The sequence below is a fragment of the Budorcas taxicolor genome, chromosome 19 (genome assembly GCF_023091745.1).
Source record: "Budorcas taxicolor isolate Tak-1 chromosome 19, Takin1.1, whole genome shotgun sequence".
NCBI lineage: Eukaryota > Metazoa > Chordata > Mammalia > Artiodactyla > Bovidae > Budorcas > Budorcas taxicolor.
In genome coordinates this window covers 39,267,542-39,396,038 of record NC_068928.1, presented here as the reverse complement: position 1 = coordinate 39,396,038, position 128,497 = coordinate 39,267,542, and the positions used below count along the sequence as shown (strand labels likewise).

The 128,497-nt window shown below is 48.5% G+C and overlaps 3 protein-coding genes and 2 non-coding genes across 5 annotated transcripts in view; all 5 read left to right on the top strand.

The window, feature by feature from the left end:
- Window positions 1–10,119, top strand: part of CACNB1 (calcium voltage-gated channel auxiliary subunit beta 1) — a 17,082-nt gene extending 6,963 nt beyond the window's left edge. Inside the window, exons 4-14 of the mRNA XM_052658383.1 lie at window positions 1–21; window positions 587–723; window positions 956–1,032; window positions 1,443–1,597; window positions 2,696–2,776; window positions 3,220–3,278; window positions 3,463–3,572; window positions 3,719–3,870; window positions 7,009–7,104; window positions 7,510–7,695; window positions 9,655–10,119. The exon at window positions 1–21 is cut by the window's left edge and continues 102 nt beyond it. Of these exons, the coding sequence (XP_052514343.1) occupies window positions 1–21; window positions 587–723; window positions 956–1,032; window positions 1,443–1,597; window positions 2,696–2,776; window positions 3,220–3,278; window positions 3,463–3,572; window positions 3,719–3,870; window positions 7,009–7,104; window positions 7,510–7,695; window positions 9,655–10,119 (1,539 nt within the window). The remainder of the gene's footprint in view (window positions 22–586; window positions 724–955; window positions 1,033–1,442; window positions 1,598–2,695; window positions 2,777–3,219; window positions 3,279–3,462; window positions 3,573–3,718; window positions 3,871–7,008; window positions 7,105–7,509; window positions 7,696–9,654) is intronic.
- A 6,099-nt stretch (window positions 10,120–16,218) lies between these two features.
- On the top strand, window positions 16,219–22,421 carry ARL5C (ADP ribosylation factor like GTPase 5C). Its single transcript, XM_052658349.1, has 6 exons — window positions 16,219–16,328; window positions 16,961–17,021; window positions 18,279–18,426; window positions 19,279–19,362; window positions 19,908–20,059; window positions 22,024–22,421. Exons 1-6 carry the CDS (start codon window positions 16,283–16,285, stop codon window positions 22,070–22,072), a joined length of 540 nt encoding a protein of 179 aa, XP_052514309.1. The 5' UTR covers window positions 16,219–16,282; the 3' UTR covers window positions 22,073–22,421.
- A 1,271-nt stretch (window positions 22,422–23,692) lies between these two features.
- Window positions 23,693–23,764, top strand: TRNAC-GCA (transfer RNA cysteine (anticodon GCA)). Its single transcript has one exon. It is a non-coding gene; the product is annotated as a tRNA-Cys (tRNA).
- A 646-nt stretch (window positions 23,765–24,410) lies between these two features.
- Window positions 24,411–24,482, top strand: TRNAC-GCA (transfer RNA cysteine (anticodon GCA)). The gene has a single exon. It is a non-coding gene; the product is annotated as a tRNA-Cys (tRNA).
- Window positions 24,483–26,414: 1,932 nt separating this feature from the next.
- PLXDC1 (plexin domain containing 1) lies at window positions 26,415–89,414 on the top strand. Its single transcript, XM_052657951.1, has 14 exons — window positions 26,415–26,490; window positions 34,088–34,266; window positions 56,788–56,931; window positions 57,220–57,289; window positions 57,898–58,020; window positions 58,648–58,766; window positions 59,753–59,852; window positions 68,868–68,963; window positions 72,424–72,505; window positions 75,834–75,894; window positions 77,227–77,362; window positions 83,767–83,802; window positions 86,604–86,764; window positions 88,102–89,414. The coding sequence occupies exons 1-14, from the start codon at window positions 26,415–26,417 to the stop codon at window positions 88,219–88,221; spliced, it is 1,503 nt and encodes a 500-aa protein (XP_052513911.1). The 3' UTR covers window positions 88,222–89,414.
- The last annotated feature ends 39,083 nt before the right edge of the window (window positions 89,415–128,497 follow it).

Genomic DNA, 128,497 nt, shown 5'->3' with positions numbered 1-128,497 from the left:
GACTTCCTGCACATCAAAGAGGTGGGGAGAGACCGCTTGGCATCTGGAGGGAGGGCAGTATAGTGTGTGCCAGGAGAGGGGCAGTCAGAGCTCTAGTGGAAAAAGACTTCTGAACCAAGCAGAGCTGAACTAAATCTGCTCTGTGATCTTAGACAAATCTTTCCACTTCTCTGAGCTTCAGATTTGTCATTGGCAACGTGCAATGGTAATACCTAGGTTGCAGGGTTGTTGGGAGGGTTTGTGAAGAGGACTGTTGGTGGAGTGGCAGTGTGCCAGGCACACAGAGGTGTCAGCATTTACTTCTCTACCCACCTTTCCAGGGTCGAGCTGACACATGGCGGGAGGAAGGACTCTCAGAACAGGGATGTGCTTGGGGTGGGGTGGTCCAGGGCACAAGAGGATGCTGGTCCTAGAGAGCCCTGAGAATTGGGAGCTGTATTCAGAGGCTGGTGCTGGGGCTCTTTGAGGGTACCATCCCCTGGGCAGAGAAGGCAAGATTGGGGGTGGTATCCCCTGGAGCTGGCTGCTGGCTTGTACCTCTAATCTCCTTCTTGGTCTCCCCCACCCCACCTGCCGTTGTTTGCAGAAATACAATAATGACTGGTGGATCGGGCGACTGGTGAAGGAGGGCTGTGAGGTTGGCTTCATCCCCAGCCCTGTCAAACTGGACAGCCTGCGCCTGCTGCAGGAACAGAAGCTGCGCCAGAACCGCCTCAGCTCCAGGTGTCTGGCTGGGGGCGGGGCACTCCCACCCCCTGGAGAGGCCGGCCAGCCAGGAGGAGGCCCCAAGGGTTGACCTCATATTCTGAGGACACAGAGTTGCCCGAGGCCTCGCCCGTGGGGCTGGCAAATGAGGGCCATGGGGCGGGGAGGGGCAGCCTGTGAGGGAACAAGATCCCCCGCCCTCACACCCACCTCTTTGCTCACGGCTCCATTTGCCTCTCTGCCCACACAGCAAATCAGGTGACAACTCCAGCTCCAGCCTGGGAGACGTGGTGACTGGCACCCGCCGCCCCACGCCCCCTGCCAGTGGTAAGAGCTGCTGCCACCCCAGGGGGTGGGGTGGAGCTCCTGGGTGGGGTGGTCTCCCCATTGCCTGTCCCTTCCTTTCCCTGCAGTAAGGGGTATCCCAATCCTGAGTCCTCCAAACACATCCAGTGGTACCCTCTCCATGAAGAGCAGGGCACCCCCCCAAGCTGGGCTGGTCAGTCAGCACCCATTCTCTCATGTCTGTCCTCTCCCATTTCTTCGGTAGCTCCATCTCTCCTCCTGACTCCCCCACCCCCTGCCCCCCATTCATTTCTCCCAGCCCTGTTCCATTCACCTCTTCTTCTTTCTTTTTTCCCCATCCCATCCCTGCGTTCTGTGCTTGTGTCTCCATGTCCATCTCACTCCTCCCCACCTCGCCTCCTCCCTCCCTCAATCCTGACTCTCCGGTCCAGGTAATGAAATGACTAACTTAGCCTTTGAACTAGACCCCCTAGAGTTAGAGGATGAGGAGGCAGAGCTCGGGGAGCAGAGCGGCTCTGCTAAGACTAGTGTTAGCAGTGTCACTACCCCGCCGCCCCACGGCAAGCGCGTCCCCTTCTTCAAGAAGGTAATTCTTGCTGGGTTCTTGTGAGTGGGGAGGTCAGGGCCCAGCTCTTTGGTGGGTGGAGGGGGGCTGGAATGGATTCAGATGGTGTATTGGCCTGATTCTGTGGGGATCAGGCCTTCCTGCCGAGGAGGAGGGAAGGGTAGAGTGGCACCAAGAATGGGCACGGCTGTCTCCATACACAACCCCACCCTGGCCGTCTTCCCCGAAAGGGATGGTTCTTGCCATGAAAGCAGCCCTTCCAGCCCCTGCCCCCCAACTGAAAGCAGATCTGGTTGTTAATGAAACCTGATGTTTCCCCCTCACTACCAGTGGCATGTTCCATATTTGCCCTCGCCCCCACACATGAAGGGGAAAGTGGAATGGTGACTCTTGTTTGCCCTTTTCAGATCCCATAGGGTGCCCAGGGATCTCCTGGCTGCAGAGCAGGACAGTTAAGGGAACCCTTACAATGGGCAGGTTGGCCTGCACTGGGGCCAGGAGATGGGCACCAAATTAGGGGCTATCACTCTTTCCAGCTTTTTTCCAAGACCCAGAAATGGGGTAGAGGATGTCTGAATATTCCAAAGTTCACTGGACTGGCTGTCAGTCCCACTTCTGGCCCTGATTCAGGGCCATCTCTGGCTGCCCCTTGGCATGGGGTCCCATCCCCTCTCTGGCTCTGTCTGTCACTAACACGCATGCCCTGTTATCTCTCCTCGTCCGCCCGCTCTCCCTCCCTCTCTTGTCCTGGCTCCTCCCTTGCCCTCTGCCCCTGCCTGGGTACCCACCCCTTTCTCCTCCCCCTCCCCCATCTTGGCAATCTCTGGACCCAGCCAAACAGAAGCAGAAGTCGGTGAGTAGCACAGCTTTCTATGTTTCCCTCCCTACCCTCTGGGATGAGCTAGGGGGACCTTCTAACACCCATTCCCATATCTGCCCCCATTTTCTCCCCACCATTCCTGGTTCTCCCTAGCCACACCTCCCCACCCCCACCCTGATCCCCTATATCTGGGCTTTGGGACCAGGGGGAGGAAAGGATGCATGGGGGAGCCTGGAGGCGGGGGGAGAGGGGCTAATGCCATCTCCACTCTGGGGTTTCCCCTCCCTGCTTCCCCCCAGACAGAACACGTGCCCCCTTATGATGTGGTACCTTCCATGAGGCCCATTATCCTGGTGGGACCGTCGCTCAAGGGCTATGAGGTAGGAGCCCCTAGAGGGGCATAGGGACCAGCGGGGCCCAGACTGCCAGAAAGACTCTGTAAGGTCTTGAGACTCCAGAGACATCCCCCAGCAGGGTCTTCCCAGGATTTCCTCCCCAGAGGACTACAGACCTTCAGAGACCACCCCCTTCCCCAGGGGGACCCAAACCCATGGGGAGACCCACTCAGAAGGGTCTAGTCTTCTCAAAAATACCCAGAAAAGTCCTCCTAGAGGTTCTACCTGAAAGGATCTCTGAATCAGAGACCCCAGTAGAGGCCCCTCAAACTCAGATCACTTCCTCCCCCGAACAGGGACTCATTCATCTCGGGGATTAAAGAAGAAAATGGAATGTCAGGGGGCAAATACCTAGCAGTCTACCCTTCTTGAGAGCTTTAAACACCTAACTTCTCCTCCTCCTACTCCACCCCCTGCCCCAACCTCAGGTTACAGATATGATGCAGAAAGCTTTATTTGACTTCTTGAAGCATCGGTTTGATGGCAGGTAAGCCCTTCGGAGCTGGCTCTCCATGCCCAGCATGGTTCTCTGCTGCTGGGGTTGGGCAGGATGGCTTGAATGACAATCCTGGAACTCTTGGACTGAGGGCTACGAGGTTGGCCTGGAGCCTGGGGAGGAGGCAGGACATTTTAGCCCACCCTGACCCCTGACTCTTTACTCTGCCCCTCAGGATCTCCATTACTCGTGTGACAGCGGACATTTCCCTGGCTAAGCGATCAGTCCTTAACAACCCCAGCAAACACATCATCATTGAGCGTTCCAACACACGCTCCAGCCTGGGTGAGCCCATCCCTTGACTCCACCCCCACCCTGCTCTGGGGCCAGATGTGGGAGTGAGGGGGCATCTCTAGAAACGCTCTATCTGCCCACTGCCTCCTGGGAGACTCCCTTACATTTATCCCTTCCCCATGACTCCACTCGCCTAGCTGAGGTTCAGAGTGAGATCGAGCGGATCTTTGAGCTAGCCCGAACCCTTCAGTTGGTTGCTCTGGACGCTGACACCATCAACCATCCAGCCCAGCTCTCCAAGACCTCACTGGCCCCCATCATTGTTTACATCAAGATCACCTCTCCTAAGGTGGGTATAAGACCCTACTGGGGACAGGAGTACTCTGGGTGGGCTGCCTGTGTTTAAGCCCCAGGTACTGCTTACTAATCATGTGACTTCATCTCCTCAAGCCCAGTTGCCCTTCTCCATCAAACTCCATTGTCTGGATATTGTGAAGATTTAACCTAATGTGAATACTTAGCACTTAGCAAATGATCTGGTATAATATACCTCATCTTGTATCAGGTGTTTTAAATATTACTATTAGAGCTGTGCAGGTTAGTCCCCTGTCTCTACTTTGTTGACCTCCCATCCTTAGTCCAGAAAATAGAAAGAATTCTGTGTTCTGCCTCAGTGTCACCCAGCTACTTGGCAGTTGGAAAAAGACCTCTCCTGTCTTTTTTTTTTTCTCCTGTCTTTTTATTTCAGCCCTTTTTGCTATACTGCCCTCATTTAGACCTTGATAGAGATGAACTCGGTAGGAAGACTAATTTACTTCTTTGTCATACAGCAGCTCCATCAATTCTCCCCGCTAGACATTAGTGGTTTTGAGAAACGTGGAAGGTGAGCTAAGTTGAAGGATTTTTATAAAATGTTGCTTTATTTATTTGACTGCTCCGGATCTTAGTTGTGACATGTGGGGTCTTTAGTTGTGTCGTGTGGGATTTTTAGTTGCAGCATGCAAACTCTTAGTTGTAGCAATTGGGATCTAGTTCCCTGACCAGGGATCGAACCCAGGCCCCTTGCATTGGGAGTGCATAATCTTAGCCAGTAGATCACAGTGGAAGTCCCTAAGTGAAGGATTTTAAGTTAGAAGGTTAAACACCTGACTTCTCATGTTAACTTCTTATGAGGTTCAAATCCTAGTTCTGAGTGGCTTATTTTAATTAATTAAAGTTTGTTGTTGTTTTTTTGGTTATATTTTATTGAGCTTTGGATCTTGGGGAGATAATTTAGCTTTTGCACAATTTCTTCACCTACAAAATGGGAATTATAATCCTTCTCTTGAGGTAGTGATGTAAAGAGCCCAGAGTTCTGTCTGACTGATGAAGGCAATCAGGGGTTAACATTGCATGATAGCACCCTATGAGCTAAGCACCCAGTTTCTAATGAGTATAAAGGGGAGGATGGGATTTAAGTACTTCCTGAGGTGGTTGAAAGGATCAAATGAGATAATGGATGCAAAAGCACTTTGTGAACTAGAAAGTAAGACACACTTCCATTGCCCTCACTGAGCACTCACTCTGAGGTTAAGGGTGGGGACTCTGAAGCCCAGCTGCCTGGGTTTATGTCCCACTGCTGCCACTTACCTACTGGCTGTGCGCTCTTTGGGCAGGTCACCTGAATACTCTGTGCCTCAGTTTCCTCATTTGGAAAATAGGAATCCTTAGGTGATGTTTGTGAAGATTAAATAAACAAATTAACCATGCAAAGTGCCTGGTACCTATTAAGTGCTATATGTGTTCAATTCTTAAAGATTTTTATTTTGAAGTAATTTCAGATTTATAGGAGAGTTGCAAGAACGGTACAAAGGATCACCTTTGAATACCCTTCACTCAGACTCACTACTTTTTTAATGGCTCTTTAGAAATAAAATTCACATGCCATTCAATTCAGTCATTTAAAGCATACAATTTAATTTTTTTCAGACTCGCTAATTTTGAACATTTTGCCACATCTACTTTATCTTTAGGGCTTCCCCCATGGCCCAGCAGGTTAAGAACCTGCCTGCAGATGCAGGAAATGTAAGAGATGTGGGTTTGATCCCTGGATCAGGAAGATCCATGGAGGAGGCATGGCAACCCATGCCAGTGTTCTTGCCTGGAGAATTCCCATGGAAGACTGTAGTCCATAGGGTCACACAGAGTTGGACACGACTGAAGTGACTCAGCAGGCACACACTTTATGTATGTCTGTATTATGTATATATGTGCTTATATATATCTGTCTTTTTTCTTGAACGGTTTAAGTTGTAGCTCTTGTATTTCTTTATCCCTCAAAATTGCAACATGTATTTCTTAAGAACAAGGACATTAACTTACATGTCAAGTTCAAGAAATCTCACTAAAATACTGTCTATCTTCAGTTTTCACCAGTTGTCCCAAAAATGCCCCTTATAGCAATTTCCCCTTCAATCCAGGATCACGTGTTGCATTTAGTTGTTATATCTCTTTAGTATTTTTTTCTTCTTTACTTCTTTTCTCCTTAGTAATCTTTAAGCTAAAAACTTGCCTGAGCTTTTCTTCGATTCTCATGAGACTATCATTTTTGAAGAGTACAGATCACTTATTTTGTAGATTGTTGCTCAAGGTGGGTTTGTCTGATGTTTCCCTGTCAACAGATTGAGGTTTTGCATTTCCGGTAGGAATATTACCTGAGTGATGTGTCCTTCTGAGTGCGTTACATCAGGAAGCGTAGGATGTTGGTTTGTTGTATTGTTGGTACTGTTGACTTTGTTAAGGTTGTAGCTTTATGTTTAGCTATTATTATCATTATTATTGTTATCATTGAGAGGAGGATTATAATAGTGGCTGCCTAATGGCATTACTGTCAGGACTAAATGAAAAGAAGGGACTTTCCTGGTGGTGCAGTGGTAAAGCATCTGGCTGGCAATGTGCAAGTCATGGGTTTGTTTCCTAGGTCAGGAGGATCCCCGGAGAAGGGAATGGCAACCCACTCCAGTAGTCTTGCCTGGAAAATCCATGGACAGAGGAGCTTGGCAGGCTACAAGTCCATGGGGTTGCAGAGGAGTCGGACACGACTTATCAACTAAACAACAAAATGAAAAAAAGCACAGACCAAGGCATAGCAAGTGTCCCTTTCGAGGATGGCTGCCTGTTAACACGGAGGGGAAGTTGGTTCAGAGAATGAATGAAACCTGTAAAGAAGGTTACAGGAGTTGGGAAGAAGAATCACTTTCCTTCATACAACCACTGTTGGAATGTCCCAGGAGAGGCTGGCATGAGACCCAGGAGAGAGCCTGAGCTTTGTGTAGGATGGACACAGGGCTGGTGAGGTCATTTCTGAAAAGGCATCCAGGGCTGAGCGTCATGGAATGTTCCCCCGGCCCTGATACTGTCTCTCCATGTTGGCTCCAACCAGGACCTGCCTCTCCAGGTTGGTGCATTGCAGGGTCCTTCTAGCTCTTCTTTTCCCCTTACCAAACAGGTTCTTCAGAGGCTCATCAAGTCTCGAGGGAAGTCTCAGTCCAAACACCTCAACGTCCAAATAGCGGCCTCAGAGAAACTGGCGCAGTGTCCCCCTGTGAGTGCTCAAAGGGAAGGGAGGGCGTTTGGGTTCTCCTGGTTTCCTGCTGAGAGAGTGACCAGGAGCATCTGGGTCTGGTCCAGAGGTGCAGATGGATTTTCTGGGAAAAGAGGGCTGTGTTCAAGTCCCAGAAGCACCACGTCTCTATGGAGAGTTAAGCCCCTCTCCACGCCTTGGCTACCTTATATATAGAATGAGGGAGCTGTAATATATAGGTGCTAAGACCTCCGTATATGTATTTAATTTACATATCTGAGAGCCCTCCTCTTCCTGAACATCCAGAGGTTTCTTTTTAACTTTGTCCTTCAACCCCTTGACTCCACCCACTGCCCCCAGGCCACACCCTCAGCCCTTGGTCATGCCCAGCTCACCTTAGCCCTGCCCTTAACCCCGCCTCCACAGGAGATGTTTGACATCATCCTGGATGAGAACCAATTGGAGGACGCCTGCGAGCACTTGGCAGAGTACTTGGAAGCCTATTGGAAGGCTACACACCCGCCCAGCAGCACTCCGCCCAATCCGCTGCTGAACCGCACCATGGCTACTGCAGCCCTGGCTGCCAGCCCTGCCCCTGTCTCCAACCTCCAGGTACAAGTGCTCACCTCACTCAGGAGAAATCTCAGCTTCTGGGGCGGGCTAGAGGCCTCGCAGCGAGCCAGGGCGGTGCCCCAGCAGCAGGAGCACACCGTGTAGGTGCCCCGCCCGTCTCCCCTCCCGCCCAGGGCTCGGAACTGAGTGCAGGGAACTTGGGGAAGGAAGGGAAAAGTTTTATTTTGTAAAAAATGTGGTGAGTGGCAGCTTCTGGTGTCTGTGGTTTTTGATGGGTTTGGGGCTAGCTGGTGGGGCCTAGCTGGGCATTGTCCCATAAGACTATATCTGCTGCCGTGGGGGCTTCTGCTTTGGGGGCCTTGTAAGATAAGAGACTAGGAAGAAACAGAGGAAAACCAATGTATGTTTGCTGGACTCTGCACCCATTTTAGACTCAACAGAGGTCACAGCATTTTAGACGCAACAGACCAATGGCCCTCAGACCCAGGGAGTCCCACAGAGCAGGGCCATTAAAACCAGACAGACTGCCCCCTACTCCAGAGCCCTAATCTCCAGGGGTTCTCAGAAGAGACCCAAAATGAAGCATGTTCTATGAGTTGACATAGAACCTTCCACCCTTCTTCCAGTTAAACAGATTCCAGGGAAGATCCTCCTGTGGGTGCCCCACCCTACCTTGATCTCCCATGGGAGCCACGGCCTATCTCTGAGGTCAAACCATTAAGTATTGAGTTCTAGATTAGAGCCAGAAGAAACCCAGGAAATCATTCTAGACCACTGCTTTGCAAATTTATTTTCAGCACCAGCACCCATTTGTTCACTGAATGTTATGGGAAGTTCAGTGTGTAAATGAGGCAGCCTTGCTCTGCTTGGAGAGGGCTAGTGGCTTGGCCTCCACTTTACCTCCACGGGGACCCCTGAAGCACTCTATGTCCTGTCCATCCACCCCAGAACTCCAGGGAATGAAAATTGCTGCTCTAGCCTAATCCCCATCACAGCACCACAGAGAAACTGGGCCACTGAGATGGGAGTCACTGCTCAGGGTCACACAGCTTGAAGTGGCAGGGGATGCACTAGAACCCAGGCCTCCTGGCACCCCACCCAGTAGCCTCCATGGCCATCTTCATGTGACATTGGTGCTGAGGACACTGAGCCATCTCATCGTTGCCAGTGGGAAATACAGACCCATCAGCCTCCCGCAGTATTCTTGCCTAGAGAATCCCATGGAGAGAGGAGCCTGGTGGGCTCCTGTCCATAGTGTTGCAGAGAGCTGACACAACTGAAACGACTTAGCATGCATGCATGCATGCATTGGAGAAGGAAATGGCACCCCTCTCCAGTATTCTTGCCTGGAGTATCCCAGGGACAGAGGAGCCGGTGGGCTGCCGTCTATGGGGTCGCACAGAGTCGGACACGACTGAAGCGACTTAGCAGCAGCAGCCTTCCCCAGCCTGAAGCTTTGAGTCTGTTGAGGGCAGGGGAGGAATCCTATGAACCTTGGAGACTGTCACCTGACTCAGAGTGGAGTAGGGGGAAGTGTGGAGTTCTGGACGCCTACGATTAGGGTCCCATTGGGCTGAAGGAGCTGGATGAAATTCTCTCTAGTATATTTGGGGCAACGACTAACCCAACCAACCACTAACAAGTGGCAATACTAATGAGCTGTTAATGATGATTTAGCCCAAGACAGTGTTAATGAGTGCCTTGAGGAAGTGACGGCCAATTGTTCATGGGCTCTCTACCATGGTTACCAGCAGTCAGGCCTTCTCACACCTAAGAAGGTCGGGCGCCCCCTCTCCTAATGGAAGAACAAGTGCCTTGAGTTCTGTCCTCTGGCTGGGCTCCAGAGCCGGTTGCCCAGCTGCCCAAAGCCTAGGGCCAGCACCCTCCTCCTTCAGCCAGGCTGGGCGTCCTGGTGCCCTCACTAACCTGCCTTGCTTTGTTGTGTTTCTCTCACTCCTGCCTGATCTGCATGGTGTGTACCGTCTGTCTGCTAACCAGGGACCCTACCTTGCTTCCGGGGACCAGTCGCTGGAACGGGCCACGGGGGAGCACGCCAGTGTGCACGAGTACCCGGGAGAGCTGGGCCAGCCCCCAGGCCTTTACCCCAGCAGCCACCCGCCAGGCCGGGCGGGCACCCTGCGGGCACTGTCCCGCCAAGACACGTTTGATGCCGACACCCCTGGCAACCGAAACTCTGCCTACACGGAGCTGGGAGACTCGTGTGTGGACATGGAGACTGACCCCTCCGAGGGGCCAGGGCTTGGAGACCCTGCAGGGGGCAGCACCCCACCAGCTCGACAGGGATCCTGGGAGGATGAGGAAGAAGACTATGAAGAAGAGCTGACCGACAACCGGAACCGCGGCCGGAATAAGGCCCGCTACTGCGCGGAGGGCGGGGGCCCAGTTCTGGGGCGCAACAAGAACGAGCTGGAGGGTTGGGGGCGGGGTGTCTACATCCGCTGAGGGGCAGGGGCTACACAGTGGGAGGAAGGGCTCTTGAGCCCAAGGGAGGGGAGGGACCCGGGGGCTCACCACGGAGGTGTATCTTGCCTCCAGGGGGCGCTGTCTCCCTCCTTTCAGATGCCTTTGCTCAGATTGGGGTTTCTTTGGTGGTAACCTTCCACCCAGCTCCTGGGAGTCCCTTAAGCCTCAGCGGCAGGTTTTTACCTACCTGCTGTGGATGTATGGAGGATGCCCACCTTTCTGCAGTATCCCCTTCTCCACCTCAGGGGGCTCTCTCCCTTCACCCAGAGAAAAGGTGCACTTCCTTAACTCCTTCTACTCCGGGCTCTAAAATGGTGTGGCCCTTTCTTTTCCACCCTGGAGTATTTGGGAATGAGGGGGGGGGGAGGGCTTTTCCTGGAGAGAGACCACAGACTCTCACGTGAGGGCTCTCTTCCCCAAACCCCAGATCTGGTGTCCTTTACCATGAGCCCCACCCCCAGCACCTGCCTGCAGCTTCCTGACTTCATTGTCTGGGAGGTGAAAGCTATAGCACTGGAAGCTCCGTGGGGAGCTGTCTCACGGAGTGGTCTGGAGTGGTCTGGGCAGATGCTGGCAGGCATCAGGTGCAGTGCCCTGTGCCTGCCCAGGACCTAGAACCCTGAGGAGGAGGCCACCCCAGATGCTGCTCCCAGTCCCACCACCTCCATGCCTCAAGCCTTTGCCTACCCCAGGAATGAGCTTTGCCTACAACATCCCTTGCCTGCTGCCATCAGAAGAGGGGGCCCCTCTGCATCTGAGCCCCCCCATCCTGTCGTCACCTGGGCCCATGGAACACTCTGATCCACTCTGATCCGCCTCATTTTGAAACCAAAAAAACTGCTCCTTCATTCTCACTCTGAGGCCCCAGGGAAGAGGCCCTATGGTTGATGCCCCAGAGTTAATCACCACCCCAGGGGTTGTCTCTGGACATCAGATCTCCCCTGGAGGGGTGGGGGGCTTGGCTGCTGCTGCTGCTGCTCTGTATTTGCCTCTTGTGATCCTGTCCTTTACCCATGTCCACTGCACCCAGGAGAGGCCTTGGTACGCCCTCTGCTCTGGAGTGTCCCTCTGCCTAGCATCCCATTGCCCAGCAGCCCTGCCCGCCAGCACCCAGCTGGGCCAGAGAGAGCCGATTGTGCCAACGAGGACTGGGCCCTGCCCGGCTGCCCGCCTCAGGGATGGGCACCTCATGCCTATCTCGCCACCTCCTGTGCCAATGTTGTCCCACCCCACCCTCTACCTGGGGTGGGGTGCAGCTTCCACTTACTGGTTAGAAGAGACCACTGCCCAACCCTTCCCCTTTCCTGTCTGGTGTCCTGTGCCCCCATCTGTCTGTCTGTTCGTCTGTACTACCCTAGAAGTATTTTGCCACATATAAAACCGCCGTCCTGTCCTTTGCGCCGCCTCCCAGGCCTGCTTCTTTGTCCCCATCACTGCTACTCGGTTGCCAGCCTAGGTGTGTGGGAGCTGCTGACCTGCAGGGAGGGAGAGTGAAGCGGTGGGCGCTGGAGTCAGCGGCGCCCTGAGTGATTTGCTCAGCGGGAGAGATGGTGCTTCGACTTTCGACTCTGACACATTATATTCAAGCCTGACAGGAGCTTCGTGGCCAGTCTCAGCTCCACTCCACCCCAAGCTCCATACCTGTCCTGTCTCCCCATAAGTAGAGCCAGGGAAAACCAGAAACTGTAGAGGGAAGTGGAGTGTCCCGGAGGTCATTCAGGGGGTCAGATCCAGAGCCACTGGCTCACAGTCTTGGAAGCATGTGTGTTTTTCTGCTTCTGTGGCCTCAGCTGCTTCCGGGTTCCTCAGGGACGGAAGGGCTGAACTTCCAGCTTCCTCCACTGATGCCTCCACAACGACCCCCACCCCAGTCACTGCTAACTAGCCTTGTGAGAGAGAAGGAAGTCTGTTTGTGGGGGGTGGGTAGAGAATTGGGAACTCCCCCAGTCCCAGACTGAAGGAGAAAAAGCCAGGAAGAAAGTCAGCGGGTGAGAGTGACAGTTCCTGCTGTCATCACGTGGCAGGATGTGGACTTGTCTGCCTCGCACAGCACCCAGAAACCATTTATCCACTCTCCTGGTTCTTGTTTTTGGGTAGTAGACCCAGATAATCCTGTCCAGAGTGTGCATGTGTGTGTATGTGTATAGAGGGCAACGGACATTCAGACCCTCCAGATGAGGGGTTAGCAAACCCAAGGAAAGAGGAACTGGACAGGCCCACAGGTTGAGTGACTGGCTCATGGTCAACAGGGAGTTGATGGCAAAGCCAGCACTGCTGGGACTGGAGCCCATTCTGCCTCCATGTGGTGCTCTTCCCCTTGCATTGCAGTGGAATCAATCTTTCTTTCCTGTGTTTATTCATTGAGCAAACATTTATTGAGCATCTACTATGTACCAGGCACAAGTCTTAAATGGGAGCAGCAGACAGTTCATAAGGGAGCTCTCTGATGTGGGAAGCAATGGGTCTTAGGGGAACCTGAAAGAGAAGTCCCTGCCTTAACCTGCGGAGATCAGGAAGGGCTTCCTAGAGGAGGTGAGACTTGAGCAGAGTCTAGAAGGCTGGTTAGGAGTTAACCTGCAGAGAACGAGGGAAAGTATTCAAGGCAGAGGAAGCAAATGACATGCATGACACATTCTTGACACTTCACTAGCAAAGGGTGCTGTCAAGGTGAAGGGAAGAGTGGGGGTCATAGGAGCATAGATTTGAGGCCACCTAGCTGGGAAACAGCTGCAGTGCTCCAGGTGAGAAATGAGGGTTTGCAGTGGAACAGGTAAGGAGGCGGTGGCTGCAAGAGACAAATAGTGTTTAGGATTGAGAGTTCTTGGAGAGCAATTGGAGGTGGCTAGTGAGAGGGAGGCATTTGGATGACTGTGGGTGATGGTCTTCCCAGACACAGAGGAAGCAAGTGAAAAAACCAGGTTAGAGACAGACATTAGTTTTGGACAAAGTGGGCACAAGCCTAAGTGGGAGCCGCAGACAGCTCCTCCTGTGGGAGGACATCCAAAAGGGAAAGAGCAGAAAACAGGCTCCGTCTGGGGCTCCACAGAGAACTCCATCTGCAGTGGATCCTGGTACTTTCAATCAAAGGCAGGGATCATTGGCTTCAGTTTACAGATAAAGCTCTGTGAGGTTAAGCAGTTTGTTCATAGCTACACAGCCATCAAGCAAGGACTTGAACTGAGATCTTCAGATTTCAAGTTCTGTGGTGTCCATGACCCCCAAGTCTTGTGCTGATTCCCCTGGCCCAGAGTGCCCTGGTTTCTGCAAGGGGAGGGGTGCGGGGCAGGAAGAAGCAGATGTCTGAGTATGTTTCTGTCTTCTCGCCGTGTGCCTTCTGCTTGAAATTGCCCGGACCTTGCAGGCGGGGGCATGTCTAGGTGGTTTGGAGATATTGACGGATGAGGGGAGAGAGATTCTTGTCTCTTGGTAACCACCAACCCTCAACCATCACACAACAAGCATGTTGGTGGTTGTCAACACATGAGGATTTCAATGACCATGAAGTTGGTTGGGACTAGGCCCAGAGAGGCTGATGCTCCTACCGCAGCCACCTCAGGGACTCAGGAGCTGAGATGCTGGGGACACCTCCTACCTCCCTCCTTGACTGCTTCTGTCATTTCAGTAGTTTCTGCCCCAGAGTGAGCTGAGGTCAGAGAGGCTGAAGGTTTCCCTCACGCTAAAACATGAGAGCTGAGTTGTGACCACCAGGACCTAGGAGCAGGGTAGAAGATGGGGTGGTTTCCAGCTCAGTAACCTCAAGAAAAATCTCATCTTAGCCCCAGTAATCACATCAGCAGACGAGTGTGCCTTGCTGCTACTGCTGCTGAGTCACTTCAGTCGTGTCTGACTCTGTGCGACCCCACAGACGGCAGCCCACCAGGCTCCCCCGTCCCTGGGATTCTCCAGGCAAGAACAGCTCCCTTCTAAATCAGGCCTTCCCCCCACTGTCTCTTTTTCAGTTGTTTTTTGGGTGCATATATTTGTCTCCCTAACTAGATGGCAAGCTTCATAAGACCCGGACAGGCCTGTTTTGTCTGCTTGGCAAGTTTCTAATTCCTGACTCACATTTGTCAAATGAATGAATAAATGAATGAGTCCCCCCTGAAGAGCCTACCTCTGGGCCTCACAGCAGAGGCAGCTCATGTCTGTTTACTGAATGTGCTCCAGTGAGCAGAAACAGTCACTTTCAATTCTGCAATTGATGGTGGGGGCAGGGTGCACTAAGAGGTTCCTTCCCTCTTCCCACCCTCCAACCCCCTCAGGAAACAGATGGTAAAAATGCTTTAAATATTGCTGCTTCCCCTAGCACATTTCTGAGCCTCTACCCTACCCCACCCCAGCGCAGCCCAGCCCATTTTTAACTAGTGCAGAAATGGAATCAGCCTAGAGGGGCTCTGGTAGTCAATTCTCCTTCCATCTAACTCTGGGCACCACTCTGGGTGGGATGAAAATTCTGTATTTAGTGAACTTTTCCCTCTTCTCTCCACAAGCTACCCAGCCTTCTTCAGTCCTCTTCAACTTCCGTTCATACTCCTTTTAAAATACTCCAAACACAATTTCTCAGGCTGTAACTTAGCTTATAGCCCTTCAGTCCAAAAGCAACATATCCCCACTGTGCACCAGGCTCTGGGCTGATGGGGGGTGGGTGGTGGGGAATACACAGGTGAGAGAGACATGACCCAGCCCTCTAGGACTCACAGTTGATTGGAGAAAGCAGACAGACCAGTTATCATCTCAGTGTAGAAAGGAAGCCCCATTTGACTGGAGAACCAGGCCAGGGCTTGGGAAGTAGGTGGCTTATGTAGTGGGCACTTGAAGGGATTTAGGAACCCACCTTTCTGAGAAGGTGAAAGGTGCTCAGATGGAGGAAACGCAGAAGCAAAATCATAGCTGGGCATGTGCGGGCAAGAACCATGGATGCAGAGCACGGGGGATAACCCGCAAAGGCTGCTGGGGCGTTGTTCTTGGGGGTTCTTCAATGTCAGGTGAGGATATGGATCTGAATCCAGTGGGCAACAGGGAGCCATGGAAGGCTGATGAGCTGTGGAGTACCAGACTCTGAGCTGTGCTTGAGAAAGGTTAATAGGGCTGTGAGGCAGATGCTCTAGGTAAAGGGAAGGCAGGGAGACCAGTTAAAAAGTTGCTCTCTTGGGGGAGAGGAGCACTGATGGGCTGTAGGTGGGCAGTGGCAGTGGGCTGGAGGAAGCTGAGTCTCGTGTGGTGATGGGTCTCTCTTAACTGCCCCCTCCGCCTGATGTTGGTTTGCTTTCTTCACATCTCCTTTTGTCTTCTGGTTTCCCCCAGTTTATGCAAAGAAGGAAATTCACACACAAACAACAACAAGCAGTTCCCCCCTTCCTCTGTCTCCTCCAGCCTGGTTCTCTCTTGGCCTGGGCTCTCCTTCGCTGGGTCTCAGGATCCTGGACCCCTTTATAGGGTCTCTTCTTGGCTGAAGGCTCTCTCTTTGCTCCATCCCTATCTTCAGATGCCCACTGTTGGGAATCAGAAAGCTATGTCCAAGCAGGTGGTTTGCCAGCAAATCATGGGAGGAGTACTGCTTTACTCCTAGGAGTTGCCCATCTCCAAGGAGCCTGCAGAAGGAGAGGACACCCAGCCCTCCCTAAGGGAGCTCACTCGAAGGAGGCCGAAAGGCCCACACTGATGACACAGCTGGAGACCTGTTGAGGGATGGAACATTCTCCCAGCCCAGAGAGGATCCATGACCCCTCTCTGCCTCACACAGCTAGTAGGTACAGAAGGTGGGTAGCTTAGGGTTTTGCTTGTTTTGAGTGCCCCAGACACGGCACTTGGAGAAGCGAGAGCTGGCATCTAGTGTGGGCCCCTGTGCTAGGTCTCCTGATTTGCAGGGGAGACTAGTCCACCCAGAGAATTCAAGGGTTTCCTCAGGGTAAGGGGGAAGATGTAAATTCTGGACCCCGTTTTCCTTGCACCTCCAGGGCTCTGGACAGGTAGCTCATTGCCCTCCTGGGGCCAGCGTCCCAGGGGATTCCCAGGCCCCTTAGGGGATAGACTCGCGCGGCTTCAGAGACCTCATAGGCAAAGCTTGTGAGAGCCGCACCTGGGCTCGACCTGGGGCCCCGAAGACCCCCGAGTCCTAGCCCCGTCTGACTCGGGACGTGCCATGGGACAACTGATGGCCAAGTTGATGAGCATCTTCGGGGAACGGGGTAAGAGGCACATAAGTCATCCAAGTGACCACTTTGACCCAGCTCCCACCTGCTACCCACCCCCTCTCATCCCCCTCAACCTGTGGGGTGGTCTGGGAAGATGCGATGGGGCACCTCAGGCTCAAAGAATCCTGCGTGGGGGCTCCCTGCCTGCTCCGAAGTCTCCCCTGCCCCCTCCCCGCCCACTCCCTCGTCGGTCGCGCGCTTCGATGCATCCCTGGGCGGCCGGCCCGGCGAGCCTCCTTCCTCGGGCTAAACGCCGCCGCCGGTTTCCTACGATCGCGACTTCACGCTCAGCTCTTTCTTCAGACCCCTTCTCTTAACAAGAAGCCCTGAGCTCTCCGGACCTTTTGCACAATCATTTTTCTGGAAATGTGGAGAGGGGACAGTGGGGCTCAGCTCTCATTTCCGCTGTCCCGAGGTGGCTCAGGGGTCCCGTCCCGGTGGGAAAGAAACCTGTCCTGTTAGTTTCTTGTGGGGGGAGGGGGCGCGGGAGCAGAAGTAGTGCCGTGGGCCGAGGTCCCCCAGCCTGCTGGGAACACTTGTCTCCTTCCAGGGAGGCCTGGTGGGGCACACAATCCCTTGGTCATCGGGTTTGGCCCTGACCTTGCCCTTCCCCTGGATGCCTCCAGAGCACAAGGTTATCATCGTGGGACTGGACAATGCAGGGAAGACCACCATTCTCTACCAGTTGTAAGTGACTCTCGGATACGGAGGGGGCTGGGCCTTCCTACTAGACTGACAGGCATTTGGACCAATGACCGGAGCCCTTTCTTGGGTCTCTTGTAGCCAGGAGAACAGACAGGCGGAACGCTAGTGTGACCTTCCTGGTACAGGGGCCCCTCAGTTCAGTGGCTTCTCGGTCAGGCATTCGAATCCTGCTCGGTATGAGCAACCCCACTGCTCCCCGCCATCTACCCGCGGTCCCTGCCAAAGCCGGTTGTGAGCTTAAAGCTGTCCAAACCTGACCGATGATCTCTTGCTTCGCTCCCCCTAGCGTCAGGTCTCTGCTAACTCCGGCACCCCAGCCTTGTGTCTTCATTTTTCTCCCCCTTTCAGTCCCTTTTCAGACTGGAGAAGGAAATGGCAACCTACTCCAGTATTCTTGCCTGGAAAATCCCATGGACGGAAGAGCCTGGTAGGCTACAGTCCATGGGGTCGCAAAGAGTCGGACACGACTGAGCGACTTCACTCACTCACATTCAGACCCAAAAGGGAGGGCCGGCTTTGGGTCTGGCTGGACTCTGTAGGTCCCGGTCTAGCAGAGCCTGGCACGTGTGCGTTTCCCGATATTCACTCTCTGGATGGCATCTCTCCTGTTTGAAACTTCCTGAGTATTTACTCAGGAAAATTCTCCCTGAAAAAATATAATTTTTCCTGAAGAAAAGAGAAGTTAGAAGAAAAGAGAAATTCAAACAACATGAGCATATATATATATATATATAGTAAAGTTCCCTCTCACCCCTAACTCCCAGTTTTATGTCCCAGGTTTTCCAGAGGTATTTCCTACATATAAAAACATGTGTTTTTTTCTAACTCACTTTAAACAAAGCCCCTCTCTGAAGGCCCCCACTTATGTCTGTCTCCTTTTTTGAATCCCTTGCTACTCGAACTGTGGTCCACAGACTGGCAGCACTGACATCGGCTGGAAGCTTGTCAGAGATGCAAAATGTTGGGCCCCAGTCCAGACCGTCTGGATCAGAATCTGCCATTTAGCAAGATTCAGCTGCATATTAAAGTTGGGGGAGACTGTTCTAATGAGTCTCCCCTCTCTGGGGTCCAAGTCAAGCAGGACTTGATCTCACTCCTGTCTGCATTCCCTCATCCCCAGCAGAGACTCTGTCAGCCTGGGCTGAGTTGCTCTGAGTTCGATTCAGCCTGACTTAAGATGGGGGCCAGAGCTGACAGTGGGCTGGACTGAATGGTTGGTGCCCTCTCCTACCTCCCTAGCCTGACAAATGAGGTGGTCCATACATGTCCCACCATTGGTAGCAACGTGGAAGAGATTGTTCTGCAAAAGACCCACTTCCTCATGTGGGACATAGGAGGACAGGAGTCTCTGCGCTCCACCTGGAACACATACTACTCCAACACTGAGGTGAGGAGGCGGCCTGGGCTGGAGGGGCTGTGTGATATTAGCCAGCCACTTAACCTCTCTGAGCCTTGGTTCCCCCATTGTCAGATGGAAACTGTAATAATGACCTCTCTGGGACTTCCCTAGTGGTCCAGTGTTTAAGACTCTGTGCTTCTACTGCAGTGGGTACGGGTCTGACCCCTGGTTGGGGAACTAAGAGCCCACATGCCGTGCAACTTGACCAAAGAATTTTTTAAAAAATGATCTCATGAGTTGTGAAAAATAAAAAATTAAACAAGAGCTGATTCAGATGTGTTGAATACTTAATGCAGCACAATGCCTATTAAAATTTTTGAATACTTCCTGGCAGCTTTTTTTGCTTGCTGGCAGCTTTCTGTGTGATGCATCGGATGGGGTAAGCTCTTTGTCTCTGGGGGCCTTACTTTCTCACTCTGGCAGCAGCAGAATCCAGTGGTTTCATTCCTGGAGTGAGAGCTGATTTCAGGCTCCAGTGCTACCACTCTTAGGCTGTATGGCTGAGGACAAGATACACCACATCACCTCACCGACCTTCAATCTCCTAGTTTGTAAATGGGGATAGTAACCGTTCCAGTTCCACAAGGTTGTGGTGAGACCCAAGTGGAGTCACAATGCCCAGGACTTGGCATAACCTCTGGCATACAATCAGAAGTTGTGCTCTGTCCACCCTGGGTCTGGATAAAAAGGGAATTCAAATGGGACTAGGGCAGTGAGTTCTTGAGACTGGACAGTTTGTTTTCTGTGGGGCTCACATCAAGGCAGAGTAAAGTGGGAAGAGACACATTCATGGGATGAATGAGTGTGTATCATCACTCACAACTTCCCTCTGCTGGCCAGTTCATCATCCTTGTGATTGACAGCACAGACCGGGATCGGCTGCTGACCGCTCGAGAGGAGCTGTATAAGATGCTGGCCCATGAGGTAAGCTCCCTGCAGTTGGGACCCAGGGCACTAGCTACTAGCTGTGACCGCAGTCTACTCACACAGCTTCTTGAGTATCATTACTGATGCCCCAGTCTCTGAGCACCTCTATCCTAGCAGCTTGGGCAGGGCAATATTATTCCAGATGAAGGGCAATAACGCCTTCAGCGCAACTGATCACAGAATTCAGAGTTGCAAGTGCCAGTCCTGACCTCACTTGTCACTCACTGTGGTGGGACCCCACACGAGTGACTGCACTTCTCTAATTCTCAGTTTCCCCAAGTGCAATATAAGTGGGAAAGGTCATCAATTCCTACCTCCTGGGATCACTGTAAGGATTCTATGAGCTGGTTGAGAGGCATTCCATGAACTGTTGGTGTCGTTTCATGTCGTTGTTACTGTTGGGCAGGGCCTCCATACTTGCCCCACCTGGGCATGGGGCTGTCTTGCTGGGAAAGCAAGAGAGCTAGAGAGGGCTCATGGAGCAGTGAGAAGAGAGGCTGGGTCCTGGCAGGCTGACTGGGGCTGGGTTCCTCTCTCCACAGGCTCTACGAGATGCTTCCATCCTCATCTTTGCCAATAAGCAGGACATGAAGGACTCCATGACCATCGTGGAGATCTCCCAGTTCCTCACCCTTAGTGCCATCAAAGACCACCCGTGGCACATACAGGGCTGCTGTGCCCTCACCGGGGAAGGGTTAGTGGCTGTCCTACCTGGACCTTCAGGGCCTGTCCCAACAAGCTGAGCATCAGAAACTTCTCTCGTCTCTCTCCTGCCAGAATCTGACTCATAGCATCCCTTAGCATCTGGGTCAAGACAGCTGAACACCTACCCACAGTTACGATGCTGTGGGTAAGCAGTGAGCAAGACAGTGTCTCTGTTCTCCAGGGGCTTGTTCTACTGGGGAGAGGGGTGATGCTCCGGTCAAACACAAACATTTTCAGTACTGAGAAATGCTACGAGGAAAGTGAAATTGAATAACAGGGGTGTGTTTGCTAGAGCTCTGGTGGTCAGGGGCCTTGTCTACTAGGAGGTGACTTCTAAACTGAGACCTGAGTAAGGAGACAACCATGGGAAGACCTGGGGGACAAGCCTTCCAGGCAGAAATCACTGACTCTGGCCTTGAGTTTCCTTATCTGTAAAGAACGCTGTTTCCTTCCAGTGTTTCTGTAGAGAATAAATGATATCATTCAATTAACATTCACTGGGAACCTACAGTTGTTCCTCCATATCCATGGAGTTCACATCCTCAGATTTAACCAACTGTAGATTGGAAATATTCAGGAAAAAAAAGAGCCAGACAATTCCAAAAAGTGAAAATTGAATTTATCATGTGCTAGCAATGATTTACATAGCATTTATATTATATTTACCACTTTTTACATATCATTTACAATATATCAGGTATTATAAGTAATCTAGAGTTGATTTAAAGTTCTGATTTAAATCAGTGACTAGGTTATATGCAAATATATGCCACTTTATACAAGGGGTTTGAATGTCTGAGAATTTTGATGTCTGCAGGGGTCCTGGAACCCTGGAACTCCATGGATACAGAGAAACAACTGTACTTTGTGCCAGGTACTGTTCTAGGCACCTGAGAAAAATTAGTGAACAAAACAGATAGAAATCCCTGCCCTCACAGAGCTTACTTTCCAGGAGGGGAGAAAGAGACACTGAACAATAAAATAAGAAAAATGTACAGTAAGTTAAAAAGTGGTAAGTGTGAAGGGGAAACATCAATAGGAAAGGGAAGTTGGATGTATGTTGGGGAGAATGTTGTAATTTTAGATAATGTGTCCAGGGAGGGGCTCCTGAGAAGAGAGCTGCTAATTAAATATCTGAGGATGTGAAGGAGCTAGGTCATGGTCACACAGAAGGGGCCTTAAATCAGGCCTGGAGAATCCCGTCCTCTTCCCTCTCAAGTGGAGTCACAGTGGGTTAGGGGCTTGGATGCCTAGTTGAAGAAGGGGAGACTTTAGGCAGGCCAGCGCAAGGAACCACGTATTTCTGGCCATGTCCTTCTAACTCCTGGGTCAAGAGGAGCCCCCCACCCCCGTCTCCAACCCATATTCAGTTCAATTCAATCAGCATTTCCTAAGTAACCCTCATGTGCCATGCTCTGTGCCAAGTGATACAGACATGACCGAGACCCCATTCTTGCTTGGAGTTGCTCACAGTCTAATGAAAGAACTTGCTTATGGAGCCTCTTCGCAGGCTTTTGAAGCCACCCTGGCACTGACCCAATGATGGAGTGGGTGGACAGGTGGCACTGGAGGCTTGCCCAAAGACATTGCTAAGGTGGGTCTCCAGGTCTCTTTGTCCAAGAAGCCCTCCCTGACTCCCAAACATCCAGAGGTCTCTGTACATCTCCTTTCTAAACGTTATCACAGTATGTAGTTATACAATTATTTGTTTGACCATCTGTTTAATATCTGTCTCCTCTGCTAGACTGCAAGCCCTAGAGGGCATGTCTATTTTTTCACCAGTAACCCCTGGCATAATACCCATTGCGCAGTTCATTTATGTTTGTTAACTGAATGCAAAACTAGATATAAATTTGGGCGTTCAAGCAGTCAGCTCTGGGCGGGGCTGGGGGTTGGGAGTGCCATCAGCCTCATGGGGTATGCTGATCCTTGCCCTGTTCTTTCCTTCCTCAGGCTGCCTGCCGGGCTGCAGTGGATGCAGTCTCAGGCCACTGCCAACTGATGTCCCAGCCTGAGGCCAACCAGAAACTTGGAGGGTTCTGCATGGACTATGTGGGTAGAAAACCCAAGTGACTATTATTTTTCTATGACGCTCTAGTGACCAGGGGTATCTAGTGGATGGTGAGATTGCCACTGTACACCCAACCCCCCCACTGAGGAGCTAGGTGGAGCACCCTGAGTTGCTGCAGACAGGACAGCAGAAAAAGCTGCCCTTCACTCCATGGAAGCAGGCATCCTTCTTAAGGACACCAGGAAAGCTGTTGGGGGATCAGGAAGTAGAGCCCCCTCCGTCAGTCCTCAACCTCTCTGTAGGAAAAATGGAGGGCAGAGTAAGAGACCCCTGGAATTGTTCTTTATTTCCTAGACCTCTACCCCAACCCCTTAAACCCTACTCCAGCTTTCCGGCCCCTTAGCCGTCTTTGTCCCATATGCTTCTGTCAAAGGAGATTCCAGAAAGGTGAAGGGGCTGGCTCAGGGGAAGGAAAGGAAGAAAGTAAAGTCACTCAGTCGTGTCCATGGACTGTAGCCTACCAGGCTCCTCCCTCCACGGGATTCTCCAGGCAAGAATACTGGAGTGGGTCGCCATTTCCTTCTCCAGGGGATCTTCCTGACCCAGGGATCGAACCCCGGCCTTCCGCATTCCAGGCAGACACTTTAACCCCTGAACCACCAGGGAAGGAGGGCAGAGTCAAAACCTGAGAAGGGAGAGGGTGGAGGACCCGACCTTCCAGCCAGAGACAGTTCCTCACACTGCAGGGGGTTCCACTCCTTCCTCACCTTCCCGTTCCCTCTGAGATGCTGGCTCTGACCACAGCTTTTGAGCTTTAAGCTACCCCTTCACTCCCAGTGTCCTTCCAGTGTGAATCCCACTCCTCCCAATATCCCAGATTCCTACAGCATTTGTTTATCTTGTCTTTTTGTAGTGATTTTTTCCCCATACTGTAGTAGGAATTTTATGAAGGTATAATAAATGCCATTGAAAACTGCTCACCTCTTATTGCTGCCTGCTCCTTTGGCTGCACCTCAAAACTGACTCAGTTTCATACAAAGTTCTCTGGCAGGGGAAATCCACCTAGGAAATGGAAAGGGGCTGCCTCAAGGGTCTATATGGGGACTGGCCCTTCGGTCCTGGGCTCTATAGCCCTCTGCCAGGTGACTAACACCAGGTTTGCCAGCACTCAGAGCTCTAGGCTCTGCCTGGGCCTAGGGGAAGGAGGGGAGTAGGGGACTTTAGGGGTTGGAAAAGCCCAGGAGTCCTATCAAAGTAGAGCTGAAAACAGGATGGAAACCCAGGCTGCCTGTCCTGTACAGGGAGCAGTGCTATTACCCCCCAGAAAACCTGGGATGGTCCTGAGGTCAGTGGGTATGTTCTCTTCGAAAGTCAGGAAGTGCACAACGCTGTGAGAGTCTGGACACAGAAACAGTGGGCTCAAGATTTCTTAACCCGGTGGTTTCCATAAAGACTGATGAGGGGGAAGAACTTAGGAAGTCTAAATGTCTCCATTCAGATGCCGTCTTCCTTCCATTAGGTTAGCTACAAAGAAGAACACAATAGGTGAAAATTAATAATTTCCTTATTCCGTAGAAATTCATCCTAGCTGGCAAGCAGCACCGGTACCTCGGGGGTATAGCTCAGTGGTAGAGCATTTGACTGCAGATCAAGAGGTCCCCGGTTCAAATCCGGGTGCCCCCTCTAAGGTCTAGTTTACTTTTTCTTCCCCGGCTTCTTAGTCCTGCAGTGCTCCTCCTGAAGTTCCCTTACAGGCTAAAGCGGAAGGGTCCTTCAACATTGCGGACCTCTTTTGCCGGCGATCAGGGTGGAGCCCCAGGTCCTGCCAAGCCACGCCCTCAGCCTCTTAGAGTGGAGGCGTGAGCGCCCGCACGCGGATCTACGTGTCCCGGGATCTCAGCTGCCCGGGATCTCAGTCTGTTGGAAGACAGACTGAGTTTCTAAGGGCCGGGCTTGGGCTGGGACAGGAAGGACTGGAGGTGTCTGTGAGCGTGTAGGAGAGAGATGGGCGCCAAGAGAAACGCTAGGGGCGCTCTAGCAAGGCAGGAAAGGCGGACCCAGGCCCAAAGGAAGGTCCAGGAAGTGAGAAATCTAGGGGAAGTGAGGGGCTTCCCCTCCCGCAGTCCCAAATTGCTTTTTCTTACATCATTAGAATTCTTTAGTTCAGAGTTTCAGGAAACAAACTCTGCATTCAGATAAGTAATCTCTCGAGATTTATAGTCTCTCTGTCTCTTGAAAATACTGGATTCCACTTCCGTTTGTGGACGCAGTCACAGCGCCTGCGCTGGAGTAGCACTAAGAAGTCATCCGCAGGCGGAAAACCAGGAGAGGGGGTATAGCTCAGTGGTAGAGCATTTGACTGCAGATCAAGAGGTCCCCGGTTCAAATCCGGGTGCCCCCTTGTATACATTTTTAAGGATCCAAATTCAGATTTTCCCAGCCACCACTTTTCTTACAACTTCCTACTTCCACGATTTTGTGTTGACATTTATTTCACCACTTCTATTTAGGGCGAGATGAGGAACGGCGAGACAGCAAAACAAATTTAGAGCAGAGGTTCTCAAAATGTGTTACTGAGAACAGCACCACCAGCTGGGAATGTGTTAGAAATATGGATTCTCGGCCTCAGAACTATAGAACTTGGGGGTGGCTCCCAGAAATCTGTGTTTTATAAGCCCCTCCAGGTGATTCTGATGTACACTCAAGTTCTAGAAGCTTACATTAAAAAAAAATTGACACGTCATTTGCTTCTAATTATTTCTAAGTTGCTGTTTCAGCCTGAGTCCTTTATTAACAGACTTTTTAAAACAGACCGCGCGCGGGGCATCCCGGACAGGGGACTGTTCAAAAAGATCATTGCCGGAGCTGCAATTCCGTCCTGGGTCCTCTCACCTTGACCTCTCGGAAGGTAGGGGCAAGGAGATGTGAACCCGCCTGGCTGGAGTCGGAGATAGCGCGAAGCGCGTAGGCAGGTCTGGAAAATCGAGGAAAACCGCAAAACACACGCGTTGCGGCTCGTCACGTGGCCACTAGAGGGCAGCAAGAAGCCGCAGCTGGAAGCAGCAGCCTTTTTGATCCGAGAGTTGGCAAAACCGCAATTTAAATGAGACAAGAACTTACAGACAGGCCTAGCCTTGTCCCATTGTAAGTGATTAGGGGACGTCGGGCTAAAGGAGGTCGGTTCTGGGACCCTGGGCCCTGAGGAAGAACGAACTGGGATTCTGAAAGATTAGTTTTTAGGGCCCCAGCCTGTATATATCAGGGCGTCCCCTTCACCCTCATTCTCCCTCCATCCAGCGCTGGATCTCCTTGCCTTCGCACGAATTAGGTCGAGGAGGGAAGATGCACCTCCGGGTCCTGACCTGATTCCCTGCCATCTATTAAATCTCCTAAATTGAGGGTATTTTTATTCTGTTCTGGTAGGGTAAAAAAAAAAAGTGATCTATTCCCAGAGCCTGCTTATAAGGTGGTGGCAGTTGGGGTGAGACGTTTCCTTGCTCTCCTCTGAAGATTGACTGAGTCGGGCCCTGTGGAGGTCTGGGGTCCCCAAAGAGGAGGGTGACCTCAGTTACTTTCTGGGGGTGGGAAGAAGTCCAGGTTATTTCAAAGTAGGGATGATTCAGGTCCACTCCGTCCCCATGTCTGCGGGGTGGGATAAAGTGGAGAGAAGCCATAAGAGGGCGTGGAATTCAGGCCTCTGCTGCAAGGGGAGACTCCTGGGGTGGCGGTGGGCATCAGATCCCTACACAACTCTGTGGAACAGCCCAGAAAGTCGGGAAGCCTGGTGGAAATGGGTCGGGTGTGGATGGTAGGAGCGCAGGGTCTGAGGAAGGGGCGCCCACTGTCCCTTCCTGGGATCTGGCCCTTCGAGCCTTCTCTCCACCGCTTTCCCCCAGGGAGTGGAGGAGGGGAAGGCAGGCAGAAGCTAAGGTGCGGGGTCGGGGTAGCTGATGCTCTTCGGGGGTTCTCCCAGCCCGAGGGTTCCCCGCCCTGTCCCCTTCCTCTTCCCGCTACCCTCTCCCCCCGCCTGGGAAGCGGCCGCGGGAGCTCTCGGGGAGCGCTCGGGCAGGGCTGGGAGGGCTGGGGAAGACTCGGGGCGAGCTCCGGAGGCGCCGCGCCCCCCCCCCCCCGCCCCGCCCCCTCCCCGGTCCCCGCTCCGGGAGGCCGCTCTGCTCGCTCGCCGCCCGCTGGCGCTCCGCCGCTCTCACTGCTTGCCTGCCCCGCGCTCCGCTGCCGCTCCGCCGCCCACCCCTCCGCCGGCCAGCCCGGGGGACCGCGCCGCCCGAGCCGGGCCGGGACAGCTGCGGGCCGGGGGCGGGTCCTGGCCTCCACCATGCGGGCCGAGCTCTGGCTCCTCGTGCTGGTGCTCAGGGAGGCTGCCCGGGCTCTGAGCCCCCAGCCCGGAGCAGGTAGGACTGGCCAGAGTTGGTGGGGGTGGGTCAGGGCCGTGGGTCGAGGGGGCAGGTGGGCGGGCGTGGGCATGGACAGGTACCGGCAGGCTGGCGATGTCAGAGGCGCCGGGGGTCGTGTCCGAGGGAGGCCAGGAGCGCTGTGGACGGTGGCAGGTGAACAAGGACCCCTACTTTCCTAAACACACAGGGTGTGTGAGTGAGGGTGGAAGGATCAGACCCCGATGCCCCGATTTCTCCTTCCCTCCTGGAAGGACACTGGAGGGACCCCAGCAGAGAGGGAATCCATAAGGCACTGGGCTCTGGCCCCAAAGGGGACGGTGGGAGAGTCACAGGGACCCCTGGCCACACTGGGTGAGGCTGAATTCTGATGAGATGCGGAGTCTGGGATGTCTCTTGCTTCAGTTTTGTTTCCTTTTTCTCTCCGCTGCCCTCACTCCCAAGCTGACCCAGTCTGGGGGCTGAGTGGCAGTAGCCAGGAGGATGGAGGAGACCCACCATCTCCCCTCCAGCAAGGGCAGTGGGGAGCTTGACGCCCTCTCCTCTCTGGTACTTGAAGAGCAGCGCTGGGCCCAGAAAGAAGCAACTTGCTGCTTCCCCACCCCCAGCCTATAGGGTCCTCCAGTCACTCTGGCTCTACTCTGCCCTGGCGGCTCTTGGCCTTTAGCTGTTCTGGCTCTAGATTAGGAGGGTGGGGTGTCCTACCTTCCCCACAGCAGTTCTCTGCAATCATTCTCCCACCTGGAAAGTCCTTTCGGAGATCTACCTTGAGTCTGTCCTGTTATAAAGGAGAACCATTTTTCAGCAAGTAATTTTGCATTCTCCTCTTTCTTCCTTCTGTATGCAGGCATTCTCTGGGGTTGGGGAGGTGGGTAATTGCAGTGAAGCCTCTTGACAGAATTGGGAAGATAGAGTTCCGTGCCTCACAGGCATAGATGTCCCCCAGGGTGGGATGGAGCAGGTGGAGGGTTTGTCCAGGGGGATGCTGTAGTTGGGCTGCTGTGTCTCAGAGGTCTGCGGGCATCAGGCACAGCATCAGGGACGGCATTCTTGACTTTAATGGTCCCTGAATATAGTTGAGACAGGCCTGGGTTTCTGTTGAGAAGGAGAGTGTGGGCAGAGGGCAGCGGAAGCCTAGGTGGCAAGAGGCTGCTGATGCAAAACCACCAGTTTTCAGAGAGACCACACAGAGAGTGGCCAGAGATGTGACTTCTAGTTCCAACATCTTGCTTGCTGTGTGACCTTGAACAAGTTACTTTCCTTCTGTGGGCCTGTTTCCTCCCTTATAAAGTGAGGCTGTGGGCAAAATCTTTGTGGGATTATAGGATTATGAGAGATCTTTTTTATGACTGTCTCTCTTTTTCAGATTTGTTATGATGTGTATGAGGTAATTGCAAAAAAAAAATTAAGTCAATATAAAAAGGAATGGGTTGGACAGGTCAATTTTTTAGGTCTTTTGCAAACCCATCCTGATGAGATCTTCTGAACTCTGGATATGACTGGATTGATGAGGGATGGCTCTGAACCTGACTGAGATGGGAGATCCACGGAAAGGGGTGGGGAAGAGGGCACTGGAAGGAAACAAGGATGGGCAATGCAGGGGCCAGAGCCAGGCCGGGCTGAGGGCTGCCTCTTCAGAGGTGGTTGGAAGAGGAGACACCCTGGGGGGCCAAAGAGGGTGCAGGCAGAGATTCGAATCACATCTCTCAGTAGAGGACGCCCTGTCTCCTCAGCTTTGGCAGATTCAGCCAGGAGAAATGAACTTTCTCTGCAGCAGAGAGACTGGTGAGACTGAAGGAAGCCAGCGGGGGCGCTGCTGACTCTGTGTCGAGCTTTTTTTTTTTTTTTTTTTTTCACAACGACCAGACTGGGTTTGAGCCGGGCCCTGTTTGGAGGCAGGGGTTGTCTTCTAGGGAGAACAGATGTGGGGGTGGGACCCTCTGGGAGAGGGCTGCTCCGATTGGTGGTGGAGCCCTGGTGACAGGTGAGAGGGCAGTTGGGAGCTGGACCTGAGGGGTGGGTGCTGCCATCCAGCCCCAAGGCTCGAAGTCCTCTGTGCTGTGCGGGGAGAGGGGATGTGGGCGGGGAGAGGGGATGTGGGCGGGGAGTGGGAGGGGGCGGGGCTCGGGGGGAGCTGAGATCTCCCCTCCCTCTTGATGAACTGGCCTTGAAACTTCATCTATCATTAAAACGGGAGCAGGAGAAAGATGGATGAGTGACCCAAAGGTACAGTCAGGTGGTGAGGGAGACCAACAGAGGCTGACAGGCAGATAGACAGATGGGGAGACAGGAAGATACTAGGGTGCATGGTGGGAGCTGGGGGCACCCCGGGGTCTGGGCTGAGTGAAACTGGAAGTGCCCACATCAGACAGAGAAGGAAAAGGCCACTGGAGGCGGCATCCTGTCCTGGGAGCTAGCAGATCAGGCCCATCTCCAACCCTGGGTGACCCTGGCCGCTTCATCCTTTTTCTGCCCCTTGGATTCTCCATCCATAAAATGAAGTTTGGATCAGATTGCCTCTAGGGCCCCTTGTAGCCTTGACTCTGCTTCCAGCCTTCTCCTTGCTCACCAGGGAGGGATCTTCAAACAAATGGAGACTGAAATCCAATCTCCGCCCAGTGGCCATTGGACAGCCTCTCCCCACCCCCACCTCTGCTCGCACGGCCCCAAACACTCAGGCTGCTGTCCCCTGGGATCGCCAGGTAACTGGCTTCTCTTCATCCGGGGCTCAGTCAGCTCAAGGGCCACCTCTGAGAGAGGCTCCCTAAGGAGCCTGTCCAGAGCAGAAACAACCCCAACCCTTCCATCCTTCTGTTTCCTCCACAGTCCTTCTCACCATCTCACATTGTCTTACTGGCTGAATTACTCATCTTGTGTATGTCTTTCCCGACTAGAATCTTCATGGGCACAGGGCTTGTGTCTACCTGTTCGCTGTTTTTGCCCCAGCACTCACACAGTGCCTGGCACATAGCGTGCATGCCAAGTCGCTTCAGAATCTTTGTGACCCTATGGGCCTTGACTCGCCAGGCTCCTCTGTCCATGGGATTCTTCAGGCAAGAATACTGGAGTGGGTTGTCATGCCCTCTTCCAGGACATCTTCCCAACGCAGGGATTGAACTTGCATCTCTTACGTCTCATGCATTGGCAGGCGAGTTCTTTACCACTCTTGCCACCTGGGAAGCCCGCCTGGAACACGGGGCTCAATAAACGTGTATTGAGTGAGTGAATGAATTGGAGGGGCTCACAGACCCCATTCTGTCCCTTTGAGAGAAACTCAGAGAGGCAAATTCTTCTTTTCTCCTCTCCTCCCCTCTTTTCCTCTGAGCCACTGGCCATCCCTCCTTGCCCCTTCCTCGTGCCTCCCTCTCGCTCCCCAGATCAGGGTCCTCAGTGAGTCTCTGCCTGCCTGCAGGAAGGAAGAGAGTGCGGTTGGCGGCTTTGTAACTGAGAGGCAGGATTTCAATTCAGGGTCTGGAGCCTTCCAGAAACCCCTTGGAAAATTGGTCCTCACATGAAACCCAGAAAAGGCAGGAGGACCCTGCTGGATGCTGTGTGTACAGTGTTTTGTTAAAGACTCACAATGACTTGCCAAGTGTAGGTTTTATCATTTCCATTTTCTAGAGGAGGAAACCTAGAGATTGTGCGATTTGTCCAATGTCGTAGTCAGTAAGCGATAGATTCAAGGTTCAATCTCAAGCTTATTTGATTCCAAACTTGTGTTTTTATTGCTGTGATAACAAGGAGGCTTTCTGGGGAGGCTGTGCCCCAAGAGAAGGGTCTTCTAAGCCCTGTGGGTCTCAGGAGTTCTGAGAATTTAAACATGCCTGCCTTCCTTCCTTCCTTCCATCCATCATCACCTGTGTGTGCTTGACCAGCATCTAGTCTATGTCAAGCACCTAGAGCTTGTGGTTGCCCAGATAGCAGTGATTTGTCAGGATCAGGGCTGGGACTATGCACATAGCATTTGGGGTGAGGCACAGAAATGTCAGAGAAGGCGCTGGGAAGAAGTGACATCTCGTGAGACTTGAAGGATGAGCAAGAGCTCGTCAGCTCCATTTATTTATGGAGCAGAATGATCTAGGCTGAGAAAGCTGCCTGTGTGAAGTCCCATGGCCAGAGAGAGTGGGACTGAGTCCTGGAAAGGACTGGGGGACTGAAGAAGCCAGCAGGGATCTGATCACGAAGAGGCTCCAGTGCTGAGTGGGAGAGCTGGGTTGTCAGCCGAAGGGTCGTGGCAAGAGGGGAGCACAGGAGGGATGGAATGGAGTTTTTCCTCTGGACAGGATGCTCTGGCAGGTGTGTGGGAGACTGGCCCAAGGGCATGAACGGTAGAGGCTGAAGTCATCACCAGGAAAGAGGTGATGGTGGCCACAACCGAGTGGTGGCCGTGGGGCTGGAATGGCATGCTTGGGTGATGGGTAGGATGAAGGTGGCTTGGTTCAGGCACTGGGATGGTGTGACCAGGCCTCCTGAAGTCAGCCCATTGCTTCTTGCCCTGGAGCAGGTCAGCGGCACCAGAAGAGGGTTGGGGCATGGCCACTGGGTTGCCCCTCTGCATTCCCCCAGGGGTACAGTCTGCCGGGGAACCTCCCAGGTTCGGGCCCAACGGCACCTGTGCATCCTGCCCTGGGGCTGCCCTGCACCTTAGAGAATGGCCTTGCGTGTGAGTCACCTGCACTTGCTGTGCCTGAGTGCAAACCCACTCATGGACTGGTCACGTGACCTGGGTTTCCCAGTTTGTAAAATGGGTCTACAACAGCACCCCTCTCATGAGGCAATTGTGGAGATTAAATGAGTTAGTGGGTTTAAAACCCTGGGAATAGTGCCAGGACAGGGTAAGCATTCTCTAGAAGTGAGCTATTATTGTTATTACCCCTCACAGTGCGAACACTAGACTTGTTCGCTACTTGGGGTCATGGGTGGTGGAATGGATGAATACATGGCTAGCGGTGCTCTGGAAGCTTCTCGCCATCACTCACAGGCAGGTCCCCTCACATGCAGAGGCAGGGGATGGGTGCTGGGAGGAGGGCAGAGCAGGCGGTAGCCAGGGGTTGGAGCCCACAGGAGGAGGACCCAGGCCTTCAGGCAAGTGTGTGTGTGTGTACATAGGCCCTTACATACACACGTGCAAAGCCAGCTATGCTGGCTCCTTCTGCAAGCTGAGGGAGTGATGTCCCATCCTAGTCAACTGGGTGTCAGGGAGACAGTTGCAGTGGGGGCTGGGAGGGCAAGATTCAGGGTTAAGTCAGGGTGGGGCAGGTTCTCGGTGACCACCTTCTCTGTCCCTTGGCCCTTCTCCTTTCTGGATACTTGGTCTCTGATCCTGGCCCTGAGTCTTCCTACTTATAAAATCATATTTTTGCTTCTTACTGTATGCTCATGGTGGCCTGTGCCATAGGCACAATTGTCATTCCCATTTTCTACTTCTACTTAGACGAGTAGACTGATGGGTCCAAGGTCACACAGCCTGTGGGTGTCAGGTGTGCCGTCCCTGGCCACACTTCTGGTGGCGCTCTCTCACCAGGCCTCGGGCCGCACCGTCCAGGCTCCTTCTGTCTCGGATGCAGGACTATGATGCCTGCAGATCCCTAGCAGCCCTTTCCGGGCCAGCTCGGCTCCTCTGCTTGTTCTGCACAAGCTCCTTTCCTGTTCTGGCTCCTGCCCAGGCCTGAGGGCTGCTTGCAGGAGGACCCAGGCAGCCCAGCACAAATAGTTCTGACTCCAGAGACAGCTGTGGGCCCCACCCGAGAGGGGCAAGACAGCGCTGCCTTGGGGTCTGAGCCACAGGCAGGCTGCCTTCCCATTATTGGGTTCAGGTCCATCTCACCCAGTGGGCATCTTGGGGCAGGGGTCTGGAGACCACCCTTTCCCCATCTTCTCCAGAGCATCTGGTTGCAATTAGGGGCAGGGGAGTGAAAGGGGGCCGGCAAGGATCCAGCAGGCACCAGCAGCCAAGAATGACTTAATTGGATAAAATGTCTAATGACAAACCAGAGCCCCACAGCAAAGAGTCCTGGCCCTAGCCCCAGGCCTGGTCCTGGCCAAGCCTTTTCTCAACCTCTGTCCTTGCTGGCTCCCACGTTACCTCCAGTATCCTATTCTCAGTTGTGCACTGATTGAGCACCCACTGTTTGCTAGGTACCAGGATGCACATTTACGGTAGGTGGCAGAGTCCTGGGGGAACCCAAGTCTACCAGGGAGACAGGCACATAGTTGGACCACTGGCGGGTGCTGCAGGAGAGAAGGCTACCCCGGGAGCTCTGGGGACCAGGTGGGGCAGGGCAACTGACACAGCACAGGCCTGAAACTGATGGAGGTCACAGGGAAGGTCAGCTCCTCCCATCTGGTGCATATACACGTCCATAATAGGTGTGGCAGTTGGAGAAACAGGATAAGACACATCTTTGTGGGCATCCATAACTCTTTTTCTGAAATGGGAAAGCATGATTTCTGTGTCATTTGGAATACATTTAATGACCGAGAGGGAACTGGAGAGAATATTGGGTTGAGGAACGGCTGCTAGATGGCCTGGGTGCAGCCACTCTTCAATGCTGTGCCCACCGCAGACATTGCCAATTGATCGTGACCATCTTTCCTGCTAAACACAAATGGAGCCTCAGAATTCTTCCCAATTAGAGCATTCCTGATTCTCACTAATCCATTGGAGGTGGCTTTTGAGATGAAACCCATTTGTTATCCTCAGTGGATTTGTAAAGCTCCTTGTTTCATGGGGAACGTGCACTACCTTGCTCAAGGTAGTGATAAGACTAAACAGTGCTCCCCACTATGGAGACATCTTCAGTTGTCACAGCCTGGGAGGAGGGGCTACTGGCATCGAGTGGGTAGAGGCCAGGAATGCTGCAAAAAAAAAAAAAAAATCCTGCAATGCATGGGACGGTCCCCCACAACAAGGAATTATCCAGTTCAAAATGTCAGTGGTACCAAGGATGAGAAGCTCTGAACTAAAATAACTCTGCTCTCTGGCTTCTAGTCCCTGGAGTCCCTTGGAAGATGAGATTATGTGCCATTTCTGGCAGAGAAATAGGGAATTGGTTTGGAAAGTACTAGAGTGGTTGTTCTCACCCTTGTCTGCCTTGTTAGGTCCAGGGCTTTTCAAAAACTCTCCTGGGGATCATTTAAGTGTCCTCATGCACAGGCCACACCACAGACTAACTACATCAGAATCTCTGGGGTGGAGAACCCAGACACCAGGAATTTTTCAAGCTCCCCAGATGATTCTAGTGAGGTTGAGAATAATCGACCCTTTAGGGGCAGATCAGCCTGGGTTTGAAACTTATCTCCATCCCTGATCTGCTCTATGACCCTCTTTAACCTCTGTGAGCTGCTGATTCCTTTTCGAAAAATGGAGAGCATCAGATTTTCAGTGGAGGGCTGGAGTGAGGGCTCAAGCGTTCCGTATGCAAAGTTTGTGGGGTGGAGCTTGGTGCATGCTGGGTGTCTCCTGCCCTGGTGTCAGTGTCCCCAGAGTCAATGATGGTATCAGAGGGGGTCAGGGCTTCTCAGAATAAGTGGGCTGATCCCCCTCCTGGCCTTCACTCTGACTGCCAGGACTCAGCTTTCTGTCCCTTTCTCCCAGGTCAGGATGCAGGCCGAGGCTCTGGAGGGACCACCCAGGGAACCGTGTGGGGCTGGAATCGGAGAGCCCGAGAGAGCCCTGGCCAGGTGTCGGAGCTGGACAGGACTCAGCTGAGCCAGGACCTGGGTGGGGGCACCCTGGCCATTGACAAACTGCCGGATAACGGGACCAGGGTGGTGGTGAGTGCTGGAGGGACACAGAGGGGGAGGGAGGTGGTGGTGGGGGGGGTCCCCAGGTGTCCCTTGTAAGCTTGTCAGAGCCACAAGTGTATCCTTTGGGGTCGATCCTGGAGGTCAGCGTGGAGAGAGGGCTCCCAGGGGAGGGGATGGAAGCCTGGCCCAGCCTGGGTCAGAAAATCTTAGCATCTCAGAGCTTCACAGGCTGCTTACCTCCTTGTGGACTCAGAGAGGGGCAGTGACTTGCTCAAGGATGCACAGCATTACCACAGGGTTCAAGACACTGGACTCTTCCATATCTTAGGGCCTCCACTAGAAGCAGAATGAGGTGGCCATTACTAGTCACATTGACTGCCAGCTCTGGCCCTGTGCCTACTTCATTTCTGTACCATCTACAGACCACATGGCCTCAAAGGGTTAATGGTGTGACTGCTCAGCCTGCAGGGCAGGACACTGAGCAGAGAAAGCAATTAGGGTGGTGCAGCTGAAGAAAAGCTCCTCTGCCTGGGGCAGTCCTAGGGCTGGTGAAGCAGGGAAGACCTGGAGACTGCAGTAGAAGAGCTGATGGGGGCTTCTGTGTCTGGGAGAATCTGTAATTGCGTGTGTGTCTGAGGGTTACTGTGTATTATGTACCTTTGCCTGTGTGTCTGTCACCATGGGCTGCTGTGTCTGTGATGAGTGTGAGTGTATGAGAGAGACTGTATGAGCATGGGTATGAGCGGAGGCAGCCACGGCTGCAAGTGAATAGGGTGGATTCTCAGGAGGCAGAAAAACTACGGAAGGAGAAGCAACAAGAGGATGGGCATTTCTTTATGTGTCAATAACTCGTTTTTTAAATCCAAGACACGCACGCAATCAAAAAGGTCAAATAGTGCTGAAGTCAGAAAATAAAACACAGCAGTCCGCCCCTCCGCTCTGGACCTGCCCACCCCTTGCTCAGAATATGGCACTTTGAGCTTTTTACCTGGCTGTTACCTCCGTGTTCCTAAGTAATTTCCTTATGCAGCTGCCTCTTGATAAATCTGTTTAGACATTATATGTTGATTGCCCATTGTGTAGATGAAGATTCACCTTCTGTATACTCCCCCAAACATGGTTTAATGCTCTCAATATAGTTAAATCCATAGGCTCTGCTTTTTATCTTTATCAGGTAAATATTGTTCACTACTAAGCCAATCAGGGCCCTATCATTGTTTCCTTTCTTGCATCATTTTTGCTTTTCCTACCTCCCACCCCCGCCTATTGCACCAACAGTATATGTACTTTTTTTTTTAATTAAATTTTTTAAAAAAATCTTTTGACTTTACTGCACAGCGTGTGGGCTCTTAGTTCTCTGACTAAGAATCAAATCCACAGCTCCCTGCAATGGGAGCACTGAGTCTTAACCACTGGACCACCAGGAAAGTCCATGGCTATGTATTCTTAAACATTTCACTGGCCTCAAACGTAATTTTTGGCATGGTCAAAACTGTCTATTTTTTTTTTTTTTTTTTTTGAATCTCTCTCCTATTGTCATGCTGCTCCAACCTGGCCTGGTGCTCGCCTGCCTGCCCGCAGCCATCCTGGAACTCCCTAATCTCTCTCTTCACTGGGTGCCCTGTCCTCTTGATCCTGTGTCTTTTCTTTCCTGCTTTGCTCCCTCATTTGTTTAGCTTCCTGAGAAAGGTTATAGAAGAAGAGAAATTCTTTGGAGAACTTGCACGTCTGAAAATGCCTTTATTCTATCCTCACACTTGATTGATGGTTTGGCTGAATATAGAATTCTAGATTAAAAATAATCTTCCTTCACGAGTTTGCAGGCATCTCACATGGTCGTCTGGCTTCTGATGTCACTGTTGAGAGGTCTGATGTCGTGCTTGTGCTCATTGTAGATAACTGCTTTCCCGGAAGCTCTCAGAGTGTTACCTTAAGTTAACCCCAGCCTTCTAAAAGTGTCTGTCCTGTCTTTCTCTCTCACAGCTCTGGACAGTTGACAGGCTATTTCAACCCAGACACTTATATTCACCAGTTCTGGAAAATCTTCTTGTTTTATTGCTTTGACTATCTTCTCTCTACTACGTACTCAGTTCTTTCTTCCAGATCCCTTGATTAGAAGTCCATCTAGGGAATTGATTCCCAAACTTTCTTCTCTCTTCTGTTGTCTATCCCTTTGCATGTTTTGTTGCCTGTTAGTTGGGTTATAAGTGTTGTTGTTGATCCACTTTCTGGGATTTTCTTTCTTTCTTTTTTTTTTAGTATTTATTTATTTGGCTTTGCTGGGTCTTAGTTGCAGCCCATGGGATCTTTGCTCTTTAGTCGCAGCATGCAAACTCTTAGCTGCGGCATGTGGGATCTAGTTCCCTGACCAGGGATCAAACCCCTGCCCTCTGCATTGGGAACACAGAGTCTTAGCTACTGGACCATCAGGGAAGTCTCCTCGACCTTATTTTCTTAATGTTACCGATTTGTTTTCTACTATCATATTTTTCATTTCCATGAGCTATTTATTCTTTTCTTTAAAAAAATAGTCTCCTATGGTTCTTGTGTCATGGATGTAATAGCTTTTCTAAGGATATTTTTTGAATTTTAATATTTTTTTCCTGCAGCATTTCTTTCTTTCTTTCTGTTTTTTTAAAGAGTTTAATGTAGGAACAGTATACACAGAGGGGCCAGGAGTGGGCAGGGTGAAGGAAGAGAAGATGTTAGGAGAAGCTGCAGCAGGGAGCCGCTAAAACTGTGCATGTGAGCCTGAGCTGGCAGGGAGAGAGGATCCTCAGAGGCGGGAGAGCTGTGCCACTCTGCCACAGGGGCTGCTGGACGGGGCGCACGGTGTGCATGGGAGAGGAACCCAGCCTCTCTGCAGCCTGGTAGGGAGGGAGCAGGGTAACACATGCTCTGAACTGTCTGTCTGCATTGTTTCTGTGACTTATTTTTCCCTTTACCTCAGCCTCCGATGTGGCTTGGCACCTTTACTGATCCTGTCTTTATTTAAAACGTTAACCTTTTGTTCCTCGTGGACTTTTGGGCATCAATTGAACTAATTAATTTGATTTAAAAAATATATGGCATTAAAATATTCTCTTGATGGCTGAGTTTGTTGATGCCACTTTATTATTTAAAAAATTTTTTATTGGAGTCTTGTTGATTTACAATGTTGTGTTAGTTTCAGGTATGTGTGTATGTTAGTTGCTCCGTTGAGTCTGACTCTTTGCCACCCATGGACTGTAGCCCACTGGGCTCTTCTGTCCATGGAATTCTCTAGGCAAGAATACTGAAGTGGGTTGCCATTCTCTCCTCTAGGATATCTTCCCTACCCAGGGATTCAACCCAGGTCTCCTGCATTGCAGGCAGATTCTTTACCATTTGAACCACCAGGGAAGCCCAGCTCTAGGTGTATATACAGCATAGTGATTCAGTTATACATACATATTTTCATTCTTTTTCAGATCCTTTTCCCATATAGGTTATTACAAAACATTGAGTAGAGTTCCCTGTGCTATCGTAGGTCCTTGTTGATTACCTATTTTATATCTAGTAGTTTGTGTGTGTGTTAATCCCAAGCTCCTAATTTACCCCTCCCCACCATGTTTCCCCTTTGGTCCCCATAAATTCATTTTTAAAATCTGAAAGTCTGTTTCTGTTTTGTAAATAAGTTCTTTTCGCTGGTGCCATTTTAAGGGTTAGACCGGAAGTCGGGGCCTCCCTCACCTCACCCTAATACCAACCCTGACGTGGAGCCTCAGAGAAGGCAGTCCCATTCACTTCCCATCCTGCCCTGTCTTCTTCATCCAGCAGAACCATGGAGCCATGGTGGGGTGATGGGACGGAGGGCCAGGGCAGGGGAGGCACCCCAAGGAAGGGAACGCCTGGAGGCTCACTCCTCCCCCAACCTCCAGATTTGTTGGGCCATCAGTTAAAGAACTGGTATTTGCTCTGGGCCAGACACCACGGTCAGAGGACCATGGCCCAGTTTGGGCAGAGAGGCCCTTGCGGAAGAGAGGCACAGAGACGTGGCCTTCTGGAAGCAATTGTCTGTGGGCGTTCGGAAAGGGCAGTGGGGATCGTTAAGAGCCAGTATGGATTCAATAACCCCAGAGCCTAAAAAACAACATAAATTCTCGGGCTCCACCCGGAACTGACTGGTTGAGAAACACTGCAGCTGTCCCCCCATATGATACTGATGGTTCTCTATGTGTGGGAACTTCTGAGCTATAACATTCCACGCCCATTTTAAAATCCATTACCAGACTGATCACCGGAAGGGGAGGCTTTCTCAGGTGCCATGCGTCTGTACTTGATCACAAGACTTCCACCACCCTGGGGGCTTTGTGGCCCCCTCCACACATCAGGAGTCCACACGAAGGAGGACTTCTCTGGTGGTCTGATGGTTAAGACTCCGTGCTTCTACTGCAGGGGGGCAGGGGTTCTATTCCTGGTTGGGGAACTAAGATCCCCCATGTCATTTGGTGCAGCCAGAAGGAAAAAAAAAGAGTCCACGTGAAGGAGCACGGCCCCACCCTGGAAAGCCCCTCTGACTGCAGTAGACCTGTCCCTAGCTCTGCCCAGAAGATTGGAAAATCAAACTTCTAGATGAGACTTCTCTGACTGTCGGAAGAGAGTTCAGATGTCAGATTAGGAACCAGAACCCCTCCTCTGTAGGCTGGATGATAGGTGGCCTCAGGCCGGATGAAACTTCCAGGACAAATATAAATCCTGGCACTTCAGCTTAAAATCAGGTGGGAGAGATGTGGCTTAGCAGCAGTTCATGAGGAAAAGAGTTGGAGCTCCTCACTGCTTGTGGGCTGGGATGAGTCAGGAGTGTGGAGTGGCTGCCAAGGACGGAGGTGGGAGCCAGCTGTGTTCATGGAAACCCACAGAAACCCCGGCGACAAGGGTTGGAGCTCTGGGAATCCTGTGGTGGGGAGGGAGGGTGTTTCTTGCCTTGACCATGGCTGAGGGGCTTGTGTCCCCTTTCAGATGGTTATGTAGAAACCAGAGTAGTCTGAATGGTTGAAGGAGCCTGGAGTATTTAGCCTGCAATAGAGAAACTTCTAGATGTGGCTATTTTCTAATAGCTGCAGGGTTGGGACTGGGGCAGAGGGAAAGGATTATTTTTCTCTATAGCTCATATCCCTTCCTGTATGGAATTATCTGTTTGTTTGTATTGCCTCTCTTTCCCTGAAACCGAGGCACATGTGATCTGAGATTGTCTTATCACTCTGTCGCCAGTGCCTGGCCCACAGTGGGCGTTCCTCCTTTGAAGGAACAAAGGAGGTAGGGATTTCCCATCTCCAGAGGCCTTGAAAGACAGGGTTGGTGAAGAGAAGAGGTTTTGCCCGGGGTGAGTCATTGGACGTACTGGCCTCAAAGGACCCAACTCTACTAACTTCTGGGTTCCCACACACGTAAGACAATGTCAGTGCTTATATACCCTATACACATGGGAACACATGTACACACACTGCAACCTGGCGTGGGGGCCTCGTGCCTGAATCCTCAGAGAGGTCTGTGCTCCATTCCTACCTGGCCTTGAACCCATTAGGCCTTGCCCTGAGCAGCGCTCAGTGGAGAATGGTAATGACTGCCTCTCTTCAGCACAGCCAGACCTCCACACCCCCCGGGCTGTGTGCTCACCCTACCCTGGACAGCAGGCCCTCTTGAGGTGTCCCGGGAAGGGGCCCAGAGAGGCCTGCTTCTCCTGTGTCTCAGCATCTCTGAGAGCTGGATTCTCCTTGTCCAAAGGAAACTCCATCTTGGCAGCAGAGGGCTGAGCGAGAGGGAAGTGGCAGAAAGGGGACATTTCAGCAAGCTTGATTTGGTCTGCTTCAGGAAGTTCTCTTCGGCTTCCACAGGACAACATTTCCACCATTTATCCACATCACAGTCTGTTCTGTGCCAAAAGGAACCAGACTCTGGTTCCCTCTGCTCGAGAGGCTGAGGGCCTGGCACCTGGGCTACCATCCCTTTTGCCCCCACCCCCTCACCCTACCCAGGAGCCCCCTCATTTCCCTTCATGGCTCCTTAGTCCGCCCTCCTGGCCCCGGCTTCCCTGCTGGCCCAGCTCCCTCACCTCAGCCTGTCTGCCCAGCCCCCATTCCAGACCTTCTCTGCCCAGCCCCACCGCCCCCACCCCCATCTTCCTGTCTCACTCCTTTGGCCTCACCCCTTCTTCCTAGTCCCTTCTGCCCAGCACCTCCTGCCTGGCCACCTTGCCACAATGCTCCTTCAACTCGGACCTCTTGTTTTGGAAACTTTGAGGCGTCTGGCCTGTGTTCCCAGGGTGGACTCAGAGCCATCTCCTTGGATTTTATTCCCACGCCCACTCTGCCACCATCTACCATCCTATTTCCCCGTGGAAATAGGATTCTTGTCTGGACTCAAGCTTTCCATAGATTTTCCACCAAGGCCAATCCTGAGGCCCTGGGGACACTGGAAATTTTATAGGGGAGGGAGGGATTGGGGAAGGCTGTAGTGCTAAGTCAGAAATCTGGGAAGAGGCACAGTTTATCCTCCAAGAGGCTGGCTGTCTTCAAACCTGGGGATTTCCAAATCCAAATGAAGGGTTTTCTTGGTTCTGTGGTTCATGTCTGGTACACAGTTTGGAAGGAACCAAGTTTAAGAGCATTCAGATTTGGGAGTTCCCCCGTAATAGAACAGTTTTACTCCATAACAGAAAATTCTGACTCCCCACCTCTCACCCCAGTATTCCCCCTGGCCTCCCTTCCCTGAATTCCTCTCCTCTCTCTCTGACCCAAGCAAAACTTCCCAGCACATCCAACCGCCCTGGCAAGCCTAGGAATGCTGAGGAACTCTGCAGCTGGGCAGGACCATAGCATTCAAGACAGTTGGGCAGCAAGAGGGACAAGTGGGTACATCTGCCTGGTTTCTACACTCGCCCAAAGGAGGCAGTTCCCAAAATGAAACATCTAGAAGGCCCCCTCCCCAGACCTGAGGGCCTAGGGAAGACAGGACAGACAGACTCGAAGCAGGGACACAAGAAGAGCCCCAAGCAATGGCTCAGGGAAGAACCCAGGCATGCCAGTGCCTGCACTCAGGGGCAGGGGTGGGGTGAGGAGCCTGCTAGGGGAAGATTCCTGAGGGTAAAAGGTGAGGTGGGTGGAAGGAAAGTTGTGAGCTGAATTGCAAAGAGAGAGAAAATAAGAGATATTGTGAAAAGGAGGCGTGTCCTGAGAGGTGAAAGATGGAGTCTGGACATTCAATCTTCAGCGCTGCGGAAAGAGTACCACCGTCCTGGCCTCCCATCTGGCATGCACCAGCGGCAGACCTTGGGCCGGGCACTTAAAAACCTTCAGTTAATGAACCTGGCATTTCAAACCCCTACTAGCTTCAGATTTCTCAAATGGAGTGGGTAGGTACTGATCTTACAAAGTTGAGACTCAAGAGCAAAATGCCAGGCACTTGATGGGTTCTCAGTCGGGGATGTCTCCCCTGCGTGGCTCGGTAAGTGTGCCACAGCGCCCTCTGCTTGGCTGCTCAGCCTAAGGCGGTCCGCCTCCCACGCAGGTCCCTTTCGTTGACGCTTTCTCTTTCCTTTCAGCCGGCTAGTTGGTCGGTCGGTCGGTTGGTTGGTTTTCTTTCTTTCTTGTCGAGGTTAAATTCACATTAAAAAATTAACCATTTTAAAGTGAAGTGCGTTTAACACGCCCACGGTGTTGTGCTACCATCATCTCTATCTAGTCCCGAAACAGTTTCATCCCCCAAAAGGAAACCCTGGATGTAGGCTGTCGCTCCACAGCCCCCGCCTCCAGTCCCAAGTAACCCCCAATCTGTGTTCTCTTTCTATGAATTTACCTGTTCTGCATAGTTCATATATAAATGAAATACCATATATGATCTTTCCTGTCTCGTTTCTTTCCCCTGGCATAATGTTTTCACGGCTATCCATTTTATGCCTGAATAGTGTCTTCCATTATATGGATATACCAGTTTTGTTCATCTGTTCCTTGGTTGATAGACATTTAGGTTTCCTCCTTTTGGCTATTGTGAACAGTGCTGCTGTGAACATGTATACGTGTACTTTGTTAGAGTACATATTTTCAGCTCTTTGTGGTATATACCTAGAAGTGAAATTGCTGAGTCATAGTGTAATTCTATGCTAAACTCTTTGAGGAACTGCCAGACTGTTTTCCACAGTGACTGAACCATATTACATTCCCACCAGCAGTGTATGAGGGTTCCCATTTCTCCACATCCTTGCCAACATTTATTCTTTCTCTCTCTCTTTTTTTTAAATTATAGCATCCTAGTGGGTGCGATCTAGTATCTCACTATGGTTTTGCTTTGTGTTTCCCTAATGACCTAAATCAAATCCCTTATGATTATACAGTGGAAGTGAGAAATGGATTTAAGGGACTAGATCTGATAGACAGAGTGCCTGATGAACTATGGACGGAGGTTCATGACATTGTGCAGGAGACAGGGATCAAGACCATCCGCATGGAAAAGAAATGCAAAAAAGCAAAATGGCTGTCTGGGGAGGCCTTACAAATAGCTGTGAAAAGAAGAGAAGAGAAAAGCAAAGGAGAAAAAGAAAGATATAAGCATTTCAATGCAGAGTTCCAAAGAATAGCAAGAAGAGATAAGAAAGCCTTCCTCCATGATCAATGCAAAGAAATAGAGGGAAACAACAGAATGGGAAAGACTAGAGATCTCTTCAAGAAAATTAGAGATACCAAGGGAACATTTCATGCAAAGATGGGCTCGATAAACGACAGACATGGTATGGACCTAACAGAAGCAGAAGATATTAAGAAGAGGTGGCAAGAATACACAGAAGCACTGTATGAAAAAGAGCTTCACGACCCAGATAATCATGATGGTGTGATCACTCACCTAGGGCCAGACATCCTGGAATGTGGAGTCAAGTGGGCCTTAGAAAGCATCACTACGAAGAAAGCTAGTGGAGGTGATGGAATTCCAGTTGAGCTATTTCAGATCCCGAAAGATGATGCTGTGAAAGTGCTGCACTCAATATGCCAGCAAATTTGGAAAACTCAGCAGTGGCCACAGGACTGGAAAAGGTAAGTCTTCATTCCAATCCCAAAGAAAGGCAATGCCAAAGAATGCTCAAACTACCGCACAGTTGCACTCATCTCACACGCTAGTGAAGTAATGCTCAAAATTCTTCAAGCCAGGCTTCAGCAGTACGTGAACCGTGAACTTCCAGATGTTCAAGCTGGTTTTAGAAAAGGCAGAGGAACCAGAGATCAAATTGCCAACATCCGCTGGATCATGGAAAAAGCAAAAGAGTTCCAGAAAAACATCTATTTCTGCTTTATTGACTATGCCAAAGCCTTTGACTGTGTGGATCACAATAAACTGTGGAATATTCTGAAAGAGATGGGAATACCAGACCACCTGACCTCCCTCTTGAGAAACCTATATGCAGGTCAGGAAGCAACAGTTAGAACTGGGCATGGAACAACAGACTGGTTCCAAATAGGAAAAGGAGTACGTCAAGGCTGTATATTGTCATCCTGCTTATTTAACTTATATGCAGGGTGCATCATGAGAAACACTGGGCTGGAAGAAGCACAAGCTGGAATCAAGATTGCGGGGGAAAAATATCAATAACCTCAGATATGCAGATGACACCACCCTTATGGCAGAAAGTGAAGAGGAACTAAAAAGCTTCTTAAAAGTGAAAGAGGAGAGTGAAAAAGTTGGCCTAAAGCTCAACATTCAGAAAACGAAGATCATGGCATCTGGTCCCATCACTTCATGGGAAATAGATGGAGAAACTGTGGAAACAGTGTCAGACTTTATTTTTGGGGGGCTCCAAACTCACGGCAGATGGTGACTGCAGCCATGAAATTAAAAGACGCTTACTCTTTGGAAGGAAAGTAATGACCAAACTAGATAGCATATTGAAAAGCAGAGATATTACCTTGCCAACAAAGGTCCGTCTAGTCAAGGCTATGATTTTTCTAGTAGTCATGTATGGATGTGAGAGTTGGACTGTGAAGAAGGCTGAGTGCCAAAGAATTGATGCTTTTGAACTGAGGTGTTGGAGAAGACTCTTGAGAGTCCCTTGGACTGCAAGGAGATCCAACCAGTCCATCCTAAAGATCAGTCCTGGGTGTTCATTGGAAGGAATGATGCTGAAGCTGAAACTCCAATACTTTGGCCACCTCATGTGAAGAGTTGACTCATTGGAAAAGACTCTAATGCTGGGAGGGATTGGGGGCAGGAGGAGAAGGGGACGACCCAGGATGAGATGGCTGGATGGCCTCATGGACTCGATGGACATGAGTCTGAGTGAACTCCGGAAGTTGGTGACAGACAGGGAGGCCTGGCGTGCTGTGATTCATGGGGTCGCGAAGAGTCGGACACGACTGAGCGACTGAACTGAACTGAACTGAATAACTAATGATATGAGCTTCTTTTCTTGTGCTTGTTGGCCATTTGTACATTTTCTTTGGAGAAATGCCTACTTATGTCCTTTGCCCATTTATTTTTCTTTTGCCCATTTGTAAAATTGGGTGATTTGTCTTTTTGTGTTAGGCAGGTTTCTTAACCTCTCTGAGCCCATTTCTTCATTGTCACATGAGGATGCTATTGCCTAATAGCAAAGGTGTCATACACTAACCTACATAAAGGAGCCCGGGGTTGGGAATGACAGACATTAGCTGACTCTGAATTAGGCTCTGGTTGAGTGACCAACCATCTGTGTTTTCCCGAGATGGTGCTGTTTTTGGCACTGAATGTCCAGCATCCTGGGAGACCCCTCAGTCTCAGGCACATTGGGACAGTGGGCCATCTTAATCTGGTCCCAATATGGTAAATAGTGTGTATCTTTGCTGATTGTCACTCTAAACCTCGGTTTCCTCACCTAAATGTCTCGTAGAGTTTTCATAAAAATCAGTTGAGCTAATTGACTGAAAAGTTAATGAGAAAGTTCTAGGAAAAATGAGTAGTGGTTTCTCCCCAGATCTTAGCTGGAAGTACAAAAATGGGACCCCAGCCACAAAGGAGGATTTCCTGGCCTTGAAGCTTTAGGGGCTACTCTTCATATTATCACAATTACTCATTGTATAGTGGGAGCTTGTTAGGAATGCAGTTGCTCAGGCCCCTCAGACCTGCAGAAACAGAATCTGACCCCCAGGTGATTCTTATGCACATTAAAACTTGAGAAGCACTGCTTTGCATCAGAGGCTTTGAAGCAGGGATGATAATTCCAGATATGAAAGTGTATCAACAAATTCATCAGAGTAGTATTTAAAATAGAAAAATAGAGCATAAAAACTGGAAACTAAGTGCTCCTGAATAAGGAGATAGTTAAGAAAATTATGTGTTTTCTTCTGAGTAGATGGTCATGACTCATTTACAAATGATTGTTAAAAGACCATGTTCAGCATCAAAAACTGCTTCAGATATCATGAAACATGACAGAAGCCGTCCACACAACTGGGTAGTCAGCAGGATTATAGCTACGTGAAATTACATCCAGATGAAAAAGACTAGAAGGAAATATGCCAGAATGGGACCAGGTGATGGGTAGAGGAGGCCTGTTTTTGTTTTTGTTTTTTTTTGTTCCTTGTTGTTTTAATTCTCTGTGGTTACATGAAATATATTGATGCTGTCAAAATCTCTGGTTGACTGATAGATACTCCTCCAAAAGGCCGCATATTGAATCAGTGTCAGGATAAGATGATTCTTCCATTTCCATGAAGTGTCAGGGGGTATTAAAAAATACTTTGTCTAGAAAACCAGTTCACACCCTCTTTCCAAGCCTGGTCCAAACCCCTCTTTCAGCACCTTCTCAGGTCAGCCTCACGCACCCTGACACCTCTTTACCCATATGGTCTTCAGCACTATATCAAAGCCTCTTTGTCTAGCCTGGGTCTCTCCCTTTCCAGGCTAGCTCATGGGACCTACTTTCTGCAATTCTGTGATGACAATGTTCCATGTGGTTTATTTCAGTCTGAGGCTTGAATGCCTCAAGAGGGCAGATTGAGGTTATTATGTAGGTGCATGAGGTGAGGGAGACTAAAGGAGCCCTCCCTGAGAGCTGGCCTCACTCCCCGGCCTTACATTTCATCCACTCAATGACAAAGGTCAGTATAGTCAAAGTTGTGGTTTTTCCATTAGTCATGCATGAATGTGAGAGCTGGACAATAAAAAAGGCTGAGCACCAAAGAATTGTTGCCTTCAAACTGTGGTGCTGGAGAAGACTCTTGAGAGTCCCTTGGGCAGCAAGGAGATGAAACCAGTCAATCCTAAAGGAAATCAGGCCTGAATATTCATTGGAAGGACTGATACTGAAGCTGAAGCTCCAATACCTTGGCTGCCTGATGCAAAAAGCCTACTCATTGGAAAAGACCCTGATGCTGGGAAAGACTGAAGGCAGGAGGAGAAGGGGACGACAGAGGACATGATGGTTGGATGGCATCACCGACTCAATGGACATGAGTTTGAGCAAGCTCTGGGAGTTGGTGAAGGACAGGGAAGCCTGGCATGCTACAGTCAATGGGATCACACAGAGTTGGGCACAACTGAGCGATTGAACAACAACACTCCAGGAAGCAAGTGTGTCTAATACTATCTGGGAACAGAGACCTAAAGTGCTGGGCAAAGGTTGCACAGCTAGTGAGTGGCAGAGCCAGGATGAGGACTCAGGTCTTTCTGTCCTCGGAGACCTCAGAGACAGAAACGAGTGACATGTTGGTCCATACAGAGGGCACGTCTTAACCAGAGCTTTTCAAACTTTATTGTGCCAAATAATGCCCTGGGAAGCTTGTGTAAATGTGGATTTTGATCCAGCAGTTTCGGGGTTGCGTCTGGATTCTGCAGCTGGCACTACTGGTAAAGAACCCGCCTGCCAATGCAGGAGACATAAGAGATGTGGGTTCCGTCCCTGGGTGGAGAAGATTTCCTGGAATAGGAAATGGCAACCCACTCCAGCATTCTTACCTGGAGAGTCCTGTGGACAGAGGAGCCTGGCGGGCTACGGTCTATAGCGTCGCAAAGAGTCAGACACGACTGAGGATTTAGCACACACGCACCTGGATTCTGCACTTCTGGTGAGCTCTCAGGTGAATCTGAAGGTGCTGGTCCCTGGGCCACACTTTGAGTAGCAGGGATCTAGAAAACATTTCCATTGGCCTTGGAAGGCCTCCTAGAGCAGTGGAGGCAGGCAGTGGGATACCCAGTAACCCCCTCAGCATGTCTTGGGTTGGACCCAGCTGCCTGGCCCGCCATTCTAACCAGCTCGGCCAGCCTGGCTTCTTCAACAGGCCCTGCAGGGTGCACTTGGTCGCCTGCCCCAGCATTTCCACCTGCCAGTTGGCTGGCAGGTGATGGGCTGATGGTGACAGCTTAGCCAGAGTTTTTGTCCAGAAACGGCTTGAGCTCAGCCAAGGTAAATGCTGCCCCGCTGTCAGAAATGAAGTGCCTGGCAGGCTCCCAGCATGAATAATTGAGGCAGAAGAGACACTGAAACAGCAGGCGCTGAAGATGGAGCTGGGGATGGTTTTGAGGAGGCAGCCTCCACAATCAAGACCTTTCCTGGAAAGGTTCAACAGATTCATCATAACAGCTCCCACTTTTCAAACCCCTACTGTGGCTGCTGGGTTAAGAGCTTTATGTGTTATGTTTTGTCTAATTCTTGCAAGAGCTCTGTGAGAAAGGTTACTGATGAGGGAACTGATGCTCAGAGGGGAGAGGAATGTGTGGCACCAACTATTATATAGTGAGGCTAGTTGTTGAACTTGGGGCTGCTAACTCCCAGCCCCAGCCCTCGATCCTAGAAGAGTGGTTTTCAAGTTGCAGTCCACAGAACCCTTAGGGTTCCCAGAGGTACTCCGGGGGCCACCATGAGTGGAGGGTGGTAGAGAGGGAAATAGAACAGCAGGCTGGGTTCCAGGCCTTCTCTTTTCTCCCTGCAGAGTGCTTTACTTTGATGTAATTTATGTATTGCGCCTCCATGGAAGGTTAATTGGAAGAAAGGGTTTCATGGCCAAAAAAGTTTGAAAGCCACGTCATGCTGCTTCCCCAAATGAATGTGGTTTACCCACTGGGGCTTCTTGCAGGCATTTCAAGGAAACACGGTTCCCTCTGGTGGACTTGCCAAGTGGTCTGGCTTGTGCTATGCTCTCTGCCCTTCTGTAGTGTCAGGTCACCCCCATCACAGCTTCAGGCCTCTGGCCACAGTGCCTGGAAGGCTGCCCTCCGAGGTAACAGGTCTACCCCACAGGTAGCAGGTCAAATGCGGTGTCAGCTGTGAAGTGTGTGAATTCCTCAGGTGAGTTCACTGCCAGGCAAGCCTCTAAGTCCTTTTCCTTTGTTGTGCCCAGTCACTTCAACTGTGTCTGACTCTTTGTGACCCCATGGACTGTAGCCCGCCAGGCTCCTCTGTCCATGGGATTATCCCAGGAAAAATGCTGGATTGGGTTGCCATTTCCTCCTCCAGGGGATCTTCCCGACCCAGGGATCAAACCTGCAGCTCCTACATTGGCAGGCAGGTTCTTTACCACTGAGCCACCTGGAAAGCCCTTTCAGGAGACATATCTATGTGGAAAACAGTGAAGAAGGCTTCGGATTGAGTGGCCTGAGGAGGCCATTTAGAAGCTTGTATTAATTAGGATACAGATTCAGCTGTTGTAAAAATGACCAACTGACAAGGTACTTAGACATGAAAGAGGTTTATTCCCTTCTTCCATGTAATAGTGTGAGCATAAGTAAGCAGGAGTTGCTGTAGTGTGTCTATGGTGTTAAGACACCCAGCTTCCCTCTACAACATTTATCTCTCATGTTATGGTCCAAAATGGCTGTTTCAGCTCCTGCCATCACATCTGCATCCCAGCCAATGGAAACTAAGAAAGGTGAGAGCCTCTTCATTCCTATTGAGGGGAATCATTCTTCTCATCTTCCATTGGTCAGACATAGTCATATAGCTACATGTAGCTGTAAGGAGGGCAGGGAAATGTGATCTAGCCAGATGCCCATGTGTCTAACAAAAACTGGGCGATTCTGCTACTGAAGGAAGGTGAGGAGGAGGATTACTGGGAGATAGTTTTCAGGGTCTACCATGAGTGGACTTGCACCATCAAAACTGCATGCCGCTGGCACATGCTAAGGGATGCAGTGGCAGACAGAAAGCACCCCCATGGCTGGTGAATCCCAAGCCACCACCAAGCCCAGAGGCCAGTGGCGACTGCCTTTGTAGAAGGAAAAACATGGCAGCCAAGGAAAAATTCTCCCAGAAATTTAGTTTCTCGTCTCTCTCTTTCCATGCAGATTCTTGCTATTTATGCTGGTGAAGGACTCTCTGGGCTATCCCTCAAAATCCTTCCTCTGATCACCCCTAGAGCACAACTGTTCTCTTTAGGGCTCTTTTGTTTCCAAGGACCCATTCAAGCTGTCTTGGGAAAGGTTTATAGAGAGAGTTCAGAGACCTGCCATGGGATCCATGGGCTAGAGATGAAGCCTGACCTTCCAGCCTGACCTCGGACCTAGAAAGCCATCAGGAACCAGGACTGCTTTTTCTGTCTTTTGAGAACCTCCTCAACTCGGTCCCTTTTTCACTTATCCAACATATATTTACTGAAGCCCCATGTGAGGGCTGGCTTCCTTCTCCTTTCTGCGGAACAGCAGTCACACTTAGGAGAAGGCCCTGATTACAACAGAGGCCCTGTGCTCCTCACTTGCTGCCCTGCTGCCCTCTCAGTCATGTGACCGAGTACACGTCCTCTGGGTCTATTGTTGTGGCTTTTGGTCAGGCGGCAGCATGGGGAACCTCCCTGCCCAGGAATTGAACCCATGCTGCCTGTGTTGGAAATGTAGAGTCTTAACCACTGGACTACCAGCACCTGCTTCGAGTCTGAGCAGGTGGGATCCAGGTTTCCTTGCATGGCCTGAAAGCATCTCCCTCATAGCTTCACTTCCTTAGAGAAGAGCTTGAGGAATTAGGCGACTTCCTTCCTTCCTTCCCTCCCTCCCTCTCTCCTTCTTTCCTCTTTTGACAGAGAACTGTTTTTCTCATCCTCTCCCCTTGCCTGCATCTCAAATTCCTCCTACCCTGCCCCACTCCAGACAGGAATACAGCCCAAGGGATGTGCTTCAAGCTGCAACTGTACCAATTCAGGTCTTTTGACTGGAAGGGCCTCCTCAGGTGATGGTACGAGCGTTTGGGGAGGAGAAGACGGGGAGCTGGAGGCGCCTTCCCCTGTGCCTGATGTCCTGCCTGTGGGAACGCTGTCCAGAGAGTTGCTTCCTTCACAAGTGGCGCTTGTGTCTGTCAGCTGCCATCAGTGATGAGGGAGGATGCCGTCCTTGTTGGAGCTTCAGCTTCAGCATCAGTCCTTCCAGTGAATATTCAGGGTTGATTTCCTTTAGGACTGGTTCGATCTCCTTGCTGTCAGTTAAGATGTGCCATTGGAAGGCTTCTTGGGAACTCCAAGAATGAGCTGACCCTGTCCCAGGATTCCGCAGTAGCACACAGCCTCCTCAGCGGAGCAGCGCTGGCTAGGGTGGTGGGCTGTTTGTCCTTCATGGGCAGAGGACTCAGAGTAACAGGCTGGTGAGACACATCCCCCGTCACCCCACCCTTTGCCTCTTAGGCGACATAGCAAAAGATGTGTCAGCGTCTGTTTGGGCTTCACAACTGTAGAGCGTGGCTTCTGTGCAGGGCTCTCATTTCCAGTGCTTGCAGGTTTGCTGAACAATGTCACCAGGTGAGTCCCAGGGATTAGGTGATGGAAACCAGACCCTTTTCCAGGCCTCCAGGCAGCTGTTTTAAACCTGTTCCCCATGAGCCTCTGTCTCGCTTTGTTTGGTAATAACATCCCATCCTGCTCACTAGAATGCATGGCGATAGCAATAAAACAAAGGAAGAGTAGGCTTTCAACAAACTATGCTTTGAAATTATGAATGGTTGGTCATTCACTTATCAACATATCCTCCAATCGAACACATACTCTGCTTAAACCCCAGAGGTGGGACTTCCCTGGTGGTCTAGTGGTTCACACCCCACACTCCCAGTACAGGGGGACACGGATCGGATCTCTGGTTTGGGAACTAAGATCCCACATGCTGTACAGCACAGCCTAAAAATAACCCACCATAGGTAAAGGCTGACCTTACTTGTGAGGAAATTATGGTCTTCTAGGAAAGGCAGGTATGGAGATAACAAGTCTAAAAGTCAAATCAGTCATCGCAAGTGTGCAACACATGGAAAAGCAGAAGACCACGAGGTGTGATGAGAGTGTAACAGGGACATCAGGAAGCCACTCCTGATGAAAGAGCACCTGAAGAAGTGACCACCGAACTGAGGTCTGAAGGACCATGAGGAGTCAGCTTCTGAACCGCGTGAAAAAGAGGTTTTGAGGCATAGGAAGTACCAAGGTCCTGAGTCAGACAAGCACTTGGTGATTTCAGGCATTGAAAGCCCAGGTTCCATCTAACTGTCCACTCCACTATCCTATCTTATCTTTATTGCTTCCCTGGTGGCTCAGATGGTAAAGAATCTGCCTCCAATGCAGGAGACCAGGGTTTGATTCCTGGATTGGGAAGATCTCTTGGAGAAGGGAATGGCTACCCACTCCGGTATTCTTGCCTGGGGAACCCCATGGACAGAGGAGCCTGGCAGGCTATAGTCCATGAGGTTGCAAAGAGTCGGACATGACTGAGTGACTACCCTTTCACTTGTCTTAATGCTCACAAGATGGCTGTTGAAGCTCCAGTCATCATATCTGCATTCCAGGCAGGAATAAAGAGAAGGGGAAAGGCAAGAGGGATGAGCAGTCAAATTTGACCTCTTGTAGAAGGCTCTACTAGAACCTTCAGTATATCTCATAAGCCAGCCTGCATCACATGGTAAGCCTTAAGTCATCCAGGGAATGAAGTTTTTTAGTTGACTACATGCTGCTTGCTACAAAATCAATGTGCTATTAATAAAGAAGCGGGATAATGAATATTGGATAGGCGAAGTCTAGAGTTTGCCTCACAGGGCCTTGGAGGTCATGGTAAGGAATGTGGCCTTCAATCTGAGTGCAGCTGGGAAGCCACAGAATGTTCCAAGCTGGACTGTGACAAGAAGGGGGAGACATTGAGGGCTGCCCCTTGAGGCATAGCATCACACAACTGTGGACTTGTGAATTAGCCTCCTAGGGCTGCCGTAACAGAGTATCACAGACTGGGTGGCTTAAAACAATAGAAATTATTCTCTCACAGTTTTGGCCAGAAATCTGAATCAAGGTGTCAGCAAGGTCACAGTCACTCCGGAGGTTAGGGGAGATCTTCCTTGCCTCCTCCCAGTTTCTGGTGGCCTCTGATAATCCTTGGTGTTTCTTTGTAAACTACATCACTCCAATCTCTATCTTGTCACACGGACTTCTTCCCTGTGCCCCGTCTGTGTCTCTGTATCTAAATCTCCCTCTCCTTTGTTTTGTAACAATCATATAACAAGCCTGTCATTGGATTTAGGTCCAACCCTAATGCAGTAGAACCTCTTCTTAACTTGACATCTGCAAAGACTCTCATTTCCATATATGGTCATATCCAAAGTACTGGAGGTTATGAGTTAAACATAGCTTTATGACGGACACAATTAAACCTTCTGTGCATTCAAAAGGACTAACCTGGTTAGTTCACCAGGTCAAAGAGGGACTTCCTTGGTGGTCCAGTGGCTAAGACTCCCAACTTCCAATGCAAGGGGCCTGGTAGGGTTTGATCTCTGACCAGGGAACTAGATCCCTCATGTCGCATCTAAGACCTGACACAACCAAATAAATTAATTAAATTAAATAAATATATTTTTTAAAAGGACTAGAGTGCCACCTAGACCCTGTTTGGCTCTGTTGGCTGCTCATGTCCTCCTCCCCTACTTTTCATGAAAAGACAGCCCAGGAATTAGGGAAGCAAGTTTACTCCCAAAATCTTGACTGCGCTAGGCACTGGTCCCTCTTACTTCTATAAAAGGGCAAAAGGAAGGTTCTGGGCTCCCTGCACAGGCCTCGCCTCACCTCAGCAAACCCTTCTCAGGCATTGAGGATTCAGGGATCCTGAGCCGTGGTGCAGAGGTTGATTTTGCCTGTCCCTCTGTGTCAGGGGCTCAGAGTTTGAGGCGATGGGGTGGAGGTTGGAGAGGACATCTCAATGGTGGGTTGAATAGCATCTAAACTAGGGTTTCCTTTCTTCAGGCAAAGCGTTAGGCCCACTGATGCTGTTTACGAAACCACTCCTTTGTTGGACCCAGTGGAGAGAACTGAGCGATGGGTGTGTCTGTGGCAGGCGGTCGCAGCTGAGCCTGAACTGGCTTCAGAGTTGCGGTCCTGCAGACTTTCAGGTGCAGAGTGTTGGTCAGGGCCCCCTGTGGTTGTTCTTTGAGGTGGAACAAAACCCACTCACCACGTGATTCCTGGAAGCAGCTTGGGGGCCTTCGGACTCTTCTCGTGGGCACATTTGTTCATGTGTCTTTGCATGAGTTGGTGTGCAAGGGGCTTTCTTTCTTGGCAGGTTTTTTTTTTTTTTTTTCCTGGAGCTTCTTTTCTTTTTTATTTTTTTAATTGAAGTATAGTTAATTTACCAGGTTTCCCTGGTGGCTCAGATGGTAAAGATTCTGCCTACAATGCAAGATAGCCAGGTTCGATTCCTGGGTCAGGAAGATCCCCTGGAGAAAGGAATAAGAGAGGAACTTGGTGGGCTATAGTTCATAGGGTCTGAAAGAGTTGGACACGACTGAAGGAGCTTAGCATGCATGCATACATAGTTAATTTACAATGTTGTGTTAATTTCTTCTATACAGCTAAGTGAGTCAGTATACACACACACACACACACACACACATATATACGCATTCTTTTCTATATTCTTTTCCATTATGGTCTCAGGATACTGAATCGAGTTCCCTGTGCTATAAGGTAGAACCTTGTTTATCCTTTCTATGTGAAATACTTTGCACCTGCTAATCTCAAACTCCCAGTCCATCCTTTCTGTACACTCCTTCCCTGTGGCAACCACAAGTCTGCTTTCTATGTCCGTGAGTCTACTTCTGTTTTGTAGACCGGTTCATTTGTGTCCTATTTTAAATTCCACGTGTAAGTGATGTCATATGGTATTTGTCTTTCTCCTTTTGACTTCCTTCATGTATATGATAATCTCCAGTTGTATCCATGCTGCTGCAAGTGGCATTATTTCATTCTTTTCTGACTGAGTAGTTTTTCATTGTATATATGTGCCACGTCTGCTTTACCCAGTCATCTGTCCATGGACATTCAGGTTATTTTCATCCCTTGGCTATTGTGAATAGTGCTGCTATGAAGATAGGAGTGCATGTATATTTTTAAATTATAGTTTTGTCTAGATATATGCTCAGGAGTGGGATTGTTGGATCATATGATAATTCTAGTTTTAGTTTTCTGAGGGACCTCCATACTATTTTGCTTAGTGGTGTCAGGTGATTTTGGGGGTCGTTTTTTGCTTTTTTCTTTTTTTTGGTGGTCAAGGTGGGGATACCAGCAGAAATGACTGGGGATAGGAAACTTGGAGACCCAGTGGGGAAAATGTAACTTCTAGTCTTTGGTAGGGGGTGGGATGAGGGAAGAAGCAGAAGCTGAAGGGGCTGCTTTCTTGAGGGAGGCTGGGAGCACAGATATCCCAACGCCTGTGGACAAGCTGAGATGCAGTACTTCCTCCTCTGGGCATCTTCTAGGACCTCAGGGTGGATGACTGTGGCAGCAGTGGGAGGCAATATCCATGGGCACCCATGGTTGGTGGCATCAGGTTGGCTCCCCCTCAGGAGGTTTCATGAGTAAAACCAGAAATCCAGCAAGCATGGGCCCAGGTGACTCTCACAAACAGTACCCATGAGTCACCCCTTGAGGACTACTGTGGATGGTGGAGGTCCTCACTGGGCAAGTCGGGGGAGAAGATCAATAAGGTGATCTTTAAGCTGAGCATTGAAGAGGAGGGATCTGCCTGGGGAGAAAGCAGAGTCATTCCAGGCAGGAAGATCAGCATATGCAAAGGCCTGAGTGACCACTGGCGGCCTGAGACTGCTGGGGAGTTGGTCTGGTGAGTGGGCGCCCAAGGATGCATAGGTGAAGGAGAGAGAGCGAGAAGCGAAGCTAGAGAGAGGGTGGGGCGGGCTCCTGGTGGAACCTCATGTGCAAGGCTGAGGTTTGGGTTTTCGTCTCCAGGGCAGTGGGAGCCCCAGATGACTTATGAGCAGAGGAGTGTGGCCTCATGTGTTTCCGATTTGTTTAGATTTGCTTGATGTCCGTGCTAGGAATGGGTGGAGGGGCCGGCAGTCTAGAGGCTGGAGGGGAGGAACAAGGCAGTGGCCAAAGGAAATCTACCCCCCACCCCCACCCCGCCTGGCCCCGTGTTTCTCCTGCTCATCTTCCCCCAGCCCTGCCCCAACCCCAGGCCCCAGAGTGTGTCTCTTGTCAGAAGAACAGAGTCTGCCTCTGGGCGGGTGGAGAGAGCAGGTGACCCTCACCCTGCTCGTGCTGGGACCCGGGCAAGGGCTGCCTGGGCAGCTGGCAGCTTGGCAGGGAGAACCTGGTTAGCTCTGCTGTGTCTGCAGCCGCTGCCGCCCGACAGCCTGATTAATGACCCGCAACGCCCAGGGCTCTGCACGGGTCAGCAGCCCCGTGGCTGTGGCAGCGGCCAAATGGACCTGCCCGCTGTGCCTCCGCTCCTCCTCGGCTACACTCCCAGATGGGCTGAAAGGCTTTGACATGGCCTCCTCCCCAGGCTCTTCCGCTCTTTCTGCTGATTGTTTCCCAGCCTCTCTTAAATCCTGCCCCTAAATGCTCCCTTGCAGGAGAGGCTTTACAGAATTAACTCCCAGCCCTCTGGATTCTGGCTTGTTCTTTATTTTGTCCCAATCAGGCACATAGTAAAGCTTAAGCATATGTCTTGAAGGCATCATTGCTGTTTCTTTCCCCATTCTGAACTCTTTAGTGACTCGTATGGGCCCTGTCTTATCTCTCTGCTAGAGGGTCTCTGTTTGCACGGGTCCCACCTCCTCCATTAGGCTAGCAATGCCCAAGATCAAGGATCTGCCTCCGTCTTTAGATGGGTAGCTTCCAAGATTCAGATTTTTCTTCTCTGTTAAACTGGGTGCTCCCCAGGGCAGGGGGCTGTGTCTCCCCCTCAGTCTGGGAGCTCCCTGAAGACAAGGCTCTCTTAGGGGCTCCCTTATCTGTTGCTCCTTCACTCCCCGAGTTGAGCTCTGCCTTGGGTGTGCTCTGGGGTGGGAGTGAGGTAGGGGGGAGCGGAGCTCAGGGCTCCAGGAAAAGCCCCCTGGCCTGTCCTGGGGATGGCAGAGTGGAGCACAGGTATAGCAGGCATGGATTTAGCTGGAGCAGAGCTGTTGGGGGCATAGCTAGGGGGCAGGTACTGAGCTCTCCAGGGCCAACGGCGTGCAAGGGGCTCCCAGGCCTAAACCAGCTCTTCTGGGCTATGGTCTGGGAGGACCGTGGATTCTCTATCCAGACGTCTGGATGGAGGAGGTGCAGAGGGTGGTTGCCGGCATGCTGTCTCCTCACCCTCCTGCGGACTCTGTCTTGGGTAACGCAGGAGGACAACCACAGCTACTATGTGTCCCGTCTGTACGGTCCCAGCGAGCCCCGCAGCCAGGAGCTGTGGGTGGACGTGGCCAAGGCCAACCGGAGCCAAGTGAAAGTTCACAGAATCCTCTCCAACACCCACCGGCAGGCTTCGGTGAGTGCCCCAGTCCCTGGCAGCGCTGCCCTGGGCTGGGAGGTTGGGGGCCAGCCCACTCTGCCTGGTCAGTGGGCGTGGCTATGGTCTGAGGTCTGGGGTCTGGGGAGTGCCTTCCCAGAGGATCCTAGGGGGCTTGACCAGAGTTGGGGTGCCCACCTGTGGTCCTGGGGGCCTGCCCTGGACATGCCTACCCCCCCACCCCATCCAGATAAGCATGGGGCAGTGTGACTGCCCGGCCACCTGGCCTACAGGTTGGCCCTGCTGACTCTCTCCTGTCCCCTGCAGAGAGTGGTCTTGTCCTTTGATTTCCCTTTCTACGGGCATCCTCTGCGGCAGATCACCATAGCAACCGGAGGTAAGGCCTTGTCTGTGGGGCTGGAAGAGGGTGTGGAGATTTCAGCCAGAACCTGGGACCTAACTGGGAAGGTTCATGGGAGACAGGGTTTTACAGATGGACTGGGGTGGGTCCCACATGTGGCTCTCTCTTGGGACCCCACTCTCAGGTGAGAGGTCATGAGTGTTTCGGACCACCTCCCTCACATCTGCTGACTCAATTATGTGTGTGCGTGTGTGTGTGTGTGTGGATGTGGGTGCATGTGTCTCCCTCTGGGTCAGCACAGGCCAGTGTGGACAGTCCCTTGGCCCTTGTGCTTCTGAGTCTGTGAGTGAGAGGGAGGAGACTGCACTGAGAGCCTGTTTCCTGGGACCAGGCTCCCTGTTGCTATGAGGGAGCCCATCTTGGATTCCTGTGCACTTTCCAAGGGACAGAGATGGGTGGAGGGGCAGAGAGAACCTTCTCTAGTCTGGGGCCCTTTTGCTCTGTATACACCAGACCCATGCCCAGCATCTGATGCTGGAGGTCAGAGGTCTAAGACTCACTTCCAGCTCCATCCACACTACTCCTTCCTGCACAAGGAAGCAAGTCCATCTCGGATGACTCATCTACACTTCTTCCCACCCCAGGCTTCATCTTCATGGGTGATGTGGTCCATCGGATGCTCACAGCAACTCAGTACGTGGCCCCTCTGATGGCCAACTTCAACCCTGGCTACTCTGACAACTCCACAGTTGCTTATTTTGACAATGGTGAGATCAGAGCTCAGACTTTAATTCATCCAGCTCCAGGGATCCCTTGGTCTAGCCCCTTTAGAGGCACCCAAGGCCCAGAGATGGCTAGGGACTTGCCCACAGTCACACAGCACGGCAGCTACCATACCTTTGTGTTCATTTTCCTCACCTGGGGACAAAACGCCTGCTACCTGATGAGAAAATTACATGAAAACATTTGGCTCTCAGTAGAGGTGAAATAAATATTAGAGACCTTGATTGTTTCTTACTCTCACCAGGTTGTCCCTAGGAAACCTACCTTCTGCCCCAGGAGAACAGAAATTTCTACTGTTTCTCCTCCTTTTCATCTCAGGGGGTCAGGATAGGCAAGAAGGACAGGGCCGTGCTTGGGGTTGGAGATGATACAGGTACAATCACAGTACCTAGTTGGCGGCGGGGAGGGTGAAGCAGGGTCTCCTGGCTCCTCTCCAGCTTGGGAGGCAGACTGTGGGCTGCCCAGCTTCTGCCTCCTGTCAAATTTGCAAACTGCCCCCATCATCGCTAAAGGCACCAGCTGGTGTCCCATCCACGTGGGCCACCATTTCTGCAGGGCCCTGCTCCCCGCACGACCTCCCTGACCAGCCAAGTCTCTGCTCTCCTCACCAGGCACAGTCTTTGTCGTTCAGTGGGACCACGTCTACCTCCAGGGTCGGGAGGACAGGGGCAGCTTCACCTTCCAGGCGGCTCTGCACCAAGACGGCCGCATTGTCTTTGGCTACAAAGAGGTGAGTGGGCCATTCTTTCATTCAACAAATATGTTGAAGCCCTGTAGTGCGCCAGACTTAGGGTATGGTGCTAGAGATACAGAAGTTCACAGGATGGCTGCTGGCCCATCTTCGTGCAGCTGAGAATCTGGCTCGGGGGATAGATAGTAACTGTGGGGGCAAGTGCTCTTAAATAGTGATGCCAGGAAAGCCTTTCACGGGGCTCTACCTGAACAGGAGCCTGGGAGGCTCTCCTGAGGAAAAGAGTTGAAATCTTCAGAACGTGTAGGAGTTAAGGAAGCAAAGAGGAGGGTGAAGTGTGTTCTGGGAGGGAGCAAAGCATATGCAAAGGCTCTGTGGCAGGACTGAGCCTGGCTGGTATAAAGCACTGAAAGAACGGGGCCTAGGGATTTCCCTGGCAGTCCAGTGGTTAAGTGCAGGTGGTGTGGGTTCCATCTCTGGTTGGGGAGCTAAGATCCTACATGCCTCCCAGCTGAAAAAGCAAAACAGAAACAATATTGTAACAAATGCAATACAGACCTTAAAAATGGTCCACATCAAAAAAAAAAAAATCTTGAAAAACACCACTCTGGCTTCAAAGTGGAGAGCAGAGGGCTGGGACTCAGAGGGAATGCTGGGAGATGATGCAGAACGGGCCAGCTTGGGGTGGGGTGGGGGTGATGGAGAGAACTGGATAGATTTGAGAGCCTGTTAGCAGGCCAGTTAACAGGATTGGAGATGTGTTTGACAGAGGAGGAGGGAAATGAAAGGAAGCTGGGAGAGGCTGAGGGTGACTCCTCCATGGAGGTGCCATTCACAAAGAGAAAGAAAAGAAAAAGGAAACGTGTTTGGAGATGATGAGGGGAAGACTTGGAATTTGGATGGGTTTGAGATGTCTGAGCCCTCCAGGAGCCAATGCCCACCAGGCAGATGGGTCCGAAGCTCCAAGGAGAGCTGGTCCAAGAATGTTTGAGGGGTAGACGGAGCCTCTTCTTCCCCCTCTGCAGATCCCTATACCTGTCCTGGAAATCAGCTCGTCCCAGCACCCTGTCAAAGCAGGCCTGTCAGATGCCTTCATGATTCTCAATCCATCCCCAGATGTACCAGGTGAGACCCCAGGGACCCACAGAGATCACTGGACGGGGCTGAACTCAGCTCCGATTGAGCCAGACTGGAGAGGGAGGGGGCAGTGGCAGGAAGTGGTTGGAGGAGTGGGGAGAGTTAAGTGTGGAAGAGAAGGGACAGAGTGAGTTCCAACTTCTCTTCATTTGAGCCGAGGAACCATTTTTCCAAGAAAATCTCCAGTGGGAGGCACTGCTCTGGTGGTGGAGGTGGGTGCGGAGCCAGGGCCCTTCCACTCAGCACACTCTCCACTTAGAAAAATCTCCAAAGACACCAAATTAGGGTTTATTAGCCCTCCCAGAACACAACCGTAATTGCCTCCCAAACCCAGATGATAGGAGGAGCATCACAGGGGGCTTCAGGAGACAGGAAAATTAGATTTCTCTCCTGTCCCTGATCCTCGTTCCCAATTCCCCTTCCTGGAGGCAACCAGGGCCACCAGGGTATTTCTATAGCTACAAGCCTTCAGATAAGTATACATAAGTGTATTTAACATGAACAATGGCATAAGATGTCCTCTGTTCTGCTCCTGAATAAAGTATATCCTGCCCCTCTTTCTGGATCACTCTTTTTAATGACTGTATACCCCTTGCATGCTGCTGCTGCTGCTGCTGCTAAGTCGCTTCACCCCTTGCATGGATGTACCTTAATTGAACCAGTCCCCTGGGCCCAGACTTTTCAGTTGTTTCAATCTTTCATTACAACAAATAATACTGCAGTGAATATTCTTACAAATATGTACTTTTATGCTCTTGTCTGAGTATTTCCATAAGGTTAATTCCCATCACTTCACCTGTCCCTCCACTGTCCCTTCTCCCACCCCCAAACTCCCAGCACTCTAGTGAGTGGCTCAGACCCTGCTCTGTTCCACCAGTCGACTACTCTAATTGGTTAGTTAAAACCTACACGGAGCTAGTTACGAGTTTCAGTATCACCCTGATGGTATTAGTTAGCTACTGCTGCATAACAAATTGTGCCAAAACTTAGAGGCTTAAAACATTATCTCAGAGTTTCTATGGATCTGGAAACAAAGCATGACTTAACTGGGTCCTCTGGTCTAGACTCTTTCACAGGCTGCTCTCAAGGTGGTTGCCAGGCTTGCCTCAGTGACTGTTGGGGGGACATCTAAGAGCTTTCGCGTGGTTGTGACAAAATTCAGTTCCCCCTTCGGTTCTGGCTCCTGAACGTCTCCATAGGACAGTTCATAATGTGGCAGCTGGCTTCCATCAGAGCAGGCAAGGAAGACAGCAGTAGAGGGTGAGCAAGCGAGAGGGAAGCCAGGGCCTTCTCATAACCTCATCACTTTTGCCACTTTCTGCTGGTTGGAAGGACATTCCTAGGTCCAGCCCACACTCAAGATGGGATTAAACAGGGTGTGAATCCCAGGAGACAGGGATCACTGGGGTCATTTAGGGGCACACTGATTACAACCGCATCCCTAGATACTGAGCTTGTAGTTATCTTATTGGGTTATCCTGCAGCACTGTAATGAAGTCTGTGCGTTTGTTTCTTTCTAAATGAAGTCAAGGAGGCTCAGAGAGGTGGCGTGACTTGCTTTTACACAGCTCTGAGGGTTAGAACTGAAACCCAAATCTTCTGTATTTTAAACCCTAGTGTCCACCATTGGGGCTTTCTAAATCCGACCAACTCCCACTCCATCCAGAGCGGGGAATCCTTCCCTCCTCAGTTCCCCAAACACCCACAGCACCGTGTGCACACACCCAGGCTGCTTTACAGGAAGGACTGCTCTGGGTATCCATGCCTCCCTGCCCCTCACCACCACCCTGTTTGATGCACCTCGGGGGTGGGGTCTGTGCCTCCCTCACAGGCCCGGTGCCCAGTGGCAGGAAATGTGTGTTGGATCCAGCTGCAGAATGAGGGTGAGTTAGAGGAAGTCAGATCCCCCGAGAGTGTCTGCCTCTGAGGCTTCTCTGTGGTTCTAGAATGAAAGGCTGTTTTAGAGCAAGCCAGGGCGATGTGGGGAGGTGGTAATGAGGAGCGAGGGAGGAAGCAGAACCCACCTGAAATAACAGGAGGGCGGCTGCGCCTGTTCCGTGAGAACTGGAGGAGATAAAAGGGCTGTTGTGGGCTAGATCAGGTGACTCCAGCTGTGGTTCATGAGGCGCTGAGTCTACCAGCCAAGGGAAACCCACGTCTGACTCAAGACACTGCCCAGCAGCTCCCGGCCTCCAGGCTCCTGCCCCCTGTCCCCTGTCCCCCTGCTCCTTGTTGTCATTGCCAGACAGAGCTGATCTTGTCATTCTCTGGCTCCTTATGGGCCAGCATCAATTCAGAGTTCTTAGTGTGGCACTTGGGGCCTACACAGCTGGGCATAGCCTACTGTTTTGTGTTTCTTTCAGCGTTATTGAGTCGTGTCCTACTCTTTGCGACCCCATGGACTGGAACCCTCCAGGCTCCTCTGTCCATGGGGATTTTCCAGGCAAGAATATTGGAGTGGGTTGCCATGCCCTCCTCTAGGGGATCTTCCCAACCAAGGGATTGAACCCAGGTCTCCAGCATTGCGGGTGGAGTCTTTACCGTCTGAGCCACAAGAGAAGCCATATAGCACTGTGTAACTTTCAGGTGTTATAGCATAAGGATCTGACTTACATACATCACGAAATGATTATAATAAGTTTAGTCAGCATCTCCCATCTCAGGAAGATGCAAAATTAAAGCAAAAAAAAAAAAAGATTTTTTTCCTTGTGATGAAAACTCTTAGGATTTATTCTCTTAATAACTTTCATGGATAACACACATAGTGTTCATTATATTTCTCACATGTATTATGGGCACAGGCCTACCTTTGTGGGCTGGTCTCTGAACCCTCCTGTCACCCACCACTCCGTCCAGTCAGCACTGGTCTGCATGCCCTGTGTTCCCCAAACATGCCAAGGGGGAATCTCCATCTTTCCGATGCAGTTCCTCATGTAAAATGCCACCCCCTGCCCTCGTCCTTTTACCGCTTGGCACAGTCCTACTTATTCATTGGTCCAGCTTCCTCCATGCAGCAGAATTCACGTTCCTCCTCCATCCTCTGGGTACTTTGTTAAGAGCTTTACTATAGAACTCATGACACCATCCTGCCGCATTCGTCTTCTCCCCAACTAGCTGTGAGCTCCTCGGGGCTCCAGCACTTAGCCCAGTGCCTGCAGCAGAGCAGGTGCTCAAAAAATGAGCCCCAGAACGGGTGCTGAAGAGGCTGGGTGTGGTAGAGACCGTGTGCCCTGCCCTCTGGTGATGCTAGGTGAGAACAGAGCCTGGCATCTGAGTTTAGGGGTGAGTGCTCTGATAACCCTGGAGAAGGAAATGGCAATCCACTCCAGCACTCTTGCCTGGAAAATCCCATGGACTTTCTGTCAGAGACTTTTCAGCTTGGGGATCACGTGTGGACTTGAGAGGAACACTGAGGTGTGGGTGAAGTAAATCACGTGTACGCGTTTTTCTAGGGCTGTATCCACGGCCTTCAGTGGATTTGAAAATAGGCTACAACTCCTGCTTTTCAGAGTGATGGCTTTTATGTGGCTGAGAGATCAGATTCCTCTGGGTCTGATAGTCAACCCAGCAAATAGGGAATTCATTTGAATTTGGTTGAGATGCAAATATTGGGTTGGCCAAGAAGTTCATTTGGGTTTTTCCGTAAGATGTTATGGAAAATGAACTTTTTGGCCAACCCAATAACAACATATTTCAAAACACCATGATGGAAGTTCAGGGAGAGGCCTTTAGTCCACAGACAGTGTCACTGTGATAGTCACTGTGGATATTCCTGTTGTCCCAACCCACTTGTCCTATAGAATAGATGATGTCCCCGCCCTGGCACCCAAGCTTGCCTCCTCCCTGCCTAGGGTGCTGTGAGGAGTGGCATTTACTCCTCACTATTCAAGAATCCCCCGGCCACTGAACCATGTCTGGGGGACTCTTTCCTTCCCCCAGGCTCCCAACACTTTCCTCCCACCCCTGTCTGAAGGTGGAGGGAATTCTGCACAGTCTCATTCCTGGGATTGAGTGAGGAAAACAGGCAGAGTTTCTCTTACCATCACTTCCTTGCAGAAACCACTCTGCAAGCTTTGGAGTAGAGAGTCTGCAGAGTGTGCTTTGTTGCAGAGAAAAGATTCAGATTAGTAGCGTCTGTTTGCAGAAGCAGGCAAAACATACAGAGTAGTTGATACACTCTTTATTTGACTGGAGGGGGGCCCAGAAGTCAATATAATTTCCTGTATTCATTTAAGAAACCCTGTCTTTCATGGACAGTATAAAAGCAACTTTAGGGTCTCCAATATCAAAACTGATAGATTCTGAATTAATGGAATCGATTAATGAGGATTTCCTTATTAAAAGCTCCAAATGGCAACCTGCCACTTGGCTGGCCCCAGAATAGCCTTGGATGGCCCAAGCACTGGAACCTTCTCCTGTTCCAGAACCTTCCTTTCGTTGCAAAGGCAAACTTGAGAAATGTGGCAGAGGCCCGTGCTGTACCTTGGTGCTGGGTGGGGAAGAGGAGGCCCGGGAACTGGCAGCAGAGGAGTGAGAAGGAGCAGCCAAGTAAGGGCATGGGAGGGGGTGTCGTCACCGTGCCCATTTTGTCATCTCCCTGCTCCTGATAGGGATCCTCCATGGTGCTTGCTGTGGCTTTTTATCCATCCTGGTGCCCTCCCCCAACCCCGCCCCCCTGCCCCTGATTTTTACTTGTATTTTCTGTTTTTCCTCCTACTCTGCTCCCTGAGCGTTTCCTTTCCTTGTCTCCTCTCCTCCTTCGGTCCCTTTTCTACTTTGCATCTGTGCTGAGGGGCCTCCCTCGCTGGGCTGCAAGCTCCTTGGGGTATAGGATTCTCATTGTATTGATCTCTGGGGTCCCCTGCTAGGGCTCGAGTCATGATTATTAAATGAATAACTGAATGAGCAGAGGAAGATGTGAATGAGTAAATGAAAAATTCCTCCTGATCCCCCATCTTCAATTTTTTTGTACGGTAGCCACCATCTCGGAGGGAAGTTTGTGGCTGGATCTGTCAGTCTGATTTCTTCTGACCAAACCAACCCTCTCCCACTGGTGTCTGGTGTGGAAACAAAACGGGACATGCCAAGCTCTCCTTTGAGCCATGGACGTCTCTTGATTGCATGGCAGGGCTCTCTGGGTCTGGATCTTAGCATTTCTGAATGTTTGATGAGTGGAAGCAGAGATAACACAGAACGTCTCAAACTGCCAGGAATGTGGCTCTGGGGCGGCCACCATCTCGGTTCCAGGAGGGATCTGTTGGTCATGAAGACGGACGTCATCATCTTTGGGCGAGCCCCAGATGTTGGCAAGATAATCCAAATGCAAGTAACACAGACTGGGATACTAAGGGTTCTGTTTATTGAGAAATAAAAGTCTTACCAAATCAGACACTTAAACAAGTACAAGTTGGCCGCTGAAGTGAGCAAATATTTTTAGTCAGAGATATGTTTCTGTCCACCCACCCTCCTCCCCCTTCTTACCACACACATCTCCCCTTCCCTGCTGGTGGGGCTGTGCTGGGTTTTGGAGGATATATCCCATTATCTCTGGCTGAACCCTCACTTGAGGCACATCCCCACTCCCCAGCTGGCTGGTCGGAGACCCATCCCTAGATTCTGGGGTAGGGTTTACTGGGAGCCCTGGCTTCCCCAGCTGCTGCTTGCTCCTCTCTATCCCTAAAATCGACTCTCTTGACAAGTTCATGCATCTCTCTTCATGCCTCAACACTGACCCCTTTGTTCTATTTCACCTTCCTTCTAACTGAGGTTTGATTCCTGGGTCGGGAAAACCTGCTGGAGAAGGGATAGGCTACCCACTCCAATATTCTGGCCTGGAGAATTCTATGGACTGTATAGCCCATGGGGTCACAAAGAGTCGGACACGACTGAGCAGCTTTGGGGGCGGCCCTCTTGAGAAAGGGCGCAATCTGTGGTGGGCTGGGGAGGAAAGGTGTTCTTCCTTTGTGCTGCGCGCTGAAGTGATGATAAACTGCTAGGGTTTTCCTGACTATTTGTAAGCCATTCATTCATTCACAGTCCTTTCTCAAGACCCTGTTGTATGCCAGGCCTGGGGCGAGGGGCTGGTGGACAGAGAGGTATAACTTGCAGGCTCTACCCTTGGGGAGCTCACGGTCTCAGGGGGTGGGTGGCCAGCAGAGTAAATGTTTGTAAAGCAGGTGATGCAGGATGGGGTACAGGGGGCTGTGGTGCTCAGAGGAGGGGCCACTAACTGCATCCCTGCTTGGGGGATGTCTTCAAGGAGGACCTGTCGTTTGAGTTGAACTTTGACAGAAGAGGCAGATTAAGGAATAAATGTTTACACAGAGTCTAGACTCCAGGGCCTCAGGCATCTTGGAAGACCTGGTTTCACATTTACTTTTATCCTATTCCATTTGGGTGTTGAAGGGGGTGATTTTTTAGTAGAGCTGGCCCCTGGGGGTGGCGGGTGGGATGGAGCTGCGGAAGGCTGCCTGGAAGTTCCCCATCCTCCACCTAAGGTCTCACATGGCCCAGGCTCAGTCAAGTCCAGGCCACCTTTGCAGAGAAGTTGGTGTCACACAGGGAGGGCCCTATTGCACCTGTGGGCTGTTGGGTGAATTGAAAATTGGAGACTCTTCTGAGCAGATAACCTCTTACCTCAATCTCTTTCAGACCCACCCCTGTTTGGCAAGGGTCCTTTCTTATATCAAAAGAATCTCGTGTGTGTGTGTGTGCACGTGCAGGCACTCACACACACACATATGACTCTGTGTGTGTGTGTGTGTGTGTGTGTGTGTGTGCGTGCAGGCGCTCACATGTGCACATGTGAGTGGGTGGTACTCACATTTCAAGTGCAGACCTTTGAAATGGGGCTGCAGATTCCTCTTTAGTTCCAGGGGAGTTTTGTGGCCATCTGCGCCAGAGCAGTTTCCTTTGTGTTGCACAGAACGTCTCAAGGACATTCTGTGGTTGCAGACATTTCAGGCACAGAGGTGTCCCCAGGCTCTGCCACAGAGCAGAGAGCACAGTGGAAAGAGCATGCTTTGGGGTTATCACCTGGGGTTCAGTCCTGGCTTAAGCAGAAGGTGTTAGTTGCTCAGTCATGCCCGACTCTTTGTGACCCCATGGACTGTAGCCCACCAGGCATCTCTGTCCATGGAATTCTCCAGACATGGTTTGCCATTCTCTTCTCCAGGGGATCTTCCCGACCCAGGGATCAAACCCAGGGTCTCCTGCATTGCAAGTAGATTCTTTACCGTTTGAGCCAAGCTATAGATTGAGGATAAATAGATGATAGAAACATAACTGAAATGTTCTTTTGAGCAGTGTATGCTGCCCTAGATTCTTCATTCAGGTCGGGGTGCCCAGCGGTTGCACAGGACACCCTCCTTTTTATGGATGCCCCTACTGAGTTCACTCCAGTGTTCTTGCCTGGAGAATCCCAGGGACAGGGGAGCCTCGTGGGCTGCCGTCTATGGGGTCGCACAGAGTCAGACACAACTGAAGCGACTTAGCAGCAGCAGCAGCAGCAGCAGCTACTGAGTTCTGCCACCTTAGGAAACTTTCCTTAAAATCAACTTCAGCTGGAAGGAAACTTATATCCTCACCTATTCTGGGCTTCTAGTGATAAAAAAAGCCAGCTGAAACTAGTTCAGCTGAAAAGGGGTGCCTTGGGAATACTGAAGTAGCCCAAAGAACCAAAGGAAGAGCCAACACCGGGAAGATAGGACCACGGCAGGTCCGGGGACTCCAGGGACTGGGATGCCGCTAGTACTCCATGCTTCTTTCCACAAGGTGGCTTCATCCTCTAGCTTTCCCCGTGAGACTGGAACTGCGGCCATTCATGGACACTGAGCTTGCATCTTCTCAGCATTATTACTAGAGAGCAAACGGCTGCGTGGTTACAATTAAAAAGTCCCAGGGAAGGTCTCTGATTGGTCCAACTTCATCAGATGCCCAACCCTGGACCAATCACTGTTGGCCAGGGAGGCAGAGTCGTGAAAGAAGATACAGTACGGACCACATGTAGGAAGGGGCTGGGGGCAGTTCCTTCTGTTTCCAGAAGGAAGAAGGGGTGCTGGGTAGGCCAAATACTAAGTGGCCCTTTCCCCTCATGGGAAAACTCATTTATGAAACTCAGCTGCTTGCAGCCTGTGTTTTGGAGCTGAAGGAAACCAACCACAAGTCATGATTCTTGGGTGGGCATGGGGGAAATATCAGAGCATCTCAGACTGCCATTTTAGGAAAAATCTTTCTATCTACAATTCCAGCTTTTTCCTCGCAAGGGTGCTGGGGCAGTAATGTTTTTCCACTTCACAGACAAGAAACTGAGGCCCTAAGGGTATCCAACTTGTCAGGAGAAAAACTTGACTCAGAATTCAGGTCTTTCAACTCTGAGGTCCCCTAGGAAGTTTCTGCAGGGACTGAGGCAGGATGTCACCCTGACTCTGGCCCTTGAACCATCGAGGAGGGGAGAGGATCTCCGAGGTCAGCCGGTCCATCTGCAGACATTTGCAGAGCACTCACTGTGGGTCAGGTTCAGGACCAGAGATCACAGCTGAGTGGTCCCCACCCTCCAAATTGACCATCATGACCACATACTGCAAGGAGTGCAGTGGGAGGAGGGCCTGGAGCAAAGGGAGGGAGCTGGTCAAGGGGGGCTGCTCAGAGGAAGTGGCCCTGAGCTAGGTCTGAGAGAGTGAGCTAGACAACAAGAGAAAGGGTGGAAGAGTGTGATGGGTCAAGGGAACAGCAGCTGTGAAGGCGCAGAGGGTGGACTCCTGTGTTCTGGCCCCTGCAGCAGCTGGGCCGCTGCATTTTCAGCCTGCTTATGACACAGAGCTCGCCGCTCAAAGTCAACTCCCATCCTCTTGTCTCTCCAGAGTTTCAACAGCATCATCCCGGGATGATGGTTTTACTTCCTGCCCTCAGAGGTTCCTCTCACTACTATCTCCTGCCCCCCTGTCAGGCTCCAGGTCCCAAAGCCTATGAAATGCTCCCGATGACAGGCTCTGTGTGTTTCAGAATCTCGGAGAAGGACCATCTTCGAATACCACCGTGTGGAGCTGGACCCCAGCAAGGTCACCAGCACATCTGCCGTGGAGTTCACCCCATTGCCAAGTAAGTAGGGCTTGTCCCCACTGATGGAAGAGAGGCATGCCGCCATCCTGGCAAGAGCGCTGAAGTCAGACTGAGTTCCATCCCAGGCTCACTAGGGTCCCCTGTCTAGATACGGCCACCTGACTTCTCTGGGCCTCCATTTCTCATTTGTGACATGGGCCGCACACTGCCTCCTTCCCAGGGCTATGTTATGGGTGAGAACTGCACTAGGTAGAGCTGAGGATGCAAATGAAAGTCCAGACACTCACTGGCACATCCCAGGCCCAGGGCATGGCTTGTGCTTAATACATGACAGCTGCTGGTATTAACGGGCTTCCCCGGTGGCTCAGAGGTAGAGTCAGCGTGCAGTGCAGGAGCTGCAGGAGACACAGGGTTGATCCCTGGGTCTGGAAGATCCCCTGGAGGAGGGCATGGCAACTCATTCTAGTATTCTTCCCTGAAGAATCCCATGGACAGAGGAGCCTGGTGGGCTACAGTCCATGAGGTCTCAAGGGGTTGGATACGACTGAAGCGACTTAGCACGCTTGTAACCCAGGAAAGAGATACCTCTGATAACTTGGATTGAGCTTGTAGAAAAGATAATACAGGAACTGAAAGGAACCGTAAGTTTATCACTGCATTTTCTTCAGAGGAGGCGTGATGCTGGCATCTACAGGCAGAAGGCAGTGTCGGGATTTAGCCAGCAGCCCTCCAGGATCTAGGGGGCTGGGTCCTGTCACTCTTTTGCACCTTGCTCACCTGCTGTTGAAGGCATGCCATGGTGGAGGCCTCCCACTGCTGCTGCGGAGCCTGAAAGATCCAGTCAGGGCAGATGGGGAGAGAGAGGGAAGGACAGTGCTCCTGTTCATATATATATATATATATATATATATTTATATATTTATATAAACTGCACCAGGTCTTTTATCTGCCTCATGAGCTTCAGTAGTTATGGCACATGTGTTTAGTTGTGGCATGTGAGATCTAGTTCCCTGACCAGGCATTGAACCCAGGTCCCCTGCATTGGCAGCATGGAGTCTTAACCACTGGACCATGAGAGAACTTGCTGCCTGCCCCCATGCTTATATTTCTAAAGACAGTTTTAATTTCCTCTCCTGTTTCATGATACCTCCCAGCTTTCCTCTGGAGCCATGGCTTTCTCCCTGCCTTCTGGGGCTGTTCTTGCCTCTCTTTCTCCTCTTCCTTTTGCTTGGAGGTTCTGGGAGCAGGGGGTGAAGAAAGAAGAGGAGGAGGAAGGGTCTTCTCAAATGCTAGGCCATATCCCAGCAGGTGTCCTCCCCTGATGCCTAGGGACAGGGCTGGGACCCCAGGGGTCCCAGGCTCACCCCCATCCCAGTCGTCCTCCCTGTGGGCAGAGCTTCCTCTAGGACTGGTGAGAGCAAACCTCGAGTGCCAGGAATGACTAAACTACATTTGGGAGCAAGGACATCCAAGGGCAGGGCTAACCACCCAGGCAGAAGAAGTGAAACAACCTGGGAATGCAGTTTCTGGGACACGTCTGTACATTTAAGCCTCTTTCCACCCCTCCAGTGAATTTTGTGAGCATTTAATAGCACACAGGACATCTGAAATGCAGATGAAAGTAAAGGTCAGTGTGTTTTTTTAATGTCTCATGAGGCTCCTAGGCATTTTTCTCAGTTTGACTGGAGCCATTTAAGGGGCCTCCAGAGTCACCTGGGAATGACCAGGTCACGGGCTCCCAAGTCCAGGAGGAAACTGCTACCGAAACTGTGATTTAAACTCCTGGAAGCTGGTTTGCCTTGTTCTCAGAAAACTCTGCACCCCACAGCCCCAGGTTTTCTCCCTTACCTTTGGGGGTCAGGGGGACTTAGCCAAAATTCTTCCAGAGATGTGGCTCTTCAAGCCATCATATGCCATGGCTGGTCCTTCTTCTAGAAGAAACTCCTGAAAAGGTGGCCTGGCATGAAGGTGGAAGCTGGGGAAGGGGGTCTCCCGGGGGACCTCAATGCTAGGAGCTCAGGTTCTTGGCTTAGACAGACCTTGGTTCAAACCCAGATCTGCCTCTCTTAGCTCTGTGACTCTTCCAAGCCTCAGGTTCCTCCTTTGTAAAGTGGGGATGAGAGCAACTCTGTATCGATCCCATAAACTTTTGTTAACTGCCTACCACATGCTGGGCACTGCCGTAGACCCTCGGGGTGCACCAGAGAAGAAAATAGCCAGAGCGCTGTCATTCTGGGGTCAGGCCAGTCCCTGCTTATTCTCTGCCTACGGAGTTCCCTCCACCCTTCCAAAGCCTGCCAAGCCCTGGAAAGCACACAGTGCCCCCTGCAGCCAGTCCCTCCCACAAGGCAACCAAAGGTGACCACCCTGTGCCCGAAGCAGCTTTTCTTCCCCTCACAGAGGGCCGGTTCCCAGATGCTGCCTTGCTGGGGGTCCACAGAATGCAAACTGGTTCCCTAATTAATGGATTGTGGTCCAGGCCCATGAAAACCCACAGAGTGAAGAAATTCCTTTTGAATAAGTGGTCATTTTCCTGTGGTTAGCAGTCACTTCTTGCTGTTACCAACGTGTTCTGTTCAGCTGCTCATCAGATGAGTCCTCAGACTGCATACAGTTATTCTGGGTCAGCGCCTATTTGTCCTTATAGTAAAATGGATGGATTTTGTGGCAGCTGCTTGCCACTCCGAGGTCATTTAAGTGGGCAGCATTTGAGCAAGTGAACAACTCTTAAAATCCAGCTCCCATTCTTCCTGCTCCCCTGGCCCTCTCTGCTTTTCTGGCTGGCTGATGATGGAAGGGATCCACACACCCTCCAGCCACCACTTGCACTAACTTCCCTGCTTTCCACCCCTGCCTTGCCCAGCGAGGCCCCAGCTGCCATTCCTCCTCATTCCCACCACCTTCCACCTCTCCACCCTGCAGAGTGCTGCCTGCTGTTGGGAGCACCCTGGAACCTACTCCTCCTGGGCCTCTGCCCAGGGGGGTCCCTCTGCTTGGACTTCCCCCCCCAGGAGAGTTGCCTGCTGGCTTCCCTCCTCTGCAGCTCCTCAGAGGCCTTCCCCAGCCTCCCTGAGTAAAACACATCCCCCACTTGTTCTGCTCCACTTTTCTCCTAGCCCTTCTCACCACTGGAAACCCCAATGTAATGCGCTAGTTGCTCAGTCGTGTCCGACTCTTTGCAACCCCATGGACTATACCCCACCAGGCTCCTCTGTCCATGGACTTCTCCAGGCAAGAATACTGGAGTGTGTTGCCATTCCCTTCACCAGGGGATCCTCCCAACCCAGGAATCAAATCTGGGTCTCCTGTATTGCAGGCAGTTCCTTTACCATCTGAGCCACCAGGGAAGGACTCAAGTGAGGGTGGCCTTATAAACGTCTAGGGTCCCTACTGGTCAGAGCCTCCGGAATTCTGTAAGGACCCAGCATGCAGGGAAGTTGCACTTCTGGAGGTCTGTGGCGGGATTGGTGCTGAGTGACTGCTGCCTTCTTCTTCGCAGCCTGCCTACAGCATCAGAGCTGCGATGCCTGCATGTCCTCAGACCTGACCTTCAATTGCAGCTGGTGCCACGTCCTGCAGAGGTTTGTACCAGGCTCACCCTCTGGTTCCCACAGGCAGACTGTGCGGGGGCAGAGGGTGGCACCGCCCTGCTCCCTGCCTCAGGTCTCATGGCCAACATGTAGGTAACTTTGGCCAGTGCTACTCTGATGCTTAGGACAAGAATATTACAGCAGTGAGTGTCTCCCTGAGGCTTGTGACCCATCAAGGTGACTCTGTCACCCTGCAGTGACTCTAGACTTTGGAAGACCATGCAGAGATTCCAGCTACTGCAGCTCTCTCCTCACAACCGGGACGGTTGGTTCATTCTCTGGCAGGCCTTTTCCAAGAGTGGTCCATAGCTGTGAGCATCCCAGAATCAGCAAGGGCTCGAGCTAAATGTGCAGATTCCTGGGGCCCACCCCTGGCCCCCCGCATCAGGGTCTTTCAGAAAGAAGCCAGGGAGCCTACATTTTACCTCATTGTCGCATCTGTAAGCAAGCATGAGACCTGCCAGCTCAGGGGTGAACCTAAGACACACCGTCATTGGGCGAGAGCCCCACGATCCCAAAACCGCACCTCAAGACTGTTCTCAGGCTACAGCAGGGTTCCCTGAAATCCAAGGGTGTGGACATTGCGGGCATCTGTGGAAAGCTGGGGCAAGTTACAAAGCTGTGTTTGTTTGGTTTTGGAAGCAGGGAAAATTCTGGATGAGATTCAGTTTCAGGGATAAAGTTCTTAAATCCTACTCATCTTCTACTCCTTGTTCTGAAATCATTTCCTCACAGATTAGACTCAAAATTTGATCCCTGTTCTCCTGTCCAGGATAAATAAATGGTGGGGGGAGGGGGGAATTGTTGGGGGGAAGACTTTCTTGGGGGACTAGAGCTCCCATGAGATTGGGAAGACCTATGAACTCCAAGAACCTTGGAATCTTGAAAATCGCAAATTACAGAGGCTTTGAGTTCCGTGCAGCTGTCCTGTAACTGTCAATATTTCCTTTGCTCCTTTCCAATGTCCTGGTGCAGAAATAAAAGCCACTGCCTTTACAGGCGGCCTGCCTAGCAGACAAGACACAGCTCAGGGCCAGGAGGAGAAAGGGGCCCTCATTAGGCCTCCCAGCTGTTCTTCCCACCAGCTGTGCTCTTATTCACTCTCTTGTGCCCTCAGTTTATTTTCCCTGTAAAATGGGCTGGGGTTATGTGATTCAGGGAGATGTGGGTAAGGAACATGCCGGTTATTTTAACTCCTCAAATACCAAACAGAATTTTTGCAAAGTGTTCAGAGTCCTTCACATGAAACGCACAGAGCCTCAGAGAGAGTACACGGGGGAGACCCGAGATTGCGTCTTCCTGGCATGGAGACTTGCGGTGTGATCCATCTTGTGCACTTTCAAGTGTGAGAGCCCCGTGTGAGTGTGAGGCGGTAATCCAGATGACCTCAGATGAGCCCTGGAATGCTGCGGCCAGCTGCCACCATGTGACTTAGCATTGTCCAACAACAGCTGAGCCATGAGGACTGCAGAATGGGTCAGATGAAAGCAAAACCCTAGCTTGCTACACCCCCACTTAATGCATATGCCCATACCCAGAAAACCATGACAGTTTAATGAGAGTTGTCAGGGGGAGGGCAGGGCCTTGGCTGCAGACATTGTCTTTGCTGGATTATGTCAACTAGAGGACAGAAAAGCTCCATCAGGGATCCTGTCCCCAGATGTACGTGGGCCTGGGCTCACCCGAGCCAGGCCCGTTCCTTCCTGACAGATCTCTGGAGCCTCAGCTGAGAGCTGACTCCAGATTTCTAAAAAGCCAGAGATCAGGGCTGCTGCAGGGCAGTCGGCCACCGTGGTCTCTCCCACCAACTGCTGCTTGAAACCGCCTCATGGTTCTTGGCTTTGCCTCCACCTGCTTTGCCCTCTGCAGCCTTGCAGAGCCTTCCTTCCCTGCGTGGGGGCCGGATCTGACTCAGATGATTTCACTTATCATGCAGGTGTTTTCCTTTCGTCCCACATTGTCCCCTAACGGCCCACCTTGGAGTCTATGGGTGACCCTGACTCCAGGATTTGGCTCAGAAAATGAGCGTCATAACCCTTGCCTTACAGTGTCATCGCAAAGGTCCTGTGAGATAGTGCAAGGGCAGCATGTGACTGGGGCAACACCTGGCATTCAGCAGACGCTCAAACAATGGCCGTTTCTCATGCCTTTCTCCTTTGCGTCTGGGTTGGTTGGCCCCGGGCTTGGAATGGGGTGCTCTTGGACCTATATCCAAGGCTCAGTCCTTGAAAGAACCAGTTAGTTTGGCCTAAAGGAAACTTCAGTTCCCAGCCCCCAACGGTGCCCCTAGTCTTCCACGCTTCAAAGGAGGGGGCACGGAGGACCCAAGACAGGGGGCTGTGGATGGCTCCTCTCAGTGTCCCTGCTACAGGAAGAGCAGCTCAGAGGCATCTTCAGAAGGAAGGACTCACAGAGCCTGGGAGCCTCGGCCTCGTCAGATCTTGGACAGATGGGCAGGCAGTTGCCGGTGCAGAGTTCACCAGCCTCGCATCCTTTCTCAGCACTGGTGGCTGGTGATACTGGCTTTTCATGCAGAGATCCCTGCACTTGAGTAAGACTTGGTGGATTCTCCTGGCACCAAAGAGTGAAGAACGGAACTTTGAGTATGACGCTGAGGAGAATATTCTCTGGTTCATCCTCGTACCCCACCCCTTCCCTAAGGAAGCACTTGATGTCTTCCAGCCCAGCTGAGCTGTGCGGTGTCCTCTCAGGGGACCCTGGTCAGCCAAGATCTCATCTCTCCCAGTCTCTGGCAGGACCTCACCTCTGCCCTTCAGTGACCACATGGTGGGTGTTGGCCATATTGGCTGATGTCCATCCTTGGCCCTGCCCCTCCTTGCCAAATTTAGGCTCCTCCACAAAGAAGGGGGGCTCAGCAAATGAGCAAGACTTTCCCCAGATGAGAACATGTGTGTGAACTCCCTGGTTTCTCAGCAATTTCTGGGCTGCCCAGAGTTGCAGGGTGGGGCTTAAGGTCATTAGAGGTCATCCAGTCTGTCAGCTCCGTAAATACAGAGACACATACAGACACACAGACACACACACACACATGCATCTGGGTGGGTGTGGCCTTGGTCCTGGGGAGCTGGGTCAGGAGAAGGGTGAGGATGCCACAAATAGCTTCCCCTCCTTTGGGGGAAGGAGTAGAGGGGGCAGGAGGGGCTTGATCACAGCCACCTGGTGCCAGGGCACCTGCTCAGTGGTCTTGGGGAGGTTCACCTCCTCCTTGCTCCCCTTGGAGAGCTATTACTGCATGGGGGTAAGGGAAGGCTTCTCTGTCAATCCCATTACACCTCCGGCCTCTTGATTCCCCCTGCAGATGTTCCAGTGGCTTTGACCGCTACCGCCAGGAGTGGCTGGCCTACGGCTGTGCCCAGGAGGTGAGAGGCTGAAGTGAGCCTGGTGGGGAAAGGGCAGGGCTGCAGGCTTGCCCCTTGCCTGGTCTCTCTTCTCTTGGTGACATTCTCCCCTCCACCTGGGGCTCGCCTCCCTCTCTGCTCTGCACCAGTGAGACCATTGTGGGAGGTTTTTGAGGGCTCAGTGGGTCCTTGAGACAAGCACTTCTCCCAGTGACTTGGCCCGGAGCGGCAGTTCTCCAGGGGCTCTCTTGGGCCTTGCAGAGGGTATATTGGATGTGGCCTTGGCCACACTGGAATCTTCTAGGAGACTGTGTGCCTGGTAACATTCAAGAAGTGACTGCCCCGGCTCCAACCTTCAGGCATTTAAGGAAGGCAGTCATTCTGGGGGCAAAGTGGGTTGTACCTGGCACCTCCCATTTAGAATCCCATACAGGTTCAACCCCTGGGTTGGGAAGATCCCCTGGAGGAGGACATGGCAACCCACTTCAGTATTCTTGCTTGGAGAATCCCATGGATAGAGGAGCCTGGCGGGCTACAGTCCATAGGGTCTCAGAGTCAGACACAGCTGAAGTGTCTTAGCACACATGCACAAGCACAGGTTCCTTGTCACTTGGAATTTTCCAGAATGCTCAACGCTTTGGATGGGTAATGTCCTATTCTCACACCTTTTACTGACACAGAGAGACCCATTCACGTACGCATCCCTTCCCCTCCCTTCCTCTCACTTTCCCTTCTTGCAGGGCAAGCACATGGCATGTGCCCAGCATTTGCTCTGATTTAATCCTATCATGGTCCCAGGAGCTACGGACCAGTGTCCCCACTGATCAGGGAAGGAAACTGTGGCTCAGAGAGGTTCAGTGACTTGGCTTGCAGCTCACAGCTGGTGAAATGGTGAAGGTGCTGGGCCCAGCATTTAAATGTGAACTCCCAGAATTACTGCCAGGCTTTCACTACCATCTGTTTTATTAGTGAAGCTAGGTGAGCTGTTTCTGGTCTTCAAAAAAAAAAAACCCCAAAACCCCTTGTCCATCCAGCAGCCTGTTTCTGACATTGGCTATTGGTGAATGTACTCATTCGCTTTATTTATTTAAGATTGGCATCTCAGCTCCTTCAGGAAGGATTCAAAGCGGCTGACAGATAAATTGCCCTGTAAGATAAGATACTTTCAGGATAAAGTGGAAAGCTTAAATGCATTCAGAGCCCAGCTTTGGTTAGATTACCATGCTTGGACCACTCACTGGAATCTTAAACCTTCTGGCCGCTGAGGGATGAAAGCACCCCCAGGGTCCTCCTGTGTGCGACGTAGCTGCTGGCAAGGCCTCTGTCCATCACAGCACCAGGTCTCTCTTGCAGGCAGAAGGCAGAACGTGCGAGGATTTCCAGGACGAGGACTCCTACTCATCCTCGCCCGACAGCTCCTTCAGCCCCTTTGACGGAGACTTCACCACCACCTCCTCCTCCCTCTTCATGGACAGCCTCACCACGGAAGGTAAGGGTGGGGAGGAGCCATGGCCCTGGAGCATCACTGCCCCTGATGGGGATTATCTCAGGGAACATAGTTGTTGCATCCTGTCACATCTGAGGCTCCCAGAGCAGAGGTCACTTGCCAGTGAGACACAGAGCTAGGTTTAGGACGAGTGGACTCCACGCGCGCGTCAGAGTTGTGGAACAGAATTCACTGTGGCAATGCCGATTTGTTTACATAATAACTTGATTCATCTTAATAGCAATTCTCAGAGAACCTGTGAGATCTTAGCATCCTGGTAGCAGGTATGAACTCAGTCCCACACACTCAGACATCAGAGAAAGATTGCATAATTTTTCTGTTCCCTTCTGGTTCTCACTCCTCATTGGGCTGGCGTGGTGGGAAGTTCCACCCCCACCGTGCTGGGGCTTGACTTTCCACTCCTGTGATGTCCAGGGGGTAGAGGGTAATGCAGGACAGCTCTGACCGTCTTGGTTGTTGCTGAACTGCCTCTTCAGGCCTGGCTGTCCCTGGGGCCTTCTCTGCCATCCTCATGTTACTGGTGGAATGGTGATTCCTGGGTTCTCGTCCTCACAAGGGAAAGAAAGCAATCGAGAGACATGGAACAGTTTTAAGCAGCAGGAGTTTTAATAAGCAAAGGAGAATGTACACTCTTGAGAAGGGAGGAGAGCAGACTGGGGGCCAGAAGCAGCCCCACAGTGAAGGTAGAGTTGGGTTGTTCAGAGTGATGGGAAGTCTCTCCCTGTGTCCTCCATTACTGGATTGATGAGTTGATTGACAGCTTTAGGTTACATAACTTTTCTCCTGTGTGCAGCCGCTTACCCATAAGCACCCAAATGGAAACGGGTTGGGGGGGTGCTGGGCAGGGAATGGCAATACTAATTTATCATAAATACTGTATAATGAACCCCAGGCTATTCCAAGTCACCTCTTAGGTCTTGTTGCACCTACACCAACCAGTACTGGCGGTTTGGAAAGCCCTGTTGGGTTTTTGTTATCTGACTTGGTCCTGATAAGGCTGGAAATTTTGCAGTCCTTAACCACAAAAAGGGAGCTCTCTGGGCATGTTCTGGTCACCAGGGTCCAGGTCAGGCAGGGAAAGGTGACCCTGTCCAGGATGGGGTGGGACCAGCTCATGTCCGACTGGCTATCTACCAGTCTTCAGTTCCAAGGTCAAGTTGCTTCCATTTCTTTGAGGCCAGTTCTCGGAACTGTGGCAGTCATGGCTGCAGTCTGCCCAGCATGCAGTTAGCTTCTTCCACCTGGTGGAGGTTGTGGTGTCCAGAGGTCCTTGACTGTGCCTAACGGCTGTATTATCATTTAGTCTTATTAAACTGTTTTCCTGTGTTTCCGTGTTTTCTCACCTCTCTGAGTAAACTTATTCCTTGGTTAAAGTTTTTCCACAGAGAAAAGGTAGGCTGAGGACATGCGGGGCAAGGGCCATAGGATCCTGCTCTGTTTCACCCAGGCCTAGGGTTTTATTGAAGCTGCCGGAGGTCCATCCACCCTGTGGGGAAGACCGGGCAGGGTCCCTGGATTCTTTGGCTATCTCTGAGAAATTCCCCCCTCATCCTTTTTTGATACATGGCATCTAGATTTCAAGCCCTTGCCCTAAGTCTAAGACTGAAAGACATATGGGGTCTTCCTACCTCCCCTGAGCCCAATTACCTGTTTGAAAGGAGCAAATGGAAAGGAGAAAAAAGTTGGTATTTTTAAACATTATTCATCCACAACCCCATTTTATAGACAAGGAAATGGGCTCGTGAGGGGCAAAGTAGGTTGCTTAGCAGTGGAATATTCTGAGGTCTCTGCCTGCCTTTGAAATGCAGCATGCTGCTGCTGCTGCTGCTGCTGCTAAGTCGCTTCAGTCGTGTCCGACGTAGAGAACCAGAAAGCAGGAACCCATGGATCTGGCCGGAGGGAAGCGAACAGTTGATAGAGCAAACATTTGAGGGGACTGACCATGGGCCAGGTAGGGTGCTGACATTGTGTACCTATTAATACTCAATCCTCCTAATTATCCTGAACTTTGATGCTCTTTGATTCCCAGTTTACAGAGGAGACACTATGGCTAAGAGAGGTTGTTGGGCTTACCCAAAATCACACAGCCAGGAAAATGTGGCATCGGGCCTCATCTGGTTCCCAAAGCAGCAGTCTGGCTCGATCAAGCCCACTCACTGTTGAAAGGAATGGAGAAGGGTCTTCATGGGTTCAGTGGGTGGGAGAATAGTGAAGGGTGAGCAGTGAAGCGGGAGATTCAATACATTACATGAAAAAGGGGCAAGAGGAGACCTTGCCCTCAGGAATTATAATGGAGTTCAGGGGTGACCTTCCAGTTAAAGGAAACGCCACTTAAAAGAGCCCCCTGGCCAGTCACCCTTGAGTTAACCCTATGTGCTATTGGGGGCTCAGTCTGAGAGGTGAGAACCCAGCCTTTCCCTCAGGGGCTTATGTCTGGGTGAGCCACGGTGCCTGAGCCCAGAGGAGTGGCTACAGCGGGCATGGAGAAAGCCCAATGTCTGGCATCTGGAGGTTGGGTTCAAGCCCTGACTTGGAATTATTCTCCTTTAGTCCCGGGCTACTGCCATGAAGGGCTGTCCCTACACAGGGTGTCCCGTTGATCAGTTTTATCATGTGTGTGTCTCCTGTCAGCCCAGGAATGTGTCCCTCCTGTTTGCTATGTAATAAAATTCCACAAGGGAAACATTAATTAGAGTAAGGACAATTATGGCTTTATGGCCTTTCAGTCCTGGAGGAGGTAGCAAAGATTAGCAAGTTGCCTTTATAAGAAAAAAATGTGACAAGGACTTGTCCCCGCAACAAACTCTCAAGGTGTCTGGAGGGACAGGTTTGGGTCACCCCTGCCTGTGTTATTACAGCCTACACAGGGAGATGACGTGCTCAGGGTCCAGGAAGGTGCTGTGAACGAAGGGGATAGAGCACTTCAGCCAGGGGGACCCACCTGGTCAGGGCAGGGGTGGAGAGCAGAGAAGTTAGTGGGAGCAGCTGCTGAAGGGTCGTGGACCCCTCCTCTCCCCAGCCAGCCAGAAAAGCAGAAAGGGCCAGGGAAGCAGGAAGTGTGGGAGCTGGATTTTAAGTTACTTACTTGCTTAAATGCTGCTCACTTAAATGAACCAGAATGACCTCAGAGTGGCGAGCAGCTGCCACAAAATCTATGCATTTTATCGTTAAGGATAGACAGGCACTGACCCGGAATATCTGTGCAGTCTGACTCATCTGATGAGCAGCTGAACAGAACATGTTGGTAGCAGCAAGAAGTGACTGCTAACCACAGGAAAATGACCACTTATTCAGTAGACATCACACACATTTCTTCACTCTGTGGGTTTTCATGGGCCTGGACCACAATCTGTTAATTAGGGAACGAGTGTGCATTCCGTGGACCCCTAGCAAGGCAGCATCTGGGACCCAGCCCTCAGTGAGGGGAAGAAAAGCTGCTGTGGGCACAGCGTGGTCACCTTTAGTCATCTTGTGGGAGGGACTGGCTGCAGGTGTCTTTTTGTCTATCAAGACTACATGTGGCTTGGGCTACAATGTATTTCCAATGGTCTAGATTCAAAACAAGTTGATTCAAAAAATCAAGTTAATTCATCCAATCATGTTTAGGATTACTTTGGTCAATTTCGAGTAATCAATTCATCATTTTTAACTTGTAGTAAAAAAAACAGATTCAGAGGCATATATAAATACCTTGTGTATTGCAATTCCTGAAGAAAACGTATCTTTCTATTAGAAGTCAACAATTCTCTGTTTTGTTTTACTTTGAATTTTTAGGGTGTTTCTATAATTTTGTTCATTTATTTTTGATCCTGCTGGGCCTTCGTTGCTGTGCAGGCTTTTCTCTAGCTGCAGCTTCCCATTGTGACGGCTTCTCCTGCTGCAGAGCACTGATTCCAGGAGGTGGGCTTCGTTAAGTTGCAGCACACGGGCTGAGTAGCTGTGGCTCCTGGGCTCTGGAGTGCAGGCTCATTAGTTATGGTTCACAGTTGCTCCACAGCCAGGGGGATCTTCCCAGACCATAGATCAAACCCATATCTGCTGCATTATCAGGCAGATTCTTAACTTTCTGAATTTTACTTACCTGATGTGAACAGTCAACTCATTGGAAAAGACCTTGATGCTGGGAAAGATTGAAGGCAAAAGGAGAAGAGAGCAGCAGAGGATGAAATAGCCTCGCTGATTCAATGGACTTGAACTTGGGCAACCTCCAGGAGATAGTGAGGGACAGGGAGGCCTGATGTGCTGCAGTCCATGGGGTCGCAAAAAGTCGGACACGACTTGGCGACTCAACAACGATGACAATACATGATAAACAGTTAAATGATTCCAAAGTCAAATCTACAAAAGCAACTATATCCAAAGAAGCTTAGTTTCTCGTTTTCTTCCTCCATTCTATTCCCCATTTTCCCTGTGAAAGTGAAGTGAAAGTGTTAGTTGCTTAGTCGTGTCCAGCTCTTTGTGACCCCATAAGCTGTAGCCTGCCAGGCTCGTCTGTCCATGGGATTTCCCAGGCAAGAATACTGGAGGAAAGAGGAGTGGGTTGCCATTCCCTTTTCCAGGGGATCTTCCCAACCCAGGGATTGAACCAGGGTCTCCTTTGCAGGCAGATTCTTTACCATCTGAGCCACCAGGGAAGCCCCTTTCCTCTATGGGGTACTATTTTTAAATTTTCTTATGGTTTGTTCTTCTACTGTCTAGTGTGATTTTTTGGTATTTGAAGATTTATTGGAAATGCATAGCAGAACCAGGTGTTATATTCAGGTACTGGGAGCGTAAAATGGTTGGTTGCTGAGAGGCTCATAGTCTATGCAAACAAGGGGACCCAAGATGCTCCAGAAACAGATCAAATGGCATGGGACACGGGGGAGGACACACCCATCTATCCTCTGGGAAGTGACAGGGCTGGGACCAGGACTAGGCTGAGATAAGTGACACACTCAATGCAGATATAAAAGTTAAGGAGACATACACACACACACACACACACACACACACACACACACACACATGCATACACAAAAGCAATAATTAAGAGAAATAATCTTTTCATGCAATATTTGCAAAAATAAAAAGTAATGCCAAGAATCACGGTAAACAAAATATCAAAACATTTTTAAAAAGACAGAATCAGACCCTGTTTCACTTGTGTCATCCTAGCCTCAGCCCTGCAAGAGGCATTTCAGGAGCGGGACTTTTGAAAGAGGAGTGGTGAAGGGGAGGAAGGGCATGTCCTGTAGGAGGAACAGAATATGCAGCGACTCAGAGATCTGAGAAGACCCCGAGGTCTGGAGAGCCTTGCGTAGCTTGTTACACCCACTGTAACAAGTGCTATTGAGTTGGCCCGAGTGACAGAAGAGAAGACTGGGACAAACTGCCGAGGGTCTTGAACATCTGTGATCAAAGGGGAGTCAGTGGAAGCTCCGCTTTGAATGAGGAGAACAGTGGAGGGGGAGAAGGGACACAGAGCAGGTCGCAGGTCCTACATTGTGCAGGGTTCCGTTCGTTTAATGTCTGATGCTTGAAGCAGTAATCTCTAGTCATCTAGAACATTCTCCTGACGTGGAAATTTTTGCTGTCCTTTCCCCACAGGAATCTGTGGGGAGGAACCACAGGAAAGGTCAACCACTGGAACTTATTTAGGAGGCTGCAGGGTACACTCCTTGAGGTGTAGAGGGAGTGTGTTGGCCTGGAAATCTGTCTCCCACATTGTACCCTGGGGGTCTTCAAGCAGATTTGATCTTGTGACTCACACACACCCACCTCAAATCCTTCCTCCCCTTCCTGCTGCCCCTTAGGATACTGTGAAAGGCCCTGAATTTGGCTTTCCAGGCCGCTGTCCACCCCCACCCCCAGCCTCACTCACTCTCATCACCCCCTGCTCACAGCCTGTCTGCCCTCCAGCTGCACTGAACTGCTTTTTATGCCTCTACTGGCCAAGTTCTTGCTGACTCCAGCCTTTGCCCCACCGTCTATTTGGGACTGTGTCTCAGCCCCACGTCTCATCCTGCCTCCTTAACTGCCTTTGTGTGGACAATTTTCATCGTCCCTCCATTCCCTGCCCCCCCACCCCCACCCCATGACCTCCCTGAGGGCAGAGATCACATCTATCACAGTACTTACTCCCTGGGCTCACCTCCCAGCAGACACTCAATAAGTATTTGTTGAACGAATGAACACTGGGGAAAGTTGGCTTGTCTGTGGCCTTTGACCTTTAGACTGCTGTGTGACTTTGAGCAAGTCACCGCCCCTCTCTGGGCTTCAGTTTCCTAGCCTTCAGAATGAAGGGCTGAACTGAACCTCCCTGAAGTCTCATCCAATCCAATCCAACGGGACAAAGGCCATTGTGATTCTGCTAACCTTGCGCCTTCTCTCCTTTCCGTTTGAAGACGACACCAAGGTGAACCCCTACGCAGGAGGAGACGGTGAGTACAGAGACACCTGCCCCTTTCATCACAGCGCTGCCTCTTGGACTCACCCCCCAAGAGGGTGGTACAGCCTTCACCTGGCCTCTTTGCTTTTACTCCCTGAGTGGGGGAGGGGGAAACAGCAGCAGCCTGGGCTTCTCCAACCTCCTGCTCGGTGGGAAGGTGCGGGACGTGGGCAGGGGCTTCTGGGCACATACTTCCTAGGCTGAAAAAGCAAATCTACGTCTAGACATTTCTCATCTCAGGCGGGAACCTCCTGCAGTTCTTCTGACCACAGTGCTCTTGAGTATTCACTGCCCTGAAAGGAGTGAGAAGCAGAGGAGAGGCTGAGCTAGGGCAGGCATGGCCACGGACCTGTGGCCCTGGCCTCTGTCCCCAAGGGGCATCCCAACCAATGATGGGTGGAGAGCAGATTCTCTCGTTAAAGTTGTTGCAGGAAGGGGGACCCCTTCCAGGGCCCGAGAGTGAGCTCTTGTCTAACACTCTGAAATAAATTGTCCGTGGAGACACATGGGCTGACAAAGCAAGAGATTTTACTGGGAAGGGGAGCCCAGGGGAAGGGCAGCAGGGTAAGGGAACTCAGGAGGATTGCTCTGCCATGTGCTTTGCAGTCTCTGGTTTTATGGTGATAGTGTTAGTTTCTAGGTTGTCGCTGGCCAGTCATTCTGCCTTAGGGTCCTTCCTGGTGTAATGTGCATCAGCCAAGATGGGTGCCAGCCAGGATTCTGGGAGGTTGGTAGGGTGCATGAACTGGAGTCTCCTCTGTCCTTTTGACTTTTCCCGAATTCTGCCAGTTGGTGGTAGCTTGTTAGTTCCACGTTCCTTACCGGAACCATGAGTTTAAGATAACTCATCCAAGTGGGCACTATGGGGTCTGGCCAGGGCAGGCAGCTTTGATCAGTGTTTGCCCTAACAAAGTTGCCTTTGATTCCCAACGTGGGTTGGCAGAGAGGACACAAAAGTTGTCCACCACAATTTTATACAGCTTAAGAAGGTAGGGTCCCTGCTACCAGGACTGCCTGCGGGGATAATTTCCTCTCTGGTGATGTGGAGGCGGGGGCGGCCATCTCCCCTGGCCTTTGCTCAGAGCCAGCTTAAGCCCTTGCTGCAACTACCACAAAGGGGAGATGGAAGAGCCTTCCAGCTCTAGGGCTGGGAGACTGTTAACCTGGCTCCAGCAGGAGAGGCGGGACTGTTAACACAGCACAGTTAGGCGGTTTCTCCCACCAGAGGTGGAGCCATTGGTCATCTGTGGGCACCAGGTGTGAGAGCGCATCTGTGTCCACTGGGCTGAGGGGAGGCAGGCGGCTCTGAGCCACGTTCGTTCCCCTTATTCCACACCATGTGCTCGTCATCCCAAGCCCTGCCCTCAGATCATCAGGGTCACTGAAGGCTGCGGGCTGATGGCCAGGTCAGGAGAGGCCAGCTTGGGGTATGTCCTCTCCACTCCTCCAGTTCTTGGCAGATACCCTGGCAGTGCCCCAGCGTAGTTTCTCTCCTAAGCTTTTTTCTCTTGAAGAGAAAAGGGGATGGGGAACACAATGACTTTGGACGTATGCAACATTTTATTAAAAATCCCCACCCCTTGTTGATTCCCATCACACCCACCAGCGAAGTAAAACAGACTTCAGTATTTCTGTTGCTCGCATGATCCTCTGTCTTCTCTATGTCATTAGCCCCACATCCTTTTAGGATATAAGGAGAAGCAGCAAAAAGCCACCGCAGGTAATATTAGCGAACTGGGCTTCTTAGCATCACCGACTCGAAGAACATGAGTTTGAGCAAGCTCCAGGAGTTGGTGATAGATAGCCTGGTGCGCTGTAGTCCATGGGGTCTCAAAGAGTCGGACATGACTGAGTGAATGAACTGAACTGAACTGAGGCTTCTTAGTGACTGGCACTGACTGTGTCCTTGGATGAATCCCTTTACCTCTCTGTATTTCCATTCCTTCAGCTGTACGAGAAAGGGTTGGGCTGGATGTGCTTCCAGCTCCATAGTCTATGGAAAATATTCAGCCTTCTCCTTGGGCTGTATTTCAAACGCTTGCAATGTTCTCAGAGAGTGTTTGCTGGCTTATTAGCCCTTAGAGGACCTAGTTCATTTCTTTTATTGAGTTCCTCTGATGGGTCTGCCATTTTTTCTAAGAGTTGAGGACACTGAGATGAATAAGACACTGTCTCTGCCCTCCGGGAGGTCACAATCTGGTAGTGGACAGTGACAGGTAAAAATGTGGTCATTTTGCTCTCAGAATAGCTACACTTATTGAAGTTGTCCCAGAGACTGGCTGTGCTCCTTAGCAGTTAACATGAATTATTTCATTTTAATCCTCACTGTAATCCTATCAGGTAGTTATCATTATTATCCTGTTCTATAGAAATGATGACCGAGACACACAGAAGTTAAATAAGATGCCCAAAATTACACAGCTAGTAAGTAGCAGAGTCTGTATTTGAAACCAGACAGCCAGACTCCAGACCCCACAACCATCAGATCTCTTAACCATCACATGCCCTTTGTGAATTCCTTAAAAGGACCTATATGGGATGGGTATTAGAGAGAGCTTTTATGATCCCTAGGAGACATTTGGGCAACTTTTAAGTGATTTTGGGAAACCACCTAAATTGTGCTAAGAACAAAGTTAATGTCACCCTCATTATAGTTCCACCCGATCCACCCTTTCATGTATTTGATAAGTAGATCTGAAGGTTCTGTCGGCTTTCATCTCTGGGACTTTGTCAGAACCCAGGACTCCACAGTGCCCCCTTCCTCGATCCCCTGACCTAACGGTCTCTTTGCAGGCCTTCAGAACAACCTGGCCCCCAAGACGACGGGGTCCCCTCTGCACCTGGGCACCATCGTGGGCATTGTGCTGGCCGTCCTCCTGGTGGCTTCCATCATCCTGGCTGGGATCTACATCAATGGCCACCCCACCTCCAATGCTGCCCTCTTCTTCATCGAGGTCCGTGCGGGGTGGGGCCACCCCTCTGCCATCCCCATCTGTGTCAGCATTCCCCAGCCATTCAGTCCCTATCTCTCCTTTTTTCATCCCTCACCCACCTCACACCAGGCTCCTGTTTCCACTTGAGGGGCTTCATCAATTCCATCCGGGCTTATCTCCCACTAGCAGGGGCTCTCTGAGTCCCTAATCCCCAGGGCTTGGCCCCTCAAGACTCCTCTGGCCTGCTTGTCCTGTCGAATGGCCTCTGCTTTGCCTCCACCATTTGTGGAATCAGAACAGTGACCATCTCCAGAGGAAGGAGAGAAAACCACAGATGGCTCACATGCCCTTGAGTGGTTATGTGACCATCCCCAATGATTTATGGTTTCTCACACCCAAATTCCAAGGCCTGGGGCTTATCCAAAGCCATAATGAAACTGAGGTCTTGCCTTTTGGCCTGCTGTGTGCGTTTTTCTATTAGATTTGACAAGCCATAGTAATCATAAGAGTCGCTCTGTCTGGGAGCTTTCATTGAGGATACTGCAGTTTTTAACGTCTCAGAAATTCAGAAGAGCCAGCCTGACGTGCAGCATGGGAAGTAGGGCCTGGGCTCCTTCACTGTGAGCCGCAGAGCTCAGGAGCCCCTGCCCACTGCCCACCCGTGGTGACTGACCAGCTCTCTGAATCCCACAGCAGGGTGGCCTCTAGGTCCACAACCCTCCACGTGGGTCACACGCCCCTTGACCTCATCATCCAGAGGCCTGGGTGGTTCCCTCCCCTCTGGTTCAATGCCACCTGTTTCTTACGAATTCTAACCCGTCATTGGTAGGTTAACACTAAGACCTGCCAAGGCTAAGACCTACCTGGTTTCACCGGGGGAACCTGCAGATCCCCAGCCACAGGAATGCAGACAGGAAGGTCTGAGACCCGGGAATCTGCGTTTTCTTCAGCTCCCCACCTCTGATGCAGGACCTGTCCTGTCTAGAGGGTTATCTTGGCATTTCCAGAACCTCCCAGATCATTCCATCTCTTACCCATTTCCTCACTTTCTGAAGTCTTAGGGCTCCACTCTGTGTATTGCTGAGTTTTTCACCTTGTGTCATGCAGTCCACATGGCAAAGCATCAGATGACCTCCTTCCCAACTCCTGAGGCTCCCAGCGGGTTTCCCAACACGCCAAGGATCACAGCCAGAAGCCTTCAGGGAAGGGGGTCTACACTTCACCTGGTTCACACACAGTAGCCCCCAAGAGCCCTTGAAAAGTGCTCAGAGCTGTCCCCCTGGGTGAAGGGGAGAAAGTGGGGAGGGTCCCCAGTGGGTGGGATCACGCCCACTCACTCTGCGTCTGTGCCCCTACAGCGGAGACCTCACCACTGGCCGGCCATGAAGTTCCGCAACCACCCCGGCCACTCCACCTACACAGAGGTTGAGCCCTCAGGGCACGAGAAGGAGGGCTTCGTGGAGGCAGAGCAGTGCTGAGAGCGCCAGATCTCCCTTGGAAGGGTACAAAGGAAGACCCGGGGACCTCAAAACACATGAGTCAAAGCAAAGCAGAGAAATGACTTTTCTTGGCCTTCTCTGAACACACTCTGGCTGGGAAAACAAGCCCGTGGTCTGTGGTGCCTGCACTACAGTTTGGCCATCATACCCCAGATATTAAAGCAGGGGCAGAAAAGCCACGATAACCGGTAGCAATCACCAGTGCCAGGGGTCTCCCCTTCTGAGTCTCTCAATGGTCTACTCTGGAGCTGCCTCAGAGGTCCCTTCCCACCTGGAGATGGACAGATGCCCTGTTCCCATCACCTAATGCCCCCGTGTATGACAAAGAGAACCCAGCTCTTGATGGTGGCCACCGCATTCCAGGGTCCATAGATTCAAGAGCAGGTCCTCATGGCTATGGATTCAGCATATTTTGCCCCAGCTTCTGTGGTCTAGAAGTCTTGAGAAGGAGTTCTCACCATCTGTTACACACAGGTACGGCTGCTCCCAGCGCTTTCGGCAGAACACTGATTGGCATGCTGGCGTCCGAAGAAAGCCAAAGGAGAGGAGAGAGAACTTGCGGGCAGATTGCATTTTTAGGCTTCGCTCCCCCAACTTGCCCTGTCTGCTGAGAACCAGTTAGTTTCTGCATTGAACATGTGTGTGGCCCATGTCACGGGCTTTATCCAATGGCAGGCCAGCCCACCAGGTGAGCTGTGCTGTGCGTGGCCACATCTGCCAGGTGGGCTCCTCATTCCAGTGGCACGCTTGGGTGTCCACTGTCTTCACTGGCCTGGTCTTCCATCAGTGCCAGTCAGTACCTCCAAAGGCAGGGCCTGCCTGATCAATACTTTGCCTCCTCTGAGCTGGAATTTTATAGCCATTAAAGAGAAATAAGGTGGGGAGAAGCTTCTTGAAACATACCCAACAGGGAACTTCAGTTGGATTCTGTTGAAAAGCAAAACCTCTAGAACAACTGGGACAGAGGAAGCTGATGCGGGAAGGAAGAACTTTATATCTGCCGGAAATTCTTGGGGCAGAGAGTTTAGGCTCCCAAACCTAATCTGGTTTTAAGTGAGTTCTGCCCTAGAGATGAGTTGGTGTTGCTTCTGAAGAGCATTTCAAATGAAAACCTATAGTTCACCCTCATTCAAAGTAAAAAAAAAATATCAGCAGCAAATAAACAGTAAATCATCGTCTCCACCGTCCTTTGTTGTTGTTTAGTCACTAAGCTGTGTCAGACTCTTTGTGACCCCATGGACTGTAGCCTGCCAGGCTCCTGCGTCCATGGAATTTCCCAGGCAAGATTACTAGAGTGGGTTGCCATTTCCTTCGCCAGGGATCTTCCCAACCCAGGGAGCAAACTCATGTGTCCTGCATTGGGAGGCAGATTCTTTACCGCTGAGCCACCTGGGAAGCCCTCCACTCTCCTTAGTCATGTCCTTTTATGCATATCACCAGCATGCTACCAAAGAAAGAAGTTTATATACAAAGCCTCCTGAAGTGGGGGTAGGGGGTCTGCAAATCACCGGGCACATACCAACACTGGACTGATGGTCTTGCAGATGCTCCATGGTTTATCCTTGGTGAGAATGCTAGTAACCACTGGAGTGGGAAACATGCTGGACCTCTGCTTTCCGTAGGTATCCTTCATAAGCCAGGCAAGGAAGAGCTATGATTTTGAGAAACTGTATCCAAATTTGAGAAAGTAAAAGGATAATGCAACAAAGAGAATAGAGTTCTTTTCAAGCTTCTGAAGGTATGAAACAGAGCCCTCCTAATGAGAGAATCGTAGCCAGGCACTGAAATACTCAGGGATTCCAGCACTGCTGGCTGGCAGGAGGGTGATTTTTGCCCTTGGCTGACAAGCAGAGAATCTATGACCTTTGTGTGTCTAAAACAGCCAGTGAGGGAGTTCCAGCTGTGACAAGATGCAGTGCACAGCATCACAGGTCCCACTCCCAAACTCCAGCATGCTTCTTTCTAACGGGGGCTCTTCCGATCATGCTGATTCCTGAAGGGAAAGAAGACTGAGGATGAAAAAATGGGCAGTGATGTGCTGAGGCCTCTACTAGAAACACTGCAGGTGGAGAGAGAAAGCACGAGATATCTCGGGCCAGTCGGAGCAAGCCTCGCTGGCCCCTGGGATGACAGTGGTGAGGGCAGCGGAGCTGTTTGTCAGCAAGTAGCCTGGTTTGTTAACAGCAAAAAAGAACTAAAGCTGTGTCATTCAGAGAGGTCCCTGGCCATGCAGAGTGCCTCAAGTCAAAACAAAGCGCTCCCAAGAAACAGCCAGTAGCTCACAGAATTAATGCTGGTTCTCACCTGTCCTTAGGCTCTCTCACGAGATCAAGCATCTCTCAGACCCGAGAGTTTAACTCCAAGGTTTAGAGGGGGTTCACCGGGTAGCTGCAGAGTGAATGACCAAAACGAGACATAGCGGTTTCATGGTCAACCAGCAAAGGAGTACTTTTGTGCACCATCAACCACAGATAGCTTGCAGACTTCCAGGCCTCTCTGACCCACAGGCAAACAAAATCACCCAGGAGAGCAGGTGCTCAGCAGATCCTTCCCTATGTGGTGCCTTTGGGCATTCTCACAGTGAACCCACTGGAGAGGGGTTGGACGGGTCCATGAAAGCTCATCACTGACAGAAAGCTTGAATCCCGTGAAACAGCTGTCCATGTGGCACCCAGAAATCAGAAGCTCTCTGGGAGGCTCTGTTTTACATCAGAACTCTTAAGAGAGCCAACAAGAAAATGAGAAGGAAATCTGCTAGCAGTCCAGAGGTTAGGACTCTGCTTCCACTGAGGTGGCCGGTCAGGGAACTAAAATCTCCCAAGCCACAAAAGAAAAAGAGAAGAAAAATGCAGAGGCCAAGTGTGAGGGGGGAATCCCTGGATCAGGGTGTGAGCACAACTTAATTCCCCTGTAATCAGCTGCCCTTACATTTGTGGATTTGTCCAATAAGGTCCTTGGGGGTTTCTGATTCTAGAACATGAATGCATATAAGCCCAGCCAGCAATTCTAGTACCCAGGAATGCCCCAGGTGGAGCAGATGGGGTTTCCACGCTGGATTAACACACCATCTTCCTCCTGCCTTAATCAGGTGCCACCACCCACTCACCCCAGCAGGCCCTTGACTCTGGAGACTGCCTCTTCATGTCTTCAGGTCTCAGCCTGGAGCCTGAGGTTGAAAATGTCCTTTTGTCACTATTAGAGGTTCTCGGTGGGCCTATGGAAGCAATTTTTAAAATTTGTGTGTTTTGCCAGGACTCTACTGTGTAATGGAGCCCCTGTGTATGTATGTACATTTATACAAACACACATAAACATATATGTAAAATTGCTAAAAACATTGGATGAAGCTTATAGCTGTGCTCAGCCTGTAGCTTGATGTGTTCAGACAGTGGGAAAAGCTGTCAGTCAACCACACTATGTGAAAAGCAGAGTATTCACTTGAGCTGTTCACTTATCTCATTGTGGACAGAGATAAGACTGTCTTCTCTGGGTGCTGGAGCAGATTTGCACAAAACACTGATCGGAAGCCATATCCAGACTCCCCACATCAGGTAGAGTCACAAATCAAATCAGCCTCTCTCTCTGTCTCTCACCATCTTCCATTCTCCCCTCCCCCAGGTGCCCCGCCTCGAAACAAAAAGACACCTGAGCTTACAGCACAATTCAAAGGATTTGGGATACGAAGGCACCGTGTGTGTGCGTGCGTGCGTGTGTGTGTGTGTGTGTGTGTGTGTGTGCGCGCGCGCGTGCGCTTGTGCTCAGTCATGTCCGACTCTTTGGGACCCCATGGACTGCAACTCGCCAGGCTCCTCTGTCCGTGAGATTTCCCAGGCAAGATTACTGGAGTGGGTTACCATTTCCCCCTCTAGGATATCTTCCCAACCCAGGGATTGAACCCATATCTCCTGCGTCTCCTGCACTGGCAAGTGGATTCATTATCACTGGCTCTACCTGGGAAGCCTACCTGTTTTAAATGCAATCTATTCACGTATTTAGCGTGAGAATTCTTTGCACAGATTCCCAGTGTTAATAATAAAAGGCAACATTCTTTATAACTTCTGCCATGTGCAAAATTAAGTGCAAAAGATTTTGAATGACATTCTGCAAGTCATCACACAGCCCTTAGTCCTGCTGACTGCCTTCTCTGAGGACCTACCCTAAGGAGCAGAGGAAGAGCCTCCAGCAATCTGCCAAGCAGTTGTGTTCTTCCCAAACTCCTGTCCCACCTCAAAGAGAAACAGCCTGGAAAGAGATTCTAGCTATTTATTTATTAGAGGTTTGTAAGTCCCTGGAAGTAAACTACATGGGTTTCTAATCTACTATCTAGAGACAGAAAATAAATCTGCCAAGTTGATGCTGCCACATTTCTTGAGATTTTGCATTTGAACCGCCTTAGCAGCTTCGCCGTGTTTTTGTTACTTCTCAGTTTTGCTCACAAAACATGGTTAAGCAAATCAAAACAGAAAGAGGAAAAATTTGAACTCCTCACAGCCAAACTCAGCTATGCCAAACTTCAGGCTCCAAACAAGCCAGCTTATAAATAAACATGCTGTGTTTGTCAAATAAAGAGGAGTGTATTGGAGAAGGTGATATGGATTGATGAGAAAGCCCTGGGTTACTCCACAGCGCTTCAGAAGGTGGGAGCTTTGGCCCCTGCCCCACCCCTGAGAAGCTGTGTGTTGTTGGCCAAGTCATCCAACTTCCCTGGACCTCTGCAAAATAAGAAGTGGGAGGACTAACTGAACTAAGGAGAGGATGTTTTCCTCTCCTTAGCAAATACGCTCATCTGGTTTTGTTCTTTCCAATTAACAAGCAGCTTGAATGGAAGCATCCCTTTGGTTTCCATTATCCTTAATAAAGTGACCAACTTGTTCTAGTTTGCCTGAGACTTCCCGACTTTAACACTGAGAGTCCTGTGTCCCAGGAAACCACTCGATCAAGAACCCACTGGGACAGTGGTTAGTCTATCCTTGGAGTCTATCCTTGGAGTCTATCCTGAACCCATTGGTTGAGGAGATGTTAACAATCTCAAGTACCGGTAGAGTATTAAAGTGTGGTCCATACAGGCATCCCCTGGGGGTTAGCTGGTAATGCAGAATTCAGGCCTACCCACCCTAGACCTACTGAGTCAGAATCTGCAATTGACCAACTGCTCAGGTGACTCAGGTGAGATGCATGAACATTTGAGAAGCATTTCTAGGAAGCAATTTTACTGACATGATCACAGCCTGTTGCGGAGGCATTATTTCTCCATCTCTCAGATGAGGAAATTGAGACTCAGGCGGTTTCCTTGTTTATCTACTAATTCTCTCCATACTTATTAAGCACCTACTGTGTGCCAGGCATCATTAAGTGGCTTGCCCAAGGTCACCCAGTAGTTGAGAGAATTCCCAAACCCAGGACTTTGGGTTACCCTCTGGGGTTGTTCCTCTAGGGTGGGGCAGTGCCAGAGCAAGTGGCCACAGTTTAATTGGGGAGCAGGGACTTCCCTGGTGGTCCAGTGGTTAAGACTGTGCTATCAATACAGGGGGCCCTGGGTTTGATCCCTGGTCCGGAAAATAGATCCCACATGCTGTAACCAAAGATCCCAGATGCTGCAACTAAGACTCGGAGCACCCAAATAAATAAATAAAGATAAACAGAGCCATCCTAGGCCTATAAGAGTCTTAAAAAGATGCAGAACAAGGACCTGCACTCTTCTCTCCTGAAACTGTGAGCTTATCAGCTATGTATTTACACAGTCCAAGACTCACTGTTCTTGCCTCCTCATCCAGATCCCCCACTCCAGTCACACTTCCTCAGGGAGATTTGGAAAAACTGTCCTTAAAGTTTTACAGAACACAAGGCTTGCCCTGGGGCTTATTTTTTTTGAATGGAAGACAATTGATTACTTCACTGTCCCCAAGGGGCTGGAGAGAAGGGAGATGGGAGGGGAGGGAGAATCCTTACTCTAACTGCTGACACCAAAGAAATTCTTCAAGGGATGGCTTTTCTGATGTTCATAAAACATTTTTACATTTGGTCCCTAGAGATGGCTGAATCATACCCACAGTTTTCCACAAAGCTAAAAGCACAAAGAAACATCTGAATGTAGGCCAATAAAATCTCATCATACATTCCCAGTCTTGGGTGAGAAACTTCCTTTCCAGCTTCAGTCTTTCCTTTTCACATTTTTCTATTCAGAAGGTGGCTGTCACCACATGGGGTATCCAAAAGGTATAAGAATCACCATAACCAGTGGCGAGAAGTCTGAAAAGCCTTAAAAAATAACAGATCCCATCTCTCCCCCATTGATCCATCTTACCATCTCTCAGTTTAGACCCTATTTGGTTTTTTTAAAGTTTTTATATTTAAAATTTTATTTATTTGACTGACCAGGTCTTAGTTGTGGCATGCAGGATCTTTCGTGGTGCATGTAGGATCTAGTTCCTTGACCAGGGATTGAACCCAGGCCCCTGCGATGGGAGCACTGAGTCTCAGCTACTGACCACCAGGGAAGTCGCCTAGACCCCATTTTGAATGCAGAGTTTTGCTGCTCTCAACTAACTCAGGCACAGTGGAGGCAAGGGTCTAGTGGTGATCTTTTGTTCTTACTGCCCCCACCCCAAGGAATGGTATGTATTAATTCCAAGATTGCCCCCTCAAGTTCAAAAGGGCAGCCAGCCCCAGCTTCACTCCCACCTCCAGAGCTGCAGACACCCCTCTGTGTTCCATGGGGCTTGTTGGGCTGTACCCCACAGGCCTCCGAGGCCTGTGCTGCCCAACTTCAAGATTGAAGAAAGAGCCCAGAGCCAGCATCAGAGTCATGAATGGTTTCATGAATGGGGAGGTTACACGTCTGAAGCAAGGTCCTGGGGTGACACCCTACTGTGTGCAGCAGATGGCAGTGGGCAGGACACGGTGGGAGTCTTCACTGCTTCCCAAGGGGAAGGGGAGCTTACCAGTTATAAGGGAATTGACATCAGGTGGGCTCATTAGTTACCACAGAAACCAGCAGTGGGGCATGCTCCTCATTGCCCCTTTGACAAGAATGATGACTCGCTAGGGCCAGGGGCAAGCACATGGAAAGGTCAGTTGTGTGGGTAAGACAGAAGTGAAGCAGACACTGGTCGGGCAGAAGGTGTGCAGAGAGCCAGAGAATGGCCATCTTGAGTAGCCCGACCATACAGAGTTCTTCCCCCCAAGCCCTCTGTGCTCACAATTCCTTCTGCCTCCAGAGACAAGCACTCAGCCCTCCCTCACTGTGAAGGATGAACCAACCCAACAAAACCAGGCATTAGCAAAGCTTACTTACCAAGACCCTGATCTATTTACTTTTGAGATGATGATCACACAGGTGACATTTGCTAAGTACTGTGTTCCAGGCAGTGATTTATGAGAGTTATCTGTATCATCACCTACGGGCCAATGCTACTGCTATATCTATCTACTTTACCTAGGAGGCGACTGAGGGTCAGAGCATGAGGGAATTTGCTCAGGGTCACCAATGAGGTCACTCAGGCAAGGCATCTAGAACTTGGCAAGGGTAACTGAAGCCTTTGGCCCTCAGCTTTGGTTCCTGAGGCCAAGGTATGCCCACTCTCCTACCCTTAACACCTTGACCCATCCTCTTTCAAAGGCACTGTGGACCCTGTCCTCCACAGAAGACTCATTTCCCAGCCAGGAAGTGAAATTGGGTAGGAAGAGGCACCATTGCCCTAGTTTCAAGTGGAAGTTTTGAATCTCTGAGACCCCACAGATGGGGTGATTAGTCTTTCACCCTGTAGAAATGAACCCTCTTGGGGTGCTCTTCCCATCCTTGGGCCACACATCTAAGAGACTCTTACCTGATGTTTTCTCGTTTGTAAGAGCCCAGATTGTAAAAATGACTCTCTTGTCCAGTCTCTCAATCCCTGAGTTTCATAGATGGAACACTGAAGCTTCAGGAAAGTCAAGAGTCACACGCAAGACCACACAGGAAGTGAGAGAGCTGCCCCTGCTGGTTCTCCAGCATGTATGGAGGGTGAGTGGCTCTGATGCTACCACGCCTGAGCTGAATCCTGGTGATGCCACATACCACCTCTGTGACTTCACAAAGTTGCTCAATGTCCCTGCGTACTTTCTGCTTTGGTTAAATGGAAGAGATGAAAAGAGCAGCACCATGGACTTCCCTGGTGCTCCAGTGGATGAGACTCCGTGCTCCCAATGTAGGGGCCCAGGTTTGATCCCTGGTCAGGGAACTGGATCCCACATGCCTCAACAAAAGATCCTGCATTCCACAACTAAAAAAAGTGTCCCACATGCCACAACTAAGACTCAGTGAAGCCAAATTAATAAATACAGATATATATTTAGAGCAGACCACCTTACCTGTCTCCTGAGAAACCTGTATGTGGGTCAAGAAGCAACAGTTAGAACCTTACATGGAACAACTAACTGGTTGAAAATTGGGAAAGGAGTAGGACAAGGCTGTCTATTGTCACCCTGTTTATTTAACTTCTATGCAGAGTACATCATGCGAAATGCCAGGCTGGATGAATCCCAAGCTGGAATCAAGACTGCTGGGAGAAATATCAACAACCTCAGATGCCCAGATGATACCACTCTAATGGCAGAGTGAAGAGGAACTAAAGAGCCTCTTGGTGGTTTAGTTGCTAAGTTGTGCTTGACTTTTGCAACCCTATGGACTATAACCCACCAGGCTCCTCTGTCCATGGGATTTCCCAGGCAAGAATACTGGAATGAACTGCCATTTCCTTCTCCAGGGGGCTGCATTTTGTCAGAACTCTTCACTATGGCCTGTCTTGGGTGGCCCTGCACAGCATGGCTTATGAAGCTTCATTAATTTACACAAACCCCTTTGCCATGACAAGACTCCATGAAGACTCTGATACTGGGAAAGACTGAAGGCAAAAGGAGAAGAGGGTGGCAGAGGATGAGATGAAAATGAAAGTGAAAGTCACTCAGTCATGTCCGACTCTTTGTGACCATGTCCATAGGTCACCATGTCCATGTCTATAGTCCATGAAATTCTCCAGGCCAGAATACTGGAGTGGGTAGCCTTTCCCTTCTCCAGAAGATCTTCCCAACCCAGGGATCAAACCCAGGTTTCCCGCATTGCAGGTGGATTCTTTACCAGGTGAGCCACAAGGGGAGCCCAAGAATGCTGAGTGGGTAGCCTATCCTTTCTCCAGGGGATCTTCCTGACCCAGGAATCAAACTGGGGTCTCCTGCATTGCTGCTGCTGCTGCTGCTAAGTCACTTCAGTCGTGTCCGACTCTGTGTGACCCCATAGACAGCAGTCCACCAGGCTTCCCCGTCCCTGGGATTCTCCGGGCAAGAACACTGAAGTGGGTTGCCATTTCCTTCTCCAATCCATGAAAGTGAAAAGTGAAAGGGAAGTCGCTCAGTTGTGTCCGACTCTTAGCGACCCCATGGACTGCAGCCTACCAGGCTTCTCTGTCCATGGGATTTTCCAGGCAAGAGTATTGGAGTGGGGTGCCATTGGCATATTCTTTACCAACTGAGCTATGAGAGAAGCCCCTCGAGGATAAGATGGTTACATAGAATCACCGACCCAAAGGACATAAATTTGCGCAAACTCCGGGAGACACCAAAGGACAGGGAAGCCTGGCATGCTGCAGTCCATAGGGTTGCAAAGGGTAGGACATGACTTAGTGACTGAACAACATACATATATATGTAAAATAGCACCTGCCTCCTCAGGCTTTGTGAGGGTTAAACATTTCAGTGTTTGGAGCCAGGCATAGCAGTTAGTGTTCCAAAAGTCTTGGATTTTTTACTTGTTAGTTACTGAATGCAACACCACCTATTATCCAGGGCAGTGGATGGATTTTCTGGTGCTTCTTGCTGTCTGTATGTTTGAGCATCACCACCTATTATCCAGGGCAGTGGATGGATTTTCTGGTGCTTCTTGCTGTCTGTATGTTTGAGCATCACTGCTACAGAAGGAAATGCTCTGCTGGTTAATCTGCTCAGAAAGCATCCATCTCAGACTGCCTCCCACTTTCCCCGGAGATGGGGACAGACATCAACAGACACCCAAGTAACAAGGTGGCTCTGGTTTCTTTCAAGGAAACAGGCATTGAAACTCATCATTCTAAGCTTTCTATAATTGTATTCAAAAGCTCATTTTCGTGTCCTTTAAGGGAAAAAAGGGAATATGAGAAAGGGATATTGCAGAAATCAAACCTTAGACACTTCCCTCAGTGAATAATTTTGAAGGAAGGTCTCAGGACTCAAGGCTGACTCTTCTTAAGTAGACTGGATGAGGCACTGGGCTGGCTTTTCCTTTTCCTTTTCTTTTCTTTTTTAGCTTTTCTAGTTCCTTTTCAACGTAAATCAGATTAATTGTTGCAATTTTTTTTCAAAAAACAGATTTAACTAATAAAGCACCCACAATAAGTGTATATTTGCACTTATTTGCAATAAGTGCAAATGCTTTGCGTATTTGTAAAAAAGATGCATGTAGAAGGAGAGGAATTCCTCTTAACTAGAAACTCTTCCTCACCTAGGAAATCATGGATATTTTGATGAAAAGGAAAAGAATGAAAAGCCTTTAGTGTTTTTTCAAAGTGAGGCCAAAATAAGCCCAAATGTGGCTCTCCTGCAGGTCCACAGAACAACCAGAAAACCCAAATTTAGCATCCTCATTCCTCTGATTACTAGCTTCCTCTCCTTCATGAGGGGAGATGTCAAAGCCCCTGGCAACCCCAGAATCAGGACAACAGGTCATTGGACACAGAAGCACTTTCCACTCATATAGGACCCAGGGCTGGGTCTGCCAGTTTCTGGTTATTTGGGAGAAAAGGCACAAATTAGCTCTCAGTCCTCAGCACCCAAGTACAAGACTCATAGGCAGCGCCTGCACTAGAAAAGGACACAAAATGCAGAGCAAAGTGCCAGAGGCGTTTCTGGAACAAACTCCTTCCAGGCCGGGTCTTTGTAATCTGGTTCTCAATTTCTGGGTAAAATCGCTTTTTGCGGCAGAAACACCCAAGCAGAGTGGGAGGCACGGAAGGGTTCATGGCCCTAGGGGATCAGAGTTAAGCACCAAAAGGCTACAAAGGAATATCCCCTTTCCTGTGTTTATGAAGATTTATTGAAAAGTCCCTTTGAGGGAGTCATTATGCCTCTCAGGGCTCAGAGAAGCATAAAAGCTCCCATGAGCCTTCTCTAAGGTTTCTCCTGGTTCTTTTACTTGGAGCTGATAGTTAAAGAAACATCTACCACAGTGATTTCTGTTAGTTCCATGAGTTCCTTCTTTACAGGCTGTAGATCTGACAACCAACAATTACAAGAACCTAAATGAATGCAGCTCTCACAGCACTTGTATTTCCCTATGCTCTAGTAAAACAAAGCTCCTCACCAGTTTGGCATAACAGGGGCTCCCTCTCCCGCCTCCACTCTCACTCATAATAAGAAGATAGCTCCCTTAGGGCTTTACAGCTTTCAAAACACTTTTACTCGTTCAAGTTGTATGCCTCAAGGACCATCTGGACCCCTGATCCTGTCCTTGAGGCGAAGTCGCTCAGTCGTGTCAGACTCTTTGCAACCCCATGGACTGTAGCCTACCAGGCTCCTCCGTCCATGGGATTTTCCAGGCAAGAGTACTGGAATGGGTTGCCATTTCCTTCTCCAGAGGATCTTTCCCACCCAGAGATCGAACCCAGGTCTCCCGCAGTGTAGGCAGACACGTTACCATCTGAGCCACCAGGGAAAACCTGATCCTGCCCTTACTCCCAGCCCAACACCAAGCAAGATGCCGAGTTCAGTACTAGTATAATCATACGTGATATTGACAGATCTTCTTGGCTTTCAAAACTCTTTTCAATATGGTATCTTATCTGAGCAATGTAGTTCTCCTTTGAGATTGGCAGGGTGGAAACTTGCATCTCCTACTAAGGATAAAAGAAACCAAAGCTCAGAACACTGAATCATTTTCCCAGGTCCCACTGCCTCTGAAAGGAAGATCACATTAGAGCTTCACCTCCACCATTGATAATTCACCAATGACAGCTAATGTTTATGGAGTATCATTCATGGTCCAGGCAATACTAAGCATCTCATAGGCATTTCAGCCAGAAAGTAGAAAAGAAGCCAGTGACTTCATTAACTGTTGAATTCCTAAGGACACCAATCAAAGTGCATTTTTTAGGCATCAACCTGAGCCCAGTAAAACAGGAGTTTAGAAGTACAAAACACAGGGAGTTCCTTGGAGGTCTAGTGGTTAGGACTCGGTACTCTCACCATCAGAGCCCAAATTCTACCCTAGTTGGGGAACTAAGACCCTGCAAGCTTCGTAGCACATTACTCCCTACCAAAAAAAGAAAAAAGAGAGAGAGAGAGAGAATACAGGAGCTAGTTGTCTTTATGGTACTCACTGTAGAGTCTATCAGAGAGAAGATGAGATGCTTCAAGACAGAAAACAATACAATCTAATTTATATTTATGGCCTAAATTGGTAAGCTTCCCTGGTGGCTCAGTTGGTAAAGAATCCGCCTGCAACGCGGGACACCTGGGTTTGATCCCTGGGTTGGGAAGATCCCCTGGAGAAGGGAAGGGCTACCCACTCCAGTATTCTGGCCTGGTGAACTCCATGGATTGTATAGTCTATGGGGTTGCAAAGAGTTGGACACAACTGAGCAACTTTCACTTTCTTTCAAATTGGTAAGCGGACTAAACTCTCAGAGTTACAGTAGCTCAAAGGAGAAATAAGATGGAAGATTTAAAATAATTTTTTAAATATTCATTTATTTTTATTTTTGGCTGTGCTGGGTCTTCATTGCTCAGACTTTTCTCTAATTGCAGTGCACGGGTTTCTCATTGCAGTGGCTTTTCCTGTTGTGGCACGTGGGCTCAGCAGTTGCGGCTCATGGGCTCTAGAGTACAGGCTCAATAGTTGCAGCCAAGAAATTAAAAGATGCTTGCTCCTTGGAAGAAAAGCTACAACCAACCTAGGCAGCATGTTAAGAAGCAGAGACATTATTTTGCCAATAAAGGTCCATATAGTCAAAGCTGTGGTTTTTCCAGTAGTCATGTAGCGACTTCATTTTCACTTTTCACTTTTCACTTTCATGCATTGGAGAAGGAAATGACAACCCACTCCAGTGTTCTTGCCTGGAGAATCCCAGGGACAGAGGAGCCTGGTGGGCTTCCGTCTGTGGGGTCACACAGAGTCGGACATGACTGACGTGACTTAGCAGCAGCAGCAGCAGCATGTATGGATGTGAAAGCTGGACCATAAAGAAAGCTGAACACGGAAGAACTGATGCTTTTGAACTGTGGTGTTGGAGAAGACTCTTGAGAGTCCCTCAGACTGCAAGGAGATCAAACCGGTCAATCCTAAAGAGGTCAGTACTGAATATTCATTGGAAGGACTGATGCTGAAGCTGACGCTCCAATATTTTGGCCACCTGATGCAAAGAACTGACTCACTGGAAAAGACCCTGATGCTGGGCAAGATTGAAGGGGATGACAGAGGATGAGATGGTTGGATGGCATCACGGACTTGATGGACATGAGTTTGAGCAAGCTCTGGGAGTTGGTGATGGATAGGGAAGCCTGGTGTGCTGCAGTCCTTGGGGCCTCAAAAAGTTGGATGGAACTGAGTGACTGAACTGAACTGAACTATGGGTGTAGTTGCTCCACGGGACGAGGGACCTTCCTGGACCAGGGATGGAACCCATGTCTCCTGCATTGGCAGGCAGATTCCTTACACTGAGCCACCAGGGGAAGCCCCAGATGGAAGACTTAGAGTTGCACTGTTTAGTATGATAGCCACTAGCTACATGTGACTACTGAGAACTTAAAATGTAGCTGATTCAATCTGAACTCCGGATTTTTAAAAATTTAGTACCAAAAAAATTATTGTAAACATATCACATTAATAATTTTTATCTTGATTACATGTTAACATTATAATGTTCTGTATATGTTGGGTTAAATAAATTAGTAAAATCAATTTTGCTTTTTTAATGTGGCTTCTAGAAAATTTTAAATTACATATGAGATGCTCATTATATTTTCCCTTTTTTAATTTAAGAACCCAGGTCTCCTGCACTGCAGGCAGATTCTTTACTGTCTGAGCCACCAGGGAACCCCAATTTAAGTATAGTTGATTTACAATGTTGTGTTAGTTTCTGGTATACAGCAAAGTGATTCATTTATACATATACACACAATGCCTGTTCTTTTTCATATTCTTTTTCCATTATAGGTTAGTACAAGACAGTGAATACAATGCTGTACAGTAGGGCCTTGTTGGTTGTCTACTTTACATATGTTGTTGTTGTTCACTCAGTCATACCTGACTCTTTGTGACCCTGTGAATGGCAGCATGGCAGGCTTCCCTGTCTTTCACCATCTCCTGGAGTTTGCTCAAACTCATGTCCATTGAGTCAGTGATGCCATCCAACCATCTCATCCTCTGTTGTCCCCTTCTTCTCCTGCCCTCAATCTTTCCCAGCATCAGGGTCTTTTCCAATGAGTTGGCTCTTTGCACCAGGTACCCAAAGTATTGGCACTTCAGCTTCAGCATCAGTCCTTCCAGTGAATATTCAGAGTTGATTTTCTTTAGAATGGACTGGTTGGATCTCCTTGCTGTCCAAGGGACTCTCAAGAGTCTTCTCCAACACCGCAATTCCAAAGCATCGATTCTCTGGGACTCAGCCTTCTTTATGGTCCAACTCCCACATCCACGGGCTTCCCTGGTGGCTCAGTTGGTAAAGAATCCGCCTGCAATGCGGAGACCTGGGTTTGATCCCTGGGTTGGGAAGATCCCCTGGAGAAGAGAAAGGCTACCCACTCCAGTATTCTGGCCTGGAGAACTCCATGGACTATATAGTCCATGGGGTCACAAAGAGTCGGACACAACTGAGCGACTTTCACTTTGTCACACCCATACGTGACTACTGGAAAAGCCATAGTTTGACTATGTAGACCTTTGCTGGCAAAGTGATGTCTCTGCTTTTTAATATGCTGTCTAGGTTTCTTATAGCTTTTCTTCCAAGAAGCAAGTGTCTTTTAATTTCACGGCTGCAGTCACCACCATCTGCAGTGATATTGGCGCCCAAGAAAAGAAAGTCTTTGTATATAGCTATATATATATATGTATGTATATGTATATATACACATATATATTTATTTATAGCCATTTGTATCTACTAATCCCAACTCCTAATTTATCCCTCCCCACCTTTCCCCTTAGGTAACTGTAAATTTGTTCTCTATCTCTGTGAGTCTATTTCTGTTCTATAAATAAGTTCTTTTGTATCATATATTAGATTCCACATGTAAGTGATGTATTTGTCTTTCTCTCTGACTTACTTCACTTATTATGATCATTTCTAGGTGCACCCACATTGCTGCAAATGGCATTATATCATTCTTTTTATGGCTGAGTAGTATTCCATTGTGTGTGTGTGTATCACATCTTCTTTATCTAAATAAATCAGTAGACATTTAGATTTCATGTCTTGGCTATTGTAAACAATGCTACTATAAACACTGAGGTACCTGTATCTTTTTGACTTAGAGATCCATCTGGATATATGCCCAAATCCCATTTGTTTATTTTTGCTTTTATTTCTATTGCCTTGGGAGAATGACCTAAGAAAACATTGCTACAAATCATGTCAGATAATGTTTTGCCTATGTTCTCTTCTAGGAGTTTTATGGTGTCCTGTCTATATTTGAGTCTTTAAGCCATTTTGAGATTTATTTTTATATATAGTGTGATGCAGTGTTTTAACTTCTTTGATTTACATATGGCTGTCCAGCCTTCCCAACACCACTTGATGAAGAGACTGTCTTTTCTCCATTGTACTACATATTCTTGCCTCCTTTGTTGAAGATTAATTGACCGTCTATGTGTGGCTTTATCTCTGGGCTCTCTGTTCTGTTCCACTGATTCATATGTCTGTTTTTCTGCTGATACCATGCTTGTTTGGTCACTGTAGCTTTGTGGCATCCTCTGAAGTCTAGGAGTGTTATGCCTCCAGCTTTTTTTTTTTTTCTCCTCAGCTTTGCTTTGGCAATTCTAGGTCTTTTATGGTTCCATATACACTTTAGGATTATTCATTCTAGTTCTGTGAAAAATGTCATGGGTAATTTGAAAGGAATCACATTAAATCTAAAGATTGCTTTGGATAGTATGGCTATTTTAATGATATGGAGTCTTCTAATCTAAGAGCATGGTATATATTTCCATTTCTGTAAATCATCTGCTGCTGCTGCTGCTGCTAAGTCGCTTCAGTCGTGTCCGACTCTGTGCGACCCCATAGACGGCAGCCAACCAGGCTCCCCCGTCCCTGGGATTCTCCAGGCAAGAACACTGGAGGGGGTTGCCATTTCCTTCTCCAGCGCGTGAAAGTGAAAAGTGAAAGGGAAGTCGCTCAGTTGTGTCCGATTCTTCGAGACCCCATGGACTGCAGCCTACCAGGCTCCTCCATCCATGGGATTTTCCAGGCAAGAGTACTGGAGTGGGGTGCCATTGCCTTCTCCAAAATCATCTTCAGTTTTTTTTATCAATGTTTTATAGTTCTCAGTGTATAAGTCTTTCACCTCCTTGGTCAGGCTTATTCCTAAGTATTTTATTCTTTTTGATGTGATTTAAAAATAATTTTTTTTTGCTTTCCCTTTCTGATATTTCATTGTTAGTATAAATAAATGCAACAGATTTCTGTATGTTAATCTTGTCACCTTGCTGAATTTTTTTAATCAGTTCTACTAGTTTTTGTGTGGAGGCTCACATAATAGTCTATGGGACAATGATGGTTTTGAATAATGATCTGTCGTCATGTTTTAGATGCCTAACTAAATGCTAAGCATTTTATGTGCATTCTCTTATTTAATTATCTCCACAATTTTATTTATTTGTTATTCTATTTTATGAATGAGGAAGCCATGGCTTAAAGGAGTAAATTATATAACTATGAGAAAAGGATAAGTTAAAAATTAAATGTATTACAATGGAAAATGTCCACAATAAATTGGTTTTTTGGCCATGCTGGATCTTAGTTCCCCACCCAAGGATCGAACTGTGCCTCTTGCATTGAAAATGCCAAGTCTTAACCACTGGACTGCCAAGGAAGTCTCTAAAATTTTTTTTTTAACAATTATTATCATTATAAAAAAATATATATACCTATATCACTTATTTTAAATTAAGACATTAAGAGACTTGCTTGCGGCCGTCCAACTAACCATAGGGCCAACACTTGAATCCTGGGCCTGTGATGACTCCAACTTCATGCTCTTATCCCCATGAGGAACCACAGAGATAAAAGGCTTTGGAGGGCATAGGAGCTAAATGACCACACATGACAGGTCTTCTTTCTGGAATATTGTTGGAAAGTGGCCAGCTAGCCCCTGCTTGAATACCTATAGTAATGGAGAGTTCCTTACCTTCCTAGGCAGCATGCCCCATTGTTGACTACTTAGGAATCTGTTCATCCTAAATTCTGTCCTTAAGTTTGGAATGCTCTTAGTGGAGGTGGCCCCCTTGAGCTAGATTGAAAGGATAGGCTGGTTTGCACTGGTCTCTAAGGAGAGTCCAGCATGTTCCCCACTGCTTCATGGGGACGGGAGCCCTAATCTGCCTCCACCCCTGCTCCCACCTCCCAGACCCAGCACTTCCTGTGGACTGACTCAGGTAAACCTTACCAACTCAGCATAGGCTGCCTCCCTCGTGTGGCTGCGGGGCCACAGCTGATGCAAATGCCTGAATTTCCATTCACGGTAAAGCCTCCCTCTGCTGAAAGGATAATCAACTCCCTGCTCCACTGACAGGTTCTCATTGGGTGAGGGCTGAATGCTGGGTCTTTAGAAAAGACACCAGAAAAGGCAAGTTCTTGTCCCAGCTTTGACAGATTCCCTCAGCCACTTTAAAGGGAAATTGCTGGGATAAAGATTAGGCAGTGCGGGGGGAGGATGTGTAGAGAGGAAAGAAGCAGAATCTGGGATGCTAATGAATTTCCTGTGATCTCACTTTTCTTCTTCCAGCACAGGCTCCTCTACAACATGGATGGGGCTGCCTTGCCAGCCGGGGCCTGAAAATGCACCCAGGTGGACAGAACCCCAAGTCCCTGGACAACCTGTGAAATGCTAGCTGCCTGTGAACAGATGAAAGGGAGGACAGGCAACTGTCCTGGAAGGACGGATCTGCAGACATGACCTCCCCCAACTTTGACCATGTACATCGCAGGGTCTGCTTTCCCAGTCTGACCCCTGCCAGTGACAGCAGAGCTGTGAACCCTGGAACACTGTCAGCCAAGAAAAGTGGTATCATCAAACCCCTCCCAGCGCCTCTTCTCTCCTCTCATGGCTGCTTTCAACATCAAAGAATAATGAACTACTCCACTGCACATCTGAAACTCATACAATATTTCAAATCAACTATGCTTCAGTTTTGAAAATTTTATAAAGAATAAAAATGCTGTAAAAGAAATGCCCCCCAGGAGTTTTAGTAAAGGGTCTGAAGCCTATAATTTGATCCCCAGTTCCATTCCATCTGCCAAAGCTGTGACGGACCCTGCGGTCAAGACAGCGGGCCAGCCATCTGCTTGCAACCATACCATGATTGCAGGTTGTTCCTAAGAGTTGGTATAACTAGAGGGTTAGGCTCAAGGAAACTCATAGTAGCATTACTGATTGCCAACCATGTTTTAGGCTTTGCCCTAAGGGCTTTATGTACTTGCAGCAAATTTGTGAGCCTGGAATTATTCTTACAAATGTTTTAGGAGTTGGAGACTGGACTCAGAAGCATTAAATGCAAGATTGCCCAGCCAAAAAAATGGCAGGAAGCGATTTGAACCTAGATCTGTCCTGGGCTAAAACTCTGTGCTTTAAAAAAATAAAATTAAATTAAACAAATCATAACAAAACAAAACGTTTATTATGGAACATTTCTAACATACATAAAACCACCACGAACTAGTACCATGAACTGCCATATACCCCTCACCAAGTTATAATGACCATTAACACAGGGCCATCTTGTGGCAGCTCTGCGTTCACCTGTGCTCCTTTATTGGGTTATTTTGAAGCAAACTTAAGTTGTACCATTTTATCTGTAAATAGTTCAGCCTGTGTCTCTATTGGAGAGGGATGCTCAAAATCTGTGCTCTTGACCTCCTCAAAATAATGACCCAATAATGAGAAAGTACCCCCAAACATGCAAAATTTCCATTACCTCCAGAGGGGAATGAAGCATTCTCTGGCTGCATCTGACCTTTCCACATAATGTGGGGAGGATATAGTCATTATCTGCTAAGTCCAGGAATGCCCATCTGGCAGTCCAACATCATGGGGACTTGGCCACCAGGCCACGTGGATAACATTCCTGCCAGTTACCCCTGAATAACATTTATCTGCTGGAAAATATTACCTAACCAGTTCTCTCCAGCTGCACTGTCTCACAACTTGTTACCTTGTTGGCTGTCATGTGCCCATGGAATAACATTAACATCAACTTGGCACACATACCTTATGTCAGACACTGAGCTAGGGGCTTCCTTCCTTATGTGTCTGGAACCAAACGCATGATTTTTGAAAATTTCAATCTGATTTTTCTCCGCTCAAATTTCCATTTGGAGACTTCCTTGGTGATCCAGTAGCTAAGACTCTGCTCTCCTAATGCAGGGGGGCCAGGTTCGATACCTGGTCAGGGAATTAGATCCGGCATGCCGCCACTAAAACCTGGCACAGCCAAATACGTAAATACAAATTTTTTAAGAACAAATTTCCATTTGGTTCAGAATTCCATCCTGCACTGGAATATTATGGAAAGGAATCTATATAATCCCTTCAGGGGCTGAATCCATCAATCAGCAGCATTTCTGGAGAATGTACACGTTCATAGAAGTCACCCTATGAGTCACCATAGAGGGTACTAAGAATGGAATATAGTTCCTGCCTCACACTACAATGCAAGACATTTCTCTGCATTCAAGTCTGCAAATTACTTAGTAATAAGACAAAATATACAAATAAAAAGATCTATAAAGAGGAACATACCAACTGGCACAGCAGATGTAAAAATAACACGTCCAGGGAGTTGAAAGGCGATAGCCTTTATGCGCGACTGAGGGAAACCGGGAAACTTTGGTGGCGGAGGTGCAAACAGATTGCTTCCCAGGACTTGGTGCAGTTCGCTATGCATGCCCCAAGCCAGCGACTCTAGAGGCCACACACTGTGCTCTCCGCATCATGACACTGGCGATGGCCCTTACTGAGTGTAGCTGGCTTTGGTTCCATCTGCATTCTTATTCCATGACTCCAAGGTGCCCCTGACTGCTCTGGACTGCTGTCTCTCCCATGGAACCCTAGTTGCTGCTGCTGCTGGCTCTCAGGGTTTGCTTGTTAACCCCAGAAGGCAGAGTGACGCTGCAGCTCTCTGCATCTCCAACAGATGTGTTCGCTCATCAAACCATCCGGTTTTCTGAGGATCGGGAAGATGATAAGGCGGTTTGAAGCTCTATTGGAGGAAAGAGTTATACCTTCTAGGGTTGGGAGGTATATAGGTTGGGGGTCTATAGGCAAATAGACCCATTGTTAAGGTTTTTACAGATAGAAGTGATGGGAGAGGTAACTATAAGAAGAAAGGCAGAGGCAGGATATTCCAACTGGTGGATGAGCTGCAGTGAAGGGCAAGATGGGGCGAACCATGGAGGGTATCTGGAGAAGCAGGCTGGGGCATTTTGTGAACACCATAAAAACATGTTGAGGACTTACATTAGCAATGAAGAGCTAATGAAGGGACCTGGCAGAAATGTCACTGTACCTTAGGAATGTCAACTGGGCAGAGCAAGTGACATGGATTGGAACGGAGGAAAAAAATGGAAGCCAGGAGACCAGTTAGAAAGAAGGCCTAGGGTCTAGCCTCTTTGTAATTATCTGCTTACTTACCCCCACTGGGAAGTAGTCCTCTTGAAATACGCCTTCTACTTGTATTGCAGGAAGGAGGACCCTTTCCAGGGCCTGAGAGTGGGCTCTTGTTCAACATTCAGAAATGAATTGTCTGAGGAAACACATGAGCTGACAAAGCAAGAGAATTTATTGAGAAGGGGTGCCTGGGCAAAGAGCAGCAGGGTAAGGGAACCCAGGAGGACTGCTCTGCCACGTATCATAGTCTCAGATTTTATGGCAATGGTGTTAGTTTCCAGGTTGTCTGGCCAATCATTCTGACTCAGGGTCCTTCCTAGTGGCATGCACATGGCTCAACCAAGATGGAATCCAGCCAGAAGGATTCTGGGAGGTAGGTAGGATATATAGACTGGTGTCTCCTTTTGACCTTCCCAAATTTTTCCAGTTGGTAATGGCTTGTTAGTTCTTTACTGGGACCTCCTGTCATAGAATAACTCATGCAAATGGTTACTACACTGCCTGGCTGGAGCAGGCAGTTTCAATCAGTGTTTTCCTTAATACTTGCTCTAAACATCTTGAGGAATGGGTCTGAACTGTGTTAGTTTTTTGTTTCCCTAGTGCCTGACATTAGTAGGTATTTGATAAAATTATTAGCGCCTGGCGCATAGTAGGTGCTCAACAAATAATGTTACAAGAAAGAAAAAAGAGGAAGAGAGGGAAGAAGGGAAGGAAGAAAGGAAAAAGTCACACTTGTGATAAGCTATGAAGACAGTTTAGGGCTCAAGTACTGAGACCTTTCTGAAGGGGTGGCTGTAGTAGAAATGGTTAGGTGGGGGAGCCACAGTATTTCAGCATGAGCATCTAAAAACCTTGGCAAGTGACTGGATGTGGGAGGAAAGCAAGAGCAAGGACTCTAGGATGGAGGAGAGAATGGGAAGACCACTGGTAGAAATAAGACAACAAGGGAGAAGCCTGTCAGTGGGAAAAGACAGGGTTGTTACCTGAAATCTGGGTTCGCCTCGGGTGGGTGCCAAGCCGAAAGACAAGCAAATCAAAGAACAGGAGGAGGGATTTATTTACTTGCAGGAAGTAAGAACACCAAGAATCTTCCCCAAAGCAGTCTCTGAACAGCAAAATTAGGGAAGTTGTGAGGTAAGGATACAAATAGCTGAGAAAAAAAGAGAAGTGAAAAGCAAAGAAGGAAAGATATATCCATCTGAATGCAGAGTTCCAAAGAACAGCAAGGAGAGATAAGAAAGCCTTCCTAAGTGATCAGTGCAAAGAAACAGAGGAAAACAATAGAGTGGGAAAGACTAGAGATCTCTTCAAGAAAATTAGAGATACCGAAGGAACATTTCAGGCAAAGATGGGGACAATAAAGGAGAGAAACGATATGAACCTAACAGAAGCAGAAGAGATTAAGAAGAGGTGGCAAGAATACACAGAAGAACTATACAAAAAGATCTTAATGACTCAGATAACCATGATGGTGTGGTCACTCACCTAGAGCCAGACATCCTGGAGTGCGAAGTCAAGTGGGCCTTAGGAAGCATCACTACAAACAAAGCTAGTGGAGGTGATGGAATTCCAAATGAGCTATTTCAAATCCTAAAAGATGACACTGTAAAAGTGCTGCACTCAATATGCCAGCAAATCTGGAAAACTCAGCAGTGGCCACGGGATTTGAAAAGGTCAGTTTTCATTCCAATCCCAAAGAGAGGCAATGCCAAAGAATATTCAAACTACCACACAATGGCACTCATCTCACAAGCTAGCAAAGCAATGCTCAAAATTCTCCAAGCTAGACTTCAATAGTACATGAACTGAGAACTTCCTGATGTTCAAGCTGGGTTTAGAAAAGACAGAGGAACCAGAGATCAAATGGCCAACAACTGTTGGATCATAGAAAAAACAAGAGAATTCCAGAAAAAAAGCATCTACATCTGCTTCATTGACTATGCTAAAGCCTTTGACTGTGTGGATGACAGCAAACTGGAAAATTCTTAAAGAGATGGGAATACCAGACCACCTTACCTGCCTCCTATGAAATCTGTATGCAGGTCAAGAAGCAACAGTTAGACCCAGACGTGGAACAGCAGACTGGTTCCAAATTGGGGAAGGAGTACGTCAAGGCTGTATACTGTCACCTTGCTTATTTAACTTATATGCAGAGTACATCATGTGAAATGCTGGGCTGGATGAATCCCAAGCTGGAATCAAGATTGCCGGGAGAAATATCAGTAACCTCAGATATGCAGATTACACCACCCTTATGTCAGAAAGTGAAGAAGAACTAAAGAGCCTCTTGATGAAAGTGAAAGAGGAGAGTGAAACAGCTGACTTAAAATTCAACATTCAAAAAACTAAGATCATGGCATCTGGTCCCATTACTTCATGGCGAACAGGTGGGGAAACAATGGAAACAGTGACAGACTTTATTTTCTTGGGCTCCAAAATCACTGCAGATGGTGACTGCAGCCATGAAATTAAAAGATGCTTGCTCCTTGGAAGAAAATCTGTGACCAACCTCGACAGCGTATTAAAAAGCAGAGATATTACTTTACTGACAAAGGTCCATATGGTCAAAGCTTTGGTTTTTCCAATAGTCATATATGGATGTGGCAGTGGGACCATAAAGAAAGTTGAATGCTGAAGAACTGATGCTTTTGAACTGTGGTGTTGGAGAAGACTCTTGAGAGTCCCTTGGACAGCAAGGAGATCAAATCAGTCAATCCTAAAGGAAATCAGTCCTGAATATTCATTGGAAGGACTGATACTGAAGCTGAAACTCCAATACTCTGGCCACCTGATGAGAGGAACTAACTCATTGGAAAAGACCTTGATGCTGGGAAAGACTGAAGGTGGGAGGAGAATGGGATGACAGAGGATTAGATGGTTGGGTGGCATCACTGACTTGATGGACGTGAGTCTGAGCAAGCTCCAGGAGTTGGTGATAGACAGGGAAGCCTGGCATGCTGCAGTCCATGAGGTCCCAAAGAGTTAGACATGACTGAGTGACTGAACTGAACTGACTGAAGGATATATACCTATTTATGAAGGAGCTTGGGCTGTAGGTAGTGTCTAAGCTTTAGCTGATTGAAGTTACAAAGGTCAGAAAAGGTCACATCGTCCCCTAGTTTCCAGTTGATCCAGTTCCAATGGTTGAGCACTTCAGGCTAATCTTTACTGTTGGAAAAAGGACTGGGAGTCTTTACAACTGATATATCATCTGCTATTGTTACTTCTTTGCCTGATAACAGGTAGAGTTCCTGCATTCTTTTGTCCACTTAAGATAATTAAATACAGAGATATGATATATCATCTTTGCTATTGTTACTTCTCTTGCCTTTTCTGGTGTCTTTTCCAAAAACCCAGCATTCAGCCCTCACCCAATGAGAACCTGTCAGTGGAGCAGGGAGTTGATTATCCTTTCAGCAGAGGGAGGCTTTACCGTGAATGGAAATTCAGGCATTTGCATCAGCTGTGGCCCCGCAGCCACACGAGGGAGGCAGCCTATGCTGAGTTGGTAAGGTTTACCTGAGTCAGTCCACAGGAAGTGCTGGGTCTGGGAGGTGGGAGCAGGGGTGGAGGCAGATTAGGGCTCCCATCCCCGTGAAGCAGTGGGGAAACATGCTGGACTCTCCTTAGAGACCAGTGCAAACCAGCCTATCCTTTCAGTCTAGCTCAAGGGGGCCACCTCCACTAAGAGCATTCCAAACTTAAGGACAGAATTTAGGATGAACAGATTCCTAAGTAGTCAACAATGGGGCATGCTGCCTAGGAAGGTAAGGAACTCTCCATTACTATAGGTATTCAAGCAGGGGCTAGCTGGCCACTTTCCAAGAATATTCCAGAAAGAAGACCTGTCATGTGTGGTCGTTTAGCTCCTATGCCCTCCAAAGCCTTTTTATCTCTATGGCTCCTCATGGGGATAAGATCATGAAGTTGGAGTCATCACAGGCCCAGGGTTCAAGTGTTGGCCCTATGGTTAGTTGGACGGCCGCAAGCAAGTCATTTAATATTTTAATTTAAATAAGTGATATAGGTATATTTTATTTTTCTGATAATGGATGATTATTGCTTTAAAAAAAAAATTTAGAGACTTCCTTGGCAGTCCAGTGGTTAAAAGTTTGCACTTCCAATGCAAGTGGCACAGGTTCAATCCTTGGTTGGTGAGCTAAGAGCCAGTATGGTCAAAAAACCAATTTATTGTGGACACTTTCCATTGTGATACATTTATTTTTAACTTACCCTTTTATCATAGTTATATATAGCTCCTTTAAGCTATGGCTTCCTCATCTGTAAAACAGAATAACAATAAAATTGTGGAGATGGTGGAAAGATCAAATAAGGGAATGCACATAAGGTGCTCAGCATTTAGTTAGGCATCTAAAACATGGCGACTGATCATTATTTGAAACCAGCATTGTCCCATAGAATACAATGTGAGCCTCCACATAAAAACTAATAGAACTGATAAACAAATTCAGCAAGGTAGCCGTATACAAGATTAACATACAGAAATCGGTTGCATTTATTTACACTAAAAATGAAATATCAGAAAGGGAAAGTAAAGAAAATATTCCTTTTTAAATCATATTTAAAAAATAATACTTAGAAATAAGCCTGACTGAGGAGGTGAAAACATATGCTGAGAACTGTAAACATTGATAAAGGAAACTGAAGATGATTTAAAGAAATGAAAATATATGCCATGCTCTTGGATTGGAAGAATCAATATCATTAAAATGGCTGCACTACCCAAAGCAATCTACAGATTCAATGTGATTCCTATCAAATTACCCATGACATTTTTCACAGAACTAGAAAAAATAATCCTAAAATGTATATGGAACCATAAAAGACCTAGAATTGCCAGTGCAATCCTGAGGGGAAAAAAAACAAACCTAGAGGCATCACCCTCCCAGACTTCACATGACCCTGCAAACCTAGAGTAATCAAACAAGCATGGTATCGGCACAAAAACAGACATATGAATCAATGGAACGGAATGGAGAGCCAAGAAATAAAGCCACACATAGACGGTCAATTAATCTTCAACAAAGGAGGCAAGAATATATAATACAATGGAGAAAAAACAGTGTCTTCGTCAAGTGGTGTTGCAAAAGCTAGACAGTCATACGTAAATTATTGAAGTTAAAACACTCGGTCACACTATACACAAAAATAAGCTTTTTCTAATTGAAGAGAGCAGGGGCTCTCTTCGTTGTGGTGCATGGGTTTCTCATTGCAATGCCTTCTCATTTAATCCTTGTGATAGGCATGTTATTATTATTTCTACTCAAATATAAGGAGGTTAAAAGACTCATTCACACAGATAATATACAGAAGAACTTGGGAACAAGAAATCAATCAAGAGACACTCACTGATTAAAATCCCCAGCACCTTGTAGGTGCCAAAGATCCCAAACAAAGTAGGAAATAGCTCCTACCCACAAGAAGCTGACAACCGAGTAGAGTGAGCTCCAGGGTATAGACAGAGGCTCTAAGACATAAAAGTGCTCAACAGAGGTGCTAATTCAGGAGGAGGAAAGGAGAGGAATTATGTGTCAAGGGAGCTTTACAAGGGGAGGTGATGCTGAGCTGAGTCTGGAGGGATAAACAGAAATGAGCTGGCTGAGAAGTGTCAAAAGGAGAAAAGCATTCCCAGCAAAGCACACTGGCCTGGGGCCTTTGGGAACTGTGAGTTATTCAGTCCGCCTGCACACAAGGGCAGGTGTGGCCAGGAGGGGCCAAGTGCCAGGATAGAAGCAGGGGAGCTCGCATGCTACCCTGAGGGATTCTAATGTGTCCTGAAGGTAAGTGCCCCAGTGAAGGATTTTAAGCAAGAGAACAATATCCTCAGATTTGCATTCTAGAACCTTCATTCTGGAGGACCCCTGGAGGCAGAGTGGAGGGTGGATGCCTAAGCAAGAAAGGATAAGGTCCAGGCTGAATAGGGCAGTAGCACTGGTAATGGAATAGAGAATGAATAATATCATATCATATTATTTGGTATTAATTATGTATATTGGAGAAGGAAATGGCAAACCACTGCAGTATTCTTGCCTGGAGAATCCCATGGACAGAGGAACCTGGCAGGCTACTGTCCATGGGGTCGCAAGAGTCAGACACGACTGAACTACTACTACTACAATTATGTATATGAAGAAAGAATTGTCAGCCTTAGAGGACAAAGGAAATAAGGGGAAAAGGATACAGAATGATGTAGAATTATTGCTAGATTCTGGCTGAAACAGAAGCAGGAAGAGAAATGGATACTAGTGGAGGTGGGACAGCTGAGCAGAAAAATGAGTTTGGGAACTTCCCTGGTGGTGCAGTGGATAAGAATCTGCCTGCCAATGCAGGGGACATGGGTTTGTTCCTGTTCCAGAAGATTCCATATGCCTTGGAGCAATTAAGCCTGTGAGCTACAGCTACTGAAGCCTGCGAACTCTAGGGCCTGTGCTCCTCAACAAGAGAAACCACCACAATGAGAAGCTGGCGAACCGTAATGAAGACTAGCTCCTGCTTGCTGCAACTAGAGAAAGCCCATGTAAAGCTATGAAGACCCAGCACAGCCAAAAATATAAATAAATGAAATTGTTTTAGAAAATAAAAATAAGTTTGGGACACACTGGGTTGAGAAGACCCCTGGCCATCCAGGAGGGGGTGTCCAGTAGGTAGTTGGGTATGGGGATCTGGATGAAGTTCATGTGAAGGCTGACCTGGAGCTGTATCTTTGTGAATCATCAACATATGGAGGTGGATGGAGCCAGGGGTGGGGGTGAGTGTTTGGATAAAGAGAAAATGGTCTCTCACACAGCCTTGATGAGCACTGGCATTTAAGGAACAGGTAAAAGAAAAGAGCTGGGAAATCGGTGAGGAGAAGCCAGAGAGACAGGAGAGCAAAAAAAGAAGAAAATGATGTCCCAGAAAGGACTGGGATCTAAGCAGGTCACCTGGGAGGATGCTCCTGAAAGTGAGAGCAGTCCCATTTTTCTTCCCTTTCTGAAGGATGCAGGATGGCTTCCTCCAAGCTGGTCAGAGGTTTTAGCAAATAAAAGATAAGTGAGAAAAAAGAAAGGCCCCTTTGAGTTGAGAAATAGAAGAGAGAGTAGAGTCCATCTCCTCTCCTCTTTGCTGTCTTTTCTTGCTCTTGCTGCAATAATCAGAGCACTCATAGAAAATAAATCTTGTTATTTGATAAAATGTGGAGAATCAGATGCTCAAAATGCTTCTTATGTGCTTCAAAACCAAACATGCTGAAAATGGAGACCATCCAATTGCTCATGCTGTTCTTAAAAATGTTCCTTTGATAAACATTAAGCTGTTCTGTTTACCAGAAATGTTCAGGAGGAAAATAAACAGGGCTATTTAGAAGTATTTAAAAATTGAAGTTTAAACCATAAGAGAAAACAAGAGGCAAAAAATGACCCAAAACTGCATGAACATTGCAGACCTCAGCTGCCCTTGAAATCTTTTTCTCTGCCTAATGTTACATAATTCATCAGCCAAAGATATCAGTTTCACATGCTAAAATTCAATGAGTATGTGTCATGCTTAAAGGACAGGGTATTGAAAGGAAAGAATAACATAAAAGGATGGAAAAAAAGGTTTGGCACATAAAGGCAATGCACTTAAAAGCCTAAGTATTTTCTAAAGAAACTTTATGAATATAATTGAAAAATAAATGATGCAGGTTTCCATTTCAGATTGATGGGGACAGAATGGGATAGTTAAACAGGTAGTTGCAGAGGTCCCAGTAGGGGACTGTGGATAGAGAAGGAAACCTAGGAAATGCTGGGAGATGACTATAAGTTAATGATAATTCAAGAAAGCTATTGGAACCCTGTGGAACAAAGCAGACTTAACTATAAAGCCATAAATAAAAGAATGAGATGTACCCCAGGTCCTTAGGTGAAAGAAAAATGTTACCACCTTTCTGTTGATTTGAATAAGCGCTATGATAATCCTAGTTTGACCTCATATGGTCAGAAACTCTCCTGCCCAACATGAAGGAGGAACTAGTGATGTAAGCCTGACATCTACATGAAGAAGGTGGTCTTTTCGCCCTCCCCTACTTTCCTTTGTAAACTTGTAGCCCACTTAATCCTCAGGGCAGTGCCCCCTCCCCTGCTCACTTGCATCTCTCACAAGCCTCTTACAGTAATAAATCTACTTCTTGCCTATTACTGTGCCTCTTGCTGACTTCTTTCTGCATGGAAACACAAAGAATTTGAGTCTCAGTAAGTCCAGACACCAGATGAGTGATTCTAGTTAAAGGAACATAGTCCAAGTCCCAATCAGTGTTTTGGCTGGGTTCAAGTCTCAATCTGATTTTAAGATAGTGTCATAAACCCAGATATCCTAATTCCTCCGCTGAAAACTAAAAATTTGGGATAAAATACTGAAAATACCTTCTAAATTCATTAATAAAAATAAGCAATATCAGCCAAAACCAAGTGGTGGTAGGAACCCCAAGAGATAAGTGGGGAAATTATCAAACCATGTAGCTCTCAGTTTTCAAGACTTCAAGGAGATCAAGGAATAAGACAGAGCCCCAGGTCTGCCTAAGGTGGAGATTCTAATTGATACCCCCTTTCATTTTTCACTTTCATGCATTGGAGAAGGCAATGGCAACCCACTCCAGTGTTCTTGCCTGGAGAATCCCAGGGACAGGGGAGCCTGGTGGGCTTCCGTCTATGGGGTCGCACAGAGTCGGGTACAACTGAAGCGACTTAGCAGCAGCAGCATGTAGGTGAGGCACTTAAAGTCTACACTTTCACTGTTAGGCTAATCCAGAAATATATCTAATCTTTCCATCTGGAAGATCTGCAACTAGAAGGAGCTGCCTTGATTCTTGATACCACAGGAAAATGAAACAAACTCTGGAAAATGTATAACTAAAAGCTAGCCCTAACACAAATCTGCAGCACAGATTCATATTAGTTGGATGGTCTGAAAAGCCTCTAGCAGAAAATGTAATGTAAAGTGATCCTAAGTGCTGAAAGAGCAAATACAAAGCCTCTTAGGTGAACCCACCTTTATCCTTGGCCCTACAAAATTCCCACAGATAAAATTTTAAGAAATATTAAATCACAGTCAAAAATCATAAAACCCACAAACAATAAGGTCCTACTGTATAGCACAGGAAACTATACTCAACATTATATTCAACATCCTGTGATAACCATAATGGAAAAGAATATGAAAAAGAATATATATATATAAATAACTGAGTCACTTGGCTGTATAGCAGAAATTAACACAACACTGTAAATCAACTATACTTCAATAAAATTTTTAAAAAATAATTTTAAAAAATCACAAAACCCAAGGAAATTATCACCAGAGATGAAATGTTATACAGGCAGCAGAATCAGATTTATAAAAACTTTAGATATAGGAATGATCAGAAACACAATATTAAAAACCTATTTAAGAGCTTTGAAGAAAGAAAAAGAAATAATAAAGTAAATAAGAAGAGCTACAAAAATGATTAAGAAGTTTTAAACAAATGGTGGAAATGAAAAAATGTAATAATTAAAATTTAAAACAGTAGACAGAATAGCAGATTAGACACACTGAAGAGAGAATTATTGAACTAGAAAACACCTGAAGAAATTCAGTGAGACAAAGAAATGAAATATGAAAGAATACTCAGATTCAAGAAGCCCAATGAATTTCTTTTTTAAAATATTTTTATTTATTTATTTGCATTTTCTGTTAGTTACAGCATGTGAACTCCTATTTAAGGCATGTGGGATCTAGTTCACCAAGTGATGAAACCCAGGCTTCCTGCATTGGGAGCCTGGAGTCTTGGCCACTGGACAACCAGAGACATCCCTCCTGTGAATTTCTAATAGAAATAAAAGGAGGTTTGCAGGGACTTCCCTGGTGGTCCAGTGGTTAAGACTCCATGCTCCCAATGCAGGGGGCCTGGGTTCAAATCTTGGTCAGGGAAATAGATCCCACATGCCTCAACTAAGACTAGGGTAGCCAAAGAAAGAAAGAAAGGAGATTTGCAATCCAGCACATCATAATAAATTGCAGAACACCAAAGACAGACCAGATCATAAAAGCAGAGACAAAAGTCAGATAACTTCAAAGCTGCAACATTAGACTGATAGCCAGCTTCTTAACCGCAACAATAAAGGTAAGAAGATAATGGAAAAATATCTTCAATGTGTTGAGAGGAAATTACAATCAACCTAGAATTCCATACCCACTGAAAATCTATAAAGAACAAAGGCTAGAAAAGAAGGAATATTAAACAAATAAAAAGGAGTGTAGAGTGGTAAGGGGTAAAATAATTAATCAAATATTGACCATCTATTTTATCTAAGCAATTGACTACATAAAACTATAGTAAGTTTCTAGGGCATAAAAAAACCAAAAAGAGGATATCTGTGGTCATCTGGCCCCAGGGCCTGCAGTCCAGCTCCATGCTACCCCATGTCGCCATGGGTTTAACAAGGGCCAGAAAGGGACCAAGGTCATGACCCAACCAAGACACAGCTGTGGCCTTGGGCACCTCATCAAGCACACTACCAAGTTCTCTCAGGACGCGATCCAAGAAGTGCTCAGCTCTGCGCTAAATGAGCAACATGGCACAGAACAGTTCAAGGTCTGCAAGGACAAGCAGGCCCTCAAGTTCATCCAGAAAATGTTAGGGACACATATCTGCGCCAAGAGGAAACCAAGAGAACTGAGCAATGTCCTGGCCACCACAAGGGAAGCAGTTGCCAAGAGACTGAGTCCCCTCCCTGCTCTGTGCATAATAAAAACTTCACAGGAGAAAACAAACTCAACTAAGGTAGAGCCAAAATACACAGCCCAGGAACATATAAGTCAGAAGGTGGGTGATTGGAATTAAAGTGTTTTAAGGTTCTCACCGTGTTTGGAAAAGGCAAAAGAGTAATGATTTACTTTGGACTTTGATGAGTTAAGTACTCATAATAAAGTTTTAGATCAAACCACTTAAAGTCTAGGAATAAAATATTTAGCTTCTAAACTAATAGAAATGTAGTGATAACAAGTTAGCAATCAAAACAAACTTAAGAGAGAAGAGAACAAATAATCATAAAAAGAGGAACCAAAGAGACAACTAAAAAAAAAGTATATCAGTAATTGCAGTAAGTATAATGTAATAGATGCTTCAGTTAAAAACTTGTCAGAGCAGTAAAAAATCCAGCTTTATATACTTTTTAAAAGACTCATCTAGAATATAAGGATACAGAAAGGCGGAAATCAAAAGAATGGAAAAGACACATTAAGCAAATACTAAGTAAAAGAAAGCTGACAAAACCACATAAGTAACAGACAAAATGTACTCGAAAGCCAAAAATACTATTAGATATGAAAAGTTCACTACATGATGATGAAAAATATACAAAAACTGGCAGACTAAAAGATGGGACTGAACAGTCATCATAACAAGAGACAGCAATATCCTCAAGTGATCAGGAAACCAAGCAGATAACCAAACAAAGCAAACTCAGTAAGGATTTATGAAATTTGAATAGAACAATTACCAAGCTCAAGTTAATGGACACATTAAGTTAATTTAAATTTAATTGATTAAATTAAAAACAATGTCAAAGCAACCTTGTAAACCATTACAAGAATAGCACAGAAAGGAAAATTATATGCCAAGTTCACTCACAAACATAGATGCAAATACCATAAGTAAACTATTAGCAAATTGAATTCATCAGAGTTTAAAAGAATAATATGCTTTTCTCAAATTGGATCTACCCCAGGAATATCTTGTAGACTGAATACTAAGAAGTCAATTAATTATTCATTTTCCTAGGTGTGATAATTTATTGTGTTTTAATAGGAAAATGTCCTTTATATTTAGGAGCTATATGCTGAAGTATTTTATGGGTGGTATGTCATGATATTTGCAGGTTATCTTTAAATAGCTAAGAAAAAGGATACAGGGAATTCCCTGGCAATCCAGTGTTTAGGACTCCGTACTCTCACTGTGCAGGACCTGGGTTTGATCTCTGATTGGGGAACTAAGATCCCACAAACTGAGAGGTGAAGCCAAAAATAAATAAATAGATAATAAAATGTGTGGAGTCAAAGTTATAAAAGTTAAAAAAATATATACAGCCTATTCCAAGAAAATCTATATAGACATGTATGTTACTTATATGATACATGCGTTAGTTGCTCAGTCATGTCTGACTCTGTGCAATCCCATGGACTGTAGCCCACTAGACTTCTCTCTCCAGGCAAGAATACTGGAGTGGGTTGCCATTTCCTTCTCCAGGGGATCTTCTCCACCCAGGAATCGAACCCAGGTTTCCTGCATTGTAAGCAGATTCTTTACCATCTGAGCCACCAGGGAAGCCCAGATGGTACAGAGATAAAGCAAAAATAGTAAAATTTTCACAATTTTTATGCCTAAGTCATAGGTATACATTATGTTCACTGTACCATCCTTCCAACTTTTATGTACATTGGAAAATTTTCATAATGCAAAGTAATGAAAAAGGGAAACCAAGCAATGAAATGTACCACATTAACTGAATAAGGGGAAAAAGTTTTTGACAAAATTGAACATATATTAATGATTTTTAAAAAGAAAAACTATTAGCAAACATAATGGTGATATATAAACATTTCCTTTTTTAAGACTGGAAACAAGAATGGCTGATTTCCAATACTGTATTGAAGACCATCAGAGTAGCAGCACGTACAAAAATTGGACTGAAAGAAACAAACCTGTCATTATTTGCAAATGATAAGAGTATTTACAATGAAAATCTTAAAGGATGTACATGTATATTTGTAGATTTAATAGGAGAATTTAGCAAGCAATTGTATTAGAAACAAAATCAATAAATGAATATCAAGAGGACTTCTCTACACCAGCCTCTAGAAGAAATTGTACTTTTAAAGAGATATCATTTATAATAAAGTTAAAAATAATGAAGTACCTAGGAATAAATCTAACAAAAGATGCTCCAAATCGCTATGGGGAAAAATTGTAAATCTTTGTTAAGAGCTATTAAAGAATACTAAAATAAACAGGGGCTTTATTATGTTCATAAACTGCAAGATTTGCATTAATAAAAACATCTGCTGCTGCTGCTAAGTCGCTTCAGTCTTGTCCGACTCTGTGCGACCCCACAGACGGCAGCCCACTAGGCTCCCCTGTCCCTGGGATTCTCCAGGCAAGAGCACTGGAGTGGGTTGCCATTTCCTTCCCCAATGCATGAAAGTGAAAAGTGAAAGTGAAGTCGCTCAGTCATGCCCGCCTCTTAGTGACCCCATGGACTGTAGCCTACCAGGCTCCTCCGTCCATGGGACTTTCCAGGCAAGAGTACTGGAGTGGGGTACCATCGCCTTCTCCGAATAAAAGCATCAGGTGTCCTCAAATAAAACTTTTAGATTCATGGCAGTCCCATTCCACAGATGAATTTATTACCGACCAGACTTCTTGGCCTTCCCCAATCAATAGAAAAATAGAAATTGACTAGAGACCCGACAAGAAATTCAGGCAAGGCCTTAGTGGGGCCTCTGCGAGAACAAACAACAGTCTCCTTTGCTTGCTCCCTGGTGGATGGTGGGGGTGGGGGTGGGGCGGGGTGGGGGGGTGGGCAAGCTTGTTGCTTATATAGGGTGAGGGTACAGGTGTGTCCAGGAGTCAGGCTGAAGGAGGTGTTTTGTACACCTCTTAGGTGGTGGTGTGTGCAGAGGACATACGCAGTACCCCATTTTTGTTCCAGACCCCCTGACTTTGCTCCAGGCTCCTCAAAAGTGGCAGTTGGGTCTTTTAGTCTCTTGAATCTTTTGTCCAGAATTTGTCCCAACTGCGCAAGCACGCAGTCATTTTTAGTCGCATGGAGTTTCTTTGTATTTTATTGCTTGAGAAGAGGTGTGTCCAGGTGCAAGCACTGCAGTATTGCAGTGAATGGTCCCAGGTTCTAGGCCTATCTCAAATTTAAGCCTCTTTTTAAAAGGAAGGCTATTCTGACACGTGTTACAACATGGATGATGCTCAAAGATTTCAGGTTAAATAAAGGATTAATAATATTGTATTGATAAGATTCCATGTATATAAGGAACTAAAGTAGTGCAATTCATAAATTCATGGCTGCCAGTTACTCTTGCCTGGAAAATCCCATGGACGGAGGAGCCTGGTAGGCTGCAGTCCATGGGGTCGCCAAGAGTCAGATAGGACTGAGCGACTTCACTTTCACTTTTCACTTTCATGCATTGGAGAAGGAAATGGCAACCCATTCCAGTGTTCTTGCCTGGAGAATCCCAGGGACAGGGGAGCCTGGTTGGCTGCCGTCTATGGGGTCGCACAGAGTCGGACATGACTGAAGCGACTTAGCAGCAGCAGCAGCAGCAGCCACGATCTGTGGGGAGGAGAGAATGAAGGGTTAGTATTAATGAGTACAGAGTTTCAGTTGGGAAAATAAAAAAAAAATTCTGGAGATGGATGGTGGTGATGGTGGCACAACAACATGAAGGCACTCAAGTTCACTGCATTTGTATATTACAGATAGTTAAAATGATAAATATCATGTATATTTTACCACAATAAAAGTTGTTAAATCACCACGTCATGTCCTACACTTTGAGACTCCATGGACTGCAGCATGCCAGGCTTCCCTATCCCTCACCAGCTTCCAGAGTTTGCCCAAGTTCACGTCCATTAAATCGGTAATGCGATCCAACTATCTCATCCTCTGTCACCCTCTTCTCCTTCTGCCTTCAGTCTTTCGCAGAATCAGTGTCTTTTCCAATGATTCAGCTGTTCACATCAGGTGACCAAAGTATTGGAGCTTCAGCGTCCTTCCAAAGAGAATTCAGGACTGATTGCCTTTAAGATTGACTGGTTTCATCTCCTTGCTTTCCAAGGGATTCTTAAGAATCTTACCCAGCACCACAGTTTGAAAAGTTCAATTCTTTGGCGCTCTGCCTTCTTAATTGTCCAGCTCTCACAATTGTACATGACTACCAGAGAGACCATAGCCTTGACAACAAAAAGTGGTTAATATTAATTCAAAGCTCCAGATTAATATTCATCTCTGGGATGAAGAAAGGAGATACAATCGAAAAGAAGTAGGGTCTTGACAATGTTCCCTCTTGGCCTGGTAATAGACTCATAGGTATTCACTGCTGTTTTTTAAACTAAAAGACTGTATTTTCATGCCTGATACTGTATGCATGCCATATTTCTCTTAAAATTTTAAATACACATATACATATAAATATCAGGAATATAAATGTATGTGGCAAAACTATCATGAAAAACAGGGGAATTTATAAACACAAATTCAAAATAATGGTGAGAGGGAAGAGGGGAAGGGAGAAGGAAGGAAAGGGATCTGGAAAGGGGAACCCTAGGGGAAGTCACTGGTCATGATGGTTTTTGTTTTCTGTTTTGTTTTTTTTTCCCTAAAATTGGAGAGGTGAGATATACACAGGAGTCTGTTATCTCATGATTCTTTTTTCTTACACATATTTTTGAAATATTCTTTTTAATTTATTCTGTATTTAATAAATGTAATTTTTTAAAAGATCCCTAACAGTATATATTTTAGAGGTTTGGCTTTATTTGTAAATCTGGCACAGCATCAAACACTGAGGCCAACCGCTTCATTAGACTGGTCTAGGCTACTTCTATCCTACTACCTTTGTGGTGCCCTGAGACCATCACAGCCGTCTGAAGAAGTACTTGTAATGTGATGAACAGACAGCTTCAGTACATAATAAACCATAACTCTCCTTTATGCAAGTGGTTAAAAGGAGAATGTGCCCTCCTCTGGGCTATTAAAGTTTTGCTGTGGCTCCTCCAGTTCCTTACAGGGTAGAAAGCGGGCCACTATGTCCCTTGGCTGCATTCATCCCATTAACTTTCTCTGCCTTTTTCCCAACATCAACAAAGGAACAATACATAAAATACAGCCATATAAAAGATCCTGTCATATTTGACAAAGGAAACCTTTTTCCAGGATAAAGTACCAAATATCTCTACTATTATATTAGAAAGTAAGTGGGCTTATTATGGGGGACCAGAGGGCTGTTTGGCAGAGCCCTTACAGTTTCAAGGAACCCCAAATTTAGATCTTTGACCTCATCTCCAAATAAGATTACAATACAGTCACAAAGGCACACAAACAAGAGTTTTAAAAGACATTTGTTATGTAACTTGAAGTGTGTGTCCCAGTAGCAGGCCAAGTCCCATTGTTATCTTTTGACGAGAATTTATAAAAATTACATTTCTTGATTCAGCATTCTAATTTATTAAATGTAAACTTGTTAAAATTTACAATTAATTGTATAACACCGCTTTGGTGTTTCTTCATTTTGTAATAAATCAGGAGCCTTTAAAATTTATGATACAGGTTTAGCAAAGAAAAATACAGAAAACCCAGTTAAATTTTAATTTCAGATAACCAAGTAATTTTTAGTATGAGTATGTCCCATGCAAAAATGAAAAGGTTACACCTTTTCAGTGTAACCATGTCCCAAATTTTTCATGAGATGGACTCATACTAAAAAACTACTTATCTGAAATCATAAAATTCAACTGGGTGTCCTATATTTTATCTGGCAGCCCCCATTAACGTACATACCCTGCTTCTCCACCCCTGTGTGCCCCACAGTGGGTAGAAAAAGAAAGAAATGTTTGTTGACTGTTGGCTCCATATGAGCCCAGTACATTACAACTGTGATCTCATTTAAACTTTACAACAACCCCATGGGATACATATTACCATTCCATTTAAAAGCGAACAGTATAGTACAGGGAGCTATATATAACCTAGAAGGGAAAAGAATTTGAAAAAAGATCTATGTATGTGTATATATATATATATATATATATATATATATATGTATAACTAAATCACTTTGCTGTACACTTTGTTTAAATATATAAAATAATTTTCAAAGATAAAAAGAAAAAAATTTTTAACGAACACAAAGCTTGCATAAGTTATTCAAGATGAGGCAACAGAAATGAGGTGGATGAAGCATCAAATTCAGGTTTGCTTCCCAAATCTGTACTTTTTCCCTCAGTGCACCTCCCATTTTAGAAAGCTTTCAGATGACCTTCCTTTTTTCTTTTAACTTTTAACCAAAAAAGGAAAGCGTTCTGCAAATACTCCAAACAAAGGTTTTCCTATCATAACTTAATATTTCATATGAAATATATTTTTCATATCAAATTAATTTGTTTGCTTTGAGTATAAAGTAATTATAAGTGAAATTTGCATAGCCTAGTGAAGAGTTTTGCTTTAAGAAGGTCAGATAATCTCTTGCAGCTCAATTTCTTCATCTATAAACTGAGAGTGTTCTGTGCTAAAGCTCTTTCCAGTTCCCCATCTTCAGGATTCCACTCATTTGAGAAAACATTAAATTTTACACAGCTCTCTGCTGTCACCTGCTGGAAAAATTACAGAACCTGTTTCTGCTTGAAATGTACTCTTTTTCAGTAGCCCTTGAATTCTCTAGATCCTATGGCTTGTTTACTTAGTAATTTCAGTCAATTAATGAGAATTATAGATTTCCAAGTTTTCCCAGTTCTAGCATTTTGCATTCCTTGGGGAAAAAAAAGTAAAAGTGAAAGTTGATCAGTCGTCTCTGACTCTTTGTGACCCCATGGACTGCAGGCCGCCAGGCTCCTCTGCCCATGGAATTTTCCAAGCAAGAATACTGGAGTGGGTAGCCATTCCCTTCTCCAGGGGATCTTCCCAATCCAGGGATCTCATTGCAGGCAGATTTTTTACCATCTGAGCCAGCAGGGAAGCCCTGTTTTCCATTTTTAAAACATTCCAAATGAATCAAGCCATCTGAGTTGACCATCTAAAAATCAATTTCCAATACCTAAGACATGGAAGCAACCTAGATGTCCATCAACAGATGAATGGATAAAGAAGCTGTGGTACATATGTGCAATGGAATATTACTCAGCCATAAAAAGGAACACATTTAAGTCAGTTCTAAGGAGGTGGGTGAACCTATAGCCTATTATATAGAGTGAAGTAGACCTAGATACAAACAAATATCACATATTAATGCATATATATGGAATCTATAAAGACAGTACTGATAAACCTATTTGCAGGGCAGCACGGGGGAGCCTGGTGGGCTGCCGTCTATGGGGTCGCACAGAGTCGGACACGACTGAAGTGACCTAGCAGCAGCAGCAACAGCAGCAGCAGCAATGGAGACACAGACACAGAGAACAGACTTATAGACATGGGAGTTGGGGGAGGAAGGAGAGAGTCGGACTAACGGAGAGAGTAATGTGGAAACATATACCTTTTCCCTCTCCAAACATATACCCTACCATATGTAAAATAGAGAGCCAACAAAAATTTGCTGTATGACTTAGGGAACTCAAACCTGGGCTCTGTAACAACTTAACTTAGAGGAGTGGCATGGTGTGGGAGGTGGGAGGGAGGTTCAAGAGGGAGGGGACATACGTATACCTATGGGTGATTCATGCTGATGTATGGCAAAAACCAGCACAACATTGTAAAACAATTATCCTCCAGTTAAAAATAAATAAGTTTAAAAAAATTAGTTTTTAGCAGTTTTTCCCATAACACCCAGTGTTTTGCAATGACTGTCCTCCCAAATCTACTCAAATAAAATTATTTACTGTTACTGCTGCATTTATGAGATCTGATAAGAAGTACTCAATAGAACAGAAAAAAATGTTTTTGTTAAAGTATCTTATAAAGATTTTTGAGATATTTAATTTTTGTTTTCTACAAACACTCAACTATTTTCACACACTCACACATAATCTGGAATACATATACCTATTTTTAAAATCTGCTTTATATCTGGAAAGTCTAGTTTTTTTTTTAATTATAACTGGAAAAATGTTCCTAAATTAAAGACTAATTGTTGGCCTTAACTTTTTTACATATAGAGTTTTGGTGTTTTTTTTTGAGCAGTTTTAGTTTCACAGTAAAATTGAATGGAAGGTACAGAGATTTTCAATATACCTCCTGCCCCTCGCCTGAGATCCCCTGCTCACAAAACAGCCCTCAGCATCAACATTTCCCACCAGAATGTAATATTTGTTAAACTTGATAGACACATCATTGTCACTCAAAACAAAGTCCAAAGTACATTACGTTTCACTTTTGGTGTTGAACATTCTGAGTTTTGACAACATATAATGACATGTAGGAAAAGGAGTATGTCAAGGCTGTATATTGTCACCCTGCTTATTTAACTTATATGCAGAGTACATCATGAGAAACGCTGGACTGGAAGAAGCACAAGCTGGAATCAAGATTGCCGGGAGAAACATCAATAACCTCAGATATGCAGATGACACCACCCTTATGGCAGAAAGTGAAGAGGAACTAAAAAGCCTCTTGATGAAAGTGAAAGAGCA

Excerpts from the sequence above, each read along its gene's own strand:
- PLXDC1 (XM_052657951.1), top strand. The coding sequence starts at position 26,415 with ATGCGGGCCGAGCTCTGGCTCCTCGTGCTGGTGCTCAGGGAGGCTGCC. Across the intron at positions 34,267-56,787 it reads ATAACGGGACCAGGGTGGTG|GAGGACAACCACAGCTACTA; the intron begins GTGAGTGCTGGA and ends TGGGTAACGCAG. Across the intron at positions 77,363-83,766 it reads GGACAGCCTCACCACGGAAG|ACGACACCAAGGTGAACCCC; the intron begins GTAAGGGTGGGG and ends TTCCGTTTGAAG.
- ARL5C (XM_052658349.1), top strand. The coding sequence starts at position 16,283 with ATGGGACAACTGATGGCCAAGTTGATGAGCATCTTCGGGGAACGGG. Across the intron at positions 18,427-19,278 it reads CATACTACTCCAACACTGAG|TTCATCATCCTTGTGATTGA; the intron begins GTGAGGAGGCGG and ends TCTGCTGGCCAG. Across the intron at positions 20,060-22,023 it reads TGTGCCCTCACCGGGGAAGG|GCTGCCTGCCGGGCTGCAGT; the intron begins GTTAGTGGCTGT and ends TTCCTTCCTCAG.